This window comes from Amphiura filiformis, chromosome 5 (assembly GCF_039555335.1).
Source record: "Amphiura filiformis chromosome 5, Afil_fr2py, whole genome shotgun sequence".
Lineage (NCBI taxonomy): Eukaryota > Metazoa > Echinodermata > Ophiuroidea > Amphilepidida > Amphiuridae > Amphiura > Amphiura filiformis.
This window is the reverse complement of record NC_092632.1, coordinates 27,886,998-28,011,052: the sequence shown is the minus strand read 5'-3', so window position 1 is coordinate 28,011,052 and position 124,055 is coordinate 27,886,998. Positions and strand designations below refer to the sequence as shown.

The 124,055-nt window shown below is 36.0% G+C and overlaps 5 protein-coding genes across 5 annotated transcripts; 3 read left to right on the top strand and 2 right to left on the bottom strand.

The window, feature by feature from the left end:
- The first annotated feature begins 2,399 nt into the window (after positions 1-2,399).
- Positions 2,400-32,006, top strand: LOC140152107 (uncharacterized). Its single transcript, XM_072174404.1, has 7 exons — positions 2,400-2,437; positions 3,045-3,156; positions 8,714-8,785; positions 13,112-13,182; positions 14,137-14,275; positions 15,050-15,119; positions 28,653-32,006. Exons 1-7 carry the CDS (start codon positions 2,400-2,402, stop codon positions 28,733-28,735), a joined length of 585 nt encoding a protein of 194 aa, XP_072030505.1. The 3' UTR covers positions 28,736-32,006.
- A 5,596-nt stretch (positions 32,007-37,602) lies between these two features.
- Positions 37,603-46,112, bottom strand: LOC140152906 (NAD-capped RNA hydrolase NUDT12-like). Its single transcript, XM_072175441.1, has 6 exons — positions 46,038-46,112; positions 41,793-42,020; positions 40,237-40,800; positions 39,445-39,545; positions 39,061-39,222; positions 37,603-38,281 (listed from the first exon to the last, which is right to left on the bottom strand). The coding sequence occupies exons 1-6, from the start codon at positions 46,088-46,090 to the stop codon at positions 37,959-37,961; spliced, it is 1,431 nt and encodes a 476-aa protein (XP_072031542.1). The 5' UTR covers positions 46,091-46,112; the 3' UTR covers positions 37,603-37,958.
- Positions 46,113-46,299: 187 nt separating this feature from the next.
- Positions 46,300-54,459, top strand: LOC140152905 (dolichyl-diphosphooligosaccharide--protein glycosyltransferase subunit KCP2-like). The gene is made up of 5 exons (XM_072175440.1): positions 46,300-46,458; positions 50,927-51,081; positions 51,852-51,915; positions 52,279-52,345; positions 53,035-54,459. The coding sequence occupies exons 1-5, from the start codon at positions 46,455-46,457 to the stop codon at positions 53,135-53,137; spliced, it is 393 nt and encodes a 130-aa protein (XP_072031541.1). The 5' UTR covers positions 46,300-46,454; the 3' UTR covers positions 53,138-54,459.
- Positions 54,460-57,472: 3,013 nt separating this feature from the next.
- LOC140152904 (uncharacterized) lies at positions 57,473-65,296 on the bottom strand. Its single transcript, XM_072175439.1, has 5 exons — positions 65,092-65,296; positions 63,186-63,587; positions 62,445-62,624; positions 61,653-61,782; positions 57,473-61,065 (listed from the first exon to the last, which is right to left on the bottom strand). The coding sequence occupies exons 1-5, from the start codon at positions 65,174-65,176 to the stop codon at positions 60,954-60,956; spliced, it is 909 nt and encodes a 302-aa protein (XP_072031540.1). The 5' UTR covers positions 65,177-65,296; the 3' UTR covers positions 57,473-60,953.
- A 16,928-nt stretch (positions 65,297-82,224) lies between these two features.
- Positions 82,225-99,109, top strand: LOC140152106 (uncharacterized). Its single transcript, XM_072174402.1, has 3 exons — positions 82,225-84,002; positions 85,134-85,244; positions 96,131-99,109. Exons 1-3 carry the CDS (start codon positions 82,454-82,456, stop codon positions 96,466-96,468), a joined length of 1,998 nt encoding a protein of 665 aa, XP_072030503.1. The 5' UTR covers positions 82,225-82,453; the 3' UTR covers positions 96,469-99,109.
- The last annotated feature ends 24,946 nt before the right edge of the window (positions 99,110-124,055 follow it).

Here is a 124,055-nt window from a genome sequence, read left to right as displayed (position 1 = left end):
TAGATTTAGAGTTTTATAGAATATGTGCCAATTATTGCTCAATTCCATTATTTAGTGTTGTGAACCGTGTCAAATTAAGCAAACATTTCAAAGATAAACACATGTGCTGTGGCCTTTTGGCCTTGACTACAACTAATATTAGCCAAGCTGTGGACTTGCACTTGACTGAGTGAATAATGATGATACAAGAGAGCAAGTCATCCTGGGTATTCTCCCACTCTAAACCATGACACTGTGACCTCAATGAAATTGTGTACGGCTTAGCTTGCCAAGTAAAATGTCACTTGGATGAGCTAACTTATACTGGCGAGTGAGAGCTGATCACTAGTTAGCAAATTCCTTGGCCATTTAAGGCTTGTGTCATCTTACTTAGTCTTGACTATACTATCAGTGATAATTAAACCATCCCACCCGGCTTGCGGTTTTGTTATGGGAATGAATGATTGACCCCAGCTCTCTGTGTGATTTGTGTGCCATGAAAATTGTCATGAGCTGATGCTTGCTTTTTTAATTAATGTAATTATATTTGGCGATATATAGATTACTAGTATTATCATCATGATTATGTTTAATACTTCTTATTCAATTTAAAACTTCAAATTGCATTTAAAACAATCTGGTCCAGTTATTTATCCACATAGGTCCTATTTATTTAAGTTATTTTGATAGCAGGTTTCAGGTTTGCATGCATATTTATCAAGGAGAAATACTCCTCCGAAGCTCCTATAGGCTCACTGTTTTTGAACACAAATTTCCAACAGTTTCTTCCCCATGAGCTCTGTTTGCTGCATGAAATCTAATAGAAAGGTGCGAGTCCAATTTGCTTGAAATAATAAGGGCTCTAGAGGTGTCGGTCAAGAAGTGGGAAAGTGTTTAGAGTATTAAAAGCGAGGGTCAGGGCAAAAATAAACCAAGAGTGTTGCTTTTATAGCAGTTAGTTTAACATCTTAGTAGACAGGTATCAGCATGAACTATTCCATTTTGAAATCCATACACCCCTATGGAAGGCATGACCTTAATCTCCCAAACAGGGGGTGTGGATTTCAAATGGAGTCACCCATTCAGGTAACCCCATTTGAAATTTACACTCCCTGTGTGGATGATAAGGTCATGTCTTCCAAAGGTGTACAGATTTCATATAGAATAGCCATGTATGTGATAACTGCTCAATAGATAGTTTGCTGAGATGATCCCTTGTGGATGCCATCCAACCTCCTCCTTGCATCTTACTAGTGTACTTTCACATCACAGGGTGAGATGTTTTAAATGGCTTTCACACCCCTTATCGTTCCCTCCCTGATCGACATCAAAATGGTTTCTAACGTTTGTCTAATGGATGTGGTTGATGTACTCTTTAGTACCGTACTCTACATGACCTATGATGTTTCAAATAGGCATATAATGTGTTCTTTAATTACAAGCAGTTTTTTCATCCATCTTTTACAAGCAGATACATTTTTCATCACTCTTTTACAAGCAGTTCTTTTCCCCTCTTTTACTAGCAGTTATTTTTCATCCTTATTTATTATTTTTTTCAGAAGAATTTTTCAGTAGACTTATATATGCATCTATTGGCTGTTACCATCCCACATTAATAACAATCTCCCTCAACTTAAACTAAAACTTACCATTATATATGTACTTTGTTGTATTGAAAATCATCATCATGATATTAATCTCTTTCCTCTGTTTATTTTGCATGCAGGTGACATCTCATTCCAATCCCAGCTAATTACAGAACCATTCATCAAAATGTTGTGATACGCCCTGGCATGGCACATCGGTAGCCCAATGGATCTAATACTACAACGAAAATCTCTGTGGGTGTTGAAGGTTTCTGTGAATTTTATAAGTGTTGTTTGGTCTGCAAATCTGGATAATATATTTCCAGCTTCAGACAGCTAAACAAATGAAAGCAAACTCGAAAGGGTCAATTGCAAAATTTGTAAGAGCAATATAGACAGAGCAAAGAGACAGACAGCTTGTACTTGATTTAGCTTGGGTTGCTCTCTCTTCCTATCTCTGTTCATGATATAAATGGTTCTGTAATTGGCAGGAATGAAGAGTATGTGAATGATGACCCGGATTTGTCCCCGCATCGTACCAAGCATGATGAAAACGCAACTTGAGGCATGACAGCAATACATGCATTTATATCAACTGCTACCTGCCAAGCATGGCAGCCGTATGCAGTCACTGTCAGCAGTCTAGAATGAATATTCTTCTGTCAAATTTTAATAATAAAATAAATTTTCAAACTCCCCTGTAAGTAATTAAATTATGTGAAGAGAAGCGAAATGTCAAATAAGTAACATAAAGGTGGAGATGTGCTGAGAAATGTTTCGTTTGTGAATGAGAGATTGAAACATTATGATGGTCCTGCCGAAAAGGTACGCAAGATGTCAGTGAGGAAAACTGAGATTGGTATACTGCACCTGTAATGACATGGACATGATAAGCGCAAAAACAATTTCTGATTTTCATTATCATTTTTCAATCATCGGTATTTCAATACCAGTCTCGCTGACAGCTTGAATGCCATTTCGTTCAGTGGCGTACATAACAAAATGTCAATTTATGTACATGTATGAACAAAAAACAAGAATGGTGAGTGAGGCGAGCAAATTTAGAAATTTGTTGTGAGAAGTCAAATTGAAAAGCAAGTCGGTATGTGCACAGAAATTTGACACTTGGGGTAGCTTTCATCTTAGCATCAAATTGCCATGGGTCATAGGATGTTGAGAAATGCTCAGTGAAGGAATCTACATAGCAACAATATTCTCAATTTGTCTGATCAAGTTACCTGTCTCCAGAAATATGTGGAAATGTGTGAGTGATATGTGAGGAATATGATGCACAATATCTTTTATCTCTGTGTTGACCTTTGACATGCTATATTTATCTCTTGAGAAAAAACCTGTGTCTCTGACGAGTTCACATAGAATTAAATCAAACCTAGCCACATGATTTTTATTGGCATGGATCTTACTTTATTAGAGCCCCTGTCCCCTAAATACTGATATTGAGATACTTTAATTCGCGAGAAGAATATTCAGTCTGAGTACTCGTGTGAAATTGATAACCCTGGTGATTATCTGTCTCATTTTCAGAACAAGGAAAGTGCTTGAGACTAGGACCATCACTGATGATGATAAGGTAGATATTTTAAACCCAACTTGTTGTTTTATATTTACCTTTCAGAACAAGGAAAGTTCTAGAGAATAGAAGCATATCTGATGATGATAAGGTATAGTAAATATTAGTATCAGAAAAGCAAGTGAACCATGTAACTCTAAAAAAAGGAATTTTAGGTTCAATAGACATACAAAAAACAAACAAAATTCAAGAGCACAAATCTGTTTTGGGTGTTTGCAAACTGGAAGTATTTGAATAAAAATGAGAATTGTTGTTTCAAAGGAAGTTTCAACTAGTTTTCATTGTTTGCACAATGTAAAATTGCTTGATTTTGTGAGGTATTTAATTTCACGGGAAACCCACAACTACTAATTTTAAATATCCATATTTTGACTGGTCTATATGTGATATTGATTTCCTGGATTTGTGAAATTAAGTTCCTGCAAAAAATGCTTGTGATTGTTTTAAATATCCATATTTTGACTGGTCTATATGTGATATTGATTTCCTGGATTTGTGAAATTAAGTTCCTGCAAAAAATGCTTGTGATTGTTTGACTGTGAAATTAAGTATCCACAAAATTAAGTGATTTTACAGTATTATAATCTCTCCATGAAAATGCATGTATTGGATCTGAAACGGGAAAGGAGTTCTGACATTGTTTTGCCATCTTAGATATTAATACATTTACTTTCTCACTTCATGAGGAACACAAATGTTCCAAGTGATTTAAAAAGAAATTATATTTCCTGTTTTTACTATCATTTGATGGATTCTGGATATTATACTTGCATTTCTTGTGGAGAAATTATAAATAATAGCAACTTGAAACTCTCTTTGAAACAGTAATTAGCCACATGACCCTCAATATGGAAAAGGGAATAAAGAGTTACATTGGACTTATTGCTTGTTTTCCAACAACTCCAAATCAAAGGAATGAAAAGGAATTGGAAAATGACACAAGAGTTACTGTTATTTGAATTGGTTCTTAAAGTGGTAATTTTGCACACTCTTGAAGTACTGTATTCATTCCATTAATCCACCATATAACATCTTGCAAAACAAATTTTAATTTAGAGGCCACACAATTAAGCGTCATCATTAAGTTTACCTTCCGAGTAAAGTTACGGTCATTCAGCAGGACAAAAATGCTATATTAAAACTCTTGGCTAAAAGTCCTGAACAATTTCTATTTTAAAGTGTTAGTTTCATTCATGAGAAGATTTTTAATATACATGAATTTTCATGAATACATGAAGTCAAAATGCTAATTTAGTGGTGATTTTGGGCACCTTGTAGTGTGCTTTCATGCTTGTTCTTGTCGGTGGTTGCCGTCACCATGTTGTCAAAAAAGTTCATTAATCTGTCCTATCACTTGTCTATTTAGTGGGGCCCCAACTGAACACTAGATGATGCATGTTTAATAGTTCTAAACATTGGGAAAAATCAGTGCACACTAAAATTTACTTCAGCACCCTGGGTGGTTAGTGGAATGAATGCGGTAATTAATGATAAACAAACAATACATGAGACTAGAATGGCTTCTTAATGATCTTGAGTGTTTTATGCAAAAATACAACAGTAACTTGACTGATCCAAACAATTCCTTTTCATTACGGTGTTTCATATATTAAGTTTGTTACCCTTTGTCTTACTATCATCTTCCAGTTGTCTAGGGTAAAAAAAAGGTTGCACCCTGTTTTGTGATTTCCTTCACCTTGTTATCATTTTTAGTAGTCCATTGTCATCTCTCTTTTGTAGTTTTTAATGATCAGGATCACATGCAGCTTCTAGTAATAATATTGATGATAATCATATTTAGTGAGACAATTGTTAATATGAACCATAACTTTAAAAAAAAATCAAAATTAATATTGCACAGTTTATCTACATTTTTTGTTATCACAGTTGCTAGAGTAAATTGTTTTGAGATTGAATTAACTCCAGTTGGAAGTAGTGTTTATTACCATTGTTTTCTTAATTTGTGGGATTCATGATAGCAAATTTAGCATTTCAGTAGGGCATCTAATGCAGTAAAAAGAAGAAAAAAAAATTGATTTCAAATCAGAATTAAGTTTATTAACATGGTGTAGGAATACATGAGTTATTGGTGCAAGAAATAATTACAATGCACAGCTGCAGTTGCTTTTTTTATTTACAATTTTTGCCAGCCATATTCAGCATTAATCACATTTCTTAATATTGAGTAACTGAAAACCTTTATTAATTTGTGTGGCATGTGCCTTGAGCTTGGGTTTTTAACTTTAACCCACTGAGATAGAAACTAAGCAATTAATATAGCAAAACAAACCGCTGCTTGGTTTAACACTTACAATATCACTCTCAATTGATTAGACACACTTTTAGGCTGCAAACGATTTGATTTCTTCAAGCTCTCTGTCATCCATACATTACTTAGATTCATGTACTAGATCCATTCATACCCTCCTACAAAATGTACTTGATGTGATTTAATATCCATTGGTTTTTGTACTAATGTACTTGAAATTAGGCTATTCCAGTTGAAATATATATACCCCTTTGGAAGACATGGCCTTAACCTTCGACACAGGGAGTGCACACTTTGAAATGGGGTTACATGAATGGCTTCCATAGGGGGTATATAGATTTCAACTGGAAGTGGAATAACCTAATGTTAATAATAATACCCAAGAAAAATGGATACCTGTTCCATTCATTTGAATTCTGTTGCAGAAGTGACATTCTGCAATGTCAAACTATTTTCAGTTATCTTCTCTTCACAAATGTTCAATTTCATCACACAAAACTCAAAAAAAACAATTTTGTAGCAAAACCTTTCAATCAAATGTTAAAATACAAAAATAAAAATGTGGTAGGTAAGTGCTTTTGAATGTGTAGTGGGCATAAGCTTGTTGTCTGTCTTTTAATTGCTAATTAATACTAGCATGGTTAACAAAACCTTTCGGATGTGAGTTTTCATTTTATATTTTCAAGGGGGAAATAAGGTTAAGTTTATGTTGGGATGAAAGTTGCTTGCTAACATTATCCAAATTTAAAGGGATGATTGAACAAGAAAAAACAAGATCCTTTTGGTAATTTTCTAAATGCGGAAAACTTTTGTTATTTACCCCCTACATACCTCACGTTGATGTACGCATGTTTAGTGGTCACTGTTTCTGCAGTGTACACTTGCTGCACTTGGCAGTAATAATGTGCACATAGGCATGATGTACGTGTATGTAGGGGTAAACACAAAGGCTTTCAGACTTTACCGAAATTTGTGATTTGATGATGTTCAAGTCCAAAACACATCATGACAAGTTCACAGCTGACCATAATGGCTCTCTCTATCCACCCAATTCCATGATAAAAATAACAGCTTGTTTTTGCCTTAAGAGTAAAATCAGGTTGTTCATTGACATCAGCACATGTCAACTTACAGTTGTAATCAAGAAAAGTTAACAGTCCAACTAGAAAGTTTTGGGACAAAATATTGAGGGCTCAGTGCAACTCTGCCTAATCTACATTAGCTCCCCTGGCTAATGTTATTCATAAGCATGATTGATTGCATTTAGCACGATTGCATTTATGCACAACATTACCTAGGAGAGCTAATGGAGATATGCACTACTGCAATGAGCCTTCAATATATATAACTTGCATTGATCGACAATTTTTACTGGCAAAGAAATTTATCCTGCCCAACTGCAATTACCTACCATTGGTGATCAGATACAAAATGGGCTTTTCCAGTTGAAATCCATATACTCTTTATGGAAGACTTGACCTTAATCTTCAACACAGGGAGTGTGAATTTCAAATGGTGCTACCTGAATAGGCAGTTCCATTTGTAATTTACTCCCCTGTTTGAGAGATTAATGTCATGTGTTTCATAGTGGGGTGTATGGCTTTCAACTGGAATAACTGATAAGTATTAAGGTACAAGCACCCTGTCCATGGTTTGTCATTACTGATTTACTAGTGATTTCTATCAATTCATTGATTACAATCAATTGATTGATGACATCTACTCGTAAAGTGGAGATGTGTTGATTACAAAGACATACCCGACTTTGCTCACATACTGGAGTCCATGGCTCTGCGGCAGAGAGATGTATCTCCAGTCGGTTACCTGTTATGTATGATTGTATTGCATGGTGCATGCCATGAGTGAGCTCATGCCCATCACAGGCAATCATACACCCGGCAGCTAATGGTGATACTTCTTTTAGCCACTGAGCCATCAAAGCAATGTGTACATTTGGCTTACGTACACAAGTGATCTCAAATTATGAGAACACACACACAAAAAAAGTAAAAACAAAGCAAAAAATTAAGGTAAGGATCTAGTACAATTTCTTATATCTTGGTTTTAATTGCATGTATATGTAATGTGTAAAAGGTTCTTGCATTTGTCATATTGTAATATTCGCGAGCCTAGGTCGCTTGTTGTTACATGTACATGTTTCACTTGGGCGAGGATATAGGCTGACATTTTGGTGCGAATTTTTGCCCATGCGTGACAAACTCTGGTTCTTCCATGTTTGCCTGTGATGGCAAATATGCACCCAAGATATCGGGATATATACTGGCCATATATAGTCTACATGCCCGGTGATTACTGTGTTTCACATGAAATAGCATACATGTAGCTCCACAGTACATGGTACATGGTGTGAAGATTTCCGATGATTGTTGCATGCTGTCTGTACATCTCACTCGCCTAGCTAGCAGTTTATGAAGAACATAAAAAAGCGTAGCCTTTGCCATGCGGCATAGTTCTTTTTCGTTTTTATAATTTCACATTTTGCGTCTATTTTATTTCACTTCCTTCTTGAGCTAACAGTTAAGTTTCTTGACACCTTTTATAATTTTGCTTTTTATGCATTTATTATTTTGCTATCTGCTAAAAACGTTTGAGCTTGCTTTGCTCTGTGGTTAAAACTTAAGATTTCTTGGGTGTTTTTTTTTTCAGGTAGGATTTATTTAGATCAAATGTTTTGATAGTTCTTGTTTTTAAAGCCAAACTTGACGTTTTCATTATTAATACCATGGGGTTTTATAAATTCCCAAAATGTGGAATTGAAGAAAGAATGTTCACAGCATTAACATACTAAATACACTAAAAACAAATTGTTCATTCAAAAGTTTGAGGTTTTTAAAATTGATAAATAAAAATACTAAATTATTGCAGTATTTAGAGTGTTGGTTTCAGAGTGTAGTATTCAATACTTTAACCTATAGGCAGATATCAGGTAGTGAAAACATTAATACTTTTAGATCGGTATCATTTTGTTTTGGTTTTGTTTTGTTTTTTTGCTTTTTCATCTTGCTTTTCTTCACCATTTTGCTTTGTATTCTTTTGCTTTTCTTTTCTTGGTCTTCTTTTTCTCTCGTGTTTTTGTTTTTCCGTTTTGCTGCAATTGCTATGACCAATCTCATCACCTTTTTGCGGGTTGGCGGGCACCATCAATCCACGTGGTGAACTATCCTGCGCAAACTCATCACCCATCTTAACGCCAATTGGCCTGCCCCGGCCTTCACCATACCTGCTGCTCTCATTTGCCGTCTTCTGCCAACTACACCACCACAACAGATCAATGAGTTGGAGACACAACTGCGAGATGCCAAGCAACAATCAGAGGACTCTGATCGCAAATTTGATGAGGTATAAACCCAGGTTAAGTTGAATACTATTTAATAGAGTAGAATATTACTAACTAGCATGGTGTGTCTTTTTTATATTTTCCGTGTGTGATTTTTGCCGTTCACTGCTGACTAAACTTGGAAAAACCAACAGATAACAGGTTTAGAGGTTGCATTGAAAAAAGCGAGGGAGCTTGCAGAAGAAAATGACCGTGAACGAGTGCAGGTAACATAATAAAAAAGGTTTCTTTCAAAGCATGTGGTGTATCTTGCTAGTATTATTGTATCTTGATTATTTGGATGTGCAAATGTGACCAGTATTGGGTAAGTGCTTTATGTGAGTAAATGAAACACACACAAAAGGAAAGGTGACACTTGTTTGAGTTGGCTGTACATAATTTGAAACAATACGATGAATGTTGAGGTATGCAGAATTCTGTTTGGTACAGTTTGTATCCCATTATGTTTACAAAACATTTAGATCAAAATGTTCAAGATACTTAATTTTGAACCCTCTGGTTTTTTTTCATAATGAGGTATCAACAATTAAGTGTCAAAATTCTGCATACATAACTGTTCATTGTTTCTATTTAATTTTGTGATGCATGAGGAAAAGTCCAACAAGTGGGTTCATTCTTTTTGAGGGGTGTTTGTGTAGGTACACTACCAGATTCCTATTGCTCCCACCCCCAGAGGTACACTGCTGTCAGCTACTTCATTGGTACTCAAGGGTACCCATATGGGTACTCTAGCGTATACACATCGGTTTCTGTACACACTCTGGTACTGGACTAGTGCTGCACTGGTACTCTTTTGAGTAGCCACTAAGTAGCCGGGGTAGCAGCAATAGGAATCAGGTAGTGTACTATGCATCAGAAATAGAGTGGACATATAGACAAATTTGCTGTACAAAAGTGTTAACCAGGAAGGTCTCGAGGAACATTGTACAAAACTTGGCATCCAAATCTCCATAACAGCAATTGCATTTTTTGGTCCATTCAATTTTTGACAGTTAAGTAATGTGCATTTTGTTGCTTGTGTTGTAATTAGTAAATTGTTGCTGGGTGGGGGAACTTTCATATGAAACAGCTCTGCCTCAATATGAAAATGCCAAAATTCTGTATTTTAAGAATTTTCAGTTCGTTAATTACAGCTCAAAAAGAAAGGAAGGAACAGGATTATTTGTCCCATGATTGTCTCAAATATTTTATTCAGACTAGGAAGGCTCTATTTATTAGTATTATTTTCTTTTCTGCATGGTACTGATTGCACTTTTCATGTAGTGCACATCTCAAAAGAGGAGGTGCTGTTTATTAGTGAATAGCAGATTGAGTTCACTAGGTGCACATATAAGATAGGAAGTGCCAAGCAGCTATGCAGCAAATACCTACAGCAAACATTAGTGTTTTGTTGTGATAAATTTACCTCAATCTAAACAAATACTCTAAAAGCATATTTTCGCAGCATTAAAATTTTGCATTGTCGAGAGAGCCCATGATTCTGCGTCATGAAATTTTTCGCGAATTTGTACATTTCATTAAAGGGCTATAGGAAGAAAAATTACTCAAATGCATGAAAATTTCACAAATCAACTGGACTCGCAAAATTTGTGAAAGTTTCATGGGCGCGAACATTTCCTGCTTTACAGTATTTGTGCATATCATTAGCCATGCGACCTCCTTATAAGTAAGAGGCAACATAAAAGAGTCAAGTCTCATTTGAGATGACATCATTGCCAATGGAATGTGAGCTATGTTTTCCAGTCTTCCCTCAATGATGTGACTTCTTCAAGTAAGAAAATTGCATTTAACCAACTTTCTGTGCTACTTTTGAGCTATCATTATAAATACCAGAATTTTTAGACCACTTTGTAACTGAAACTTTGTGTTAGAAACAATGCTCTAAATCAAGGAACTGTATTTAATTCCAAGGGGCAGAGCTGGACATTTTAGCGGTGTATTACTTAATATTATTTTAAGCAAGAAGTTGGTTGAAGAATAATAACATGGGAAAAGTAGTAATGTGTACTCTCTATTTTGATATGTTGGTAACAGCCAGTGGTATGTGTATACAATTTCACTTGAATTTGCACTAAATGTTAGTGATGTTTCACTTGAATTTGCACTAAACGTCAGGGCTGCAAGTCTTGGGAAATGGCTGCCCGTAGAAAAAGTGTTTTTTCTACATTTCCGAAATTGGAGGAAGAATTTTCCAAGAAAGTAAAAGAGCTTAAAAAGTGCAAACAAAATATTGAGACTACCCAGGAATGAGGTAGTGCATGTGACATTATCGGACACAGGTCACATGGTGTGTGGGTTCCAAGAAATCAGGTTGCATTCCTACCAAGGTGAGCAACTCCTGGTAATACTAATGGTGTAGTTAGATTAATGGTGCAAATGGTGGGTGTTTCCTTCATGTAAGACATGCAGAGCTAGACTGTGGTAAAGACTTAATTAAGGGATTATATGGAATAAAGCTTATAATCCCTCAATGAAGTTTTTACACCAGACTAGTTTTGGGGATTTCTTACATGAAGGACCAACCCAGAATGCTTGGGAAGTGGAAAAATAATTCTGGATTAAATGTTGTAATCTATATATAAAAGCCATGAAAAGGTAAGTGTTGTTTGCTTCAAAAGGAATGATGTATGTGTGTTTGTACTGTCTGCACAATGAAATATAATTGTTGAAGGTTGGGGGGGTGAGGAGGCAGGCAGACTTCATTGTCATATGCGACTCTTGAAGTGAAAAAAGTGTACCTTCAGATATAATGAAAGACAGATAAAAAGACTAATTCGCATCTGACGTCAGAGCAAAGGTGCACCGTGATTAGTTGCGGACTTGCGCAGTACAGCATTTTCTGTCTAGTTGTCAGAATTTCAGACGCGAACTAGTATTTTTATCTCTGTCTTTCATTATAGTATCCAACAAACTGAAGTTTGTGCTGAAAGTTTGTTTTGTGTGTGATACAATTTTGCCAAGAACATGTCACAGGTTACATGTGCAAACCTGTGTTTAGCCTTCATGCTTTCTATGATGCTAGAAATTGTTTAACATCTGCATTTGCCCAGAAAATGCGGGTTGTTCACTAGCATTGATGCTGATCTGTGACATCCATTATGATACAATACTCATGGCAGTATTCATGGGGTTATACAGGGCCTGCCTCCTCGGATTCAATTCTTTTTTTGTGTTGCTGTAGTTAAGATGCACGTTGCTTCTTGAATAAGGCAGGGTTCCTCTTAAGATAAGGAAAGCTTTGGCTCAGACGCAATGATTTTAATCCCTAAACTTGAGAATGACTGGTCAAAATCTTCAGTCAGATTTAACAATAATGTCACTGCTATCCTCGATACTCACAACGAGAAAATGTTTCCGTATGAGGAGCAAAAATAGTGACAGAACCACAGTCAACCCAATAATTGGTGCATGAAATACTATTGTCCGAATTACAGGGATTTAAGAGTTACTTTCAGGTTTTATCACTCATACTTGGCTGAATGGTTTGACATAATCAATCATTCAATACTTCAAGTGGGATTATTCAAACCTGGTATTTCCTTGCATTACATGTGATGGTACTAGTCCAGAAAGGTAGTTTTGGGTTTGACTCTGGTCAGACTTATGAAGCCTTATAGTCCAGGATACTGGGTCCGATCCTTCCGCCTGAGGTAATTGCATTTGTATCTAAAGGGAAACCTTGCCTAAGTAGATTTGATTAAATTTTTGTGAATGGATTCAGAACGAAATTGTGATTTTGATGATTCAAATTGAATTTAAAGGTTATTCTCTTCATGTACCAAAAGAAGCTGGTCAAAAAAGTGTCTAGGGCAAAAATAACAGTAACATTCTTATGAGTGTACAACAAATTTAATCTACGTTTGTGGCATGATCGGATTCATGCTGACCAAAGTTGGACATTTTGTATGTTTTATATTGACTTTTGCTCCTTATTTTTGCCTATTTCATTATTGCCAACTTAAGTCTAATTTGATCAAATTGTGTCATATTTTCAACTTATTTTTAAGAAACTTTCATTTATAAGACTTATCAATCTTTTGATCTGTCCTGTTTGCTTTAAACAGAAGATGGGAGGTATTATCAAAAACTGTTGAAATGATTTGATCTTATTTAGATATTTTTGTTACTGGTAGTTACAATACTTTGTGTTTGTACTTGCACTGACCACCAATACCGTAATTTTTGATGAGCAAAATAAATATTGGCAAAATAAACAAAGTTTTGTATTAACAGTGCTGTTTTTGAATCACACATGTTTATAAACCTTGATTAGTACCTAATTTAATGTGATTTTTCACACATGCTTATTGCAATGATTTGTATCTCAGGCTAACCGTAAATTGCAAGTTGCTGAGAGTGAGCTGGAAAGATGTGAAGACCGGATACGTATCCTTGAAACGTAAGTGTATTATAATGGTCAAATGGTACAAAGTGATATAAAATTATGTAAAATGAATTGTAAGATCTAGATTTTTCATATAAAAAATAGTGGTTATACCTGCACCATCCTTCTGACATATCATACGACAATACTAATACTTTAAATAGAAATTAGAATAATTAATAACTTGGGAGGCCGAGTCATGCTCAATAAATATGATTTTGCTAATGAACAAGAAAACTTTATTTTCATTCAGTAACACTTTGCTGCCAAAAACTATCATTGCTAGAAGTACAAGCCATCCTACTTTATTAAAATATCTAGATCCCAGATGTTATCCCATCATGCAATGGAAATTTCTATCATATAAATGTAGGACCTGTGTGTGTATTAGTCTGCATAATCGGGATAATGTGAGCACCACATGCATATAAAGCTCAGTCATGGATGAGTATACATTGTAGGATATGATGCAATTAATCCCCTATCTAGACAAGAATGTCACAAATCCGAGTAATCCATTCATAAAGGTAATGTTACTCAATTAAATTGACATAAAAAGGTATATTTGCCTGGCTTTTAAATTGGCTGTTGATATTTATCAATGAAGAAAATAAATTGGAAGTTAATAGGATTCACTGCTGGATGAGAAGATCACTAATCTCCCCTCATAAAAGCAATATTTACTCAATTAAATTGACATAAAAATGAACATTTTCCAGGTAATTTGCCTGACTCTTTTTAAAAATAGGCTGTTAATATCTATCAATGAAGTCAATAAATTGGATTAGATTTTACCCTGGGTATAACCCAAACCTTGAAAATTTACTCAAGCAATCCATGGACAGCTGCATGCAAAGTCATGCTTGCTACAGCCAAGTAGTGTGTATGATGAATCTACAGTCTTCTCAAATAAAGCTTACCCTGACTACATGTAGTTACTTTGTTATTGCTACTTTTCTTTGAAAACAGCGAGAACACCCGCTTGAACGAGGAAGTCAAGACTCTCACAGTTAACCTTAAGACATTGGAAGTAAGAGAGGAGAAATACTCAGAGAACGAGGAGAGTTATGAAAACAAAATCCGTGAATTGGAAGACCAGAAACACGAGGTAAGTCATGATTTGCTGTCGTTCACAAAGTGTATACCATAATTGGACCCGTACCCTCTTTAATTAAACCCTTGTTCTAGTAAATATATTCATTTCTGTAAGACTGCTATACCATACTCTTTTATTACAGAGTTACAGAATATTGAAACAAATCATGGGCTATTTGTACAAATGAAAAGCGGGTCATCTCTTTCAAATGTAGCAAACTACTAGATCTATACTAGATTCAGGGATGCCAGTTTTCAGGCAATTGCCCGATTTCCTGCTTTTAGTTACTCCACAAATGCACTTTTCTTTATTTTCAGCCTGTTTTGAGGTTTTATTGCCCAAATTTGTGCATTTTCAGGTTTTTCCTGCAAAGTCATTTAAGGCCACTAGCATAGCATCCCTGTAGATTATCTGGAAAATATATGTACAAAGTTGAACTTACAGATGTGGGCTGTAATAACCAAATATGCAGCGGCGTGTAGTTGACTTGAATGTCTTGCCAATCTTAATTTTCAAATGCAATTCATCTGGGGTACTTATCTTTATTTGAACATTCTCTTGGAATGGCAACTTCCATGTTTTTTCAGAAATAAATTGCAGAACAGTAATATTCTAATGGCCATCCCATGTCAGTTTGTAAAAGCATTTTGTTCATGTGCAGTGTTTGTTTGCTACAATGTAAGAACATCAAGTTTCTTCAATTGTTTCATATTCAAGCAACTATTTCTCAGATGTTTTCTCAATGCAACCTGTTTTCTTTTCATTAATTTCTTTACCACCTTGCAGGCAGAGAATAGGGCAGAATTTGCAGAGAGGTCAGTAAAGACCCTGCAGAGCCAGCTTGACAATGCTGAAGGTACGTACACGTTCTTGTTGTTCCCCAGCAAAATGCAGACCCATGACTCCTCATGCTCTAAATATTGTAACAATATAAAGCTGCTTTGTAGGCTGTTTATTATATGTGTGTTACTCAAATGTGCTGGTGTCCAGTGGGTTTGTGCAAACTTGCAATTATATGACATACTAGTTGGAAGACACTGATATAAGAGCTATTTTGGGTGGATGTGTAGCTGACATTCAGGAAATTAAAATCTCCTCTTGTGAGGCATTGATGTTGAGGTTTGAAAAGTTGATGTATGTAAAATATTTTCAAGCCATAATAGTGACTTCTTGCTGTGTGTCAGAATGGAAGAAGGCAAGCATTGCAAAATCTACTTCATCACACATTTGATATGTAGGTATGTATGTAGATGCTTTGCTACCATAGAATGGGAATTGGGTCAACTAGCCATAATAGGCCAGGGTAGTTTTGAATAATATATTGAAAAACAAATTTATATGAATGTAAAAATCCTGTAGTTGGGTTTTCTCTTTTTAGAAATTGAACGGACAAGTTATGTTGTGTGCAACTGGTTTGTAAAAGTTATGCAAACAGTTGCATAACATTGGTCTTATTTTGTCTATGTATCCTTGCACACGTATCAGCTTTGACCATTCAATTTCTGAAGAAGGAATATGTGTAAGTGAAAGTAGCAATAAGAATAAAGATAAGGCTGATAAGAATAAAAATTGGATAAGGGACTAAATGAATTTAGGGAATTATTTTAATGAAATAATTGAAAGGCAGCTTGGGTGTCATGCTTTGCTAATTTCTCTTCAATTTCATGCCAAATGACCCTGCAACATGTTGATACATAATTGATTTTAGTAGTACCAAATTTGGCAATTGAACAACCTTTCTTCATGGAAAATGTCAACCTTTTGTAACGTTTAAATTAATTTGTCTCACTACGGGGAAATATTTTTTCATTATCTCCTTGATAAAAAACAAACTACATTGATATCCACAAGAAACCACCATCCATATGCATACTGTGTACTTTTCTGTTTTCTTTCTGTTATTGCTTTTGCTTTGTCTATCATCTATTTTTTTTTAAATTAAATGAATATTCTACCTTGTGCAGATTTTATTTCCACTGGCAGATCTAGACTTACATAGATTCCATATATATTTTGCAAACAAACTTGAATAACTTTGCTTTCCTTTCCAAACTGAAGAAGAAACAAGCTGTTTTAAAGCGTACTTTGTTAGAAAAGAAATGTCTTCCTGACACATGGACATGACCATGCTCTCATTTGATAATATCATAATATCATAGCTTGAGATGCATAAGCCCGAGATCCCACTTGTGATATAGACCGACTCGGACATTGACTGAACTTACAGATCTGCCAGTGCCATGTTATTTTACTCTCAATTCTGATTCTTTCCAAGTAACTAGCTCTTTTATCCCCTAGCTGTGAATATTTTCTTACTGTTCTAGTTCTTAACTCTCTTGCGTGGTTTGCTTTCAAGAAATTTCTCAAACTAACCCATTCCGTCATTATGCTTACTACTTCTGCTATGGTCTAGCAGTCATCTTGCATTATTTGAATGGTGGTTTCACTTGATTTGATTATGCTAACCCCCAAAAAAAGTATTTTATAAACCCAATTGCTGTGCTGATTTATGGCTAATAAGCATGATTAAAGCCAAGCATGATTTATTTTTCATCTCATTCTGATTTTTCATACAGAAAAAGATTTCAAATACTTACACATTTGTGCTTGTGATTTAACTAATTTATAGGGAGTGGACAAGATGTTATTTTGTTATTATTAAAAGAAGAGATACACATTAGTAGCCCTCAAAGATTGTTACATTACATTGTTATGGGGAGGGAACAATGCTTCTATGTTTTCATGATCTTTAGTAATAGTCCATATGGCTTCCTAAAGGCAGTGACGTCACCTGTGGTGCAGCATCAAATTGTGTGTGTTGACTTGAAAAACTGGCTTGTTTACACATGTGATCAAAGGCGGTGCATCTGTACATGCGCTACACAGCTGTGACAAAGAGGAAGCCAAATGGACTATAGTATGTATGTAGAAACAAATGGATGTAGACAATTCATTTATTGATGGCTGTCGTAACATAGAAAGACACATATTACACACATTAGTGCACTAAGATGGACTAAACCAAATGTTTCTGTATAAACCATTTCAGCATCAGATACACAAGTGGTGTAATATTAATAATCAGGGTTTTCATGAATATATTCAAGTAGATACTAGTAGCATTTCAAAGTGAAAATAGTTCCCCCCTTTTCAAATTAAAAAAATGTTGTAATAATACAATTTTGCAAAATTGTAAAGTAGTTACTGTTATTTGAATGTAACTGGGAATAGACATTTAGACATTAGCCATTGTCAAAACTCCAAATTGGTAAAAAAGCTGGGCTGTATTACCATAATCACCTTTTATGATTCAAAATAGAAGTTGTTGTGAATATTCTACCTTTTGTGAGCACCCAATAACAATAATTGCTTTATTGCCAACAACAAGCAGTAAGTTGTGGGAAATTAGGCCCAACTTCACCTTTGCGTCAAGTTGCAAAGATTCCGTACATAAACAAATAATGGGTCTTAATGAATTGCAATGAGTTTGAGCACATTGAGCTGTAATGTTGATGTAAAATGGATTTCAAATTTTGTTTTCTGTCAAACATATAAGCCAAATTTGGAACAACAACTAATTTGTGTCTTTGGTAATACCTGCTGTTGAATGTAACGCTTCCAAGTCCAAATTTGCCATTGTTGTGAATACATACGTTGGTTACTGGTTCAACGCTTGGTCTGCACACCTGTTTTGTGTTGTGATCATTTTGATCGAACACAGAGAGTGTGAACCAGTTGATGTGGCAACGATCGATTTTGATGTCACACTACGACGGGAATTGTCAAAATAATAAATGCATGTTTTTACCCTGATGAACATGCAAGTTTCAATTGAATGAAGCAAATAACAATATATATAATTGCAGTGACATACTGTTACAGAAAAGTATTTCTGAACCAATATTTGATAGATAGGTTTGCACAAAATGAGTTATTCTGATCCAAATCAAATAAATTTATGACAATGAATGAGCATGTAATAGTGGCACTGTTTGCAAGCCTGATATGATCAAATGATTAACAATGAAGAATCCATTCAAAAAAAAAAAACCCTGATGAAGTGGCATGCGAGTTACAAGTGTAGTTGGCGATGTATCATAAGTAATTCACTTTTGACATGATCTGTATAATACACATGAGCTGTAACATAGAGAAGTGTGTGTGGTGTGATGTGATGAACTTACAGGATGCATGTCTTGTATTTAAACATGGATTTTCATGATTTCATATTGTAAGAAGTAAACTGATTTGATCTAACATGTAGAAGCAATCATTCATGTAGCATATTTACTGAGCCTCTCACTAGTTCCCCGTTCAATATGTTCCTTTATGAGCATTTGTAAAACTTGAGAAAACGTTGCTTAAAACTTGGAACTTACAAGAAAGACATGGGCCAGAGTGAATTGAACGATTTGTCAACAATAGACCCTTTCAGGAGGACTTTCATGAAAAACACACCATCGAAGCATTCAAACAATCAATTTCTGGCAATTTTAACACGTTCGACCATGCAGTGGACACCACATTCAATAGGCTGCGTTTAGTAAGAGCGGTGCAGTACATGATTGGTGTGAACTATCGTATTATGCCACTTGCTCATCGAATGTACATTGTGTCACCAGTGTGTGATTGGTTTTAGTGTTTTTGTTTACCGCAACATGTCAGACTGCAACATGTCAGAGCTGATTTCAATCATCTTCTGAAAAGGTCTAGATACTGACTTGGTTTAACCAAAATTGCTAGGAAATTTTAGTAAAAGCTAAGAGATGTGCATTCTATGAATGGTTAACATTTAGGGAGCATGTCAGATACCATTCAATCCCAAGTAACAGATGCAATTGATACATGTCAGATGTGCATCACATTGGCCAATCATGTCATTCAAAGTGATTGTGCATAATGTCTTGTTTTGACAACAATTGGTCTAATACCTACACTAGGTTTCAGAGAAGAACTGCAATCTCTTGCTCGGACTGATGCGAGCGCCCTGTTAATGAGCGACATATGCAGAGCTTTATGTTCCCTTCAAGAGTGCTGCTCAGCACCAACCAAAGTTTGAGATTATCGGTCTGTTATGATTGTCAGACAATTGAATCAGCCAATCAGAACACCACTTCTGTGTTTATGCTTTGCATTTCTCAAAATGTAAACAACTGCCGTTCTTCTCTGCCAGAAAATTTTAATTGAGCAATTTTACATGCAGGTATAATTTTGGTTTCCCTTTTGGCAACATAAACAGTCAGCCCTAAGGAATACTTAAATTAAGCAATTTAGATGAGGGGTTTTAAGCAGTAGATTAGTATAATATTATTACATACAAGATAATTGAAATAGAGGACCCCACTTATGAGAGGCTCAGAACATGTCATTTACTGGGTGCCTAGATGTGTGAGTGATAGCATGGGCATGTTTGTTTTAAAGTGCTGTTGATCAATGCAATGATCAGTTGAATTAACACAACAGCAACGAAAATAACTTAGGTGTGTTGTTGGGAGGTCGGTGGAGGGAGGAGTGCACACCGACAGGCAATCCACCCACCCAGCCAGAAGGGGTTGGTCATCGACAATTTTAGGGTAAGAGAATAATTACACATATGGGGTATTATAAGAACAAGTTTTAGATAAGAGGTGCTATGCTGAGTGCAGAGTTCTTGTGATGAGCAGAGCGTGGTTGCTGTACATCAAATAAATGGACTTAATTGAACCAATCATGCTCTGCGCATGACATCCACTTCTTAACTAAACTTCTTACAGGTGTGTGCGTGTGTGTTGTAAAGACCACCAAACAAGGATGTGCACCAAAAATAGGAGTAACAGAGGACACCCAGCAACCGAGGACATCCACAGTTCCCTCTATAGTTTGTTCAGCTTATAATTGGCAAAATGATTTGGTTTTTGTTACTTTGCTTCCATAAATTCACATACAGTCATGCATTGTGCAACACATAACTGGCGTAAATGCTGCGCCCAGCTGTGTGCACACCATTCTATATCAATACACAATGTTATGAGTCTAATTTGTTGCCAATTATAAGCTAAACAAACAATACCTACAAGAATATTGCACACAGTGTGCAAATGCATTATAAGACCATGTCTCGTTTGCAGGTGTAAAGTCTGGTAATGGTTGGATAGTAAAAAGTCCAGTAGTCCTCAATTTATATAGCCTAGCTTTGTGTGTGCAGGTCCTTGGTTAAATAGGAAAGAATTGTAGGTCCTCATTTGCAGGTCTTTATAAATGAAAGTGTGTGTGTGTACAAGCAAATTTAAAATATGAAAATTAAGTGTGCTTTAAAATTGTGTAATCTGTTAGCAAGCAAGAACAGTGTAATAATATTGCTTATAATTTAAGGTTTTTTTGTAAAAAAATTGGTAGCTGGTATTTTGAAGGAGCCGATTATGAGTACAATCAAAGGGTGGGTTTACAACAACAAAATATTGGTTAGAATTTTTCCCCGACCTATTTGTGAAGTCATCAACATACACAAGACACAAATGACTGTACAACCTGCTGTAATTTGTCTGCTCAAGACTAAACCTGACTCACTGTACAAAGCTGTGACTACAACACCCTTGACCTCAAGGGCTAGTTTCTGATAGCATTTCACTGGATGAAACTGCTGCTCTCGGTAATCGGTTATTAGTATACACTTCATAACTCGTAATACAATTGCTATTACCAATTCGGTGATTTACTCATTTGGACAACAAAAAAACGTAGAAGAAAAAAAAAAGATTCTGAAAAAGATGATGGGCTGAAACTGTACAACCAACCTGAAAGACCATTTGTAAGATTCACAAAAGCCAGGATAAAGGTTCAAATGTCAATGAAAGCCAAAAAGAGGACACAGCCTCAAATTAAATAGGAAGTCACAAAAATATGCTATACAAAGCAGTAAATACCCATTAAACATTCACCATTTTCTATTGTTTTCGATTTATGTAGTGTCTAGCTTTATACCTTTTACATCTTTTGGGGTTTTTTTCCCTGACAAATATACAAGAATCTTCCTATTCCTATGATCTGTTTTTAGCTTCATTTTAGCCATGTTTTGTGTAGTATAAATTGTTTCTTCCTGTGCTTGTAACAGTTAACATCAGATACTTAAATTTTCAGTTATTTTCATTCATTTTAGCCAGATTAACCAGTGCAGCAGCATTATTTATATTCTTTTGCTTGTCAATTTTTCTTGTGATTCTCATATTATGTTATCAATTTCCAAGGGGTCAATTAGTTCAATAATTTGAAACTTCAAATAGGATGTTCCTTTCCTCCCCTCTTCATTTGTAAATCTCCTCCCTATTTGTAACTAAAGAAAAACAACAACCAAAAAAAAGCTCCAGAAGAGAATATTATTTGAACCATAGCAGCAAACCTATGTAGAAATGGTCCGACTTTCTCTGTAACGTAACTAGTCAAAACAAGCTTGGCAACGCTGTACCTAACAGTGCTATTCCACTAACTTGAGCCTTGCTATTATATGTGTTTAATACTGTTTATTAGGAAAAAATAATTAACCAATTTTCCTTTAATTCCTTGGGGGGGGGGTGGAGGGGGTAACATTAAGGCGGTAATGTAACTTAAGTTCTTGTCATCCACGAACCATACTAACAACATTTAAAAACTTATTATAGACTAGTATAGATTAGTATAAATGTGTGTCATTTGTCCAAGTTATGTATGTGCAGAAAGATGTTACACTTGAAAATAATAGAGTTATAGAAACAGGTGAATACTGGAAATGTGTAACTTTAAAATTCAAGATTTCAGAGGCTAATGGTTTTAAGAATTATCACAAGAACATGTTGGATGATATGAAAAATAGTATTAGTTCAGTCTATTCCATTTGTCATATGGCGAGTTTTTGTCTGTCTATAAATAGGCATTATTTGTTAAAAATATAATCTAAAAATCCAATTCATTCATGTAGTATCAAAGCTTACACCCATGGCAACCAGTTTTATTATTTATAGTTTCTACAATTTGGGCTTTTGGTATTTCTGCTTGTAGCTCTATTTTAGTCCATAAAATCTGCTAAGCTGTTTACACAAAAAAAAGAGAAACGTTAAAAAATTGTGTACATGTGTTACTGTTGTGTGTATTTGTTTTCATGTTTGTATGTATGTTTTGTTGCATCAATGTCTCACTTGTCTTTGCATGTGTTTGTGCACACTATTTTTATCACTTTCAGAGGAATTGGATAAGGCCCATGACGATATTAAGAAGCTGAAAGAAGAAATGGGAGAAATGGAAAATATGCTCGGCGATCTTTGATTTAACTCTACCATGTGGCCAACCTGTATATAGATTATAGGTTAGCAAGTGAATGACAAATGCCTGCCTGGCTATACCTACATTGCCATCTTTCCTTGTTTCTCCTCTATTAGCACGGTAGCACCCTACTCAAGTCGGGTGTATATTTTATTTTACAGCTGTCGCCTAGTTTCTTACGCTACATGCTCTTTGCTGGCAACTTTCTTATGTATCCTAAACGATTCGCTTGCATGTATCCTGTAATGATCTGATGTGCCACAAATCCTGCAAGAAATTGGGCTCAAATCGATATAAATGATCCAATGCTGTATGGTGTTTTAGCCATGGCAAACATCAGCTCATTATTAGAGATACATTTTCAGATAGCATATATATAATAAGTACGCACTCACTTTTTTTTATCAATTCATGATCATAACTTTACCATCACTGGTGCACCGGGAATGGGGCCAAAATTAATGGACAATTCTTTAAGAGGAACAAAAATATGGAGTAGAATGACCTTAACTGTTTCATAATGTACATAGAAACAGGGCTGGTCTTTTGCAATGCCTCTTTGTTAATGTCTGTGGACCTGTCCATACCTTTAGCTTCCCTGTGTTTATGTTTGTGTCCTCTACCTACCATTGTTCTTCTTAGTTGACCTTAAGTATGCTATATCTGCAGGTGCATATAGAGAGACTGCGAGATGCTAGTGGTATCGGCATGTTAAACTATCTGTGACGAGAGATTTTTTTATTTATTAATATTCATTATATTGCTTCCTGCATATGATGCTGCTTTCTTATGGTGATCAGTGCTTGGTAAAAGATTTTTCTTCACCTTTTCCATTTTTTGTTAAAATCTTCCGCTTCCCCTTCTTCATCTATATTCAGTAACATGCTACTAAAAACACAAACTTAACTACCTATCAGTAAAAAAACTTCGGGTATTTCTTAAAAATTGGGCTTTAATTGGGAATATTTAACAGACCAATCACAAGCATTTTTTTGGTGCTTGAAAGTAACAGCGGGCATAGTAAAAATGAAATGCACTTCTATTGACACAATTAATAATATAACCATGCAATTACTGAAAACCAAATGTGGCTCTTTACTACAGTTTTCAGCAAGGTCCTTCAGCACTCAGCCAATTTATTTATTATTCAGAAGTGGGCTTCTAATTGGATAAATGAATCATGTCGTCATCACATTTTGCTGTTCTTTTTATGCAATAATCAGGAAGTGGACACTGCTGAAGGACCTTGCTGAATACTGTTATTACATTAATGCTAACATAAGTGCTGTTAATGCTAGGCTCGCTGGGATCACTTAATGCATGTAGCATTTGGCCATGCGTTTTGAGTTGGGGGATTTTTGCCGGACATTGCATATTTTTGGGAAATCGCACCATTTTTTGTTTAGAATTAATTATTTCAGTACCTGTACATGCTACTATAGGCAAAGTATACATATTCTGAAAGGAAATCGCATGAGGAATCCAAAAATGCAGGTATTTATGATGTAGGGGCAGTGCTAAGAAATATATATGAAATTATAAAGGGAATTTTTTTTTTTTAATTACCAAAGATCAAGTGGTCCTATTTTAAAAATGCCTTACCCTACATCAAAACAGACACCATTTTCGCATTCCCCAAATCAAAAGCTTTCAGAAAATATATAGTTTTACATTGCTACCTGTTATGGTGTTCAAATTGCGCAACGGTTAAAACGTGCCATTCAAAAACAGCGCTGAATTTGATGAAATTAACAAATCATGTTCTGTCTAGAAAAATTAAGTAATTAAAAACACAAGAATGATATCATAAAATTCAACATTATAACAAGTTATTATTCACAGTATTTTGAAATTTGTTGTCCAAAATATGAAGTTTGTAGTTACATGATGTAGTAAGTTGCACTTGTATACGATATCACCAGGATTTCAACAGGATTTAAAATAATAAGTTTTGCTGATTTGCAGAATTTCAGATCTATGTTTGCAAGTCAATCCCAATGCAAAACAGTTTCCTCCTTTTGGAATGACTGTCTCCTGGGAAAGTCTTGTACAAAATTACTTTATGTTAGAAAGATACAGGTACCGGTACAAAGAAAATTTTGCAAAAACTGAGGTGAAGTCAGTGCTAATTTAAATACACATGATCAACTGATGTACATTGAAGTGACGTACTTTATGTAAATGTAATACATGTAGTCTTTTGAAATTGTGAAGACCAAGGGGGTTAGGGGGTTGAGCCATCTCCCACCTGAAATGAGCTAGTTAGCTAACTCAACCACCCCCCACAAAAAGAAAATTTCAAACATCCCTACTCAACCCCCCCCCCCCCATAGCGTAAAATTGGCCAGGTAAACACAAATTTTCACCTTAATTTTGGGCTTAAATGTGGTGTACAATTGCCATTGTTTTGCACAATAATCACACCAGGTAATCACAGTAACACAGTGTCCACCAGGAATTTGTTTGTCTTTGCCCCTTCAGAAAACTTACCATGATGCGCCACTGAACATGTAAAATACCTGACACCCCCCCCCCATAAAAGGATTTTTACCACACGAGACAATGTATGTAAATTAAGAAGGTTATGTTTGTAAGTTTTAAAATATTTAAATCTGACAGAGTATATCAAATCAGAAATAACAATCCTGATAAGTTTTCGCAAACTTCACCGGAAAAGAGCATATCCTGAGCCGGCATTTACCGAGCAGCCATATCGTTAGCCGACTCCAGCCTGGCTAATTAATTTAATTAAAACCCTAAAACTTGAAAGATTACACATTCAGAATACTTAATAGTATTCAGGCTTGTCATATTTAGGCAATTTTACTAATTTTGGGCAAAAAAGCAAATAAGAAACAACATGTAAATAAGCTGGAGCAAACATTAACACAAAAGTGCATATCATGGGCCAGCATATCATGGGCCGACTCCACCCTGACATTTTTTTCGTTCAGCTGCTATAACTTTTGAAGTATACATGCTATATTAAAAGTTAAGGTACCAATGTGAAGCACTCACTAAGAGCTTTAATTTGGTATATAATTTACCTATGTAGGTATCTACAGTAATTAAATAATTCAACATTTATGCAAAAAAATCTGCGCAAATGTCCAGGCTCCAGCCTATGAGACCCCCAACTCAGAACACACGGCCATTTTTAAGCTGGGTATCATAGCTTTCAATACATTACACAGCATATTTTAAAAGTCATAGTTTGTAAATGAAGCAAGACAAGTGAAATGCCATTTGAATGTCAGACAGTTTAATAAGGCTATCAGTTAATTACACCAATGATGATGATGATGAAATTCCAATCATTGGTTTTCCAAATCTGATACAGTGTAATTGTGTCCAGGTCAACAAATTATGCTTTGTTATCCTTGTTAGTTTTATCATGCAGTACTGTGAATGTGATATTTTGGCAAACTTGTAATGGAAGTAAAATATTAATGAGCAATTACTGGGCTCTAAGGGGGAAATTGGGACAAGTTTGTGCAATAACTGAATTTCAGATGTCAGGGTCCTGGACAAAACTTTCACCAATATCTAGGATGGCTGAAGATTTGCAAGGACTACTATGGTGAATAGTGACCCAATGTTTTTTAATAATTGATGGTCAAATGACCATGCAATGCTTTTAGAAATTTTACTTTTTTATTACCAAATTAAGTCATATTATAAAATGCCGAGCTGTTTACAAGTTGTTGTAGCAGCTGTGGCCAACTTGATGTAATGATTGTGTGATTCAACGGACCAGTGATAGAAACATTTTGGCTGCTTAAAAACAATATGTTCATTGTTCATATTAGTTTGTAGACTGGTTTGTGATGATGGCAAGTATACCCAAGTATTAATTATCGCACAGTAGCAGTGACAAGTCCAGTGTTTGGGATATGCTAGTCAGTAATGGAATAAGATAGGCTTATCTTGTACATCAGCTTCAGAATAAAAAACAGCAAACCTGGTGAAAAATCATACTTAATTTCATAAAACACAGCAAATCACTTGCTGTGTGTATGTTTAATGGCTATCACGAGCTGGGGTTGCTCATGCCAATATGTTAACCATATGAGCACATGTATTCTTGTTCCAAAAATGACATAATCTACCACTTTTTATGAATTTTATGGTGTTTTACTTAGAAATCCGCTCATTGTCTCTTCAAAATGAGTGATCAGTTATTATTCGTCCATCTATGGTGACACCTTATGATGTCACTCTCTATCAGAGGACATCCTTGATTTGCTAAGAATTGAACGGGGCACCTGTCTCATCAAAATACTCTGACACCTTTTTAAAAGTGACAGGTGTCATCGAAGCTGGAACAGATAATAAATTAGGATGAAGGGAGGATAGTGATTTACAGGAGTAATATTATTATTACTCTCCAATCATTATCCATTGCGACATTACATATATAGAACATTTCTATAAGGACATTTCAGATAACATTACAACTGGAGTACTAACTATGATAAATAATAGCGAGCAGCATCATACAGGCAAAATATTTATCCAAGCTCATAATTGCTAACCTCATAACCCATTATATAATCTATAATTTTCCTCTTGCTTTTCACTTTCAAATATTGGTACACAGCTTGAATGTGGTGAATGAAGTGGTGTCTCTCTTTGTCCTTAGCACATGATTAGTATTGAACACCAATAAATGTGTCATTTTGTAAATTAATGTTAGGTAGACGAGTAAATGGTGCATGTCCTGGACAGCTTTTGTTTCATGAAATAGCAATATAATTAGTGAATATTACATGATGATGATAAAGTGAACAATCTTGACTGTAATATAGATATTAAAATAGAGGGACCAGGTGCTGCAAGGTTAACCTACAAAGTGTCAGGTTTGATGATTATTTGATTTGTTTGGGTTTGACAACCCTGGATAACTCAAAAAAGCCTCTTATGAAGCTTATTTCCATTGGGGGTCAGTTGGAACACCGGGATATGTGTAATCTTAAGAATTGAATGACATGTTCATAAAATGTTTCTGATGTGTCTTTTTGTTTCTTTTTCCCTCTTATACAGATGCCCTTATTGAAGAGCGGAAGAAATTCATGACACTTCAACATGAACATGAACAAATGTTGTCTGAAATCGGGGAGATCTGAGGAGCCCAGGGGGTGCCAAGGTGTTGAAGCGACCGGCACAGTCTGGGGGACCATAAATGCCATCGTATCATTAACTCTGTTGACCTGCAGACTGTTGGCCTTTTGGAAATTATAATAAGAAAAAAAAGATTTACTTCTACACTTAGCATTCCTAATCATAATCACATTCTATATTTGTGTATTAATAAAATTGATGATGATGATGATCAACCGATGGGTAACTTTTCATCTGGTAGTATGTCACGGACTATATCTGATCTTTCCATGTACTGTGTATTCATTATGACATTATAATGTCTTTGTTTGAAAAAATGATATTTTATATTATGCTACTAGGCAAAGAAGAAATTTTGTTGTTCTTCTTACTTAATAGAGTTGACCAAAGAACTAGGAAAGTTATCTGTGATGAGATCAGAATTGCATGCAAGATATGTAAGAATCCTAAATGCTGCAATTGAATTCAAATCAAACTTGTAAATTGCAATTATTGGTTATGGTGGTTGACATGTTAGATTAGGTATGGTTATTACATACTTCCAGATGAAATTGTAAACTTTTAAACTGTTGATGGTGGTTTCTTTGTGCAGCCCTCATATCATTGTATTATAAAACAATCAATGTAGTCTGTGACTTTGTAGTTTGATATTATGAAATAGGTGTTAATAAACATGCAACGTTCAGACCAGCAGTAGGGCAGGTGGGATATATATGTAGGCAGGGTTTTTTATATAAGATAAAAATCACCCTGTATCAAGTTATAAACTGTTTCTAATATTTTTGCAGTTTTTGTTCATTTAATTTTAAGTTCATTCACAAATGTTTTTGAATTTTCTGTTCTCTATGTTGTATTTTGCACACAATTCCAATTTTTGTTTGTATTGTCTTCGCCACCCTTTATTTGAATGTAAAACCTTACTCCACTCTCCCTCTCCCCGTTTTGTTTGTCACGTATGTTATTTTTTTCTGTATATGTGAAATAATTGTCAATACAGATGAGCTGACGTCAGAAAAGGAGAAAATCCGAGCCCTGGTGGAGGACGTCGACAGAACCCTGCAAGAACTTTCAGAATGCTAGGCGGCGCTATAATTGAGCACTCTGTACATCTGATGATCACAATTTCTTCAAATAAATCTCAGAAATATATAAGCGCATCTTTGTCACATTTATGTCTGATTAAGTTGTTTCATTTGCAGATTTCGATCGGCGAATTTAATTTATGTAGAATATCACAGGCAATATAATATTATAAATAATTTATATACCAATTAACCTGATGATCTGCATTCTCCCTCCTTACCACGGAAAAAATGAGTATAATATAAAAAGTTGTAATGAGTTACCAGCTGTCTTGTGTCTGCATGATATCGGAGTATAATTTTTTTTTTTTTTGAGGGTGTGTGCATTTAAACAAAAGTAAATAATAAATACTATTTTTCAATGTTCCGTGAGTGGCCTGTACAGTAAACAACAAATTAGTGGAACTGCTTAAATTGCTTGTATCTTTTCATTTGCACTGCATACACGTGGGGGACATGATTGTTTTTTAAATGATTATCAAATTTGTATAGCTCTTCTTGTGTTTTTCAGTAATGAACTCGAAACCATGCTGCCATGTTAGAACCTAATGCAGTGGAAATGAACAGAGTTGTATAAAGTCAATGTGTAGAGCTGTTTTTTTTGTTTACTTGATATTAAGAGTTTAATCTTTGTATACAAGTAGCCACCAAGAAATTTATGCTTGTGAATTTTGGCTAATTATTTAAAAACCAAAAAAAATCATGAAAAAAAAAATGAACGCTTGAATCTTTACAATTGAAATATTTAGACTAGAATAATGTGGATGTTTTGATCAAAACTTGTGGTTCTGGTACATTAATGCCATTTAGTCCAACTAATCACCAGTTATATAGTAAACAAATGTCATCTTATCTATTACGTGCGTTACCCATGTAAGTAGAACAAACAAACGAAAAAAATAACTGTATGATAGTGTCTCCTGTATCATTATCTGCATTCATTGGAAAAAATGTTGCTGTTCACATGCAAAATCAATTGATATGCAAAATCGATAAAGATTAGGCACATTTTTTTTAATAGTCTTGATTCCTAGGATCATGCCAGCACTTTTTTCAGCGGTCGGGACCTAGTCCAAATCACTATTTGTAGTCATAGTATGTACACTAAAGCCAGTGTGTATTTTTACTTGATGTAGCTTTAATACTGTGAAACAAACAAAATAATTATTATGTTTATGTTTACCTTTTGTTGTATAGTAGAAAATTTTGTTCATACGCAACAATTATTATTATTATTGTAATAAGCATTTTTTTGAATCAGAACTAGCGAAAGAGGCGGTCGGTATACTCAAAACGTGTAGAGCTGCATCACTGGCAGCAATAACACACATTTAATTGCAAAAGGTGTGCAGCGAACAAACAGATCTCCTGTCTGTTCGAGATGGGATTCCGGTTTGTCTACATGTTGTTTCACATTTTTCTAATGCTGCTAGTTAGATCTGTTGATTTTATTTTTCATATTTATAAAACCTTGGTGATTTTTTGTTGCATTCTTTTTTTTCTTCTTCAAAGAATTGACAAAGACGGCCCAGTGTGAAAGTTGGCAGTTACGAACAGATGTAACCATCTTTCGTCACTGTCAATTTTCATTTACGAGACTAATGTACTTAGTAACCAGCTTGAGACTATGGTCTTTGGTGACTTTCTTGGGAGCTTGGTGATCTTACTTTAGATCTTAGCGAGTCCCAAGTACTTAAGAAGCTTCCTTTGTTGTCAAACTGAAGACTCATCATTGTGGTGGTACTAATTTTCTGTGTGTTTCTTCACTTTGCTGCCCAGACCTCAAACTTTGGTGCTATTACGCATAGATTATATTTACGGAAATCTGGGGAATGATAAGCAAAGCTCATCTTTGAAGAGAAGCTCCCAGAAAGTCACAATGATGTTTGAAGCGATCAAAATTACCTCTCAAATAAGTGTGCATATGAGCCTGGCTGTCTCGCTGCCGTTCAAGATTTGTTCAGCAATGGCATCTATAACTTGATCCATTGCGGAGGAAACCTTGTAAACAACAGGAGAATCCAGTTTTGTAAGTTAGTTCCAGTTCCAAGTTTTTATGGGCTTTGATTATTTCCCTGGAGAAACCCGCCTCCTTTGTATAAATATTTAAGAAAAAAAAATACAAAAAAAAAGTGACAAGATGCAAGTTAGACCAATCAGTTACTGCCTCCTGCTTTAAATAAATGACTATAAAAACCAAAGCACATTATGGACAACAACAGAATCTTCCAGCATTGGTCACAGTTGTTTCCTCTTTCTTGTCTCAATCATATTGTACTACGTTGTAATTTTTAAGCAAAAAAAAATAATAATCTCAATAAATATTATAAACTAGCATCAGATAGTACATTTTAATCGTGCAGGTTTTACTTAATCAAAATCATGGTGCAAGAAAGAAAGAAAAGCATTTCATGTTTTATGATAGATAAGAAGTACTTTTCCAGTACGTTTCTCATTAATGGCTGGATCATGTAGTTTAGCATTGATTTGTTGAATGAACTGGTGACAAGGCATGCAGGAAGCCTACAAAAGTTTTTCCTTGAATATTTTTTTTACTGGAATTATTTACAAATTTTATTTTGTGTACGTGAGATTTCCAAATTGAGCGGCATGGTTTTGAAAGGCTAGTCATGCCGTACGTTTGGAAGTTTTACGTATTTTTAAGACTTCCTTTTCATGCCCAATACACAATTCTATATTATTTATATAATCACTTGGTTGTAGTTGGTGCAGGGCAACTGTACAGTATTAAATAAGAATCCTATTTAATCGAGGCCATTGCAACTCAACCACCTCATTTTTATCTTCCTGTGATTTTATTCCATATTGGAACTGTCAGGTGTGGCAAAATTTTGCTGTTACTCCGAGAAATTAACTCAAAAGGCTTGCAAAGTGTCTTTGAAGTTCCGAACAAGAAACATTTGGAAAGAAAGTTCAGTAAAAAGGAATTCTTGTAAACTTGGTAAAGAAAAGTTGTGCATTTGGTTTCCGTGGTGTTTTGTCGGACTCCTTTGCAAAGAAACTAAATAGCTTGCTTATCATATTACACAGATAAGCTGAGATGGATGTTCCGTCGTAAAGATGTGGACTGGTTTCTTTGCATAGGGGTCCAGCATTAACAACAATGCCACATAAATTGTGTACATAAATAGTGTGAAGTCAAACTCATTGCTATTGTTACATTATAATTGCCAAGCTAAATGGTACTGTTAAATGGTCATTGCCTTGTTTATCCTAACCACCAATAAAACCTGTCTTGTACACAAAAATATTGTTTTCTTGTCATAAAATTGTGTTATTTAAGTAAGAGTGCTGCATGTTGCTAAGATCCTAGGTGAAGGTGCTGTGTATCATTAGGCGGAGGCACCGTATTTAGCATTAGCTTTGGATATTTAATTATTTTTCACCCGGTAAGTTGGGTGGAAAATAAAGAAAATAATTAAATATCCAAAGCTAACGTCAAATAGGGTGTCTGTCTAATGATTCAGTAAGTTGTTAAAAAATATTCTTCCCTTATGGATTGTTCATTGTCCCTAAAATATGTTGGTAAAGTAACCTTTCAGAACACCGACTTTCAGCGATAAAGTAAGAGATATAGCCCATTAAGAATAAAGGGTGAAGCCTATGCTGCCCTGATAAATTCTACAGAAAAAAAATTGACTACCATAGCAACGGAGGAATAAAATTTTGAATATATATCGCTCTGCACTACAACCTTCATGTGGCTATGCATTGAACCATAGATGTCAAAGGCTGATCACTAGCACCTGTAAGATTGAAAAGATCAGTATTGTATTCAATCTGTCTACTGACATACACAGGTGATTAGTGTAATCTGCTTGTAGTGCAGGGCGATCTGCTCAAAAATTGTATTCCTCTATTGCTATGGTAGTTAATCCGATTAATACGTCACTTCTACAGCGAATAGTCCCCAAATACAGTATTGCTACTTACTTGCTTTTCTTGGGTGATTTTCCTGAACCATGATGGCTTTCCATATCCTCCTATCCTGTATTGCTGTTCCCAGATCAGATGCTTCTAGTCCAGTGTCCTGCTTGAGCACATCTACAAGGGGAGGCTTTCTTGTGCCGTGTTAGGGTGTCCAATTTATCAGATTTGCGATGGGTTCACTCTTACTCGATCTTCGAGGCAATGTCCATGGAAGTGTGTCCTTTCTCTGAGAGTGTTGGAAGGTCTCTGTACAGCTCTTTGTTGCTTCACATGCTGCTTCCAATGGATAATGTACTTTTGCAACACAGAAGTCTAAAATAGCTTTTTTGTTCAGATCTAATCCATCCTAATGAACTAATCCAGCCCACAGAGTTGCCCAAGTATACACCCTGAGTATACAGACTATCATCAGACCCATCCATTTTCAATAAAGCATCGAGTTCACTTGAGGTACCCAGTTCTGATTTACATATAGGTCAGTATTAAGTGTATATAGCTTGCTATACATTTCTAGGTGTGGTTCCTTAAAGCTCTTCAAACAATGGGCACCAAACATTTTGATTAAGGTATAATGGGACACTAGTCAAATAAAATGCAAGAATTTCCAGAAAACTACATTGAACATATGTGCCAAGATACTTGCAATCTACTGGCTTTGAAGCAGGTGAACAGTGCTTGGCCAAGTGGTCTTGTCCTGTATAACACACTCGTTTTCCTACAACTTGCATCACAGTTAGCAGCCTGCACAACCGATTCTTTTGTTTGGCAAGGCTCACTCAGTCATTTAATGAGGCAATACAAACGATCGAATTTGGTGTTGAAATGAGCTAAATTTTAGTTACACCTTTTCGATGTAAAATTAATTTTCTCGGCCAAATGAAAAGCAATCATTTTCATTTTTTCAGTAAATGTCAGGAAAAATTGTAGTGCTTGATACTGTATTTTTTTTTCAAATTCTAGTGTTAAACTTAGGCGTGAAATTTAGTCATTTAGTGTAAGATTTTCGATTTTGATAGGCTTAAACTCTGTCCATGAGCCTTTTTTGGATCAACCTTTTAGCTTTTCAAAGTAAGATAGTTCGCTAATGAAGGATTTTTCCCAACTTTCTAACGCACATCACCGTGAGCGATATATCATAGTTTTGTCAGAATTTGCGTTTTCATTTCACTATTTTAACTGCCGGCTGATCATTTTTCAAAATCAACGAGTGAAATCTAAGGCTAATACTAGCATTGTGGATCGATATCCCTGGGTTTAATAGGAATACCGGCATGGCTACAGTGTTGCTAGAACTTCAATATAGCAAAAGAAATTCCCAGGCCTATAGCGCTCCTACTGATCATGTTTAACCAGAACACTCAATTGGGGATTTGGGCTAACAAATCGCTGGTCGGGCAATTTGCTTTCAATGGAAAATTGACCTGGATAAACAACAAAGGAAATATCGACTATTTCTGTTGGTTGCTCTCGAGATAAAAGTACTGAGTTAGACATTTTCGGAGTATGGAGGAAAAAGGGTAAAATAAAACGGAAATTCTAACAAAACTATAATATATAGACCCACACGATGTGCTTTACAGAGGTGGGAAATATCTTTCTTTAGCAAACTATATTAGTTTGAGACGCTAAAAATGAATTCCGTAAAAAGCTCGCGTGCGAACTGAAGGCCTATAAAAATCAAAAATATCACACTAAAAGACACAATTTGATGCTTAATTTTAACACCAGGATTTGTAAAAAAATGTATATCCAAGCACCAAGTTTTTAACTGACATTACTGAAGAAAAAATAATATTGCTTTATATTTGACCGAGAAAATTAATTTCATAGCAAAAGGTGTATCTCTGAATTGTGCTGATTTTAACATGTATCGATCAATTTCAGCGCCGACTAAGCATTTCTAAAGAATCGGTTGTGCAGGCTGCTAACTGATCACATTAGAAAATGTACGCTTTGCAATTTTGGGGCAAAGATTTTTTGACAAATTGAAATGGGGGATGCATCTGAAGGGTGAGGGACTATAAACAATTTTTGGCAGACTATTTTGGATTCAGCCTCAGGGTTACCTATAGATATTGCTCAGACCCTTATTCCTTCACCAGCTGTTAGCAGAAAAAAAGTATGTACAGAGTAGGGATCCATCCCCATTCTAATGTCTGCATCAGCACCACACTCAATTAGCTTCTTCGAGACTGTGTTCATGTATGCACTCACTTTGTGCCACAACGCATGCTACAGTTGCACTGCCTTTGATCACATGTGCATCACATGCGGCTACTTCTGTCTCAAAGAAGCCACAAGGATATAGGTACCAAAACGACTAAACGAAAGGAAAAGGAAAGTTGCCATACTGGCAAAAATCTGTAAAATGGATTTTTTGTCATCAAACCTACAAATTCTAATTTCCATCATCATTGACTCTTTAGGCAACACATTTCATTTCACATTAAATGAATAACTAGGTTCTTATTCGCTGTCGTAGTGCACATTAGTAACCATTAGTTACTGGTTCAAGCCTGGGCTCATACTCCTGTTCCGAATTTTGATATGCTATAGGCTTTGTGTTATGATCATTCCGATCAGTGGTTCGTAACAAAGAAAGTGTGAGCCAGTTGACCTAGCAGCGGTCATATTCTAACGTGCACTATGGCCGCGAATTGGTTAGCCTTGAGGTGACATGATGCAATTAACATACTTTGAAGATAAAATACACTGCACACCATCAGTCTATTAGTATCATAATTCACAAACCATCTTTATTGATAACTTAATATAATATATCATACAATTGTAAAATCAAAAGTTATTTACAACACTTTACAAATTCAGCTGCTGTGTGTCAAATTGAGGGCTCAGAAACCAATTGACCTTTTTGGTAAATCCCATATGCCTTTGCGAGTACACCTGAGAACTCGTCATTTGACGTCACGCCGACTTGCAATGCACAGCAACAATGTTCGATAAATGATCTGCGCAGATCGGCGTTACGTCAAATGACGAGTTCTCCGGTGTGCTCGCAAAGGCTTATGGGATTTACCGAAAAGGTCAATTAATTTTCAGATCATGATTGAGCATACATGATTATGTTACTGGACATTAATACATCCAGAGGTGCAGTGCCAATCTTTCAATAGAAATTAGGGGGGGCACCATACCCAATTGAGAAAGTACTGGCCGTTTCTCTGCAATTTTTCAATATAGGTTTTCACTTCCTATGTCATTATGCCACTGTTCATCTGTACAAATCCTGAGAGGGCACTTCAATATGAAATTGATGCAGGTGTAAGGATGAAGTGTAAGGATTAAAGAGGCATTCCAATGAGAGTAAAATGTAATGGGTGATACATGGTCATTGGGTTATTCCAGTTAAAATCCATACACCTCTGTGGAAGACATGACCTTAATTACAAGATTTTAGAGGTGTAGATTTTAAATGGAGTCGCCCATGGAATTCCCACTCCGTGTGGAAAATTAAGGTCATGTCTTCCATATAGATGTATAAATTTTAACTGGAATAGCCCATTTGAGACCTGTTCTGACAAAATGACTGGAAAGTCACCATTGAAGAAAAGGAGATATGGTTCATTAAACATACCACAAAACAACAGATTTCATTGAAATATTGACTTTTTATCATTTTAAAGCTTATAATCCAGAGATTGTGAATCTGACCATAACTCATAAGATTTTAAAACTTCCTCTCATTTTGTGGGAACAGATCTCATTTGGACCTAACAAGCCTAAATTACAATAATTGGGCGAGAACATACTTTTTGACAAAAAACAAATAAACAAAAAAATAAAACAAGGTCTTTGGATGGAGAGACAAAACCAACACACCGAAGCTTGAATTATTAAATTGCTAGTTCTAAATTGCTTCAAATGGCTTTGTCCTTTAAAAAAGTTGACAGCGACAACGTTGGGTGTTTTACCATTGCAGAACCATCCATTGTGGAAATCAAAAACTCCCTAATGCCTCTAAGTTCCAACTGGTGAATATACATTAATTTTACCTCCACAACGGTACATCATACATTGCATCATTATTGCACATAATTACCATACAAAATTATTCAGTATAAAAATGATATATTTATAAAATACTGATTCAATGTTATCAATATATTCAATAAAACTGTATTTTTCGTCGTTGTAAATGTCTCTCCAGAATTGAATGGACAAATTAATGTGTGACCCCAGAAAAGTGCAACTGTCTCACAACATTTTTATGTCAAATATTTTTATATAAATGGAATCTATATGGATGGCCATGGGTGCAAAATCTTCTTAAGTTCAGCTTCTTCTTATCCAAGATGCCCAAGATACGATTATGCTATTCCACTTGGAATCCATTATACACACGGGATGTAAATTTCATATGGGGTCAGCCATTCAGGTAATCCCTTTGGAATTCACACTCCCTGTGGAAAGATCATGTCTTCCATAGGGGTATGGATATCACCAGGTATACCCCATTGTATCCTATCCTGTGTGAATTGCATCTTAGTTGTCTTAGAGCTTCACTTGATGTCAGAATATTATACACATCCAATCATCTTACACATGAAATTCTACCTCACCCAATTTTTTTTCAATGAAATACAGTTCAATTTGCATACTGTACATTACTAAAATGCAAATTAAAGATGTCTACAAATTCTTAGGTATGCAAAATCTAAGCTGTCTGGAATTACTAGTAATTGGATGGTGATGGTAACACATATGTGACACGATCTGGTCCATGGGGGCCAAAGGAGGCATTTTTGAAAATTGAGTTAGTGTAATTATTACATTACACATACAATAGGCTATCATTTACTGAAAAGACCAAAGGTCTAGTATACTTGGTTCAAAAGTTTTGAAGTTTTTTTATGTCTATTTTCTTATGTATTTTATTGTTTTTTACTCCATAGTTTTTGCCGCCTTTGGCCCCATGGACCAGATCGTGTCACATATGATGATTGGTTGTGTGCGATTTCTGACAGTGTGGTTCACTGATTTTATGATATTTTAAGACATCTAAGGTGTGATCTATGACTGGAACTTTAACCATGACAGAACTGCCGGAGCTAGTAGCATTTACCCCCAGCAGTTTGTCTCACTGCAACAAATATAATCAAGATTCCTGTTATGAATAAAAAAATATGTTCATGTTAAAAACAATATTGGAATGCAAAATACATGAGTTCTTTCAGCCAGATTGAGTATAGGTCAACACATACATTTCATTTTGTCCATTCAATTCATAGAGACAACACACCATTAAGACACTATAAATTTGATGAGCTCATTCCTATCCATGCTTTGATCAACTGGTGAGCAATAGCCTTCCATGGTGGGAAGAACAATGGATTGGATTCTCCCTTCACTCTACCTTGAAGAGACTTAGCAACCTGTTGTTTTGGAAACCATCTTGCATCTTCTAGCTCCTCCTTGTCTATGGTGATGTCTGTGGTGAGTGCATGAGCTATACAGCCAATCATTAGCTGTGATGGCATTGGCCAGGGTTGGGAAGAGTGGTATTCCACTTTGCCTACACGGATACCACTTTCTTCATGGACCTCCCTACGGACAGCATCTTCAATGGTTTCTCCTGCAGATGGAAGAAAATAAGATATATATATATCAAGGTAAATGGAAATGGTCTATAACCCTTACTGGCAGGTGTAAAAAGGCAAATGGGCTTTTCCAGCTGAAATCCATAGATTTCAAATGGAGTCACCCATTCAGGTAACCTCATTTGAAATTCACACTCCCAGTGTGGAAGATTAAAGTCATGTCTTCTACAGAGGGTGTATGGATTTCAACTGGAATAACACAATGTGATAAAGCATAAAGATAAAGAACTGCTGAAAAGCAAAGTTGGTACACCTGACACAACTGAAAGTGTTAGCCACAATCTTATGATTACACCTCAAAACCTGAACTTGTGCCTCTGCTTTTATCTACTGTTCAAAGAAATATAGCAGTGGATAAAAGAGACAATGGCTGCAACAAGCAAACGAAAGTAGTATGTGACTTTATGACCTCAGGCAAACTGACACATAATAAATTGAGAGAGGAAAAAAATTGGGACTCGGCTGGGACTGGACCCAAGGCTTCACGATTACTGGTCGAGAGTAAACTACTGTGCTACAAGAGGTGTGTCTCGTATTGTTTTACACACTACTACAGACAAGTATATAGGCCACCTCATTTCTTTATTTTGAAATATTATTTGAAATAGAACAAACAAAAAAGCCATGAGTATACATAATTAGGCCAATTCTCTGGCAAGACTTTAAATATTTTTGTAAAGCCATTTTATTTGTAGTTTTCAGTTTCATGCAGTCTCTGATTTTTCCAAAACTTTTCAATGCAATGGACATGTACCTGGTTCCATGAAGCCAGCAAGACAGGAATACATGCCACGTGGAAACTGCTTCTTTCTGCCTAAAAGACACTTGGTACCATCTGGCGAGATGACTATCATGATGGCTGCAGGGTCTGTCCTTGGGTAGCTAGTGTTGTGAATACCACGGTTGCTATGGCAGTCTATAAGAAACAAACAATGACAACTGTAGTATTATTCAAGACTTTGCATAGACCCAAGTTAGAAAGTGTAAGATACTGGAGTAAAGTTTGTTTACACCCAAATCAGATATCTTAGATGACTGCTATATGCCATTGTGCCATGGTCATGATGTGACGTGAGGGACGAAAGTGTGAAGGGTTATTTAAATCATCAGAAATGTATATCGGATAAATGATTTTTACCTTGTTTTTCACATTTGCGTTTGTAGCCTGCCTCATGTACTGTCATAGAGCTGCCACAGGTTGGACAATACTTGCATCTATCATGCCATTCCAACATTGACCTATACAAGTATGAGAAATGACAAATTATATTCAAACTTTATTTGCTTAACTGCTCCAAGAATTGATAATGAGTAGTAAGTAGGTTTGATAATAACTCACACTTTCCCATGTGTAACAGGCAATTGACCTATCTGTGCCATATGATAGGCCTACACATCTTAGGTATGATTCAAAATTCCACTATAGCCCATCTTGTTTCTAGTTGAGAGTAATGCCATGTTGGATTTTGTAGTGGCAGATTCTGGTTTATCCTTAGTGTAAGAGAGCACAAAATACTTATAGGATTAGAGTTAGGGTTAGGATTAGGATTAAGATTTAGGGTAAGGGTTAGGGTTAGGACTAGAGTTAGAGTTAGGATTTGTTTGGTATTCTCTTACACAAAGGATACACCCAGATTCTAATCACACATGCTAATCTAATCCCACAAGGGGATATACACACACACACACAAAGAAGGGCAATGCAACCATGTAAAGTCACTGATTCAAATATGTCACTGCAAAATCCAACATGGTGTTACTCTCAACTTAAGACGAAAGACACTATTGGTTGTATGGAATTGGTTGTCCTTTCATTCCTGGAAAAGTTAAATACCACAGGTATTATAAACCTCAGTCTACCATCATATGATTCAAATAGTATTACTCCAAAGTTTCAACAGAGAGCTAAATGCATCAATTACTTATTCACCTTGCTTGAGCAACTACTCCAGCTTCCTGGTCCTGAAATGCCATCATTGCCAAAGGATTCTTTAGAGACATCAACTGAACATCTGGGTTTATCTTCTGCGCCTGCTCCTCTTCCAAATTACTCACATCTAGTGCAAACCAAGCTGACTGTTCTTCTTGATTAGAATCTCCACTAGGGTTGACATTGGAAGAGACACAACCTAATCCCAATAAGACAGAGATTGGAGGGTTCGACAGACTATCCAAAAAGGAAGACACTTGTGAATAGCTAAATGGGCACAGGTGACATCTACCATCTTCATCATACTTTACGTATGGACTGGATTGAGAAAACAGCAAGAACTTAGTCTTTGGATCTTTAGTGATTGCAGCCAGCCACTCCTTGTCTGTTCTTTTGTTGGCACTTCGATCAAGAGGGTTGTGGCCAAAGTAGTTGGTGGTTTGGTGCTGGTGGTCAGGCTCTTTGCTATGATTGATAAGAAGATGGATGATAGCTGATTGGTTCCAGAAATCTGCAATCTCCAGAGCTGTTTGTCCAGATTTATTCACCAGAGATATATTACATCTGCAAAATTAATATCAAAAGTATTTATGTTAAGAGTCAAAGTTTTCTGATCCTTTCAAACCGTATATTCTCTAATAGACGCTCCTCTCTAATGCCTGCTCCATTTTTTTCAACCAAACTGTTCTATAGATGTTGTCAGAATACCATACAGTACCCATATTTTTGAAAATGCATTCGCCGATTTCACTTTATCCATGTGTGTGGCCATTGTTACCTACAGTGTTTACAGCACAAACTACTACAGACTAACCACAGACAAAGTCTCAGCATCACTCGGGGGTACCCAATAATGAGGGATCGATTCCATGAAATATGACAGATAAAACTGCTACGCACATACGGCTTATTTTTGCGGTCATTTGCATAAATGCGTAGACATGCGACGCTCTGTCACATATATGCAAACCATGCAATGCTGGCATAATTGTTAGACAGTAGACATGCATGATCAAACGATCGGCCCTCATATATATATGAGAATTCAGAGTATATAAGCACAGGGACTTTGACTGTTGATGGATAGTCTGTAGTACATGGTAGTCTGTGGTTTACAGTATTTAGAAATTCCTTTTTGTTTGTGGAGCACCGTACCACAGTTCTGCCAGATGGTACTAGTGATGTTTTTAAAAGACCTCTAATTAATGCCCCCTTTTAAAAATGTTACACATTTATTAGAAAATGTTACACATTTATTATTAAAAGACCTCTATTAATGCCCCCTTTTAAAAATGTTACACATTTATTAGAAAATATAATTATTAGAAAAAATAGACAGATCTTATTTTTGGAAATTGTCTAAATTTGAATAGATTTTTATATAAGAATTCAAATTTAGAATTTTAATGATAGAAAACCTATTAGGTCCAGCGATATAAAAATACTTTTCTTTCATAATATCTTTTAAACATGATCACTATTTTCATATTTAAACAAATTAAAACTTTATATAAATTAATTCATTGAACACATTACACTGCCTTGATGACATTTACCCCTTTTCAAGCAAAAGTCTGACAATCTTTTCATGTCCATTGCGAGATGCAAACATTAATGACGTCCACCCTTGAGCATCGGCTACATTAACATTAGCTAGTCCAGCTAGCAAGCGAGTCACTCTAGCTACGTCTCCACTACTAGCACTCTTCAGTAGTTCATCTGAGAGCCGTTTGGTGATGTCAGGGGAACCTGGGATGTCCGACTCCATTGTACTTAAAGATGATCTAGAGTAAAAAATATATAGCATAAGAAAGGTGAGGTGAAAGTTACTGGTATATGGATAAATACAATGCTATTAAATTGCATCAAAAATTTGTTAAGTCCTATGTATCATGACGTTGGTTCTGTTTTTATTTAATTTATGATTACAGTTTAAGCTGATATATACATTGATTGATGCACCACTGTCCACTGTTTAACTGTTTTGTAAGTCATTCCTTTTTCCTCATTTTCAAAGATACAGTATGTAAAGTCCATTTCCTCTAACTGTGAAGGTTGCTTTGAGCTGATAATTCCTAATGTTGTTAAAAACCAAACCACATTACTACACTCCTAAATTGGTATACCACAAGCAGCATAATATTTTAGCATTTTGCAAATCTGTGAATGTACTCGGATTCACATTCTAAGCAATGAAACACACCATTTCCGAAAATATTTAAATTGTATACAGTCTTACAGTCTACTATTATACCATGACTTATATCAAATATGACTTCTTAAGTAACCTTATGGAACTTGTGGTCAGTGAAATAAATGAGGCAAACCATTAACCTACATGTAGTAAACACATCTAGTCAAAACCTTCACTCTAGAGGGAATGGACTTCATGGAGGTTTGTTTTGCAATCAGGGTACATTTGCGCTGTGCACCACATTGTCACTTCTTTCAAATTTATATTAGATTTACTTACATGTATGATTAAAATTGCCATACCTAATTATTGGCCCTATTAGTTCCACTTACAGTGTTTGAAATGCTTAGCAAATGATGAAAATAAACATTTCTGTATAACTTTGGGACAAAATAGCTGTCTCATTTGACCTTTGATAGTATGACATGAATACAAATTATATCAATTTTCATATTAAAAACACAAAACATCATGCAATTTTTTAGGTCAACCATGAATGATCCTAGCATTTAGGTCTAGGTCCAGGGACACTACAAAACCGAAATAATAATACCTGCCCGAAAAATGTACCAAGGTACCCGGGCACAAAATTACCCGAAAATCACACCCCTAGAACAGGGGCAAAACCCCGGCGAAGGCCCAGGGGGCGGAGCCCCCTGAAGCAACAGTTACGTGCCCGGAACCACCGCTAGGTGGCAGCACACGATGAAAGCTTTGATGGAACACCTAATTACTTTCATATGGAAAAACCAGGTAATGCTCTGAGATGCCCGAGATATCTATGATGTAGCCACAATTTTGACATTGTAGCGCATGGAATGCCTTAGAATGGTTTCAAAAGGGCTGGAAACGCTGATACGAAACAGCAATATAGATCTGGGCCAAAAAAGTGCATTTGATCGACAGATCTAATAGACCTGTGATGTCTGCGTGACGTCACGGGTCTATACATGTACAGGTAGCCGGGTATAGCCTAGTTCCAGTAACTGTAACCATACTCTCTATGGTTACAGTGCTCTCTATTAATATCTGTTCCACAAATAAGAAAGAAAGGCGTTGATACAGTGAAATAGCTGGAAGACTACAAGTCCTGTGTAAACTTGAACGTCTCAGGACCCTTAAATAACATACGTAAATTCATAAATGCCCCTTACGAAAAAATTAGGTAAACCAGGTGAAAAATAAGCGCCCACCCAAAATGACTTTGTTAAGCGCTGCGCTTATTGGAACGAATATGGTATATCTTCTCAGACCTGATATGATATATTGATGTCCCAATATATTGGAGAATATCAGTCGGTAAACACTGGATCACAACGATCAGAAGGACATCATGCAGGGCTGTCAACTTTTTGGAATTGCTTGGTGTGAGACAGAGGCGTACCGGGATTTACCGTCTAAAATGTTCATTTTGACCCATGATTATTTGAGCCACGGCGCTCGAGAATCTGAAAAGAGGGGGAGGGAAGTAGGAGGAGGGACAACAAATTATTTTCACGATGCATGAGATTACTCATTTTCCAGCTTTTAGGGACTGTTCACAAACACTTGTTAGGGGGGCCTGATGCAAAAGGGGGAGCCCTGAAAAATTTTGATCCTCCTAGGCTAAGGGGTAGTACGAGGAACCCATACCGTAGTAGCTCTGCACAACGGTATGGGATGAAGTGTATACAAAAAGCTAGTGCAACGTTGCACTAAAAAATACAAGGCTCCTGTAGCTTAAATAGTTGCATGTTTGTCATAATATTAATTACACAGCTTCTTGTACTTCTTGTCTAAACTCTTATGCTTGTAATTGTAATTAATACCCCATTATTTATCCAGAATAAATAAAAATTCATTAAAGGGGCATTTCGTGATCCACAGCCTCATCCCCCCACTTTTCCCAAAAAAAGTTGAGATTTTTACACCCGGATACCTCTGGCTACATAATGTTTATGTACCAAATATTTCTTGCAGATTAATTCGTTTACATGTAGCAAAAATATCGCCAAATTTGAATTTCGTTCTGGTGCACCAGAACGAAATTACAACACATTGTCTATGGAGCAGTGTAATACACATAATCATGCATAACTCGCAAACGAAAAATCGGAATCAACTGAAATTTTGGAAATAAGCTTTTTTCGTGGATATCTAATGTCATAAAAAGAGGATGCTAGGATCACAAAATCCTCCTTTAACACATGATCCACATCGGCGCACCAAAACTGAGATGGCACTTCAGTGCAAACTTAGATAGGGCAGCACCAATACGAAAATGTCATACCGATAAATGATGTGTCTGTTTTGCCCGTAATTTAAGTTTGTGTTGCAAACTAGGCTAAAATGACCACAAATTATCCTGGGAAAATTGAGTTTATATGCTTTTCTATGGGGTTGACCGATAATTTTCATGTCAAAAAGGGGGGGGGGGCGCGATGACATTTTTTGCATCAGCCCCCCTTACAAGTGTTTGTGAACGGTGCCTTAGCGTGAGATTTTACTACCTGTAATGTAGTGCCATACTATTACGCTGACTTTCGTGATTCGGCGAGGAGGATTTATTTCGACCTCCTGGTTTGTTTACAAACAGAGAGGTAGACAAAAACCGTTCCGCTTGTCCAAACACTCAAGTATCAGAAGGATGGTCCACAATAGCGTGATTCACGTAACCTGAATAGGGATTAAAAAGCTGTCACGTAGAACCATGTGCTTCTATTGTCCAATTTGCCATTAAGATTTCATATGGAAACAGTTCAGACCCAGTACACGATCATGTCAGAAATTAATATTTTGTTCTGGGTCTGATTATTCGGACTACCTGTAATGTATGACCTAGGCGTGAGAAAGTGACCCATGCGTGATGAGACTCACGCCCAATGCGTGAGAGTTGACAGCCCTGCATCATGGTTATTGTTATATAGACATGTTAGCATTTTAGGTTTAGGGCTTTAGGGAGCCGGGAGTAAAGGGACGTCTTTCTGCTCGCTGCGATCCAACGGCAACGCTTACCATGGGCAACCTTGGACTCGAAAGTAGTTAACAAAACCTGTCAAAGTACTCATGTACGTACTCTTTGTTGATAAAGTTTCACTTTGTCTTTGTCAAATCATCAAAGACTAATCAGGTCATGCAGGTGAGGCGATATTAGATACAGACTTTAAGGTACATATTTCGAGGTGCATAACAGACACCAAATTTGTGTCATAACAAACACCAAATTGGTGTCGATGACCTGACATGCATGCATTCTTTTGTGATGGTCTTTCAATTTGTACCGAGTGTCCTTGGCAGACTTGACTATGCTTCAGTGGTCATGAAAGGATTCAATAGATAACCTCTGCCCCACTAATCCCCAGCTATTGTCTGAAATTGCACCTCGGAAGATATATTATAACAACTCAGTCCCTCAAATGATAGTCATATAACGACCAAAAGATAAATGACTGACTATCATTGAGGACTGAGTTCCGCAGTCTAAGGCGATATTACATTTAATAATATAATCTATAAAAAATATGCCTATTTATTTAATAAATAGGCTATATCGTCTCAGATTGACAGTCTATTCATAATCACATTACATGATTTCCATTAGTATTAATATGTGCGTTGATACACTTACACTGGCGTTGATTCACAATGTTCACAATGCTTTAATACGCCCACCAAAAACATACCATGGGCGCCGCCATATTTAGTCTCATTCGATACTTTTAAGCAATATATCAAGTTACATTGCATATCAATCATATATTTTCATTCAAATATTTGTTATAATTTATGAGATAATTACAATTAAATATTATCTTACATGTAAAGAAATATGAGTGTTCAAAAAATCATTTGTAATGTATAATATATAAAGTTGTTTGACAGAGTCTGTAATTGACATGACCCCGTGCTAATTTTGACCAATCAGAAACTGCTTATGTGGCCAAGTGATGACCTTTTAACCTGTCCATTTTCATGTGTACATAGCAGTAGACGTAGCATTTACTGAAGCTTAAATTTGATTAGTTTTAACGACCTAAATAGCGACATGGGTAAGTAAAGAGACTAACTTTTAAGTGTGCATTTATGGTTGTAATTTTAGATCTGTGTTGGATTTTAGACTAGCTATGACTGATTGACTGTCAATGTTAAAATTAAAAATTATTATCTCATCATTCATTCTTGATCCATTCATGCTCATCATTTGCAACTTCCAATTGAATGAATGCAGCTTTCAACAGCTGTGATCGTACTTTGCGTATACATTTCAAACTACAAAGAACGCACAACCTAAGTTGAAATACATTCGCGTTACCCCGGCCGGCGCGCGCGCGTTTACGCGTATACCTAGACTGCGGAACTCTCAGTCCTCAATGATAGTCAGTCATTTATCTTTTGGTCGTTATATGACTATCATTTGAGGGACTGAGTTGTTATAATATATCTTCCGAGGTGCAATTTCAGACAATAGCTGGGGATTAGTGGGGCAGAGGTTATCTATTGAATCCTTTCATGACCACTGAAGCATAGTCAAGTCTGCCAAGGACACTCGCACAAATTGAAAGACCATCACAAAGAATGCATGCATGTCAGGTCATCGACACCAATTTGGTGTTTGTTATGACACAAATTTGGTGTCTGTTATGCACCTCGAAATATGTACCTTAAAGTCTGTATCTAGCGTATACCCACCATGCCAGATGGATTGCCATCGAAGATCCTGAAATTATGTGCCGAAGAGTTGGCACCAGCACTCACAAGTATATTTAACAAAAGCATGCATACTGGAGAGCTACCAAAAGATTGGTTGACGGCCAACATCTCACCCATCCACAAAAAAGGGGGCAGGACGTTTGCATCGAACTACAGACCTGTCTCATTAACGCCAATATGTTGTAAGTTGTTTGAACATATACTACACAGCAACATAATGCGCCACCTTGACAAACATAATATTCTTACAAACAGACAACACGGGTTCAGGTCCATGCACTCATGTGAAACCCAATTGTTGCTCACCGTTCATGACTTGGCCAAATCACTGGACTGTCGGACGCCTTTGGATATGATCATCATGGATTTTTCAAAGGTGTTCGACACTGTCCCTCACAAACGCCTTCTCCATAAGTTAAAAACTTGTGGTATTACAGGTAGTGCACACACATGGATAAAGAACTTTCTAACCAAACGTACTCAGAGGGTTGTTGTCAATGGAGAACATTCCAAGTGGGTCCACGTCAAATCGGGAGTGCCCCAAGGCACCGTTTTGGGACCCCTCTTGTTTTTGATCTATCTGAATGATCTCCCTGACAACATCTCCTCTGAAATCAGATTGTTTGCCGATGATTGCGTGTTATATCGGCCAATTAAAAACAACAATGATATCTCAGAATTACAGTCTGATCTTGATGCATTATCCACATGGCAACACTCATGGCAAATGCATTTTAACCCTGATAAGTGCTTTGTGCTTAAAATATCACACGCCAAGACACAATCTACTCATCAGTATAGACTTGGTCAATCAATCCTTAAAGAACTTAAATCCCACTCATATCTGGGTGTCAATATCTCTCATGACTTGAAATGGGGTACCCACATAAATTCTGCCATTTCCAAAGCTAATAGAGTGTTAGGTGTTATCCGCAGGAATTTCCACTCCTGCCCCACTGATTTGAAATCTACTGCTTACAAAAGTCTTGTTAGACCGCACCTAGAGTACGCAGGAACGGTTTGGGATCCGTACACCGGTGATCTATGCAATAAACTTGAAGCTGTCCAACGACGGGCAGCGAGATTCGTATGCAGAGATTATTCACCATACAGTAGCGTAACCAAGATGCTTACCAAACTAGAATGGGATAGTTTACAACTACGCAGGCAAGCATCTAGGCTAACCATGATGCACAAGATCGTGAATGATCGCGTGGCCATACCGGCGTCGAAGTTCTTGCTGCCAGTCCAACGCCCTTCTCGTCTCCAACACAGTAAAGCCTTTGTAAGACCACACGCTAAGAAAGACTGCTTCAATAAATCATTCTTCCCACGCACCATTGCAGAATGGAACTACATCCCAGAACATTTGATTAACATAGCCACAACGGACAATTTCAAGCAGCAAGTAACAGCACACTTAAGAGAAACACCACCAAAGACTACTAGAAAGCTCCTCTGTACGCCCTCACTACCCTCTGCGGGTGACCTCATCAGGAGGAGTTGCAGAGTAACCAGTCAAAGTCAAAGTCAAAGCCAGCAGCAGGCTTCCTGTTCAAATGCTGTTAGTGTGTGTCCAGACGCGTATTTTACAACTTTGGATGCAAGTTCACGGCTAATGAAGTATTTTGCGTCCATGTCACACAATCAAACTTCTTACCAAGTTAAAATTATGCAAATTTCCTAGCACTGCCCCACGCACCCACTGCATGCCATGGCATCATGATGATCATGTGCACAGAACTGACGAATCGTGTGCATGGATCGGCGAAATTTTTGTAAAATTTGGTAAAAAACAGCTCGTGCATATTGTTCGTCTCCGTTGTTGAAAAACTGGATCCTCCGCCCGGTACCCCAGGTCAACATAAAAAGTGGTAACCATGTGTGTTCTTCCTTTTTCAAAACCCCCTTTTCACTGATTTTCATTGATTTTACCCCCTTTTTTTTGCCAAATCACTGACAAAATCAGGGTAAAAAATACCCCTTTTTCAAGGTTTTCAATGAGAAGATTTCCAGACACCCCTTTTCAATGACTCCAAATATTTTAATATATTAAGTACAAAATGTGCAAGTATGAACATTACTTTGTGTCTGTTGTACTCCCAGCTGCCTTCTGACGGTCTCGCTGTGACGATTGAGGGCGGAATCAATGAAATGCCAGAGGATGGAGGCTGAAGACTCGGGCTGAAGACATCGATCGAACGAACCTGTGAAATACCCTTTTTTAAAAATTTCATGGAGACAATGCTCAGAATACCCCCTTTTTTTCAGCGATTTCATGGTCCGCGATTTCAGTCAACAAAATACACCTTTTCCGCGAAATTTAGAACACACATGGTTACCACTTTTTATGTTGACCTGGGGTACCGGGATCCTCCGCAGTAAAATCCATCATGACCACTTGAAATAAGCTTCCAGCCCAAGTCAGAAAAAATATTCCATGTCCAACAAAAAAATTATAACCAAAATTACAGATAAATGAAATTTGAGTATCTTCAATCATCGAAATGTTTGCTCGTTTGACACCAGAAAAAAGTCCATTTTCAAATGGCAATAATTTCCGAACGGAACCATTGATTTTCATTCTCTGTTTTCGCCATAGCCGAGCAGCCATCTTGAATTTCACAAAATCAATGAATATGCATAATGTCTGAGCCCAGTACTTGAGGTCAAAAATTCATTCATAAAATCATGTCGGGTCAATTGCAACGATTCTGATCTGCTGAATAAGACCACATGTTTGTGACGTGTTGGGTTCATGAATATTTACTGAGCAACACGCTCCTGCCTGACACGGTAAAAAAAGATAACAGGGATCACCAAAAATGAATATTTAATGAGCAACGCGCTCCTGCCTGACACGGTAAAAAAGATAACGGGATCATCAAAAGTCCGATGCTATGCACTTTGCATGCTTAGTGGTGCCTGGCGTGCTAACTGGCTCCTTTAATTCTAACTTTACAGTGTGAATGGGGTAGTTCAATGCGTGTGTCACATGCATGTGGAAGCAGACAAAACTTCGAAATTTAATCATATTGATGATAAAAATAAGACATTTTTATTCTTTTATATTTTTAAGATAATAAAAGCCCAAAATTTTGACCCACCTGCTAAGAATTGAAGTAAATGCTGCAATATTTGTAAATGCAACGTCAGGGAATCGTGCACTTTTTGCATCCTTTCCGTAATGATTGCTGTTTGATTGGGAAGTCCCAATTGATGCAATTGACACTGTTTACAAAGCATGTTGGACTGACGATGTGCGGTTAATGTTTAAATTAAATTATTTTTCACAACCTGACAATATTCAGTTTTTAATGTTTTAAGTTTATTTTCTCATAATCTATGTTTCCTTTATTAGTATTATTGTTACGATGATTAAAGGCAATTTTAAATGATAACTTTATTTGTGGCAGTGCATGACTGCATGTTTTAGCTTTATAGCATTCAACAACACGTTAATTTAAAGAAACACGGAAGTAAAAGTACGAAAATTTGCTAAAGATTGACAGACTTTGCGCATGTTTTTGCAGCTGTTTCTGACCATGTTTCTGACCAAAACTGGACCAGAAATGAGAAAAATTATCATAGCGACTGGAGATGGAATATCACGGCTAAAATGCACTTTCATTTTATTTTATCAACATTTGCACAGTCCTGGAATGAAGTGCATATTAGATAATCAACATGGGAAAAAGCCACGCTACCTTTACCAATCCCTTTAGGTATTTTTGTCTATGATACTATATTACTAACTATAGTGCAGTGAAATTTAAATTATTAATTTATTTTTTGTTTTGGTTTCAGCTGTTTCCAGTACCATATCACTGTTACTGTCAGCGACCTTAGCTGTAGTGACTTTTGCTGGAATGCAGATGTTCCATACTCAGCTTGCCTCAACGGAATGGATGACCATCTTAGGTGGTTTCATTGGGTCGCTACTCTTCATCTTCATCCTCACTGTATCCTTTTGTGTGACAGGTGTCAATAATACATTTCCTTTGCAGGAAATCAACTGAAAGTTCAGCTGTAATTTGTTGCTTATAACTTAAATCAAGAATTAATTACAAATTTAAATTTCTGAATTATGCCAATGTGGTAGAAAAAATGAAATACATAAAAACTAGCTAGGCTTTAAGGCAGGTCAGAGGGGAGGATACCATTTTTGCACTCAAATGTTGAGACAAATAAAGCTGACACACAAGAGGAATGGTATGGGCTCTTTAAAGTAGATCTCAAGACATAAAGGGTGTCATATCCACTCCATGTGCATGAGTTTTCTCGGGAGGGTGAAAACGACCTAAAACATTTTTGTTTTGATTGTAGCTTTAATTAAAGAACTGCATGACATATGGAAATGGGATTGACTTCCTTGCCTCATAAAATCAATGTATTAATATTATTAAGGAGTACACTCCAATTTTGGCTAAATGGCTAAAACTGGAAAAAAATATGGCTTCTGCCATCCCACTTGTCTTGAGTCAAATTTATTTAAAGTCAACTGGTCTGAGTATAAAGTCTGGCAAATAATAAGACACATATATTTCAAATTTTTGAACTTGACCAATGGCATTCATTTCAACTGACGAATGTTTATTTTCCTTTCTTTTTTCTTGTCCTATCATTCCAAATTCTCTTGTTGTCTATGTTCAGATGATACACCCCCACCATGAAAATCGCATTTATACATTTTGATAGTTATGTTACAAGTTCCTTGACCGTAATCAAACAGGCAATGGGTAACTTTTTAGCAGTGATTTTTGGAAAAAGTTATCAAATGAAGATTTTACCTGAAGGTAAGTAATGAGCAACTTCAAAATTATCAGAAGCAATGTTACAAAATGTATCTTAAAAAGATGTATAGCTAATCAAAAACTATTGTTTGTCTCAGAGCTCCTGCAGGCATTGTTGAAATGGCCCATATTAAAAACCAGCAAGTCCAGCATAAATGCATTAAATTTTCAAGATCAAAAGAGCTGAGAGACAAACAATTCATTTTAGTTTGACATGAGATTGATATGGATAATTTGGTTAGCTGCAGGATGATATCAAACTTGTGTTCATAAAGTGGACTCATGCAGAAAATTGGTTAACCTGAAATCTGATTTTAAAAGCCATTTACTCGAATTTAACAATTTTATCTTTGTGTTTTTCTACAGTTGGATTATGTCTTGGAGCTGCCCTCTTTGCCTCTGGTTTAGTGCATAGAGTATGCATTACAACTTGGTAAGTATCACAGAGTCAGTGTAAATATTGCAACATTCTCCATTAAATAACTGAAATAATTAAATTGAATAATTCAAATGTGCATTGATGTACACAAATTTGGAAACCAATGCACAAATGCAATTGTTTAACAAGTCAAGTCAAGATGGCTCATAACAATAATTTTCAACACCAGTTAAGAGACACTTGGAGATCGGTGGCCATGGACCACACTGTTTATTTGCATGTTTAAATTACATATCCATAATAGTTTCCCACCCCTGCAGTGAATATTCAGCTGGAAACAATGTATTTGTGTTAAAATATCTTAGAACCTCTGTGTGCAAGGCAGCCAAATTCAAAAACCATGCTTAACATACATATTACATGTCTATAATAAATGCCGGGGTGTGCAATTTCATCGAATGGGGGGGGGGGGGCATTTGGAAGCAAATTTTCAATGCAAATTGATTCTGAGGTGACCTTCAAGAGCAGGCGGTGTAAACTTATATTTATGCAGAATATGTGTAAAGTCCTAGTGCATGCATGATGGGATATTATCTGAGTTTGAGATTTCTTGCTATGTGGTAGGTATATTGCTACAACTTTACCACAGACATTCCTGATTTTCTTAAAGTTGACCTGGTCAACGTTTATTCCTCTTTAAATATGATTTTAACTTTATATTAATTTCTTTTTCTACTTTTCAGCTTTCTGTTCTCCTTAGTCGCTATGTACTACATCAACAAAATTTCCGGAGCCAAATACGCCCCTCCACCACAGGTCATGAGCACTGGCAAGAGGAAGAAGTAAATGCTGTGGAACCTAGCTGTGTACACTCATACTTAGCCTTATTAGTACTTGGGAATACTTGGGGAAGCATTGGGATGGTGTCGCTCCATTAAATGAAGGATTTTAGTGGGATTTGAAAGGGGTCTCTTATCAGAAAAAATGATAAACAAAACAAACTGAATACTCTGTAGTCAGACTTGAAATTTGCATTATATCTAGCTGGTAATAATGTTCTTGATTGGACCATAAAAATGTGTTGTGGTTTTGGGGGAGGGCCAAAATGAAACCAATATACTTAGCATGCTGACTATTGCTGAGTTGCATAATTATTTCTAAGTGATAAAACAAAAAAATATTTTAAAACTTTTTATAAAATCCAGGGGATGTTTCTGACTTCATATCCAGGGGACTTTTTAATTAATAAGTAAGCTACTGCTACTGGTTGGCAGATTTTGCATGGGAAAACCCAGAATTAAATTCACCTTATTTGGCTTTCATTTGCAATGGGCATGCAGCCAAGAGAATGATCATGAATGTAACCCTTTACCAGGCATTAATATTTGCACAAGACAAGTTTCCTTTGTAGATTATTTCTTTTCTGGATTTTCCATGTGTAGCATCAGTCACACATTTTCAATTACTACAGTTAACCTAATGACACTCCTTGATGATCAAGTGGTGTTTATCTAAAATTATGAAATTCAAAGGTATTTTTCTGTTCAAAAACAAAACACAGGGTAATAAATTAAAAATACATTCAAATCCTGGACTTTGTTGGCTATTTCAAATTTTACACAAATCAATGTTGCAAATGCACAAGTATGGGTGTTAGATTTGAGTTGGTTGATTCATAGTGGCTCCAATTTAGGTGAGGGGTGCTTAGGTCATGTTTGTGTATTTTGTACAGGACATGTACTTGATAACAGAAACTGGTATATTCTTTGCTGTAAGATATCCTTGAGTTTGACTAGTGTAAAGACTCCATTAAAGAATTAAGCAGCTTATGGAATAAAGCTGTATAATCCTTCAATAGAAGATTTTGGTGTTCTAAAGGTTAATTCCCTACAGTTTTGTATGAAGGATAAATGCAGAGAGTGAATATCAGATTGTGTTAGACAACTGAATGAAATAAGTATGGGAAAAAATGCCATATTTTCAGATTCCATTTTCTAAACAAGTTTTTCAACTTCTGTTCATTATGTCTTTTCTGTGATACTGGAAGGAAAGCTTGCGAGTAAATTGAGTATCCTATGCCTTGTAATATTTGTTTCTTGTTCAAGTTCAGAAGTGCACTGCAATGGACAATAAAAGGATTGACTACTGTCTTCCCATGTACTACACAACTTGATCTTGTTTAAAATTTGTGTTTGGAGTAAAATTATTGTGATATGTACGCTAGAAAACAGAATATGGACAAATCTGACCACTAACCTTTAAATAAGCCAGATTGGGTTGATAATTTAAATCAACCCAATCTGGCTTCAGTTTAAAGGTTGGTGGTCAGATTTGTCCATATTCTGTTTTCTAAAATGTCTGGAACTGAACAGCAATGTTTTCGTTCCATATCTGCTTGGCTTAGCCCTTCTCTGGAGCAGTTTGGAATGGTCACCACCAAACAAACCTCCACTGGGGTTGACACAGGGAAAGTGTGATGGGGGATGCATCTCCCTCGAAATATACTGCGCCAATAAAGTATCCTTACACTTGGAAAAATAATCACAATTTCAAAACTGAACAATATTGAGGTAACTTTGTTTTTTTAATAGATGCACTATCTAATCCTGCACATTATGACACCACATTGAATCCAATGTGGCCTCAAGAAGTAAAGTAACAAGCAATTGAATAGATGAAGGTCCTGTTTTAAAAGTGACAAACTAGCCTATTCAAGGAGCAAAAAGATTCTAACAAGCGAAACAAAGAGGATCCTGTGTCATATACTGGGGTATTCAAAAAGGTGGCTTTGTTACATTTTGATGTGCAGCTTGGATTTCAAAACACTGTCTCTTGAGTATTCCTTCCCTTAGAAGATTCAATTAGGTCTTAAATTGAGGCTAATTTATTCTATATTACTAATGTTTTTATCCTGTTTTAAAATATTTTTTAATTTTTTTCTTATGACGTTTGGCATGAAATGTGCCAAGGGTGGCTGAGGATTAGGGGGAGGAGGATTAGGGGGAGGGATTCATATCGTAAAATTGATTTAAAACCTCATTAAAAATTTGAATCTAGTAAAAAAATGTCTAAATGAGCTCCCAGACATCTAAACCAAATAAATAAATACAAAAGTTCATTTAAAAGACCAATACTTGATCAGAATGATTGTAAATGTGGCAAAAAGAGGTGGGGTTACATCCTCCTATTTTGTGATTGTTTTTGCCCGCACTCTCTCTTTTTTTAACCGATTTCCGTAAAAAAGGTGTCAAAATGCTCGGGAGGATGAACCACTTCAAATTAGATGTGTAGGTTAAATGTTTGAACCATTTCATTTTTTTACTATGTAACACAAAGGTACCCCAGGTTTTGACACAGGACCAGAGACAACACAGTTTCTTCAATGAAGCTTTATTTAAAGCAGTTTTTCAGTTTTTACTTCTCTGTACTTTTCATAACTTTCATTTTATTTGTCAGTTCTTTTGTTTTCTTTTTCTTTTATTCCTTAACGCATAAATTAGCCATTCACCACTCTCAAACCAGATGTCTAGTCTGTGGAGTTTTGAATAGGCCAGTTTGTCACTTTTAAAACTGGACATTCGTCTAATCAAATGCTTGTAACTTTGCTTCTTGAAATCACATTGGATTCAATGTGGTGTCAAAATGTGCAGGATTAGATAGTACATCTATTAAAAAAACAAATTTACACCAATATTGTTCAGTTTGGAAATTGTGATTATTTTTCCAAGTGTAAGGATACTTTATTGGCGCAGTATAGATCGATTTGGTGCATATTTTTGAGGCGTAATTCAATGGAAAATTTAAACAGTTAAAAAGAAGAAGTGGCCACTTTGATAATTTTTCAAATTGAACTTTCTTAGTACATTTTTATTCCTGACAAGTAGACCTTTTTGCCAATGGAGGGGGTGCCTGGCTACAGGCCTGTGTGTTATTTACTTGCCCACCCTACCCCGGGAAATGTGGGGCATTGCTGCTGATTGCAAGCCAGGATCACCGGGGTGTGCTCCATCTAGGGTACCGGGTAGGGGCATGCAACATCTTTTCATTTCGATCAATCCCGGGAATGGATGGTAGTCGGTAGAAACAATGGGATGTAATTTTGGAAATCCCGGAATCTTTAAATGGGGACTGTCTCGTGATTTGAAGCAAACACATGCCGAGGGTGATGCTTCTTGTATAAACTGGTACATTTAGCCCATTTTTCTCTACCTAGTCCTATTATAGAGCTATATAGCTAACCCAATAATGCCTCCCAAGTCTCACTAAGGGACAATAAAGGAGAAACACATTGGGGGAAATGCCTGATTTTGTTGCGAAATCTTGGTGGCACATCCCACGCGAAATCATGAGACGACTAGACAAACAAAGGAAATTGTTCCTGAACATTGAACCTTCATTATGATTAGGTGAGCAACTAAAAGCTATTATAAATGTTTGGTTGGTTGTTTTATGGTATTTTCTACCTCCGTGGTTGGTTTAAGGTTTCCTATATATTACTTTCGTTTCATTATACGTGTCTTGTTTAATATTTCTCGTTTGGTAATTGGTTTTTTTTTTCAAGGTAGACCCTCCAAGCAAACACAAAAATGTTTTTAAAACGTTATAAACGTGTTATAATAGGTTTTGGTTTTATTCAAAACGTTTGAATAACATTTAAAGGTCGGATTATATAAAGGTCATAAAAACGTTTTTTAAACGTTTTATATGAAAAATCTTCATTTTAAAAATGTTGTCAAAATGTTATTGTAAAATATTTTGTCATCTCTTAAAAAACATTAGTTGATGTTTTGCATTAAGTTTTCAGAAATGTTTTTAGAACATTATGTCATGAAAACGTTTTTAAAAACACTACATCATTTTAAAAATGTTGTCAAAATGCTATTGTGTCATCTTTTAAATAACGTGTTAAAATGTTTTCCGCTGAGTTTTCAAAAATGGTTTTAGAACGTTATTAAAATGATTTGTACCCCGGGTGTATACCCTTTATATAACCCGACAATAAAACGTTTTTATTTTGCGTGCTTGGACCCTATATATTTTCTGTTCTTTATGGCTTTTATCATTCTATTTTTGTTGCTTGCCCTATCTTGTGTTTTTCGTTCCTTCAATTTATATTTTACTCTTTTTTAAATTTCTTTCTTTCTTCTGTTTTTCTTTCTGTCGTTCTTATATGTTTCTCAATCCTTTTCTGTTTCTTCCATTTGTCTATCTTCCGGGGACTAATTATTTCTACCGTTTTGCTCTTTATATATCTTTCTGGGTTTTCATTGGAGTCAACTCCACCCTCGTTTTCTTTCTTCCTTCCTTCCGTTTGTCTTCTTTTAATGCGCAACGGCGCAAGGTTAAATCCGGGTTTTAAATGAAACAATTAAAACAGACTCTGTTTGTCACAATATAATTAACATACAATACACATAATCAGGCAATTACAACTGCTTGTATACTTTCTTATATCGTTTTGGTTCAATGACAAACGAGGCGATTTCCAACTATAAAAAGGATAGCAACGATTGCACAGTATTTTTTGTGGGACATGATAACACATCAGAAGCTATCTATCAGACACATCAAATTACATTCTGAATACGAGGTATGTCCTTCTGGAATACGAGGTACTAGTACATGTATGTCCTATATAAAAAATAACTAACTAAAACTATAATTAAAATGATTTGATATCAGGACATTCCTCGTATTTAGAATGCAATTTGGTGTGTCTGGTGTGCTCTCAGGTCCCACAAAAATACTGTGCAAACGTTACTATCCGACTCCTTAACCACTCCCTAAATAATGTAGCATACGGTATTCGGATACAATCAGTCAATCACAGCACTAAGTGTCAAAAATATACATTGTATGTCTACAGTTTAATTGGTCAACTAACATTTTTACATCAACAATGATATACAAATTTACAGTATTAAACGTTGCAGAAATATACATACTTTCGAACATTTACAGCAAACAGTCGACTTTGCAGCATTTTCATCGTATTTAGTTACAATGCAATGTTAAAGAAGAAAAAAAAGGAAGGTTTTATTTCAAACTCTAATGGTGACCCGCAGGTCAAATTGCTAGATTGCTAAATTTACATCGGGAGTAATGTATATAATTATTATATTGTAAAAAAAACAAAAATTTAATAGTTCATTGAATCAAGACTTTACAGTTCAATTTTATCCTGGCCCATGCATGTAAAAAACTATAACTTTAGAGTCAATAGTTCACGCATCTTGAACTGTTGAAGAATCGAAGCCGAGGTAACAGGCCTCACGCACCCCTTTCCCCCTCCCCACAAGGAGAAACTAAAACCAGTTCTAAATTCAATACAGTTTTTGCTCGACTTTTTAAAACCATATGTTGTTGAATTTTCCATCTGGCCTACGAAACAAATCACTTTGTTCTATGGGCGTACGGATCCTTTATTCAGTCAGTTTGGTGTTTTTATAATTATTTTGCAAAAAAAACCACATGAAAACCATTTAAAACCATCCAAATCTGTAAAAAATAAAGCCTACTGCTGATTTTATATGCATGGGCCCAGGCTTACAAGCAAAAACAAAACCCCCAAAACAAAAAGAAAATCTGGATTGGATGGGTCCGTATATAAAACATGGTTTTTTCACCGTCACCTTATTATCTTACAATATATTTACAGTTAATAATATATTTATTTTGTAGTACATACTTTAGAATAAAAATAATTAACAAATGCCCTGAGTCATTTCCACACAAGCTGCATCAAAATGATTGGTACCCATCAGTTTCCAGTAATTATGAATACGACTGATAGCTATGTGATATTAAACTGCATAATTATGATGGACCTAAGAATAGATCAAGTGAAAAGCGCGCGAGTAAGGTACAGCAACAGCTACCAACTTGATGTGGGGACACAAACAACAAATGTAGGCAAGTAGCGTAGCAAGAGCCTTGGGGGTTCATGTATGGACAAGGAGCCGTGCGGGGCTCTTTTTTAACATCTCCTTTATCTTGCCCTTTTACATTTTGGTCATTGGGCTATTCCATTTGAAATCATGCTCCACTCTGTGGAAGACATGACCTTAATCTCCCATACACATGATACAGGGGTGTAGATTTCAAATGGGAGTCACCCCGGGGGAGTCACCTATATTTAGGTAGTCCCAGTTGGAATTCACACATTCTTAAGTGGATGATTAAGGTCATGCCTTCCATGATGTGGGGTGTGGATTTAAACTGGAATAGCCTGCACATGATTTCAGGTAGGATAAGGAGGATCCAATGCTGCATGTCATGAAGTAGTTCATTAAACACCAGCATTTATGGGTACCAATCATTTTTGATATAGCCTGTATATAGCATGGTATGGGTCATTAGGCCTATACGTTACCATCAATGCCCATTCAATTCATGTTTCACATCTTCTCGGACCGTTTGCCACCTTTTTGACTTGTGACCTCAACCGATATGATCCGAGGGTCCTGACTATATCTGAACTGAAAACATTATCACTGGAGTCGTCAGCAAAATATGTTTGCATGTTTCTTTTTTTTCTTTTTTTAAATGTGATATACCACAATTAGTTTCTTGAGTTTTACACAGTGCTTGACTTGCATAACTGATAACAAGAACCATTATAACGGTGCATGTTCTTTTTACACGAAATATTGTCCCTTATTAATGCTGTCCGGGTAGGACCAGGTTGGTCACACCAAACATGCCAAATCCCAGGGCCAAATCTTAGCCATAATGCTTCAAACAAGCCCATGAACTTGAGACTGAAAGACAAGCCATCTAAGCTACATAGCCTATGCATGAACTTGAGACTGAAAGGCAGATCATCGAAGCTGCACTTATGCTGGAAAATGTTGGCCATTACGGGTAAGACTGACCACGGGACTCTAGCATCAACACGTACATTCCATGCAAGTTTCTCAAATACATCTACTCAACCTTCACACCAATCACCATGAATCAACTGCTTCAAACTTCTCACACCTTCATCTTCATCGGTTGCTTCAGTCTACTCAACTACTTCAGTCTAACCTTCACTTTCTATGGTATTCATTGGTCTATCTCGATCTTAAATAGGTAGCGCGACCAGTCCATATCCATGATGAACCATCAGATTCAGCCTGGCACAGGCATCTCACCCAAGCTTCTACTGAATCCCAGAGTCGTATATACCACTTGTGAAAAGACCTTCATCTTGCAATGAATCACGGCATTCAACTTCAAGATGTTCAAAAGGATAGCATGCTACTTTCCATGTACCTCTGTCTTCATGGTCTTCGCACTCCGATGTTATAGCTATGTATATGCTTGGTACTTATACCCCGGGCTTATACCTCTACTCTTGCAGATGTTGTCATCTCAAGGGACAGATAGGCTCTCCTAAGATTGCTTGCCGTTCCAGTCCGTTCCAATTCTAACCAAATAGCACTCTGATCTGACAGGGAAGTAGGAATTGGGAATATTCCCATATAGGCCTACTTTAACGGATAAGCTGTTACCTTAATTTTAAAGTAACAAAACATAACGCGATCAAAACCAGGTAGTGAATAGGCGAAGGAGCGAGACCTCCCGGCAAACTGGTAACGTCACTGTCATAACCGAAGGGAGCTATATCATCCGACGACTCTGCTCTTCAAGCAAGTTAACGACTTTAAACTAGAATGTTTTAAACCATCTCGGCGTTCTGATGTTTGGTGTCTGGTTCTGCCATGGACGTCATCTCCCCGATACTGTATAGTCCATTTTGTCCATTTTGGTGTCCCGAAACACCTGGCGTTCTGTACACACATAAAAAAATCGACAAAAGTCTAATTTAATCATTCGAAAAACGTTTTCGAACATCAACTAAAAGGGATCTTTTTTTATCATTTGAAAAGTTGTTACATGCGCCGGTAAACACGCTCACTTCTCTTATGTTTAGCAAGCATGATTATTCACCTCTCTCTCCGAAAACAAATGAATGTTGCTCAAATGACAAGCGTTGTTTTGAAATTTAAAAATGCTGTACAAGGCTAAAAAAAAGTTTGTTTCCCGTAGGCCACGCTCATTTCTTTTTGGAGCAATTTTACCGTATTTTGGTTGTCTTTTTTATTTGTGAAATCCAGAAAAATTATATCTTCACACAAAAAGTAATAACAAAATTGTTTAAAAAAGCTTAAAAGATTTGATTTTCTCGTATATTTTGTTTTACAAGCAATGTGAAATCAATAAACGCTATGACAATCATCCTGTAAGTGTCCTATAACTTATGCACCGATTTGACATTTAATATTTGCATTTTGTATTTTGGTTTCAAACCACTTTCGAGAAACAAACTTTTTTCTAGCCTATTAAACATGTATATAATAAGGTTATTTCCACTTACGAATTTATCGTTCTGGATCTAGTCTTTTGTAAAAAGTAAGCCAACATCAAAATAATGATAATGGCGATGGCCAGGAAAGTTGCAAGCAATATAATCGTGACACCATCTTTGGTTTGCATCGTTCCGTTATCTGTACAAAATTAGACAAAATTATGATAAGATTCGACTAATTACCTTAATTGATAACGTGATTTCTAGCTATTTCTGCAGCACATGCTACATTATTATAATATTATCGAATTGTAATACCATGGTGCAGGGCTTACTAAAATACCCTGTGAAAGTCTGAAGTGCTTTAATTATAGTACAATTTAAACCGGGGATCCTCGGTTTTTCGCTAATTCCCCCATAGTGATGATAAGTGATCCGCAGTTAAGCGGCTAGCGGATGAATGGTTTTTTTGGGGGGGGTTTGTTTGTTTGTTTGTTTGTTTTGTTTTTTGTTTTTGTTTTTTCATTTTACCTCATTATTTCGGTTTTAATGATCATCAGAAAACATTTGTTAGTAATATTATATATGTAGGCCCTAATAATCATTATAGGCCTAATTGTTGGCACAGAATAACAAAATCAAAATTTGACCGAAATCATATACATTATATAGGATGGCTTATATATAATTAATTAATATGCAATCAAATCATGTTGGTGATACAAACTCAGAAATCTAAATCAATCAGCACACTTATTTATCAATCACACAAAAGAACCACTGAACCGTTTCAATCAGCAATCGAATCAACTATTAAAAATAATTGTTGATAATTATTATACGTCATAAAATTGATCTTACATGTATTGATTTTGCCCGGTCTTGCAGTAGCATCTAATGTAACCGCCGTTGAACCTGACGCTGTTGCTGTAATCTTTGCTGCTGTTGTCGCAGTCGCTGATGATGATGCTGATGATGATGGGGATGAATACACGATGTTTGATGGTGTCGATGACATTAAGTCATTGTCGGGACCGCAATATATGCACAAGAAAAGTATTAAGTAAAATTAGTAACTACGAAATCAATTACAAAGTACTAGTTAATTGAAATTATTTATCATTTTATTCTCCTTTTTCACACAGATACCGTCAGAGAATAAAGAAAAGAGTATTTTAGAAAAGCAGGACTAGAGTCGGCCGATTGCGGCTTTTATAGGCCTTTTCTAAAAACAAACGTCTGTCATCACGATGACACACCTTAAAAACACGTGGAAAAATTGAAAATTAAGATAATGATTTGTTTTTTTATCTTATCATATTAAATGATATAAATGACAGTTTGCAACTCATCATATTATACTACACTGCAAAACTGTGTTTAGCCATTGAACACATTCTTGCCTTCACTTTGTAAACTAAACATACGTATTCCTATAGCCTACATCAATGTCCAATGGCTAAACATGATCCATCCATACTCTAAACATGTTTAGTATTTAAACACGTGTACAAAATGAAGGCAAGATTCAAGAATGTGTTTAGAAAAGTGTTTAATGCTAAACACTGTTTTTGCAGTAGCCTAAACTTAAAGTTGTGTTACCTTTTAAAACTGTGACAGTTGTTTTCCTATTCTCTTCAAAAACACCGCGTCCAGGGTTTGTGCTTACATTTGTAGTACACGTAATCATCATGCCATCATCTTCCTTAGTAATATTAGGCAATATCAAATAATATATTCTGCTAGGCACGGCACCATGTGATGTATCTGTGTTATATAAGGGGCCTTGAACGACCTCGTATTTTGAGCCCTGCGTTCCTGATCTGCTTGCAGTGTAGTGTGCTATATAGCTTATTTTTGTGATAATTGAATTGGAGTTTTGAACCACAAATGATGGGTGGGTGACATCCGTAGCAAATGAAGGTCCTTGCTGGTAACACCGTACATAGTAGTTGGATCCAGGGCACAAGAATAACGTTGATTTTTCCGCCAAATGGGCCGCATCTGCGAGGAAACAAATGAAACATGCAATAACTTTCTTTTCGCTTGTTTGTTTTGTTGGTTCTTTGAGTGTTATGTGCATGTTTGTGTGTTTATTTATTTATTTTACTTTTGTACTGCGGAAGAAAACAAAACTGATCAAATTCATCTAATATTTTTGCAATTTTATAAAAATGTGCTACAGATGCATGTGTTAACATACAGCGATATAGGCCTAAAGATCTTACACGACCTAATAAAAGTCATAGTCAATGATGAATGTATGTTGTTCATGATGCAGTCATGTCTACAGTAGAATTCACCACGACCTTTGCAAGCTATTAAACCAAGATAACACTCATTGAAAACAGCTCAACTATGTTAAATCAGATCTTCTCTGGTTAAATCCACACACACATGTGTCTGTTTTGAGCAATGAGCTGGTATTATAGTTTCAGTTAGGTGAACGATTATAAAGCAAACGCAAGGTAACAATTACTGTGAGGCCTTTGTTCACGAAATGAGACAATACTGTGCATATTGTTAACCACATTCTTGAAAATGAGAAACATAATGGCTGTGGGTTAACACGGTTTGGAAATAATTTCTTCATATTTTTTGGTGTTATCTGTCGTTTACATATCCTTCCTAAAACACCAAAGTACGAATATTTCCAAACACCTAAATTAGCTAAAAATTTAGGACATGTTATAAAACTATATTTTCTAGAATTTCAGAAGAGTACTTTTAATATTGACCGGTTATTTTTCACACAGCGACGTTAACTAGGCAATGTACTATTACCTATAACATACCCCGGTAACATACACTAAAACACCAAAGTACGAATATTTCCAAACATCTAAATTAGCTAAAAATTTAGGACATGTTACAAAACTATATTTTCCAGAATTTTAGAAGAGTACTTTTAATATTGGCTGGTTATTTTTCCCACAGCGACGTTAACTAGGCAATTACCCATACTTCTAATATACGCTATTTGTAGAGGTTACGCGTCAATGGTAAGAGCACTGTGTATTGTGTATAGGAAAACGGACAGTAACTGCAGTATGTAAGTTTTGCCCAAGTCACAATTGTGTGTATATGCCTACGCACACCGAACGGAGCTTCATATTTTACTAACACAGCCGTTTTCTTCCTTTTGTTAATATTTTTCTTATGAAAGAATACACTTAATGACTAGTGACTTATCCTCCACGTTCAAACCAAATGTTCGTTCCTTTGCAGAAATCACTGTTAGTGCATCATTGATATTTAATGTATGCACTGAGTGATAAATGCATACACTGATGTGTATACATCATTGCATATCATTATTCATTATTATGTTTTCGCCCCAAATGATAAATGTTTCGATATAGGTAGCGGTGGATGTGATTCATGGAGCCGGAGGATGAGGCTGCTAATATTATAATAATAATTATATTAACAATTATATTACAACAACAACAATAACAAAAAATAACAGCAACAACAACAACGTCACATATAGTTGAAACTGACTTACCTACTACTGGCAAGTAAACTGCCACAATTAAGGCCAATAAAACCATGACAACGTAGGAATATTGTTTACACATGTATGAAGGCATATTTAACGTTTTGCTGATTGAGTCCACTGGTATTACTGATCAACTCTCTCCCACCCGCTCTTATATTACTTTCTAATATTTGGGTTTTTCCAAATGAGTTGAATGCAGTTACATGTCATATAGCTCAAAATAGCACACAGCCGGGAATTCCCGCTTCATCACGACATACAGTTTAAAGATATATATATAATACCACAATACCCTTAAATTGGACATAAAAACGCTTTTAAACCTACATTTGCAAACATACAGCGTTTTTGCTCTACCAAGCAAGCACAAAAACAAAACGTTTATAAACGTGTTATCGATACGTGTTTTGGTCAATAAAGTTTAATTATCGGCTTAAGATCTTGAAAACGTTTTTTTTAAACGCCCTGTATGAAAAACACTTCAAGAGCATTTTTTCAATGTTGTTAAAATGTTATTGTAAAATATCTTTGGCAACAATGTTTTCAAAACATTTTGTTAGCACTTGAATAATTACTTTATGTTATTCAAGTGCTAATAAATTATTTTGAAAACATTGTTGCCAAAGATATTTTACAATGACATTTTAACAACATTGAAAAAATGTTTCACAGCAAATTTTCAAAAACGTTTTTGAGATGTTATTAAAACAAAGAGCAAAATCGAAATTGAAATTTAAAAACCCCGAATGGTGCTTTTATAATTCTGGGCAGACTGCCAGTTTGCATGGAATTTCCCAACGCACTTATGTATCACCGTACTCGCCGTCGACGTCTTGATATTAGTGGCCTTTCTCGTGATATATAATCAATATTGCAGTCACGAGATTATGCTTTATCGAATTCAAGCGATACATACATTATTTTTTGCTTTTGATAGCATTGACTAGTAATTTACAATTTACACTAGTAAACCTGCCTAATGTATCATGCTGGAAAAAACCCGACTTATTAATGTTATTATAACCAACATACCCGCTTAATTTTGTCTTTTAATTGTTATACCCGCCTAATTATTCATGTCATTATAACCAACATACCCGCTTAATTGTCTTTTCATTAAATAATAGCCATGATTAAAACTTGGAAGTAGTACATTGTGTATATGAATTTTCAGTACCTTACATATATTTGGATCATTTGATTTGAAACCCGAATTCCTTTAAATTTGTTTACCAAACGCTTCTCACTGGTTTGACGTTATGAAGGGCTTGCAAACAAGCTCAAACACACAGCTCATCACTGGACGAGTATGATTCATTTTCAGCTGATTATTTTAATAATGTACTGTGGCGTACTATACAGCATGTCCCAAAAATGGTTCAACCAAAAAGTACTTGCTCCAAGAAGTTTAGATTTAATTCAACTGTTATATATTCAGCTGCACAATGTTGATGAAATATATCACTTTTATATGAAATAATCCAAAGTCCATTTTGTGGCACTTTCGATGCATTATGTTCAATGGGACAAAGCTTTTAAAAGTTTCCATAGAATTTTCAAGATAGTAGCCTTTTTATACAATGTTTTATTAACATGTCTTGTATTTGTGTGTGTTTATACATATGTCTTGCGTGCCACCATCAACATGGGGCACTGATCTAGACTTGTATATTTTTGTTTTCCTTTTTAATGAATAAAAGTGATGTAAGATTGAACAACTACTTTGGGGTGTACAAAACACCTTTATGAATTGATGTTTAAAACAATGACATTCCAATCATATTTAACATGCTGTTTTAATTCCGTTTTAGAACAAAGCTTTTCTTAAGAGGGGACCACAATTTGGAACTAAATTTGCTAAACCTTACACGGGACTTGCCAAAAATATTAACTGAAAGTAGTAGAAATTGAGTATATTGTTATATCTCTAAATTCCTAAGATTAAAAAAATTAAAATATTCGATTGCGATAAGGGACAAATCCAATCTTAGATTGAAAGTAATATATTAGATTAAAATGGACCTAATCTGAATTAGATTATACCATTTTTAATCTGATAGATTGAACTTCAAATTCATTAAATTTTTAATCACACTTTGGATTAGTCTTGGATAAGTAGCTAGTTTAATCCAATATTAATCTAAGCTAAGATTTAAAAAGTTAATCTTATGGATTTAATTTTAATCTATAAGATTTATTAAATGCCCAACTAATTTAAGTTAGTTCAATTTTAATTTATTAGGCCTAGATTAAGAATTTTTAGTCTAAGCTTGGATTTGTCCCTCAACATAATCGGGGAATTGATTTAGTTTTTGATATTAGGAATTATATGAGATATCAGAAGAAAATTAATTAAAAATACATGTCGATTATTAAATGAGATATTGCATTCTATCTTTCACCTCTTTAACTTGATTCTCATGACCCTCAACATTAGCAAAGTAATCACTAAAGCAATGATTTTACAATGCCGTAGTATTAAAGTGGCAGAAAAAGATTTTTGACGGTTTTTTAAATCTCAGAAACGACAACCTCATAGGATGGGATAAACAAAGTAGGAGCCAATTTGGTTGCACCATTTTTTGTGGGACACGTTGTTACATAAAGCGTGGGTTCCGCTATTTTGTCGAATTTCCTGGCACCGGAAAATATTACCACCTTCCGTGTGCATGTAGGCTATAGCTGCATACTGCTGGCAACATCTTTATTAAAGCGATGGAATCATTACATTCTGTATTATTTTCTACATACTATCCGAGTAAGATGATATATTGTCCAGTGACATTACATTTATCTGACGCTATCCAGATTACATGTTCATACGTCAGCGTTATGCGAATAGATTCCGACATTTTTAAAATTACCACGATGCAGATACAGACATGATTTATTGTCTTAGATGATGAATTTAAAATGGTTTTGATTTCCACTGTATAAAATCGCTCATGGGCACGATGATTCTTTTGTGTTGGGGCGATGCTAATTGCGCTATAGAAATATTGTTAATTATTATTATTATTATTATTATTATTATTATTATTATTATTATTATTATTATTATTATTATTATTATTATTATTATTATTATTATTATTATTATTATTATTATTATTATTATTATTATTATTATTATTATTATTATTATTATTATTATTATTATTATAAAATTGAGACGGCCAGTTGAGGTCCCCGATTTCTGTTAGTTGACCCAAATCACAAATAATCAGAAAGTCTAGGTTTTATCCCAATTTTACAAATGTCAGACTAAGAATTCATTTTGACAGCTTCACCATTTGGTGCAATACAAACAGGCCGATAACAATGCAGTTTCCTCATTTCTTGCGATGCAAACCAGCCAATAACAATGCAGTTTTACCATTTCTTGCGATACAAACCAGCCAATAACAATGCAGTTGTACCACTTCTTCCGATACAAACCAGCCAATAACAATGCAGTTGTACCACTTCTTCCGATACAAACCAGCCAGTAACAATGCAGTTGTAGGCCTACCACTTCTTGCGATACAAACCAGCCAATAACAATGCAGCTTTTTCATTTCTTGCGATACAAACCAGCCAATAACAATGCAGTTGTACCACTTCTTCCGATACAAACCAACCAATAACAATGCAGTTTTACCATTTCTTGCGATACAAACCAGCCAATAACAATGCAGTTTTATCACTTCTTGCGATACAAACCAGCCAATAACAATGTAGTGTTATCACTTCTTGCGATACAAACCAGCCAATAACAATGTAGTTTTATCACTTCTTGCGATACAAGCCAGCCAATAACAATGTACTTTTATCATTTCTTGCGATACAAACAGTGTAGTTTTATCACTTCTTGCGATACAAACCAGCCAATAACAATGTAGTTTTATCACTTCTTGCGATACAAACCAGCAAATAACAATGTAGTTTTATCACTTCTTGCGATACAAACCAGCCAATAACAATGTAGTTTTATCACTTCTTGCGATACAAGCCAGCCAATAACAATGTAGTTTTATCACTTCTTGCGATACAAGCCAGCCAATAACAATGTACTTTTATCATTTCTTGCGATACAAACCAGTGTAGTTTTATCACTTCTTGCGATACAAACCAGCCAATAACAATGTAGTTTTATCACTTCTTGCGATACAAACCAGCAAATAACAATGTAGTTTTATCACTTCTTGCGATACAAACCAGCCAATAACAATGTAGTTTTATCACTTCTTGCAATACAAACCAGCCAATAACAATGTAGTGTTATCACTTCTTGCGATACAAACCAGCCAATAACAATGTAGTTGTTCCTGCAAAACAAACCAGCCAATACCAAACCATTTTTTGCAATACCCAACAGTGAATACCAATGTACGAGCAGTTATGCCATCTCCCGTAATAAAAAACAGCCATTACTAATGTACTTTTGCCATTTCATGCAATATTATTTAACAATGTAGAATGAAGGAAGAAAGATAAAAAGAAATAAATAATAAGAATATCAACCAGCCAATAACAACGTAGTTTTATAATTTACTGCAATACAAACCAGCCAATAACAACGCAGTTTTACCGTTCCGTGCAAAACAAACCAGCCAATAACAATGTAGTTTTATCATTTCTTGCAATACAAACCAGCCAATAACAATGTAGTTTTACCATTTCGTGCAATACAAAGCAGCTGATAATAATATAATTTTACCATTTCTTGAAATATAAAACGGATAATAATAATGTAGTTTTACCATTTGATGTAATACAAACATACAGAGGGTGTAGCTAGGGGTTGTGGCGCCTGGGGCAAAGATGCATGCATAGCGCCCCACCCCATTCTTGAAACAATTGCGCGCGAAATGTTTTACTTTCACCGCTTGGATAGGGCGCAGAATTGGTTTTTGTTAATCCACCACCATTCCCCCTAAATGTGACGCCCAAGGCACGTGCCCCACCGCCCCCTGCCCTTGCTACGCCACTGCAAACATACCAATGACAATGACAAAACTTACCATTTCTGGCAAATATACACCAGCCAATACCAATGTAGTTTTATCATATCGTGCAATATAAACAAGCCAATAACATCGTAATTTTACCATTTCATGCAATACAAACAAGCCAATTACAATGTAGTTTTACCATTTCTGGCAATATAAACCAACCAATAGCAATGTAGTTTTACCATTTCGTGCAATACAAACCAGCCAATAATAGCATAGTTTTACCATTGCGTGCAATACAAACCAAACACCCCAATAACATTGTAATTCTACCACTTCTTGTGAAACAAGCCAGCTAATAACAATATAATTTTAGCATTTCTTGCAATATAAACCAGCCAATAACAATGTAATTCTACCATTTCTTACAATAACAACCAGCCAATACTAATGTGGTTTTACCATTTTTCTGCAATACCAAACAGTTGATACCAATGCAGTTTTACCATCTCCCGTAATGCAAACCAGCCATTACTAATGTAGTTTCTTGCAATACAAACCAGCCAATAATAATACAATTTTACCATTTGTTGCAATACAAAGCAGCCAATAATAATACAATTTTACCATTTCTTGCGATACAAACCAGCCAATAACAATGTAGTTTTATCACTTCTTGCGATACAAACCAGCCAATAACAATGTAGTTTTATCACTTCTTGCAATACAAACCAGCCAATAACAATGCAGTTCAAGTTTGCCATTTCTTGCGATACAAACCAGCCAGTACACTACCAACGTACAATAATTAAGGTTTGCTAGTGTTTGCAATAATGTAGTTTTACAATTTTGTGCAAAAATACACCCCTAAGTTTTACCATTTCTATACACTCATAGAAATTGTTCGTTGGCATTTCTCAGTAAGTTGATGTAAGTCGTTGCGTCAACTTTCCGAGTAATGCCAACGCGTACAATTTTGTGTAACGCTGACTCGATATCATTATGTTGGTCGCACTCATTTGCACTTACTTTATTGAGTTGTTACAACTCAGAAAATGAAACTAGGTTAGCATAATTTTCTAGAGGTGTGCTATAGTATACAAAATTTTGCACTGATTACAAAAATAAATATTTGAATACTGCTAATTGTGCAGAAAATGATCCAATTACGTGAATTAAGTAACAAAGTACCAAATTGGAATAACTCAAAACAATAAGTACCAGTAACTTAATATGAACGAGTTACATCAACTTACATGTTGAGTTACAATAACTCAACTAATTGGTTCTTTGAACCTTGTTTATTTTCTAAGTTCCCTGAACTTGAATTCAGAAGTTGGCATTACTTAAAAGTTGACTCAACGACTTACATCGACTTTTTAAGTAATGCCAACAAAGTTGATTAGTTGACGGAACTTTTTTAGCTTTTTCAGCATTTTTTAAGTTCGGATAACTAAAATGAATTTTGTTTTGGCAACTTTTACACTATTTTTGAAAACTTACTCCTTTTGAATTGCGCCAACAAGGCGAACAAATCATTTCTATGAGTGTAGCAATATAAACCACCCAATAAAAATGTAGTTTTACCATGTCGTGCAATACAAAACAACCAATAACATTAGTTTTAAAAATTCCTGCAAAACAAACCAGCCAATACCAATGTGGTTTTACCATTTTTTGCAATACCCAACAGTCAATACCAATGTACAAGTAGTTATGCCATCTCCCGTAATAAAAACCAGCCATTACTAATGTACTTTTACCATTTCTTGGAATACAACCAACCAGTAACAATATAGTTTTATTATTTCGTGCCATACCAACCAGCCAATAACAATAGTTTTACTATTTTGTGCACTACCAACGTGCAATCATCAAGGTTTGACAGTGTTTGCAAATACCATTGTTCATGCAATATTATTTAACAATGTAGAATTAAAGGAAGAAAGATAGAAAGAAAGAAATAATAACAATACCAACCAGCCAATAACAATGTAGTTTTATAATTTACTGCAATACACACCAGCCAATAACAACGTAATTTTACCGTTCCGTGCAAAACAAACCAGCCAATAACAATGTAGTTTTATCATTTCTTACAATACAAACCAGCCAATACCAATGTAGTTTTACCATTTCTTGCAATACAAACCAGCTGATAACAATATAATTTTACCATTCCTTGCAATATAAAACGGATAATAATAATGTAGTTTTACCATTGAATGTAATACAGACATACAGTGGCGTAGCTACGGGTTGTGGCGCCCGGGGCAAAGATGCATGATAGCGCCCCAGCCCACCCTATTCTTGAAAAAAAAAAAAAATTGCGCGCGAAATGTTTTACTTTCACCACTTGGAGGAGGCGCAGAATTGGTTTTTGTTAATCCACCATCATTTTCCCCTAAATGTGGCGCCCAAGGCACGTGCCCCACTGTCCCCTACCCTCGCTACGCCACTGCAAACATACCAATTACAATGTAGTTTTACCATTTCTGGCAAATATAAACCAGCCAATAACAATGTAGTTTTATCATATCGTGCAATACAAACCAGCCATGCAATACAAACAAGCCAATTACAATGTAGTTTTACCATTTCTGGCAATATAAACGAACCAATAGCAATGTAGTTTTACCATTTCGTGCAAAAACAAACCAGCCAATAATAGCAGAGTTTTACCATTGCGTGCAAATCAAACACCCACAATAACATTGTAGTTCTATCACTTCTTGCGAAACAAGCCAGCTAATAACAATATATTTTTACCATTTCTTGCAATATAAACCAGCCAATAACAATGTATTTTTTACCATTTCACCGTGATCGCTGTAAATCCTCTTTAGTTTCTCTGAAACATCCCTATGATAGGGAATGGTGACATAAGTCTTGGTACCAGTACCGAAAGAAATGGTGTCCTTGCTAGCTTGTTTAGCGTCTTTGTCACCACGATTAAGGGATTGATCAATTGCACAGTCTTTGGTGCTCAGAGATCTAATCAGAGTCCTTTTTGTTGATGGTATCAGCCGTGTGGTAAAGAGCGTTCATCACACCAAATTTCTGGACCAATGGGTGATTAGAGCTGAACTGCAAATATTGATCAGTATGTGTTGGTTTCCGATACTGAGAGAGTGCGATCTTGGTTGACAGTAAAAAAGCAATCCGAAAAGGGAAGTTTATTGTCCGTCAGGCCTTCTTGGGTGAATTTAATGTTGTCATCAACTTGGTTAATATGCGCAAAAAGTTTTCCAGTTCAGATGTTTTGACTATAATCCAGGTATCGTCGACATAACGATACCATTGATTTGCCAATCATATGGCCTAAGATCTTAGCACGGTACTTGGCAATATTATAAGTGACCGATTATAATGCCACTAACAATAAGACGTAGGGGTACACTGTCTTTATGAACCTTCGGTAGTCCATAGAAAGTGGGTATTGTTTCTGACGTGGGGTACAACTGATGTTTCAGTTTTGCATCAATAACCTTGTACTTCTTCAAGAATAGGTTTAACTTGGCCGCGATCTTACGTTTTATAACACTCGTGGGGTCTTAATCACTTGTACACGCTTGGAAGTAACGGCGAAATTTAAGCCTTTTTCCAATAAACTCTATTCGTTAGGCGATAGCGGACGGTCTGAGAGGTTCTTAACCCATCTATCGTTGATATTCGGAGCAGATTTGTTATGTTTACTGCGCCAATTGGACCAGATTTTCTCATTCAATAATTTGCGTTCAGTATTATGTATTATTTTTTACATTGGCGAAACTAGCCGCCCCTGCAGAGACGCGCCCGTTCAAGTAGCAACATTTTGAGGGCAGCGGTCACAGTTTTGACATTGACGACGTTGTTATCGTTGACCGTGGATCCCATTGGCGTGAACGGGGAGTGTGGGTGCGCGCCGAATAACCGTCCCTCAACAGGAGTGGGGGTGTTAGAGTGAATCTGTCAGTCACATATGGTTGGGATCGGGTCATCAAGCAACTTCCTCATCGATTGACCTCGGATGATCCTAAATCATCCGCCCACCTGAAGGTCAAAGGTTTTGGCCGCAACGTCGGTGATAACATTTAACCCAAAGTAAGTTTTTCTGGTTGACTTGATTCAATTTATCACAAAATGTAGTTTTACCCTTTCGTGCAAACATCTTGAAACACCAGTAACAGAGTGAACAAGATTTCTGATAGGATGTCTGCGCGAGTATCATTTTATTTGATCTGAAAAGAATATTTCTCAATTGAATGAACTATAAACGATCCTGATGAATCTGTTCCAAATAACAATGTAGTTTTACAATATCGTGCAATACAAACCAGTCAATAACAATGTAGTTTTACCATTTCTTGCAATACAAACCAGCCAATAACAATGTAGTTTTACCATTTCTTGCAATACAAACCAGCCAATAACAATGTAGTTTTACCATTTCTTGCAATACAAACCAGCCAATAACAATGTAGTTTTACCATTTCTGGCATTACAAAGCAGCTAATACCATAGTGTACAATACGAATAACAATGTCAATGTAGTTTTACAATATCTTGCAATACAAACCAGCCAATAACAATGTAGTGTTGCCATTTTTGGCAATACAACCAAGCCAACAACAATGTAATTTTACCATTTCGTGCAATACAAACCAGCCAATAACAATGCAGTTTTACCATTTCTTGCAGTACAGATAAGTCAATAACAACGTAGTGTTACCATTTCTTACCATATCAACCAGTCAGTAACAATGCAGTTTTGCCATTTCGTGTAACACAAACTAGCCAACAACAAAGTCACTTGAGGAAACCATTCCGATACCACTTTTTCAAGGACCAACGGACATACTACCATAAACTTCCATCGATAAAATATGGAACCCGTAATAGTTCTCATAAAGAATAGAAATTGAGCTTGTTTGTTTCATTTTTCAGCGAGATTTCAAAACTGTGATTTCTTCAAATATATATTAAAGCTAAAGGGGTCAACAACTCCATTGCATGGTAGATGCCCACCTGTTTCATCATGTACATTTGCCAACATTTAGAGCAATCATATAACAAACAGTACGTACACACTGGCTTAGGAAAAAACGGTCTGGCGCCCTCTATTTAACATATCTTGCAATTCATAGGTTCAATAGATGGCTTTTGAACCATTAATTGTTATTTCAATTTAGATTACCGGTAAGTTAACATTATAGTATCTTAAACAACACAATGATAACTGGCAGTGTATTACTGCGTAGGGAACAGAAGTCCAGGGACAGAAGTTTTGAATCCATTTCATTAAATTATTAAGTACATGAAATAATTGTAAATTTTTCCAAGTTGGGTGGATTTTCTAAGGAGCTGGATTTAAAAAAAAGTTATGTAAAACGTACATGAAATATGCAGCTGGTTGGAATAGTAAAACTACATTGTTATTGGCTGGTATGTATTGTACGAAAGGGTAAAATTGGAGTGTTGTTGGCTAGTTTGTATTGCATGATATGGTAAAACTATATTGTTATTGGGGTGTTTGTATTGCACGAAACGGTAAAACTACATTGTTACGATTGGCTGGTTGGTGTTGCAAGAAATGATAAAACTACGTTGTTATTGGCTGGTTGCTATTGGCTGGTTTGTATTGCTCGAAATGGTAAAACCACATTGTTCTTGGCTGGTTTGTATTGCTCGAAATGGTAAAATTACATGGTTATTGACTGGTTTGTATTGCTCGAAATGGTAAAATTACATTGTTATTGGCTGGTTTGCATTGCAAGAGATGGCAAAAACTACGTTGTTATTGGCTGGTTTGTATCGCAAAAAATGGTAAAACTACGTTGTTATTGGCTGGTTTGTATTGCTCGAAATGTTAACACTATATTGTAATTGGCTGGTTTGTAATGCAAGAAATGATAAACCTATATTGTAATTGGCTGGTTGGTATTGCCAGAAATGGTAAAACTACATTGTAATTGGCTGGTTTGCATTGCAAGAAATGGTAAAACGACGTTGTTATTGGCTGGTTGTTCTTGCAAGAAATGATAAAACTGCATTGGTATTGGCTAGTTTGTATTGCAGGAAATGGTAAAACTACATTGTAATTGGCTGGTTTGCATTGCAAGAAATGGTAAAACAACGTTGTTATTGGCTGTTTGTTCTTGCAAGAAATGATAAAACTGCATTGGTATTGGTTGGTTTGTATTGCAGGAAATGGTAAAATCACATTGTTGTTGGCTGGTTTGCATTGCTCGAAATGTTAAATCTACATTGTTATTGCCTGGTTTGTATTACTAGAAATGGTAAAACTACATTTTTATTGGCTGGTTGGTATTGCCAGAAATGGTAAAACTACATTGTTTTGGCTAATTTGTATTGCTCGAAATGGTAAAATTACATTGTTATTGGCTGGTTTGTATTGCCCGCAATGGTAAAACTACATTGTTATTGACTGGTTTGTATTGCACGAAATGGTAAAACTACATTGTTATTGACTGGTTGGCATAGCAAGAAATGATAAAACTACATTGCAAAAAATGGTAAAACTACGTTGTTATTGGCTGGTTTGTATTGCTCGAAATGTTAAAGCTATATTGTTATTGGCTGGTTTGTAATGCAAGAAATGATAAAAGTATATTGCAATTGGCTGGTTTGTATTGCACAAAATGGTAAAACTACATTGTTATTGGCTGGTTTGTATTGCTCGAAATGGTAAAACTACATTGTGATTGGCTGGTTTGTATTGCACGAAATGGTAAAATCACATTGTTGTTGGCTAGTTTGTATTGCTCGAAATGTTAAAACTACATTGTTATTGGCTGATTGGTATTGCAAGAAATGGTTAAACTACAAAAAAAGGTAAAACTATACATTGGTATTGGTTGGCTTGTATTGTAAGAAATTGTAAAACTACATTGTTATTGGCTGGTTTGTATTCCACGAAAAAGTAAAACTACATTGTTATTGACTAGTTTGTATTGCAAGAAACGGTAAAACCACATTGTTATTGGCTGGTTTGTGTTGCTTGAAATGGTAAAATTACATGGTTATTGACTGGTTTGTATTGCTTGAAATGGTAATACTACATTGTTATACTAATTTGTATTGCTCGAAATGTTATTGGCTAGTTGCTATTGGCTGGTTTGTATTGCAAGAGATGGCAAAAACTACGTTGTTATTGACTGGTTGGCATTGCAAGAAATTATAAAACTACATTGCTATTGGCTGGTTTGTATTACACGAAATGGTAAAACTTCATTGTTATTGGCTGGTTTTATATTGCAAAAAATGGTAAAACTACATTGTTATTGGCTGGTTTGTATTGCCAGAAATGGTAAAACTACGTTTTTATTGGCTGGTTGGTATATCCAGAAATGGTAAAACTACATTGTCATTGGCTGGTTTGCATTGCAAAAAATGGTAAAACTACGTTGTTATTGGCTGGTTATTCTTGAAAGAAATGATAAAACTGCATTGGTATTGGCTGGTTTGTATTGCAGGAGATAGTAAAACTACGTTGTTATTGGCTGGTTGCTATTGGCTGCTTTGTATTGCTCGAAATGGTAAAACTACATTGTTATTGGCTGGTTTGTATTGCTCGAAATGGTAAAACTACATTGTTAAGATTGGCTGGTTTGTATTGCCCGCAATGGTAAAACTACATTGTTATTGGCTGGTTTGTATTGCCAGAAATGTTAAAACTACGTTGTTATTGGCTGGTTGTTCTTGCAAGAAATTATAAAATTACATTATTATTGACTGATTGGTATTGAAAGAAATGATAAAATTATGGTATTGCTGGTTTGCTTGGCAAAAAAAAATGGTAAAACTACATTGTTATTGGCTGGTTTGTTCTACAATAAATGGTAAAACTACATTGTTACGATTATATGGTAAAACGAGATGATAAAACTACGTTTTTATTGGCTAGTTTGAATTGCAAGAAATGATAAAATTACATTGTTATTGGTTTGTGTTGCAAGAAATGGTAAACCTAGTACATTCTTGGCTGATTCTTTCTTTCTTTCTTTTTTCCTTTCTTTCTTTTTTTCAAATCAACCTTTGCCTCAATGATAGATTAAGCAAAGTCAATTCATAGAATTTTTTGTATAAGAGACGTCACTGATGACGTTTATACAAAAAATAAAGTATTAAGATATCGAGATAAGAAGTGGACATGCAAATCTATAATTACACTTTTAACAGAAAAGAACTGTCAGAGTAGAGTTAGCCTCGAGCTTAACAGACCTAAAATACTTCTCCATTGTGACCAGTTTGACAACCACGGAACATAATGCAAATTACGCCAGGCTGGTACATTACTGTATTATTGTGTACCAGGACACTGCAGGCCGGCAACAAAGAACATCAATTTCAGCAGTACACTCTAAAAAACTTTATAACGCCTTTACGTAAATATTTTATTAGCAACTTCGTAAATGATTTATGCCTTTGACGTAAATTCCTTCTTGCTAAACTTGAGTATAAAGACTTTTTACAAATTGTTGCGGTTAAATTGAACAGGTTTAAGGCATTATCGACTTAAGAAAAACATAGTTTGAATGCTTCTAAAAATTAGCCTTTTCATTTCAGATGTTAAAACAATTCCAAAGAAAAATAAAGATGTTAAACTCACTCTTTAGTGACGTTTCACCACTACACTCTTTGGTTTCATCGGACTGGCAACTCATCACATCTTGACTGTTTCCTTTCATTTTTCTTTGAAACCCACTGTTGAAATTAACATTCCTAATGAACTTGTTCAAAGGTGAAGGTGAACATGTTAGAAATCAACCAACAGTTTCAAGTTATTAAGGGCTGGGGTATGAGCGACCTTGAAGTTCCGGTATCTGGAGAGGGGAAGCAATGAGTTACCCCAAATCACAGCGGCAGGTAGTGACTGGGCCGCCGAGTGCTAATATATATTTATTTTGGAAGGTTCGTGTTTGTTTTAAATTTTGGGGCGTTTTTCCAAAATTTGATATTTTTGGTCATATTTCAAAAAAGCGACATGCCAAAGACAACTCTTTGGGCACATAGTTTGTTATTAATGTTATTGCAGTTCTTTTCCACATACCTACGTTAACATTCGATTGGGTGATTTACTAATATTATATAGTTTATGACTGCAATTTGGCGTTTTCAATGCGTTTTACACGTATCATGAAATTAACGCAAATATCTAGTCACGCTGCTTTTAGAATTTTTACCTGATCATCGGCTTTTGCAGGCAACAGAATGCAGATTGGCTCACGATAGATGTCGTATTCCTCTATGTGGTTCACTCATTGATAAAATGAGTTTGCATTCCTTGTAACAACACACACATTGCCGTCTGGAAACCGGGTCTGGTACTGATTTTGGGACAGCCAATAGACTTCAGCGCCGTATCAAATCTCATAAAACCACACGACTGACGACTATGTGTTTATGTTTCCCGCACGAAAGCTTGTGTCTACATCTATTACTATACTTCTTTGGAAACGTTGACCTTTGACCATTCTTTGTATAACGCCCTGATATGACCTTGATATGTTCGCTTGATTGGGTACGTTATAGCATCCATTTCATTGAGGTGTTAGGACTTGGTCAGTAGATAATACTTGCAGGGATACAATAGTTTAACATGGTGTTGTGTGAGCATGGTGAAAGACTCATTATTGATTAGGCGCGGACATATTAAAGGCACAGGTCCTTGGCGTGTATAGCAGAAAATTATAATAGAATGTGTGAATAGAATGTTTGGAATTTTGCAACTCAAATACTAACTGCATTCTGCATTATGTATTTATTTATTTATTTAGGCCTATGCCTATTTATTTATTTACTGACTTATTTATTTATTTTATTTATTTGGTATATTAGTTAGTAGGCCTAGTTAGTAATATTCCATGATAGGCCTACGTCGGTTTATTATTGATTGTTGATAATTTGACAACTTGATTGATTGATCGATTGATAGTCATTTCACATTATATTCCTAGTTTATAGGCCAATTTGAATAACATCGTACATTAGATAAATAGACCTATCAGTATTGATTTATTCTATTCAGCAATATCAAGGATTACTATCAAACTTCTCATAGCTGATTGTCAGTTGGCTCAGTGGTAACGCAGTAGGTTTTACAACACCGAGGTCCCGGGTTCGATTCCCACCTCTGCCTATTTTTTGCAAGGCTGAGAAAAAAATGAAATTTCTGGACTGCAAACTTATTTGGCGCGCGATCTGAGCTGGTCCTTTTCTGGTGGCTGTGTCTGTTACAGGCACACTCCCTCTGCATCCAAACCAGGTTCACGCTCATTACACCTCCCTTAATACTTCACCAGTGTAGGTTGAATTTATTGGTTTTGTCTTATCCAGTTTAGCATAATTTTATTTTCACACAAAACCATTGCAAATCACTCACTGCGGCGATTCATTGTTCAATTTAGGGTGTGGCGAAAAAACACTTTTTTTTCGGATCGACTTGGAACTCTCGGAGAATTTTACTAGGATAAATATTTATATTGTGCTGAAATATCAGTAAGATATGAGAAATCAGTAGGAACAAGCTGGGAAAAGTGGGCATTCAGATGACATCATATCCAATATTTCTTTGGGTAGTTTGTTTGGACCCTCTAGAACATCACCAAATAGCAAGCAATCTCCACTTGGGTATTTTTGAAATTTGGCAAAAGAAAAATACACGGCTTTCAGCTAGGCTATGTTAGCACATCCTTGACACCAACAAAGGTGCTAAAAACTGGATTTTGATGATTTTTACGATCTTCTGGATGAGCAAATCACTAAATATGCCTTTAAATCAACATCACCGGGTCTGCTGACTGAATCATATCAAACTGAATGACAGATTTGTATGAATATCCTTTCATATTGAAGTCGTCCAGCCTTTGTGGACAATACCATGTTCCTATGGGAAATTAATGAGTCTTATATCGACAGTTGCTTCTGGCATATCACTAAGAACAGGAACTTTAGAGCAATATTCATACCTTGATTATTTACCCAAACTATACAATAGAAGTAGCTTTTCCACACATATAAAAACAAGCTGCTTCAAGTACCATGAAAAAGAGGGCCTGGAGTTGGTACTTAGAAACGTGCGTATTGTTTTGTGATTCGTTCTTCTTCATAAGATATCAAATAACGTCACTGTGCGCCAGAAACTAGGACAATTCTTTTAAATAAGCCAAAATTATATTCATACTTCTTTTCTATTATTATTTTTTACAAAATAATACATATATTTCAGAATATTTTGCAGAACTTCTCTATTGCCTGGTTCAGATTGGGTTATACATGTATACCCTGCATGGAAGACATGACCCTGGGGACATGACTTTAATCTCACACAGGGATGTTGATTTCAAATGAATTCACCATTCAGGTGACCCCATCTGAAATTCACACTCCCTGTGTGGAATATTAAGGTTATGTCTTGCATATAGGATGTATGAATTTCAACTGGAATAGCCCATTTCGAAAAAGACAATAAGTCACAATGGTGTTCTGGCAAACGGCAAGTTTGCTTCGCTTATCATGTCGGTGTGGTTTTGTTCTACAGTCAGTAACGTCACCGCAAAAGCCCGATTTATAAAACGACGGTTGTCCCGGTTCGAGGGTAGACTCCAAAAAAGGGTTATTTCCATTCTATCCTGCTTTCACACTCAGCATATATGTTTTTTCGAGGAGACAGTCTGCCCCATCACCCTCTGGTTGTCAATGCGCTATGTTATTATGTAAAATGTACCCATTCTTATTCAAGAACGAATTTTTCATTTCTCGGACAACAACAAGTAAGATAAGAAGCGTGTTTAAAAATATTATTGACGGAAAATAATAAATGCTGCAAACAAACACCCGTAAAATAGCATCTCATTTTAATAACAATTGCCAATAAGAGATCATTAACACATGACTCTGCTTTTAATCCGCTGCAAATAATATGAATATCAGTGTATAGTTGTTTGGAATTATCATATTTTTTGTAAACGTTATTACTATATTGCAGAAAAGCGTTTGCGGTTTTATACAAGTAGTTAAATCATAAAGAGTTTGATCAAAAAGCCCTAACCATCTCATCCTATACTCAAGTTTCCATAGCAACGTGATTTCATTACCCTGGCTGACTCGCAAAAGCGACTTTTCTGATTGGCTAACCGCTGAAATGGTTAAAGATTGAAGGAAGAAACTGTAGCATATAGAGCTATAGTATATACCTACACGTATAGACGGCAGTCGTTCCAGTCTCAGCTAAAATGTTAGTCGGTGAATATCTGTTATTCCCGTCCCGCCGGGTAAACAACATTTGAAAGTGTGGAAAATGTTGCTGGTGCTTCAGCGTCAAAGTTGGGCAATGGTAGACGCATATTGATTCTTGCTTTCTCAACAACAGTATACAATTGCTGTACCGGATAGGATATTATAAAAGTGGAAATTGCTAACCTTTTTGTTGTATGTGGATGTGTAAATTGATATCATCAGCTATGGATAGCAACAGACTCAGCAGCAACATCACTGTCAACACCAGCAGCAATGACCATGAAGTTGTTAAACGGACTGGCAGTCAAGGAAGCACCCGACGTGGCAGTAGACGGAGTAGCATATCTGGAAGCAGAAAAGCGTCTCTAGTCATTACTCCAGAAACCATTCCACAGTTTGTCATCCCAACACTTGGAAACCCTGCACCAAGGAGAGCCAGTGCAACCTCACAAGCCTCACCAGAGATATTATATGCGCAAGACGTTAGAAGACATCACAGTTTTACAGAAGCGTTATTAAGACATGATAATACTGGCTTATGGCCAGCTATTGGACCAATATTGATAGCTGCGCAACAATCAAGAAAGGACAGTACGGATGATGAATCTGAAAACAATGAACTCCAGGTTCCGTTTACTAAAGAGCGAAGTTCTTCTGATGCGTCAAGTCGATATCTAATGCCACCAACTTGGGATAACTTAGGCGAATGTAGAAAAGCAACATCTGATCCTGGTTTCCAGCTATCAATGACATTAAGTCATTTAAGTGTTGTCACACCGTACGGTTTTCCCACCTTGTCACATCCTCCCACAACGGACAGAAAAGAATCTTTGCTTCTCTCATCGCCAGCAAAACCATCAAAAAATGCTTCCGCTTCTGCATCTGCTTCCACGCCAGTTAAAAGCAACGAGAATGGAACCTCCTCCGCGTGTTCGCATCACACCCCTGACAATAACAATAACAGCAATAATAAGATCACTGTAGAAACAAGGAGAAGATTTGTACGGCAGCTGACTAATGACTCTTCAGTAAGTTCTTCGGTAAGTACTTGTAGTGCTGCCAGTGAGACATGGGAAGATTCCGATGATGCCGCCGTCGGAGGCAGATCGGTGTCCGAATTAAGTAGCAGCACTGATAGTGACACAGCATGTGGGCCACAATCCACTGCTTCTTCACCCGAAAATAGCCCAACTGCTTCACCAGCAAAACGTGGGAAGTTCCGTCGTTGTCATACCATCACTGGTACCACACCACCAAGTTTTCGTAGGAAGCGACTATCTGATGCTGGTAAGGATGGTCGAGCACAAACATTACAACATCTGCATCTGCATTGTGCTCGACAAGGACAGTCCAAAGATTTAGGGGAAATTCACCTGTCATTTAATTACGATAGGACATTTAAATTGCTCAAGGTCATCATGTTACGTGCTGAAAATGTGGGCAGAAGTGATGGTGCCTCGTCCACAGAAGTTTCATCTTTCGCTAAAATTTACCTGATGCCTGGAAAGCGACAACCACAGCAAACGCGTCTCATTACTAATACTTGTGATCCGGAATTCAACGAAATATTTTATTATAAGAACATTTCTCTGACTGATCTACGTGGTTGTCAACTTCGAGTGAAACTCAATCGGAGTAAGAGAGCTGGGCTGGGAGAGGCATGGATTCCGTTAGCGCATCTTGAGCATCAACCTGTTATGTTGGTCCGTGAGGATCTCCAGCCTAAATCAAGATCAGAGGTAGGTTGCATTAGGATTATAAGGCTTAAAATGAGTATATGTGATAGACAGTCATGTGCATCCATTCAGAGACGCATTTCTTCTGATAACCTCGAAACGTAAACGCAAGGTCAAAGATCGGGTTTATTCTGGCCGGACTAGATGGAACAACACCACTGTGTAAGGATTATTATACCGTTTATAGGTTAATAAACGCGTATCACTTGTTGGGAATGAAATTGTACAAAATAATGCACGCGTACTGAGATGTTGATGCGTCTAATGCACGAGCCCCAAAGGGGGAGTGCATTAGACGCATCAACATCTCAGTACAAGTGCATTATATTGTAAATATAATGCCTCCACACGCAAGAAAAATGAACGCGTCTGAAAGCACCACGCGTACTACGCGGAGTGTCCGCCCGTTCAATTATACAATATTTATGCACGGCTAGTAATTTACTAACGCTAGCTCTAGGAGTGTATGAAATTAAAAAAAAATGCATGCGTATTGAGATGTCTGTGCGTCTAATGCACAAACCCCGAAGGGGGAAGTGCATTAGACGATTCAACATCTCAGTGCACTCCTAGATAGTGCGAACCAATCAGAGCAAACATTAGTAAATTACTAGCCGTGCATAAATATTGTATAATTGAACGGGCGGGCACTCCGCGTAGTACGCGCAGTGCTTTCAGACGCGTTCATTTTTCTTGCAGGTGAATGCATTTATATTTGCTCTTATTTTACATTTGACAATTTTGTTATAAAAATAGCAAAAAGCATTTTTTAGTCGTGTATGAAATAGGTTAATAAATGCGTATCACTTGTTGCTCGAAAATTGTACAAAATAATGCACTTGTACTGATATGTTGATGCGTCTGATATGTTGATGCGTCTAATGCACTCCCCCTTCGGGCTCGTGCATTAGACGCATCAACATCTCAGTACGCGTGCATTATTTTGTACAATTTCACTTTCAACAAGTGACACTACTATTTCATACATGACTAAAAATACCATGATTTTTGCTATTTTTTATAGCAAAATTGTCACTAAAAATGTTAGAAATCACAAGCAAATATAATTGCATCTACCCGAAAGAAAAATTCTATAAATGTATGTATTCATCTTATACTTTAATTTTTCATTTCCTAGGCCCCTGGACAACTGAGTCTTTCCTGTGCTACCAACCGCGCACCAATGCACTGACTGTGACTATAGTCAAAGCACAAAACCTACCTAAGACTGGCATACGAGGAACACCGGGTAAGTGAAAGATAACATTACTATTGCGTATTATGTACTCATCCTTTGAGCTTTCAGCTGATGGCTCGATGTCGTCACCGGATGGTTTCAGTCAATAGTTATCAATCAAAGGTGTATCTAATACGTAAATCCCTTTAAATTGATTCCATTGTTTTTTATATTTTTATTTGAAGCTTTGTGTTTCCTTTATTTTGGCTCCTCCTGGCATGTCAGGTGCCGCTTAGCTACATCACAGTTTATATCTATTATTGTAAAACAAAAGTATAAAAAAAATTGCATAATATGCACTGATATAAATAGATAGTGGGAAAACATAATGGACTTTGTTGTTTCTATTAAAAGTTATAATGACTAATATTCGAGAAGGCAATTTGGCAATTTTCCATGGTTTACAAAAACGATCAAGTTGTAGCTATCGCTTGTTTGCTATTAAAGCCGGTGGTTCAGTCGTCATTTACTCTATGAATATCAATTACGCACATGGCGTATCACTGGTGGCTAATGTATTCTCCGTGGTGTTAAAATGATAAGTCGTTGGGAAACACTACCTATTTCTATCATTTCCTGTAGTAATTGGCCTCTGCGCGTGGGTGGATTTGTTGAATTGAATCACGCAATGGTAAGCGATTGCTTGTTTGAAACCAATTAAACCAATTCGATGGATCCTTTCATATATCGTCGAAACGTTCGGCTCGTTTATTGGTTGAAAAAAAAAGGTCACCACTCTTTGCTGAAGATTAGGAAATTGAAGTCAACCATCTTTTAGATATATGGATTATTTATAAATTTGCAGAGTTTGATGATTGTTTAATCAAATGAATTTATGTAAAGATTAAATTTGAGACAAGAAATAACAATATGTATTACAATGTAATGTATACGGATAAATAAGACGACTGTATGGACACGTTCAACAACCTTTGAATGACAAAAATGTTTCAGAATCCTCTGTAAAAACAACATAAAACATGCGCAAGAGATAAACACATCATAATACAATTTGCACAGATCTTCGGTAAAACATAGTGCTAGTTATTGAATAAATTCATCAGGTTGAGAATCCATCACATTGAGAATTTCATTTGATCAAGACCAGTCTAAACTTACGTTTTTCTGGACGTTTCATCAACCATCGGTTGACTTCATCAGCAGCAGAACTTTGACACAGGAGGTGCTGCTGCTCCAACATCTAGAGTTGCCAGTCCAATATCACACAGCACTTCAAAACAGCAACACTGCTGATGAAGTCAACCGATGGTTGATGAAACGTCCAGAAAAACGTAAGTTTAGACTGTTCTTGATCAAATGAAACTCTCAATGTCATAGTGCTAGTTATAGACATGCAGTATACCAAGTTTTGATTCTGAAAAAAACAACAAAAAAACCCAAAAAAAACACCACACATCTCCTCACACAAAAAATAACACACATAGACATCAAAGCTATCTCAGTAACTGACCCAAGATCAGATATGGCTGTATTTATTCCAATGTTTTTATATAACTCTCAACATTTTCCCTTTTCCTCGTTCGAAATCCACTGGGGAATAGGTCCGAGAAATGGATATCAAGTATTTGTTACATCTTTGTGACCTTTCTATCTAATGTTCCATCATAATATCACCTTCTTCAATATAAGCATCAGTCACGGGCGGACTCCTCTTGTATTCACCATATACCATAATGCATTGTGTTTTTGTTGGATTTGCATTTTATTTTATTTTATATGTTCTTATTTTGCCTGAAAAACTACATCAGTGCAAGCAACGTTTTTCAGGGGTGCTTAAGGGTCAAAACATAACACTCCAAAGTCCTTTTGAAAAAAGAAAGTCAGAAAATACTCAAAATGTTTGCCAAGTTTGTTCAGATTTTTTCATATTTTTCTAAAATGAAGTGATTGTTTATTGCCATTTAGCCTCTACCTGAAGGAAACAAAAATTCTAACCGACCGACCCTACGGTTGTTTGATGTATATAGAATTGGATTCATTATTAACTAAATGCAAACTATAGATGGCGTTATTTATCCTAAATCATATTTCTTTATTTGCAAGGGTTAGGTGATTAATACTGTTATCAAAACAGCTGGAATAGGTGAAACAAGCAACAAGGAATTTTATAAACATATTTTATCAAACAATAAAAGTAATATTATTTTTTATTAAAGCTTGAAAGAGTAATTTCCAGTAATTAAATAGCGCCACCAATTTTGTCCTTAATAGATACATTTTACATCCGAAAAAGCTTTAAAAATACTATAAAAGTGAATAATTTGGTAAAAGAGGGGTAATTAAAGTTGAGAATGACTCAAAAGCATCTGTATATATTTGCATGATAATACTTTTAGCTGTTTAAGCCTGAAATTTGGTTGTACATGATGTTTTGTTTGAAAAACTAATAAATGATCCCATCAAACAACCGTACGCGACGTACTTAGCAAGTAGGGTTGTCTTTTCGTCGCCTTGTCTATACTTTTCCTATGGCACTGTATTATTTATTACATAAAGGGCATATCTATTGCAAAAACAAGTTGAACTCCATTCAAAAAAAAATTATTACATTGCAAGTTGACACTTGTTGCAATTTTTTTATTCGTATTTCTCCTGAAAAAAGACAAATTGTGTTGGTAAAAGCTGATTCGTACGACCCTCTTCAGCGTTCGAAGCGAAATATTTCAGCATCTTTTTGTCACACGGGTGATGGAACACAGTTTGAAATTCCCGCAAAGCCTGCATCATTTCACATTTCAGGTGAGATGGCCCACTTCAATGGCTAGTTTCAACAAGACCCGCATGCAGTCAGTGCGCAGTCAATCGATAACCCTACTTATTTATAGTTGCGTAACAACTAAATCCTGCTATTGCTATGCCCCTGTAGAAAACACACACCACTGCATCAAATCTTTCGTGTCTGCGCAGTCATTTACAGCACGCTATCCGGTAGCTGCTCATGCTGTCAATGTGAAAATATAACTCCGTAATCTAAAAATGGCGGCCAATTTGAACTTGACCAGACTAGGTCAAGGTGTTTTTTAAAGTGTCACACACACTAAAAATGGCAATGAAAAACACGGTATAAACCACATTTAGATCACGAAATGAGTCGACTTAAAGTGAAGCAAGAATTAATTTTGAAACGTCACAAGCTGAACGCAAAATTTAAATTGTAGCCACAAACAGTGCTTACACTTTGATTTGAAATTGATGGGAGTTTAAAAGGGAGAAACACGTCCCGTCAAAATCACATAAGACAAAATTTGCGTGATTTTATCCATATGTGTAAAAAACCATAAATTTGTAATATTTAAAACAACACCCGGAAACAACACAATACGTTCTGTGCATTGACAATGTTGGCCATTCTCTCACAACGTTCATATCATGACGTCACTGTAGTTTCAAGGACAAATCTGTCTCGTTCGAAGAAACTCACTCGCTTACAGTTGTCTTTTCTACAATACACTATTAGAAAAAAGGGTTCGACCGTTTTTTCCTTATACGGAACCCTCTCCCAAAATGGTTCTAGGAAGAACCATTTCCCGACAAATTGTTCTAATAGGAACCTAAAAAGTTCTATCAGCTTTGTTGGTTCTACAAAGAGCCGTTTTATGCACTTAAGAACCTTTTTGTGTTCTATACAGAACCTTCGAAAATGATTCTTTGTCAAGAAACCTTTTTAAAGGTTCTCTACAGAACCTAAAAAGTTCACAAACTCAAAAATTGATTCTTTACAGAACCAAAAAGCTGATAGAACTTTTTTGTTCTCATGTCGGGAAATTGGTTCTTTGGAGAATCATTTTAGTAGAGAGTTCCGTATACAGGACAAAACATGTTTTAAGTCGAACCCTTTTTGCTAAGAGTGTACTGCTCTGTGAATGTTGGGATATGAACAAATAGTGGCTTCAAAATCCCCCATGGTTAATATGTAACTTCTTTATATCAATAGCTTGAAATCTTGAACACATTTTGTTTTCAATGATATATGACCCGGTGATGAATTACTAATCTGTCTACAGAGAAAGGATATCTTTTCAATTGAGTCGCCGCTTTCCTCATCTTCTTCCATCTGACGAAAGTAGATAAACTTCACATCCAATTGAAGTACTTCTTTGTTACTTAAGACGGGGTTTAACCTACATGTAACTGTCAAACTCTTGGTTTTTTCAACGCATTAAAGTTTGCCCCTAAACACAACGTCAGGCTTACGCGAACAATGACAAGAAAGATATGCTACAAAAAAGATCGGTCGGGTTTGTTTTCTTATAGTCATTTGACGATCCTAAAATAAAAGCAATTTCGTCGGAAACGAAATCTTAGTTTGGTAGTTTATATATCAGTAGGTCTGTAAAGAAATAGGTCGCCTATATTGTTAGGTTCGACAGTGAGGATTACCTATTGATACGCAAGAAAGTTTCAATTTGTCAAAGGATTATTACTTAAATGCGTGGGATTGGTTTCTTCACGATGAAATTTGCTGCGGCAGCTGCACTTATCACCTATCTGTAAATAATTGTTATTTAGAAATGCTGTGTTCATACCTGTTAAAAGTAGACAACATTTTCAAACAATATTATTGATTAAAAAGTTTCTTGAAGTTAACTTTTTCATTTATTTATATACACGATCGACATTGGAGCATTTCAGATCGATGAAAGAATTATAGTTTTGTTAAAAATCATCAAAGTGCTGGCTTTATTACATTTTTTAACCTTCTTCTTCATTATACCGTATTTCTCAAACTTCAAATCAAAAACAAAACCATATTTCAATAGAATGGGCTGAAATTATAGGATAAACACGGCTTTTTTGTAATTTGAAAAGCAAACACTGTGAAAATTGGGCTCTGATTGTTGAAAATACAACGCTCACGGATTTGCCCAACCTCATCAAACTAAACCCGATCTAATAAGCATCATCCCCAAGGTGACTACTGGGCCAAATAAAAGTCTTTGTTTTAACCCTAGAACTTTTCATCCGTCATAAAAAAAGTGTGTGTCTTTACGCCCAAACGACTTAAGCTAATCGTAGATCCATCATTTGCGCTCATTTTAGTGTAGTGATAAAAAGTTCACCCAGCACCTTACCAGGGGGATGACCGACTATCATGACCATAGGGGAGGGGTGTTGGTGAGGCCCACCATAGGTTTCTACAGTAAAATTCACGATTTTCATTTCACACAGAACCATTTGTCTGGAAAATGGTTCTTCTAGAACCATTTGGGAGAGGGTTCCGTATACAGGATAAGAAAAAGTCGAACAATTTTTGCTAAGAGTGTACTGTTCTGTGAATGTTGGGATATGAACAAATAGTGGCTTGAAAATCCCCCATGGTTAATATGTAACTTCTTTATATCAATAGCTTGAAATCTTGAACACATTTAGTTTTTAATGATATATGGCCTGGTGATGAATTGCTATATGTCTACAGAGAAAGTAAATCTTTTCAATTGAGTCTCCGCTTTCCTCATCTTCTTCCTTCCGAAGAAAGTAGATAAACTTCACATCCATTTAAAATACTTCTTTGTTACTTAAGACGGGGTTTAACCTACATGTAGCTGTTCCCAAGGTGACTACTGGGCCAAACAAAAGTCTTTATTTTAACCCTATAGAACTACGAAGAGGGTTTTTTCATCTTTCATGAAAAACAAACAAACAAACTGTGTGTCTGTACGCCCAAACGACTTAAGCTAATCGTAGATCTATCCTATGCGCTCATTTTAGTGATAATAATAATAATAATAAACCAATATTTCTATAGCGCAATTTACATCGCAGATGCCCCATTGCGCTTTACATTGAACAACAGGAAAATGCACATACATAAAATATACAATATAAAATTGACACTGTATATTAAAAACTACACCTTAAAAGTAATCTAAAAACAACCAAAATATTGCAGCAATAATGTTTAAAAACCCAATTTGCCAATGTACATAATTTTAAACATGATAAAAAGATAGTTGTACCAAACTATAACCCTACCCAACCGGACCCACCACCCATGAGGGCCACGGCACCATGCCACATCCACGACACATCACCAGACAGACCGATCCCGAATCGGCTCCACACTCCCGACCCGCGAAGCCACGACGGCAGATGTGACGTCACACGAGAGTCGTCGAGGGACCTCGATAAACATTTTACCCAGCACCTTACCCGGGGGAGGACCGACTATCAAAATGACCATAGGGGATGGGTGTTGGTGAAGCCCACCATAGGTTCTACAGTAAAATTCACGATTTTCATTTCACACAGAACCATTTGTAGGGAAAATGGTTCTCCTAGAACCATTTGGGAGAGGGTTCCGTATACAGGACAAGAAAAAGTCAATTTTTGCTAAGAGTGCTCAAATGAACAAATAGTGGCTTGAAAATCCCCCATGGTTACTATGTAACTTCTTTATATCAATAGCTTGAAATCTTGAACACATTTCGTTTTCAATGATATATGGCCTGGTGATGAATTGCTATCTGCCCACAGAGAAATTAAATCTTTTCAATTGAGTCTCCGCTTTCCTCATCTTCTTCCATCCGACGAAAGTAGATAAACTTCACATCCATTTAAAATACTTCTGTGTTACTTAAGACGGGGTTTAACCTACATGTAGCTGTTCCCAAGGTGACTACTGGGCCAAACAAAAGTCTTTATTTTAACCCTATAGAACTACGAAGAGGGTTTTTTCATCTGTCATGAAAAAACAAACAAACTGTGTGTCTGTACGCCCAAACGACTTAAGCTAATCGTAGATCTATCCTTTGCGCTCATTTTAGTGATAAACATTTTACCCAGCACCTTACCCGGGGGAGGACCGACTATCAAAATGACCATAGGGGATGGGTGTTGGGGCTTGAAAATCCCCCATGGTTAATATGTTTGAAATCTTTAACACATTTCGTTTTTAATGATATTAAACACATTTCGTTTTTAATTGCTATATGTCTACAGAGAAAGTAAATCTTTTCAATTGAGTCGCCGCTTTCCTCATCTTCTTCCATCCGAAGAAAGTAGTACTTCTTTGTTACTTAAGACGGGGTTTAACCTACATGTAACTGTTAAACTTTTGGGCTGCCACCTAGGTTTCATTATCATTGAGGTATAGGACTTTTCATTTTTTCGGAGAAGAGCAGGTAGGGTAACTACTTGTTTATATTTCATATGTTCATACTACATACTCTGAAAATTTTAGAAAATTCGCACGAGGCCGTTTTTTTTAAATCACATTTTTGTTCCTAAAATGGGGGTTATAGCGCCCTCAACAGGCACTCTCTCCATAGGGCTACATGTAAAGACCAGTTATAGACAAATGGTCCTAAAATAAAACGGCCTCGTTCATTTTTCCTCAAATTTTGCATATGATGTAGATTTATCATCTGGAATGTAATGCAAGTGGTGTCGTTGCTGCTCTTCTAAATTCATTTTTAAAATGTCCGCCCCAGACCAAGGTGCTGCACTTATCACCTTTCTGTAAATCACGGATTTGCCCATCCTCATCAAACTAAACCCGATCTAATAAGCATTATTCCCAAGGTCACTACAAGGCCAAACAAAAGTCTTGATTTTAACCCTAGAACTATATACGAAGAGGTTTTTCATCTGTCATAAAAAAAAACTGTGTCTTTTGTTTGTTTGTTTGTTTTATTTCTTCTTTTGCCTGGGTTACTCATTCAGTGGATGTTTTAAGGTATCCTCTGTTCTTCCATGAGGCCCAGGGGGTCTTTACCCCCAAACGACTTAAGCTAATCGTAGATCCATCATTTGCGTTCATTTCAATAATACATTTTTTACCCAGCACCTTACCCGGGGAGGACCGACTATCAAAAATGACCATGGGGAGGGGTATGTGTTGGTGAAGCCCACCATAGGTTTCCACAGTAAAATTTATGATTTTCATTTCACTCTTATAAAATTATTCCTAGAGACATTGACTTTTTACTTAGTTTTAGTTTGAAATAATTGTTTCCATGTATATATATTTAGGAGAAAATTCGGTGGACATTGCATATTCGTAGAATTTTTAGCCGAAAATCAATCTTGCCTATTCTTTTGTTCATAGACAGAATTGCAAGGGTGCGCTCACATTATGACGTCATATGTACTTATTTGATGTCACTGGATAGAGGAGACCCATAGATATACATTAGTACCAAATATATCGGTATATGATATTCATAATTGAAAATATGCCTCAGCAGTTCTGGGATATCAGAGATGTTCATACACAAAATAGTTCGCCTAGATTCATCACTAACAATTATGCATAGACCGATTTGAAATATACGAGATAAAGTTGCTGTCGCTGTGTCTATACTGCTAGTGCCATACTACGCTAAATTTTTCAGTCTCCCTCACGCGATAAGAAACGGAAGTTTAATTTTATTTTGATGTCTGATTTTGTCTTTTGATTGCTTTCCCGTTGCCATTTGCCCGCTTCTGTAACACATCTATATGGTTGTTCCAAAAATACACAAATCTAAATTTTGATGAATTTTAAGTATTTTGGTTCGGCAATCACTGATAAACTTCCTGTCTCGTGACGGATATCTATGCTTCGTCGCAAAGGCACTCAAATCATCCCAGGACTGATTTCAATGTTAATTTCACCCTGAAGCTGAAACTCTATCTTCAAAATCAACCATATGAATGCATTATTGTATACGCACAGATCTAAATCTTTGTACTTGTAGACAAAGCCTGGCAAAACAACGTTGTAATTGGAGTCAATATTTGTACTTAATTTCCCTGGAGGAGTTATATGTCACCCAGTTCGATCTTTTCCTTCCGAATTCTAATCTTTGATAAAGTAGATGTCACCTTTGCTTTATGAAACTAGGAGATGATTAAAATCCAATACCACAATGCATTTCGATACCACAAGAATAGACAATACAACTAGCAAAATGATTCATGGTCTGGTTTGCAGCGGAGACGAATCTACTTGCTATAATAATTATTGCCGCCAATAATTTTCTCACTAGTTGGTTTTCGTATATAAATCTGTGGCATCGGGGGTCGATGCTTTGCGTCAGACGCACTGCGTATTAAAAACGCGACGCACAAAGAGCCTGGTACGCTTGGCAAGTACAAATCGCGCAGCAATCGGTGCGCCCGTGCGCCAAAGAAGCATTTACACACATATTGCACTGAATTATTCTCATACCTTCATACCTTCATACCTCCCGCTTTTGAGGTCTATTTACTTTGTACTTCTGAGTTGACATACTATAAGTGGAATGAGCAAGAGGGGATTGAGCAAGAAAATTGTGTTTGATATACGTCCATTGAAAATTTCCGGGCAGTTGTAAGAAAAGAAATGTACTCAACACTGGCCACGCAATGACATTCTAATCGATATGCCGACTTCCAAAACAATAGTACTCGAAAGGTAGTAACATAATGATCGACAGCTGCATAAGTCACGATCTCCAACTGCAAACGTATTAGTGTCTTACCATGAATAAAATTGCAACAGATTATAAAACATTTATCTGCGAGTTCAAAGATTTATCTGCGAGGTCCAATTTGTAAATCAAAGACTTGAATCTACCCACTGTCTTGTGTATACTACCAGTCCAAAAGCACCGGCAATTTGTGACAATTACATTTCCACCTGATGATGAGACACCCACAGAGACAGGCCACACATCCCTACCCCCACATCATAAGCAACCCAGTCTCTCCACTAAAGTGCTAATATTAAGCATTGTACAACAGCCTTAAAGTTCTAATATTGAGCCACACCCCGGGATGCTTTAACTTAACAATTTAGGCATATATTTTATTGTGTTAAAATATAGCTTCATAACGTTTTATATACGGAATAAATTGAATAACAACGGATGGCGCTATCACTGCGCTAATATGTTCAATATTAGCACTTTAAGACACAATTGTACAGTGCTTAATATTAACACCTTTAGTAGAGATACTTTACACCTCAGCAGTACATTACTCAAATTGATGTGACATTAAAAATACTAATTGCAAGTTAATGGTCCAGTATTTCATAAATCAAGGAGTTTTGCCATATCTGGCAACACCAAGAAAAACCTTCGTGTATTGAGGGATATGTGAGGTGCCCGGGGTGGGTGTGTGTGTATGGGGGTGGGGGTGTTGGTCATGTGGGCTAACCATATTTTTGAACTGTTCTCCTTATATCATTATATCCGTTTCAATTGTCAATTCCTTTCTTATATAGGAAATATATGCATGGTGAATAACATTGTCATAATTCAGTCTAGGATAAAACGTGCATGAAAGAAAAAAATCGTTGTTCAAGGGACTCTCGGGAATAGAGCATTGTAGCTTTATATCCAAAGCATTATAATTATGCATAGTCATGTATACTAACACTCAAATTTCAGTAAAAGTATAAGAAAACACAATTTTCAGACAAATTTCCGTTTCTTAATCTAAATCCTCCAATTTCTGGAGATCTATTCATGCAAGGTCATTTCCTTGTTAAAATTTGGAGCGAAGCTCGATGAAACTGATATTGCGGATTTGGAGGAGACACTCAATATCTGTTTTTATTCTCGTCTATTTAGACATTGATTGTTTTGATCGTATCAAATAACACAGTGTTGTGACGTCTAACGCACATTTTGTACAGTCAATTATATTCAAACAACCGCTGCTCAGAGAGCATTGCATTACAAATTGGTGCCTTGTAATTCTGACTTGTCCAACTCAACAGATAAGATTCCTGATATCGTTATTTCTGTTCATATATATATAGATAAGAATAACAACATCGAGTCTCTTAAATGACACATCAGTGAAAACAAACTCCCGCGCAGTACTACGTGGCTTTAAAATTAATCACTGTATAATTCGATTTAAATCGCACTAAATCTCTTCTATAATATTTGTATTTCTCGTTTCAGACCCGCAAGTGAAAATAGAGCTAACTCAGATTAAAGGAAACGAATTGGATACACAGACAAAACAGACTAAAATCAAATGGAAAACCAGCTGTCCTATCTTTAAAGAAGCTTTTAAGTTCGATCTGACGGAATCACAGAATGTTCAGGATGGATTAACTTTGGTATGTACGGTGGTGAATGGAGATCCCTTTCGTAGAGGAACACCGATCGGCCATATTCGATTAGGACTGGGCTCTACGCAAGATAGCGAAGTTACGCACTGGGAGACAACAATAATGAAGTGCCCCGGACAACCTATCATGCAATGGCATAATCTAGTGGACACCCCACAATCGTAATCATTATTTTATTGTTTTACCAACAATCCCCACCCCACTCAGTGTACTTGACTAACTTTTCAAAACGGCACTATTAGTGATATTTGCTAAATCAGAAAATCTAAAAACTCATTCAAAATCATATTTTTACATTGGTGTAAGACGGGATGGGTGCAAAAGTGATAAGACCAAAACTCGCCGTAGCAGGCCCTATGATGACATTTTTACATTTATACAATGTCAGAGGTCTCTGTCCGTACGGACACTTACAGCGACACACAATTGGATGGGTGTCACATGTATTCGGCACTGTTATTTTCTTCCTTTTGTTAAATTTTCATGTGCATTTGACACAAACTTGTCTTTCACTCTGAAACTATTCCTACAAAATTTCAAGTATTTTATATAATCATGAGGATCACTGGTAATACATTAACCATTAACATGCGGCCACTATACGGCAGGAGGTATCATTTGCGATGTCGTATTCTAAGAGCTTATAAAACACAAAATGTGATATAAAGAAACTCCTCTCCCAGGTTATAGATATAGACGAATCTCATTTCACGCATTCCTACACCTCACTGGCAGCCATAACTGGGTCCCCGTCGGCTACAATGCACCCAAAATGTGAAATGTATCGTCCTTGGCGGGAATTTTAAACTGCATTCCATCGCCTGTTTTACACCTGCGGTGAAAACACACGTAGTTAAAAGAATGATGAAAGTTTACAACACAATAGAATTCCCTTCGGCAAAACACACAGCTTCTACATGGTCTATTGTCTTTTACGTGCGGTACAAAGAAAACAAAGTCATACACCATATCAAACGGTATTTCAAATGGATGTCTCGTACTTGCGAACAAAAGGACTATGTATGAATAGGTGCGACGGGATTACCTGTGGAATTATCTCTATTGTATATATTATTCTATGACCCTCCTCGTCCTTGCATCTTCTCTAAGCGTTAGGCGGCTATTATTCCCACAATTGGGCGGATAAAACACCAGTTTGGGGCAGCAGGCACCCAGTAATGGCCGACCAAATCCTGACCATGACTTGGCTCGTGAGATTCGTCTATAAAAGAAGGTTTATTATACTGTATGTCTGAATAAATGATTGATAACTACCTGAGATATTTCTATAGATACACTCACCCGTGCATAATCAGATCCCCATTAAGAGTCATGCGAAGGGACAAGAATGACAGTTCCAACGTGCACTGGTGGACACATGATCATTGCTAGAATTGCATGATACCAATGAAAACAAGATGTACTTGTAAGCTATAATTTTCAAACATAGGAATGCTTTTTGATTGGTCAGTATTATGTGTCCGGATATGGATATGATACCAACGGTCAATTGTTTTGTTTTGCTTTGTTTTATTTGACTGTTTTTGTTGTGTTCATCCAACTCACCAGTTTTTACGTTTTTACAGCTGTGATTATTTGCATTATTAAGATAATTTCACTATTCATTTTGTATTTAAAAGTGATCAATTGTATGACTGTCCGATGCCTTCGTACCTAACGCTAATTACTTAACTACTATATACATTATGTGCAGGAAATCTGCTTCCATTAAGATATTGTAATACTTTTAAGATGTTGCGATGTAAAGGTCAAATAAATTATTAGTTACTTTAAAAGCATATATAACGTATGATTGTTTGCCTTTAAATTCATGCAAAGACCATTATATACGCACATAATACACACAAATTGCTGGATCAAGAAAACTTCTGAACTGAATTTAATAAGTAATCCTACGTTTAATTATGTAATTTACCTTTGTTCCAAATCATTAAATCTGTATTAATTGATTAAACTCTATTGTTTCATTCTATATAATATCATAATATGCCTCATGTCATGCATGCGGTGGAACACGTAACCAGGGCGCATCAGGGGAATTACTTTGTTCATTAATTTAATGAATGTACTCATTAGTTAATGAGCCGATCATTTACGTCATTGATGCGGTTTATAATGTTGTCATTAAAAGATATTGTGAGCAACACGTATATAGAAGAATATCCAAATTGATTAGATTGTATTGTGATGGTAATTTTCTTAATCAACGACGATGACATTTTGAGCATATTATCTGGCCATGATCATTGTATTACAAGCTATGACATGTAGCTTCACAAGCGAAATACAGGTTGGTTATTATAGTGAAGTTTTCAAAGTTTGAATTAAATCTTTTACTGAAACTTACTTTTACAATTTGCTACGTTGCGTCTGATACCATCAGACTTCATTAGGCAACTGACACACTGGGCTGGTCATGTGATACTTGAAGACGACTATGGATCTCCTTGCTTGATGGCCCGGTCCCATGCGTGAGATAAGTTGCGTCTCATTCAACATTTCTTGTTTAGTTGTCTTCAAGTATCACATGACCAGCCCAGCGTGTCAGTTGCCTGGTGAAGTCCGATGGTATCAGACGCAACTTAACTAGTTGTAAAAGTAAGTTCCAGTAAAAGATTTAATTCAAAACTTTGGTGATTTTAACGACTAACGAAAATATTCACTATTTTATAGTGAAACTTAATTACGTCAGTCTTGCACCGTTTTGTGCATGTTTTATGATAAGTCTATTGTTATCGATACCAAATATTTAGTCAACTTTATTTGAACATATGTTTACGCAACACCGTCCATAATTCTTATTGTTTCAGAAACACACGCGGTGAAAAATATTATTCACATTATAACTGTCATACTTTTTATACTAAACTGAACGACAATATTTTACATATCATTGTCATGTTATTTGTTAATCAATGATAATTATTATTGTCAAATTACATCACTTTTTGTAATTACTTTTGAAATGAGTATGGAAATAGTCTACGCTCCACCAACAAAATTCTGCTTATTACAAAAGTCAATCATATCTATTACGTTGATTTTTGTGAATGTAAAATCTCACATTTCACCGATATTATCATGATTATTGTAAATTGATATTGTTATACAATGGTAATACAATCTATAGGCAATTAGATATAAGATTGTAAGTGATACTTCGCGGAAGTAGAAATGCTACTCGGAGATACCATCCGGTGTGACCTACAGATCACCGTTCAACTCTGAAAAACACGCCGCTGTAAACATCGGATTTATTTAAAGCCATGTAGGTACTCGGTTGAATTTAAATAAAATCCCGTGTTTTTATTCTTCTTTTTCCTCTTCATCTTTTTAACCACTGATATTTCAAGTTGTTTTTGTCAGAAATATCAAAACGCATAATATTTACATGTCCATGGTTTTGTGGGATGGGAAGGGATTACAATGGGACAACTACAATATGGATGAAATGCCGGCGGTGGGTGATGTTCACTGTTCATGTGTATGATAAAAAGAAGCTGGGTAAACAACCCGGGTAAACAAGCAAACAAACATAAAACAAACAAATTAATAACTTTTAAGTTATTACTTAAAAGTAACAGGCGTGTGATCAGACTGGGTAGCCCGAAAGTGAAAAGCCTGTATGGTCATTGACAATTTTGTCCCGATTTGAGGGAAATAGGGTCTACAATGTTAATTACTTCCGTCTCGATAGGACCCAACAATCCGATAGGGATAGCCCTCCCCCAGTTACGCCTAGATTAGCCGGACTGTTTTCACCAGACATACCAGCTCTTCCATGAGTGGTTGTGTAAAGTAAGTTTGTACAGAGGTTCGTATAACGCTGTCTTTCACCCACCGGGCTCCTACAATATTCAGGCCAATCTGGTTGTGCTCATTTTGTTTACCCAAATGTTTACATTCGTGACAAATTCTTGAAAGGTTGTGTTAGTGTGACTGTAATTATATACGAACGGAAATCCAAGACACATGTGCTGCAATAGCAATTTCGTCTTTTATTTACCGGGAGTACCTTAAATGACAGGGCCTTTTCCCCTATTCTGCGATATTACGAGGATCGTCTTGTTGCATTTAAGTACGTGCTTTCCCTCTATTTTGCAATACTACAAGGATAGCCTTGTTGGCCTTCTTCTTATAATAATTATCTCAAGTTTATAGAAAAAAATGTTGTAACTTTAGGCATGTACGAGTGAAAATAAGAACATAAGTTATATACTATAATAATCTTTCATTTTCGTGGCGTCACTACTACAAATAACTTGAATCAACATGTTTAAAATTTATTCATTGAATATCCCAAATAATTTCCACATTTGGTTTCAATTTTGATATTTCAGATGAAAGTTTACATTAAGCTATGGAAACCAAAGAAAAAGTTGTAGTTTTAAAAGCCTTTGGATATTTTGTATAGGGTGTATCATATCAAATAATGATTATTGAAAATGTGTAAAGTAATTTTGTAAAAATTGTACAAAATTTATCATGTAAAGAAGAATACCAATTGTTTGAATACTCGAATTGCCTTTTAATTCTGGCAACATTGCAACTTAATGTGTTACAAATATTGTTGCAACATTTACAGTGTTGCAATCGATGTAGCAACATCAACATTTTGCTGATGCAGCAAGGTAGCAATATTATGTTGTTGCAAACGATGTAGCAACATTATGTTGTTGTAAAGGATGTAGCAACATTATGAAATTGCAACAATATTGCAACATTTATACGTTGCAAGAGTGAGCTCTAAATACCAATGGTGCTGTAAAACAGAATTAGACTTATAATAGAAGTGTGTGTTGAGAAAATGTGTAATCTATCCATAAACAGTACTAAAACTAAAGATCTGTATAAATTAAAAAGTTATTTGGAACTTTTAGGATGATTCTGTAAGGAATGATCTATGATTGCTGTCAATAAAATGGTTATTATCATTTAATTGTTGTATAATATATAAATATATTTATTATATATATCGTGCATTTAGGTGTCTCAGAACAAATTGCGGCCTTACATCTTCAAAGTGTATTAAATATCTTCAACAAAAGGCCTATACAATATGCTATATTTTATTTTTATTTTGATTCATTGGCTGCATAAGGGTTGCTTTTATTTTTCTATTTGTTTCGTGCCGTATTTTCGTAAGTAGTGATCTATAATAATTATGTTAAAAAAGTAAGACAATAGTATTTCACCGCTGCCGAACGTAGCAGCATTAATAAGAATATCAACGTAATTTTGCTTGTTATTATCACGTTTTATAAGGTGTACATAATATTATGAAAACATTATATTAATATCAACGAGCTTTCAGTATACAGATATTTGATTGATAATAATTATCTTCTTTAATTACAACTAAATATCGTTAGTAGTTTATAAAGTTATAAAAACTTTTTCACGACAATGGTATATCTATAAAAGCTCACTTCAATATGGATTGAACGTATTTTGTATAATAAAAGTCTCAATTATGTTAACTTTGTACAGAAAACATAAGAGAATCGACCTTAAATTGGCGTTTTTATATGCAATGTAGACCACATTGACACAATAAAGCTGTTTTATGTTGTAAAATACTGCGCACGAGTTTGAATTAATGAGTGGTGATCTCAAAAACTAAAATAGACAACAATAACAATAACAACAGCATCTACCAATACAATTCCAGAGAGTACACGTATATCCCAATAGACCATTCCTATGACTCTTGAACAAATTCATCAGGACTGTTCCATAAAACTGTATATTTTTTCATATACTAGTCCAAGTTAAACACACTTACGTTCAGACGTTTCGATAGCTATCAGCTATCTTTCTCAATGCTACTGTTGATGTGAAGATCGCTGTACAGCTGTTGTTGATCGCTGCTTGGCAACGGAGTTGCCAGACGATTTCACCATCAACAGGTCGTCATAGATGTGACCGTTGCCAAGCAGCGATCAACAACAGCTGTACAGCGATCTTCACATCAACAGTAGCATTGAGAAAGATAGCTGATAGCTATCGAAACGTCTGCACGTAAGTGTGTTTAACTTGGACTAGTATATGAAAAAATATACAGACCATTCCTATAATTGGCACTTTCTTGCCGTTGACGGAGTGAACATTATTATCATGCTCGCTTTCGTTATTGTATAAGCACGTTAAACTCTTTTTTCCTCGCTTATACGTTCGTGATATCGGTATTCACCCCATCAACGGTAGAAAAGAATGGTCTATTTAATAGAAATCCATATTTTTACATTTCAAACCATTTCATCCAGCGTTGGGATATTTCGTCAAGTACGGTCTTTATTGTGTTCAGCTTACGCCTGATCTCCTCATTCCTTATCTTGTCCATGAGCTGAATACCAATTGAGGATAGAGAAAAAACACATATGTTTGCTGAGCAATATGAACTGATAACCCAGGATGTCCACATTCTATGTCTCTATATTTAATCCACTGTAGCACCGTCCATTTGACTTGGAAGCCTGCTTGACAATATCTTTAGTCCCTTTGTATAGCTTACCTGTTGTCTGATATTGGTGTGTTGTCGACTTCCGGCTCAGTACTTACGCGTTAAGTTAATCCTGGTTGACATCTTTGTGTTTCCTTCCACTGACGTTGTCCTCTGCTTTCTTCTATAGGGGTTTTCAGTTGTTTTGATGTCACCCAACAAATGGCAACCAAACCATCCGGCAGTTCCAATGTTGCATGTGTGCAGCCACTGGGACATTCATGATTAGGAACTTGTAAGACTTACTGGGCACGCGGTCAGTGACATCCTTGTCGGGGACTGGGTAGTTTATCTCTGTTTTTCTTCCCTACAAGAAATAATGATGAGATTTATTCTGCTTACACTCTGCCTTCGCTGAGTAATTGCCTAAGGCTATGATGCTTCACTTGGAGGCAGAGACGAGGCATTTGCATGGGTAGAGGCAATACAGGACTAGGGTAGTGATTTAGGATGTGATGCCCTCCTTTCACCTTACGGCTAGGTATCCGCTCGATCAAGAACCACTTGCTATGCATATCTGATGACATTTCATACCCTAAAATTATTATTGTAAGTCAACCAATACTTAATCACAATTTTTATGCAAAGTTGGCACTAAACCTTTGCTGTACGCCTCTTCACAGCACAGATTGGTGGTATGGCCCCTCAAGATGAATTGAAATGGTTGGTTCTGTACAAAAATGTGGTATATCTTCATCATTGATTTTCGAGTTGATAAAAGAATTGTTTGGCTATTTAGCTCTTTAGGTACATTGGCGATTTCAACTATCATTTCACAACCATGATTGCCGACATTTGCCATTTTTTCATCATTTTGACACATATAAACGCATATAATTATTCTCGCTGATTTTTAATTGATATTAAGAATAAAAAGGTCTTTAAAATCTTTTAACTCATAACTTCGTTCGTATTACTATGAATATTAATAAGTTTGCGATTTTTACGTGAAGCTTGCACCGCAACGCCATTTTTAACTAGTCGAAACTAAGTTAGTATACTCTAGATGCTGACATCTATTCTGAACCGGTCAACCGTGGAATTCCCGTACAACGCTCCCATTGCGGTTGATCACAAAATAATGATGATATGATGGTAAATACATGTAGATTAGATTACGATTTTTCCCGATGCAGCTTCGAACGGGGAGACTGTTTATTTAGTTGTGTACGGAAGAGGCCGTGCTAAAAATAGTTTGCGATGTGGCGTTTAATGCATGATCAATTTTGTACGTGAATCAGACGTTGGAAAAATGGAACGGGTGAATGACGTCTTTTGTAAGCCGCACGGCGTTAGACTTTAACGTCTCTTCGCAACCTCTCTCCTAGAGAACATATGATGACACATTCATTTCCAGATGTATAATGACGTAGGAGATGATGAGAATAAAATGCGAGGACCCTGCTATATACTTGCGGTCTTTGTACTTCTTCCTACGCGTATGCATGTTTCGATGCAACATGCTCCAAGCTGTTCAAACACTAGCTTGACAATTTCTTTATTTTTTCTCACAAATTTCAAGAGACCAAGTTGTTGAAACTCAATAGATATCATCTCTCGCATACGTTTCTGTGAACACTCCACACGCTCTGATGTTTAAGTATTAAAGCATTATTTGCCATTCCGTAGCGCTCAATGCAAACTTCAATTCCCTGGCTTCAATTCCGTGGAATTGAATCGATTCTGCCGAATCGACTGTAAACAAAGGTTAGTATATCAAATCTACACGAAACTCTCACAAGTTCAAATAAATATATAGTATTATCTTATCTATAGTGTTATATCTAGATATGTTTACGAAATTGTAATTGTCATCAGGCTCCAGCGATTGCTGGCAGTTTACTTCATAATTCATATTGATTCATGAGCACCAACGAATTATATTGAGAATTGTAGAGCTTTTATAACGAAGAACTTACGTACGCAATGGTACATGCGTAATTTTACAGATATGCAATGGCAATGAGCAATACTCTGACATTATCTCCAAATTTGATACATTCACATTATTGAGACGCGCCATTTAGCTCAATGGTTCACACCACAAAATAGACTTGCAAAATACGGGTCGCGTTTCCAGCCATAAGTCTTTTTATTTGAAATACACAGTTTATATCATCTCAATAAAAATAAAAGTTTTGCATAACATATGAGCGTTTACATCCCACTGATAAGTGCTAACCCCGTTTTGACCTCGGGTGTTCATGTGTTCATGGGCACCTAAACGTAACCAACATTCAAATTTGTGCCTTTTCATTTTACATTTGTAAAGATTACATTCATAACACGATTTTCAACACTGAACTTGTAATATTAATACGACTTTTGTACACAATTCTTATGCAAAATCGACAGTTTACATAAACGTGATGGTTGTTGATGGCAGTGATGGGAAGCATTTCCTTTATTTTATGTGCAAAGAAGGATAACATATATACATAAGCCATAAAAAAGCTAACAAATCCATGGCATCAGAGCTAAAAGTGTCTGATATAATGCATCATGAAGTTTATTAATCCATTTTTATTTTAGCAAAACATCATACACTGAAAATCGAGATATAATGTCAACAGAAATGACTCCGTATGACGTAATATTTAGTACAAAACAGAACTGTAGATCATGCTCGGACTTCTAGTATGTCTAGCGATGGTTTACTCAGCTGTACTATTACATCACTGTTTCCACGAAGATTTTTGTATCATATTTTGCATCGGAAGTTTATGAAAAGTATAAAAATATCATGTGCAGGCTCGGGTTATTCTATAGCTTGCAGTGATCGACATAACGGCGTGATAGTTGCAAACGAGAATTTACGTTTGCCAAACAGTCATACCGAAATTGCAATATTTCTAGGTGAAATTCCTCCCTTTATTTCCTGAAGCATATCTTTTGTTCTAGACCACAGATTGGAGTGAAATAAGATTTATATTAAAGCTTGATTATTCGTCTTTACGGTGCAGTTTTTTATCCCACAGGTTTCGCCATTTTCTCAAATTATTCACCATCTGAGTATTAAGATCCTTAAACAGTATGCTTCGACTATATTTATACCTCCGCGCTGCCATAACAACTTGTCGATATAGTAAGTCTCGAAGTGACCTTTTACATAGCGGGTGGTCTTCCTATACATTTGAATGTAAAGGCGGAACAACATGAGACTACTGTACAGCAACAATTGTCTATTTTGTTCAACTTTGTGATTAAATTGTAAACGTTTCCGTCCTTGAATATTTTTTTCTGCCGTCAAATACTTTCAAAATGTTGTCTTTTGATAACATATTACAAATTCGGAATCCCCATGTGTAATAATTTTCCCATTCAATTAATACCCAAATTTGATGATATTTATCTACATAGTTCCTATCAAGGAGGATAGATAGAAAGAAGAAGAAATAGATTACGTAATGCTTTGTTCCTTTGATGCCGATTAGACATTGCGACAGGCTATTCATAAAAGTGGTACCATTGTTTCGAACAAAGGGGTTCCGTCATTAAATTGGTCACTGATCCGGCATCATATTAATGCTTTACACAACAGGCGAGTATAAATAAGTGACCACAATACAGTCATCTGTAAGGGCAGTCATGTGTAAAGTGGTACCATTGTTCTTACGTATCCCAAATGTGCGCTTGTGCGGGTCTGAAGTCTATAAAGGAGGCTTTAGTTGTCGATATAATCTTTTATCACCCACCTGACTTTAGGCGCTTCATTTAAATAAATTGAATGGCCCTGCTGATCGACTACACATCAGAATGTATTAGCTTCCAGGTCCACATTTCTATAGTATTGTCCATTTATTTTTATTTTAAGAAGGAGATTGGCATAGAAATAGCGGCGGTGGAAGGGGTGGGGGCAGATTCTTCCCTGTGAGAAGTCTTGAGAGGGGATATGAGGGAGGAAAAGGGGAGGAGGGATATGGAAAATGAGGGGGCCTACAGGAAGGGAGAAAGAGGACAAATGAAGAGAAAGAAATAATGAGAAGTAAATAAAATAATAGAAAGATAAGGAAATATTTATATTGGAATGACAGGGAGAGTGAGAGATGACAAAAAGAAAAGAAAGAGGGGGAAGAAAGCAAGAGAGAAAAGGACAGCGAGGAAGTGATAAAGTTAGTGTAGGCCTAGGAAAGAACAAGTACAGAGAAAGAAAAGAAAGGAAATAAATGTAATAATAATTATTATAAAACTTAACACATAACAGCACTAAGCAGCAATTCGATGACATCAATGCCGTTGTGCATTACGTAATTAAAGTGCCCAGTCAGATGTATTTCGCACCTGCCAAGCACTAGTCACCCAATTTCGAAAACTGGACGTTGAATGTACACTCTCATGAATATTGATTGGCAACATTTTCCAATATGTCAGCGCTCTAATAAGACACAATAGAACAATGAACGTTGCAGCCCGCTGGTTCCTATTCTTTTCTGTATAGTGGTCAATGCATGAGGATTTGGTTACGCTTGTTAGTCTTGGTATGTCGTGCCCATGGACCACCTACGTATTTATAAATATAGTGGAAGCACACTGTTCAAGGACACTCTGTATCAGATATATTATTAATAAACGGATTTCATATGATTATGTGATTACTTGATTTCTGTCCCGGGTAAATTATGTTGTAAATATTGTGTATACCATACAGGTAACACAACTTCTAAGTTCCCCCTAATACTTTTGAAAATAAGTCAAAAAATATTTTACGAAATGTAAAAATGTAAAAAGATGTGTATAGCCCTGTTTGTTTTACCCCTGTGGACCAATTTATAGCGTCACACATCATTGCGTTCAGTCAGGTTTTCTGTAGGGATTCAATCATGTGTCTCCGTTGTTCATCACCGATTAACAACGGTGCGTCTGCGTCGTTTGCGTGGTTTACTTCGCGAGGGCAGCTTCGATGATGAACAACGGCGAAACATGATCGAACCCCTTTCAACAACGAAAACAAGCTAACGGTCGTCTAATTCAGACGATTATTTCATGAGGAATGACCAGTTTAGTCATTGTCACTAAACACAAGAAGATCGATGCTTTCCTGATGATAGCAGCAAAAGAACTACAGAATAAAAGTGCAGTATTTAGCAGCTTCCTCCAAAATAATGAAAACATCATGTAGCGCACACAAGTTCCAAGTATGGCAAATTTCTGACGCGTATCGCGTATACGCGCTTCCAATAACTTGCGTTCGCGTATACGCTACTGGCAAATTGTGGATTCATCACGGATTAACAACGATTGGCGCCTGTAAAAAGGTATAGGAAAAATTGTTGAACAAACACATGAATAGGCCTGGCCTGCTGAATTGTTTGAGAGTTGACTCCTACGGACTCAAATGCAACTTTTAACACAGTTTAAAACGGTCTCTTTTTACATAATGAACCATTGTGACTGAACGCAATGACGTGTGACGCTATAATTTGTTCCATAGGTGTAAAACAAATAACGCTACACATGCCTTTTTACAAGTTTGCATTTTGTTAAATATTTTTCGATTTATTTAAAAAAGTATTTAGGGGGAACTTAAAACTTGTGCTATGTGCTCAGGTGCAACTTTTAAAACGGCCTCTTTTCTTACATAATTAACCATTGTGACTGAACGCAATGATGTGTGACGCTATAAATTGGTCCACATGGGTAAAACAAACAGGGCTACACATAATCTTTTTAAAATTTTACATTTTATAAAATATTTTTCGACTTATTATAAAAAGTATTAGGGGGGAACTTAGAAGTTGTGTTACCTGTATAGCAGATATATCGATTGGGCTAAAAATCCTTCGATAGTATGCAAGGCAAATTCAAGAAATTCAAGAGCTCTGATTCAATAACGCTGTTTAGCGGAAAATCCAGATCCTAGCGGAAACGTACGCGTGTTTGGTACAAGTAATGGTACTCTTGGCTCTTCGCGTCCACACGGTGGCCGCGTATACACAAAAAGTCCCGCAAAAAGTGGGGGAGTTATGTAAAATTAATTAAAATTGACCATAATTACTACTATCGGATTCCGTTTCAATTATTTTATGCAGACTCCCAATCATATAGAAATAAAAAACACCAGTCAACTACGTTGTTTTTTAGCGCGCCTGATTGTTTTTTTTAACTGTCATTCATCAAAAACATGACATGACACGTGGTTGGATGAATTTAATGTTTTGAATAATTGTAAATGTAAAACAGAAGGTATTGAAATAGGAACAACGTATTAGGGTTATGATATGGTTAGGCTAGGGACAGCGTTAGTATTAGAGTTAAGGCTATGTTTAGGGTTAGGGTTTAGGTTATAGGTTAGGGTCAGGGTGAAGTGTAGGGTTAGGGCAAGAATTGGGTTTTCAGACTAATGACCATTAAAATCAATTTCAAAATTAAAATAATTGTAAATAAAAAGACAAGGTAAAGAATTTCCATTTTGGGTATGCTTCCGCAGGTGTATGTGTGAGGTGGGGTGGAGCGGGATGTGTATGTATCTGCCCATGGTGTGTTTTTATGTATTGTAGTGTACAGGGGTGTGTTTGTGGGGGATGTTTGTGGCTAGTTTTGTATCCTTAATTGCTTAATTTCTAGTTTCTTAACGTGTAGCTTAAAATTATGCAAACACTTACAATTATTATTCTTCAGGCAGCTATAATCTTCACGCAGCAAGAATCACAATATGTTTCGTAAATCTTGAATCAAAATATTTAGTTTCCTTGGATCTTTTGTGTTAAATTTTGTCAAATAGTTATAACATGCACTCAATGCATTATTAAGCTCATGATAAGAAATGTAACTACAAGACACAAGTGTTGTTTTTAACCAATCTCCAATCTTGTCTCGCTCGTATCATTTGGGGCTATATATAGAAGAGCAGATCGTCAAGAGATAATCTGTCGTACTCTCGGCGGAGTAAACGAAACAAAGTACGGGCAAATATTGTAGTTGATTGTATCATGGAATGAGTAGGCAGATAGTCAATTGCGATATTTTTGTGTGGTAGGAAATTTGAAATGGCAAAATAATCAATTAAAAGTAAAACTGAGTACCTGAAAGGGAAGCTTGTAAGATATCTCATATTGTCCTATCCTTACAGTTGCATGTGATTGCCGATTCCATTGGTAGATTGACAACAAGCCCTACAAAGGAACTCTTGATTGTTTGACTTTTATCAAACTAAGATGTGAAAAAAAAAACGTGCCTAAAATACATTAATACATAAAGCATGTATGCATTATCTTGTTCAATAAATCACCACAGTTATTTTAATTAAAATTACACAATCATTCAACGCGTAGAAACCAACAAATCACACTAGTGGGTAACTTTGGGCTGATTTTCGAGGATTGAAAATTGTAGCATTGTACTTGTACTATGTTTAGTGCTCTTTGTGCAGCGAAAGAAGTTTCTAAAATGGACTGCGCATGCTCAGTTCCACCTGGAAACCTAGAAATATCGCGTTTGGCATAGAGTGAATTCTCGTTTGCACCAATCGTGTCATTCACAGCAAGCAGAATAGCTCCTAGCAAACACATTAGACCTATAGTTGATATTTTTAAAAACTTCCATTGCAGAATTTGATAAAAATAAAAACTTCGTGGAAACGGTGATGTAACAACATAGCTAGCTGAATAAACCATCGATAGACATACTAGACGGCAGATTATGATCAACGTTCTGTTTTGTACTCATACGTCATAAGGAGTCATTTCTATTGATATTATATCTCAATTTATTTTCAGCGTATTATATCTTATTTAATATGTACATCACGTTATTACCAGTGTTTACTAGTTTAGTGGGTTAATAAACGCCAGGAAGCATTATATCATTCACTCTAGAATAATTCCGATGCGTTGGCTTATATGACGTCAAATGGTTTGAAATTATACAATCTTTCTTTGTACAAATAGGAAAATTCTGCAGAATTTGAAATGATTTGTATAATAAATTATGCATTGCATTGGTAGAAAAAAAAATAGTTTAAACTTCCTGTAAGACATTTTTATTCATCGTATAGTTTGGTCATAAATTCAATGTTAAAATCATTATCTGGACATCTGTACGAGGTACGGGGTTCAAAATCTGTGACAATAAACCTCATGACCAGGGGAACATTATGGATCATCTTAGGTCAGGTCAAGGGTCAAATCTTAGAATTGTATTATCTGCCCGGATTATCTGAACATCTGTAAATGGTACAGGGCTCAAACTCGGTGACAACAAACCTCATAACTATGGGAACATTTTGCAGGGGTCAGATACCTCCAAAACCTCCTATAGGTTTGTGGTCTATGACCACCATTTTAAACTAGTTTGTCCTTGTGGTGTTTTTGTTTTGAATGACAATCACGAAACATTCTTCGAAGTTTTTCTGATAGTCCAGATACGTAAGGAATTGTAACGTTCTTGCCGCGTTTAGTTTCCCCGTCACCATGTATCTCATGTCCGGTGGACACTTAATTAGCGGATTTGGTTTGAGAGAGAAACGAAGCGTATGTTCCAACATATCTAGCACTGGTTGCGGAGATTCCGAGGTTTACCCGCACTTAGACAGTTACTTATGATTCCTTTGACAATAAGAATGTCAAAATATTAGACCGAGAAATCAGATGGTTTGAGGGTCAATGGTTTGGGAATCAAGGAATCTATTTATAGCCCTACCACAGGGCCTTTTTTATTACACATTATATACTATTCACCATGCTATATACTGAGAACTGCAAAAAACCCAGTGACAGCTCACAACCCACTAACCGCTGTCCCCGAGAAAAAAGGGGGAAGTAATAGCAGTCACTGGCAGCACAGTGCTGGCAGCAGCTCTCTGGACATAACCAGGTTTTATGATATAGCATGGTTTTGGATCATCACAGTCAAAAGGCCCTATACTAGTAGGGCTATCTATTTATGTGAAACGAGAGGAGCCTTCACTTAACAATAGAGTCGGGTTGCGTCACAACTTGGCAGGGGCCAACTGTTCATAATCAAGAAGATCCCTCAGAGCTTCAACTCAACTTTGACTTGTAACACAACAACATAATTGCTTCACAGGTGGTCAATGAACTTTTGCCACCAGTTGACCTGATAATGCATTCGGGATATGATGTGAAATATTGCCACTTATGAAACGTCCAGTAGTTCAGATTATAATCTTAAATTCATATTATTATCATTACCTGGATGAACGATATTCATAACAATCATAATAGGATCAGGAGATCATATAAAACTCTTTTCAAAAATCGTTCGACTCCTTCATATGGTGTTTCAGCTTGAAATCTAGACTAAGAGGTCCATGTAGGCAGGATTATTTGCGAGAGTGTGTCTTATTCTCTTCATCCCATAAGTCCACAAACAAGTACCTCCATCCAGTTCTGTCTTTAGCCCTCTTCTTTGCCTCAGCCCATGATAACTTTCAGTTTCTGCCACTGTTCTCCATCAAGTTGTTTTTGATCTTTCCCGGTTTCGTTTGCCTTGAGGTGTCCAGTACAGTGCTGTTTTAGGGATGCTGTTTTGAGTCATTCTGAGCACATGAACCAACGATCTCAAACGTCTTCGAGTTATTTCTTAAACAATGTGTTTGGAGGTTATCTTTCTGTGAAGATTTTCATTTGATATGACGATGGACCAGAAGATTTTACAAACTTTTTTATACCTCTATTGTGAAAAGCTGAAAGTTTGTTCATGTCTGCCTTTGTGACGCGCCAACATTCTGAGCCATGAAGAAGTACAGATTTAACATTGTTGTTGTAAAGCTTGATTTTTGGGTTTTTTTTAAACTGTATTGTTGTGAGTTCCAAATTGTTTACAGAAAGTATTTCTTGCCTTGCTGAGTCTTGATTTAATGTCTTTGGTTGTGGCTTCTTCTGTACTGATTACACTTCCCAAATACGTGAATTCCCCAACATCTTCCAGGTTTGCGTTGTCCATTTTGATTGGCCCTTGGCGGGTGCTGTTGATTTTCATAACTTGAGTTCTTTTGGCATTTACAAATAAACCAAGTTGTTTTCCAAAACATCAGTTTTCGTCCAATTCGATACAGGAGAGTGGTTTTGAAGAGATCAACGTATACGTCCGATACCTATGTTTGGAAATCGCAATCTCTCTAATGTATACACTATAAAACTTGAGTGGCTCCTGTGTTTTACATCCATCGTCAACAAAATACACCCAATCTAATTAGCATATCCCACAATTTTCAAGTTGTCTGTACACAGCCAACCGAAAAAAGTTTACATCAAGTGTCTGTCCGTTTATAAAAACAAATTCTGCATATTTTGAATTTGACTTTAAAATGATCTTAGATTTGATTGATTCTGAGGCAAATCGCTATTCAATTTCGTCTGTAACAGGTCATTTATTGCCATGGGTTAACAGCATTGTCCTTTCGCTGTCTATGTAGTACGTGCCTGGAAAATAAAGCAGTCAAATAAAGCGGCAATTAGATTTCAGAACGAAGAATACAATTTAGTTGAAGGACGTGGTATATTTAATCGGGGATTTAATTCCCTGCACGTAACTTGCAATGAAAATACTGTACCGTTTCTGTAAATTTTGGAATTCTACCAACAATATTTCAAGACAATACTGAACCAATACTAGGCATGTTTGTAAGTATTCAAGCGTGTGATAAAGGTTGATTTCAGAAATGATCATACTAAGTCCATTTAAAAGTAATGCTGGTTTGTCCGCAGTCAAGCACATTCTATTTCGGCTACATGTTAGTGTTCATCCTGTTCTGTAGAAATTAATTGGGATCATGATTGACAACATGAACGTTTAGGACAAGTTAATATCTTTACTGCCTCATACAGGCCTATATACTCACAGGAAACTCTTTATTTACTTCCATCAATGATTCGTGTGACTAGTTATTGAAGAATTATACTGCAAAATGTCCCAAACTAAAAAGATGTTTGAACCTGAGATGCGGTGAAACCTCATACATTTGTTTTATGCATACAAAATTAATCCGCAATTTGTTAAACTCGAATACAATTTGGATTTGGTAAATATAATGGAAAGAAAATATTTAAGACTCTCTAGTATTAAAGAAATAAAACAAATTCTCAACATTAGAATTTATGTCATTAAAGGTGTATATTGTGTTTGTAAAACTATAATTAAATTTATGCAAGTGGCAATTCACGGAAATTTCAAGTATGATTTGAAACGAAGATCAGAGTAAACATTATTCTTTGTACATCGCTAGAAATCTGTAGTGATGTTTTTGTTAAGTAACAGTTCACTTCCTGAATGCAAAAATAGTAAGAAATGCAAACGATTTATCAAGTATATTAGGTATTCATGAGTTTACTTTTTTATTGTTCAAGTAGATACCGCAATCTTGTTATGTTATTATAGTGGTTATCTTTGTTGGACAGGAGTGAGATCGCAGTTTCAAATAAGTCTGTGTATGATATATAGCTCATCTATGGTAATAAATGTTTTCTTAAATACGCTAGGTCACAAGTTAATCTACGGTAGATTAACATTAGGACTGACGGATACCATACAGATACAGAGATAAAACTTGGTTCAAGGTCTTAATCACAAATGATAGCTGCATGACCTTAACTCTTTTCTGAGCAAGGTGCATTTTGTCACCAAAGTTTCTGTGAGGCCTGAGAGCACATCAGACACACCAAATTGTATTCTAAATACGAGGAATATCCTTCGGATATCAAATAATTTTGATTTTTTTAAAATTCGCGATATAATACAAATGGTATGCCAAATTATTTTTAAAAAGTCTTGTCGTCGTCGTTGTTGTTGATTATAACGTTCTACTGCACTCCTGTTTCCTGGTTCAAACTTGTCCAGCGAGGACTATGATTTGCGTAACATAATCATTTACGTATAAAATCCTTACAGAGATGACAATTTCCAAAACAATGCTGTTTTCACCATTCATTCACTTTCTTCAGGAAGAGATATTGATCCACTCAGTTCCACTTCCGCCTTCATAAACCAGACTTCAGCAAGTCGAAGGAAGATACGAATTCCTTTTTTGGGACAGTTGCGCAATTTTGACGTATTCCAAATCTCCTTCGTTCTGGCCGGAGTAATGACTCTATAGCTACGCAAAAAGATTGACTGGTTTTGCAAGTGCTCTTATTTGAAAACACATTATATAGCTAAAATGCTATAAAGCTCACGCTGGGAACACTCATAAATCAGTTCCACTTACATTGACAGACGTGTGCCTTCACAAACCAGACTTAAGCCAGTCGAAGGAAGATACGAATTCCCTTTTGGGACAGTTGCGCCATTTAGACGTATTCCAAATATCCTTCGTTCTGGCCGGAATAATGACTCTATAGCTACGCAAAAAAGATTGACTGGTTTTGCAAGTGCTCTTATTTGAAAACAGATTGTATAGCTGAAATGCTATAAAGTTCACGCTTGGAACTCTCATAAATCTGCCACGAGATCAAGTTTACAGTTTCTTATACACTAACCGAAAACTCCCAGTGTGCAATCTGGGATTTCCCGATCCATGACTGACTTTACCACTTGGTTACATGAAAATGGATTCCCATCTCTCATCAAATGTGTTATTTTAATGTAACAAAGATCATATTATGAGCGTATATTTCTCACAGTACATTACAGTAGATTATTATCTATGTTTGAACTTGATACACTATGAATTTGTTTTAATCAAACCAAATTACAATTTCGCAATCAACAGTCATTGGAGCTCATTCTTTGGAAAGGAAACTTTTTCGCGTTTTCCTGGTCAGGCATGTGCACACTATAAAACTTGAGCGGCTCAGACTGTGTTTTACATCCATCGTCAACAAAATATACCCAATCTCATTAGCATATCCCACAATTTTCAAGTTGTCTGTACACAGCCAACCGAAAAAAGTTTATATCAAGTGTCTGTCCGTTTATCAAAACAAATTCTACATATTATGAATTTGACTTTAAAATGATCTTAGATTTGATTGATTCCAAGGAAAATCGCTATTCAATTTGGTCTGTAACAGGTCATTTATTGCCATGGGTTAACAGCATTGTCCTTTCGCTGTCTATGTACGTGTCTGGAAATTAAAGCAGTCAAATAAAGCGGCAATTAGATTTCAGAACGAAGAATACAATGTAGTTGAAGGACGTGGTATATTTAATCGGGGATTTAATTCCCTGCACGTAACTTGCAATGAAAAATACTGTACTGTTTCTGTAATTTTCGAAAATCTACCAAAAATATTTCAAGAAATACTGAACCAATACCTGGCATGTTTGTAAGTATTCAAGCGTGTGATAAAGGTTGATTTCAGAAATGATGATATTAAGTCCATTTAAAAGTCATTAGGAAACGAATTTGGAGAAAACCTTATGTTAATAAAATACTATGCTGAGCCACCAGCCTGGGTGGCTCACGCTCCAGTAATTTCAGACGATTGAGCTCAGTAATACATCAAAGAATGTCTTCCAATTCATGAAAACAAATAGATAATCAGCTTATCGGATTAAAAGCTTAGAGGGAAGGTCTTGCTGCTCAGCGAGTGTTTGTAATTATCAGAAGGTTTTCTCCAAATTCATTCTCTAATGTAATGCTGGTTTGTCTGCAGTCAAGCACATTTTATTTCGGCTACATGTTAGTGTTCATCCTGTTCTGTAGAAATTAATTGGGATCATGATTGACAACATGAACGTTTAGGACAAGTTAATATCTTTACTGCCTCATACAGGCCTATACTCACAGGAAACTCTTTATTTACTTCCATCAATGATTCGTGTGACTAGTTATTGAAGAGTTATACTGCAAATATCCCAAACTAAAAAGATGTGTGAACCTGAGATGCTGTGAAGCCTCATACATTTGTTTTATGCACACAAACGTAATCCGTAATTTGCTAAACTCGAATACAATTTGGATTTGGTAAATATAATGGAAAGAAAATATTCAAGACTCTCTAATACTAAAGAAATAAAACAAATTCTCAACATTAGAATTTATATCATTAAAGGTGTATATTGTGTTTGTAAAACTATAATTAAATTTATGCAAGTGACAATTCACGGAAATTCCAAGTATGTTTTGAAACGAATATCAGAGTAAACATTATTCTTTGTACATCGCTAGAAATCTGTAGTGATGTTTTTGTTAAGTAACAGTTCACTTCCTGAATGCAAAAATAGTAAGAAATGCAAACGATTTATCAAGTATATTAGGTATTCATGAGTTTACTTTTTTTTTTTTTATTGTTCAAGTACATACCGCAATCTCCGGCTGGATTCTGCAGATAACTTCTATATAATGAAGATGCTAATCAAACATTGATCATCATAAATGTTATTATAGTCTGGTTATCTTTGTTGGACAGGAGTGAGATCGCAGTTTCAAATAAGTCTGTGTAGGATATGTAGCTCATCTACAGTAGTAAATGTTTTCTTGAATACGCTAGGTCACAAGTTAATCTACGGTAGATTAATATTAGGACTGACGGATACCGTAATATACAGATACGGTGTAGCAATTCTCAATTAGAAAACAATCTGACTTGTGCAGGGTTTATCATCAATACGAGGTCTTCAGCAGAGTTAATACTTTCAAGGTTCAAGGTCTTAATCACAAATGATAGCTGCATGACCTTAACTCTTTTCTGAGCAAGGTGCATTTTGCCACCAAAGTTTTTGTGGGGCCTGAGAGCACATCAGACACACCAAATTGTATTCTAAATATATTTGATTTTTTTTTTAATTCGCGATATAATACAAATGGTATGGCAAATTATTTTAAAAAAAAGTCTTGTCGTCGTCGTCGTTGTTGTTGATTAAAACGTTCTACTGTACTCCTATTTCCTGTTTCAAACTTGTCCAGCGAGGACTATGATTTGCGTAACATATATCATTTAAGTATAAAATCCTTACAGAGATGACAATTTCCAAAACAATGCTGTTTTCACCATTCATTCACTTTCTTCAGGAAGAGATATTGATCCACTCAGTTCCACTTCCGCCTTCATAAACCAGACTTCAGCAAGTCGAAGGAAGATACGAATTCCTTTTTTGGGACAGTTGCGCAATTTTGACGTATTCCAAATCTCCTTCGTTCTGGCCGGAGTAATGACTCTATAGCTACGCAAAAAGATTGACTGGTTTTGCAAGTGCTCTTATTTGAAAACACATTATATAGCTAAAATGCTATAAAGCTCACGCTGGGAACACTCATAAATCTGCCACGAGATCAAGTTTACAGTTTTTTATATACTAAAACGAAAACTCCCCATGTTACTAATAGCGCATTCTCGTATACCCACATTAAGTAACGGGGTTTTTCATAGGCAATGATCACAGTGTGCAATCTGGGATTTCCCGATCCATGACTGACTTTGCACTTTGGTTACATGAAAATGGATTCCCATCTCTCATGAAATGTGTTATTTTAATGTAAACAAAGATCATATTATTAGCGTATATTTCTCACGGTACATTCAACAGTAGATTATTAGAGACATTGCGATGTTCCAAACGCAGCACGTGGAACGTACGTTTTCACGTACGTTTTACATACGTTAATACGGTGTTAAATATTGCTAGTCTCGGTACCAAACTGGATTGTGCTCATTCGTCACGAAGGAGAACGACCCAGTTGGAATAAAGACTATAATATTTGATCTAATCTAATCTAGGTCGATAGAGGGCATAGTGATTGAAAAAATAACAGTAAGCTGAGTCTCTGCCTAATTCAAACAGGCCGCTTTATATTTTGAATAAAATTTTGACTTAACATGCTGATTAAACTTAATTGTTTTTTGTGCTCCCCAAATATTATAGTTGCCCAAAACATATATTTTGGTAGATTAAAGATCACTACATCCATACATCATGACTTTACTTTCAAAATGAGACTTTTTCGTCCTGAAAATTGGGCGCGTTGCATGGACTTGGACATGAGGTAAAATCAGCATATTTCAACGTAGCATCTGCGTTGTATTCTACGTTGGAATCCAACATGGGAAATCGCAATGTCATTTTTTGTACGCAAAGTATCACACACATTTCAATGGGCAATCTCTGCGTATGAATATTGTGTTTAAATTTAGTCCATTTTTAACACATCGCTGTACCGTTATTATAATGATTTGTTACAAACAAAAAGGATCATAATAATAATTAGACTTTCCTTCGCATGATCATTATCTTTGACTGTCTTTAACATATTGTGAAATGGACAAATTTTGTGCATTTTCAACGATGTATCTACGTCGATTTCGCACGATAGCTAAATACGTGACCTCGCTTCGATACAGGAGAGTGGTTTTAAATAGACCAACGTACGTCCGATATCTACGTTTGGAAATCGCAATGTCTATACTATCTATGTTTGTACTTGATACATTATGAATTTGTTTTAATCAAACCAAATTACAATTTCGCAATCAACAGTCGGCAAATGAAATCGGACTAAATAAGAAATTATCAGCATTACCTGATTGTATCTGATTATCACCATTACCTCCATTATAGAAATAGGCTCTTTTCAACTGCATTTTGTTTTAGAATTTCTATCATTAACGGTATATGTGCTTGTAAAACTATAATAACACTAAGTGGCAATTCCAGGAAATGTTAAATAAATTTTGAAACGAAGATCAGAGGAAACATCAGTAGATCAGAGCATTGTTTGTACATCGCCAAGTTATTTACACAGTCATAAATATTCGCTGCAATTTTTTACCAAAATTAGAAGTCTGTAGTGATTTTGTTGTTTACTTTCTGAATGCTATAATAATAAGATATGCAAACGGTTTATCAAGTACATGTATATTAGGTATTCATAAGTTTACTTCAGTTCAAGTACATACCGCAATCTCCGGCTGGAGTCTGCAGATAGCTTAGAAAACATGACGATGCTCATGAAACCTCAATCATCATGACCCGGGTAAATCTTTGCTAGATATGAATGAGACTGCAGTTTCAAATCAGAAGTTTGGGTGGGATATAAATGTTGTAGAATGTAGAAGAGCAGCATTGACATCGCCAGGTGGTCAGTATAGAAACCAATTTGATTTCCTCATCACCCAACATGATAACCTGGAAGACTTCCAGAACAGCAGATCATATTGCTCAGCGGACATAGGCTTAGAGTGACTCTGGAGTATTTACAGTTATCTGGATTTGGGATATTGACTCCCGGGCATTAAATAAATCACAACACATGCATATTTACACGGACACTACGTGTTGTTAATCCCAAATGCGGTGGGAATCAATCAGTTGTTGAGGGGATAGGAAAATTGTAAATGTGCAGATAATGTTGACCCTTGGCTAAAAAGGTTAACCCTTGATGAAAAAATGTTTGAAGGTTTGTGTACATTGACATGTGCGATGTCAACAGGTGTGAGGTCAATGGTCGTCTAGGGGTCACTTGAGGTCATGTTGAGGCCTGTCTTGCTACTTTCCTCAGCAAGATATTGAATCATTTCTTGTAGTTCTCCTTTTTAAAGTAAAAAAGGGATGTTGGTTCAGAACATAGTATTTGGAGAACCGCCCTTCTGGCGGGGGACAAATACCGTGTAATTTACTTGTTTTCTTCCCGCAATGTTGACGTATTTGTTGCAGTCACATCCTTCTCAAATGACACAGTATATCCAAGTTGTTTCTAGTAATAGATCTTCACTAAAACCAATTAAATTTGAGATGAAACATTTTTAACCTAGGGACAAGAAAATTTTTTCCTAGAAAAGTTAAAAAGTTACAATCCGTATAATGGTTATGTTGTAGCCACGTACGCAGTCGATAATCACAGCCCTTATCAAGGTTTCATCGGCTATGGGCCAGCCATTCATTTATCCGTCCTTTCTCAATACTCAGGCATGCATTACCTGAGATCTCGAGTACTTTATTTTCTTATCTCCATTTCATTTTTATTTCTCAACATCGTATCTAGTACTCCCATGATCGCATCAAGCATAGAATTGAAAAAAAAGAACAACTACAAAATGCAGTTTCAGTTGTCAACCATATTTGCGTTGGTCCTGGATTATCAATGTTTTATTAGATGCGTACTTCTATGGGGAAAAATAAGTGGATGCAGGGATGAGTGGGTGGGTTGTGTTGGTGTAGGGCAGGAGGTGGGTGTGGCCACATGTGGGGGTGTTTTTAATCTAATGACACGTATAAATGAGGTACATGATATGGACAAACTGTCCTTTCTGTCAAAACGCTGTATACGATCCACACACAAGTATCAAGTACAAACTAACTAAAAGCAAACCATGTTGTATATTTTCTGCTAGTATGTAAATATATTTTCAGCAACAACTTCGCATAATCATGGTGATTTGAATGCCTGTCAAGCTGAGACCAAAATAATGCCCCCATTCTGAAACCAAAATTATGGATATTTGAATATTAGTAGGTTTTATACAGATTTGACGTCTCAATACTTTATCATCCACCACAAACGAAAGTACATGAAGGGTTTACAACTTGAAATTTGAATAAATATTTATTGAACATTGGTAAATAAGATCATTTTATAAGTAAACAGCGAATGGTCATGGCAAACAATAATCATTTTTAAATCACAATTTTAGGGTCATAACTTGCAAAGTAAGCGATAATATTCAAAGCTGCCATCAACGTCAAAATTCAGAACTCCTTAGGAATAATTTTATATATAGTACTATAATACTCGTTACCCGTATGATATCGTAGTTCATTCACACAATCAGACTAGAAATAAAGTGTGTGAAGTAGCCTATAACAATTGGACATTAAATTAAAAAAATTAAAATCAGAAGATAGCAGTGTGAGTGCCAGATGTATCTGAGACTGATATACCTAACAGTGGGTATTTAATCGCAGCTGTTGATATTTCACAAATGGAGATTGAAGCATTCAAGAACATTAGAGCGGCAATGGGCCTGGTGGACCGGGAATATCTCACCCATCTCAGATTCGCCGCCGACACTTTTACCACACTATAGAGGAGCTACAGGAAATGATTTAATATAAGTGAAACAAAGATTGACAAGATGACAAATACAGATTTAAGACAGAATACTGGAGTTCAGTATATTATGTTGACCGCCAAATCAAAGAAATAGAGGTGGATAAGACACCTGACCAGGAGGTATGACTACATATAGACATGCAAAGCAACCAATTGGATCCCTAGACACTTAGGGACGCGCCATTAGACTTCAAAAGGTTTTTTTTGCTTATGTAGTGGGTGAAATTTTTTCAAAAAGTTCCTACCCCCACCCTTACAGTCTAACGGTGCGTCCCTTAATCAGAAGAAGAGGGCTACAAACCAGAAGATGGAGGAATTGGTTAACAGCACAAAACGGCATTGCTTGGCACAGAATAGCTCATGATAGAAGTGAATGTAAAGTTGGTGAAGAGGCCTTGCTCCTGCATTGTATAGGGCAGATAACTTAGCCGATCGTTTTACACCCATAGTCAACCCAATCACCCAATCTAATTAACATACCGGTATCTTACCATTTTCAAGTTGTCTGTACACAGCCAAAACAAAATAGTTTATACCAAATGGCAGTTCGTTTTTAAATCAAAATTTCTACGAGTTATAAACTCGAATTTTAAAATTCTCTACGATTTAATTGTTTCAAGGCTATTCGATTTCGTCTGTAACGATTCATTTATTACCATAGGTTAATAACTTCGTCCAATCTCTCTTTCTACGTACGTGTCTGGAAATTAAAGCAGTCAAATAAAGCGGCAATTAGATTTCAGAACGAAGAATACAATGTAGTTGAAGGACGTGGTACGATTTAATTCTCTTCATGTTACTTGCAATGAAAAAAAACTGTACCAATTTTGTAGTTTTCGAAATTCTACCAAGAATATTTTAAGAAATACTGAACCAATACTACGCATGTTTGTACGGATTTATATGATGAAGGTCATAAAATTTCAAGTCAATTTAAAAAATACTCTTTTGTTCGCCGTCGAGCATATTTCATATTACTAAGTATAATATGACAGTATTTATCCCGTGTTGGACTGCTGGTTGACAACATGAACGTTTGCAACAAGTTAATAACATCGCTGCCTCACAGGAACTCTTTATTTACTTCAATCAGTGATTCGTGAGACTGGCAGAATGGCCCAAACTAAAAAAAATGTTTGAATCTGAGATACTGTTAAGTCTCCATATCCAAAATTAACCTGCAGTTTGTTAATTCGAATAAATAATTGGATTTGGTAAATATAATGGAAAAACATATTCAAGAGTCTCTAGTCAAATCACAAAGAAATAGTGTGTAAAACATTCTCACCATTAGAATTTCTATCATTAATGGTGTACAATGTGCTTGTAAAACTATAAAGAAACTTACGCAAGTAGCAATTCCATGAAATTTTGAAACGATGATCATAATAAACATAATTCTTTGCACATCGCTAGAAATCTGTAGTGATGTTGTTGTTATGTATGTTATGTTTTCTTCCTGAATGCTATAATAATAAAATAGGCAAATGGCTTATCAAGTATATTAGGTATTCATGAGTTTGCTTTTTTATATAGTTCAAGTACATACCGCAATCTCCGGCTGGATTATGCAGATAACTTCTATATAATGAAGATGCTAATCAAACATGGATCATCATAAATGTTATTATAGACTGGTTAAATCTTTGTTGGACAGGAATGTGTTTACAGTTTCAAATAAGTCTGTGTATGATATGTAGCTCACGAGTATTCTTTCTAAAATACGCCAGGTTATAAACAAGTTAATACCATATATAGTTATAAATTCTCGATCAGAAAACAATCTAACTTCAGGTCAGTTTTATCATCAATATCCAACTTGATTATTTTTTTAATTACGAGGACTTCAGCAGAGTTATAACCTTGTTCAAAGTCTAAATCACAAAAGATATGATATGTACTTAAAGTGTATGTAGCTGAGATGAAAAGTTGTCTATCAAATGAAAAAAAAATTGACCTTTCGAATTGAAGATATAGATTGTTTAGCCAAAATGATCTTAAATTCTTATGAAAAAAATCTATATCTTCAATATATACGCAAGTGGCAATTCACGGAAATGTTAAGTATGTTTTGAAACGAAGAGAAAACATCAGAGAAGATCAGTGCTTTCTTTGAACATTTGAACAAGTTATTTACACAGTCATAAATATTCGATGCATTTTGACCAAAAATAGAAATCTGTCGTGATTTTGTTGTTAGTTTATCAAATGTATTGGGTATTCATAAGTTTACTTAATTTCAAGTACATTACTCAATCTCCGCCTGGATTCTGAGAAAGCATG

What these genes read in the sequence shown, in the direction of transcription:
- LOC140152107 (XM_072174404.1), top strand. Translation starts at nt 2,400, where the DNA reads ATGTCAGTGAGGAAAACTGAGATTGGTATACTGCACCT. An exon ending in GAGATTGGTATACTGCACCT is followed by an intron (nt 2,438 to 3,044) that starts GTAATGACATGG and finishes TTAATTCGCGAG; the next exon opens with AAGAATATTCAGTCTGAGTA. An exon ending in CCAGCTTGACAATGCTGAAG is followed by an intron (nt 15,120 to 28,652) that starts GTACGTACACGT and finishes TTGTCAATACAG; the next exon opens with ATGAGCTGACGTCAGAAAAG.
- LOC140152906 (XM_072175441.1), bottom strand. Translation starts at nt 46,090, where the DNA reads ATGTTTTTGGTGGGCGTATTAAAGCATTGTGAACATTGTGAATCAACG. An exon ending in CATTGTGAATCAACGCCAGT is followed by an intron (nt 42,021 to 46,037) that starts GTAAGTGTATCA and finishes TTTTTACTCTAG; the next exon opens with ATCATCTTTAAGTACAATGG. An exon ending in AGACTTTTGCTTGAAAAGGG is followed by an intron (nt 40,801 to 41,792) that starts GTAAATGTCATC and finishes TTAATTTTGCAG; the next exon opens with ATGTAATATATCTCTGGTGA.
- LOC140152905 (XM_072175440.1), top strand. An exon ending in TCTTCATCTTCATCCTCACT is followed by an intron (nt 51,082 to 51,851) that starts GTATCCTTTTGT and finishes GTAATCAAACAG; the next exon opens with GCAATGGGTAACTTTTTAGC. An exon ending in AGAGTATGCATTACAACTTG is followed by an intron (nt 52,346 to 53,034) that starts GTAAGTATCACA and finishes TCTACTTTTCAG; the next exon opens with CTTTCTGTTCTCCTTAGTCG.
- LOC140152904 (XM_072175439.1), bottom strand. Translation starts at nt 65,176, where the DNA reads ATGCCTTCATACATGTGTAAACAATATTCCTACGTTGTCATGGTTTTA. An exon ending in AACTGTCACAGTTTTAAAAG is followed by an intron (nt 62,625 to 63,185) that starts GTAACACAACTT and finishes TCTTGTGCATAT; the next exon opens with ATTGCGGTCCCGACAATGAC. An exon ending in ACCGGGCAAAATCAATACAT is followed by an intron (nt 61,783 to 62,444) that starts GTAAGATCAATT and finishes AATTTTGTACAG; the next exon opens with ATAACGGAACGATGCAAACC.
- LOC140152106 (XM_072174402.1), top strand. Translation starts at nt 82,454, where the DNA reads ATGTGGATGTGTAAATTGATATCATCAGCTATGGATAGCAACAGACTC. An exon ending in TAAATCAAGATCAGAGGTAG is followed by an intron (nt 84,003 to 85,133) that starts GTTGCATTAGGA and finishes TTCATTTCCTAG; the next exon opens with GCCCCTGGACAACTGAGTCT. An exon ending in TGGCATACGAGGAACACCGG is followed by an intron (nt 85,245 to 96,130) that starts GTAAGTGAAAGA and finishes TTCTCGTTTCAG; the next exon opens with ACCCGCAAGTGAAAATAGAG.